The 116526-nt window shown below is 34.4% G+C and overlaps 7 protein-coding genes and 1 pseudogene across 16 annotated transcripts; 2 read left to right on the forward strand and 6 right to left on the reverse strand.

Annotated features, from left to right (window-relative positions):
- Positions 1 to 1328: 1328 nt before the first annotated feature.
- Positions 1329 to 10649, forward strand: LOC105178671 (uncharacterized). 2 transcript variants are annotated; one of them, XM_011102200.3, is made up of 9 exons: positions 1329 to 1589; positions 3632 to 3781; positions 3932 to 4020; positions 4108 to 4246; positions 7336 to 7410; positions 8833 to 8954; positions 9036 to 9111; positions 9274 to 9333; positions 10299 to 10649. In XM_011102200.3, exons 2-9 carry the CDS (start codon positions 3644 to 3646, stop codon positions 10425 to 10427), a joined length of 828 nt encoding a protein of 275 aa, XP_011100502.1. In that variant the 5' UTR covers positions 1329 to 1589; positions 3632 to 3643; the 3' UTR covers positions 10428 to 10649. The 2 variants fall into 2 exon arrangements, with proteins under 2 accessions (XP_011100502.1, XP_088732900.1); XM_088876774.1 differs by lacking the exon at positions 1329 to 1589 and adding an exon at positions 1612 to 1681.
- Positions 10650 to 20450: 9801 nt separating this feature from the next.
- On the reverse strand, positions 20451 to 22528 carry LOC105178670 (xyloglucan galactosyltransferase XLT2 pseudogene; annotated as a pseudogene).
- Positions 22529 to 27295: 4767 nt separating this feature from the next.
- LOC105178669 (DExH-box ATP-dependent RNA helicase DExH6) lies at positions 27296 to 37795 on the reverse strand. Its single transcript, XM_088876335.1, has 14 exons — positions 37435 to 37795; positions 35615 to 35705; positions 35216 to 35519; positions 35028 to 35102; positions 34630 to 34674; positions 33195 to 33285; positions 33037 to 33095; positions 31807 to 31965; positions 31091 to 31143; positions 30775 to 30808; positions 30572 to 30661; positions 29484 to 30488; positions 28267 to 29352; positions 27296 to 28150 (listed from the first exon to the last, which is right to left on the reverse strand). The coding sequence occupies exons 1-14, from the start codon at positions 37577 to 37579 to the stop codon at positions 27656 to 27658; spliced, it is 3732 nt and encodes a 1243-aa protein (XP_088732461.1). The 5' UTR covers positions 37580 to 37795; the 3' UTR covers positions 27296 to 27655.
- A 17258-nt stretch (positions 37796 to 55053) lies between these two features.
- LOC148784799 (uncharacterized) lies at positions 55054 to 59457 on the reverse strand. The gene has a single exon (XM_088876519.1). The coding sequence runs from the start codon at positions 59455 to 59457 to the stop codon at positions 55054 to 55056; it is 4404 nt and encodes a 1467-aa protein (XP_088732645.1).
- Positions 59458 to 60348: 891 nt separating this feature from the next.
- Positions 60349 to 63650, reverse strand: LOC148784800 (serine/threonine-protein phosphatase 7 long form homolog). The gene is made up of 4 exons (XM_088876024.1): positions 61985 to 63650; positions 61693 to 61899; positions 61168 to 61611; positions 60349 to 61083 (listed from the first exon to the last, which is right to left on the reverse strand). The coding sequence occupies exons 1-4, from the start codon at positions 62747 to 62749 to the stop codon at positions 60463 to 60465; spliced, it is 2037 nt and encodes a 678-aa protein (XP_088732150.1). The 5' UTR covers positions 62750 to 63650; the 3' UTR covers positions 60349 to 60462.
- On the forward strand, positions 63566 to 66141 carry LOC148784801 (uncharacterized). The gene is made up of 2 exons (XM_088876520.1): positions 63566 to 64280; positions 64360 to 66141. The coding sequence occupies exons 1-2, from the start codon at positions 63566 to 63568 to the stop codon at positions 65988 to 65990; spliced, it is 2346 nt and encodes a 781-aa protein (XP_088732646.1). The 3' UTR covers positions 65991 to 66141.
- A 6362-nt stretch (positions 66142 to 72503) lies between these two features.
- On the reverse strand, positions 72504 to 85336 carry LOC105178668 (WD repeat-containing protein 26 homolog). Of its 9 annotated transcripts, none has more exons than XM_011102195.3 (5): positions 85112 to 85336; positions 76957 to 77802; positions 75194 to 75295; positions 73205 to 73834; positions 72504 to 72872 (listed from the first exon to the last, which is right to left on the reverse strand). In XM_011102195.3, the coding sequence occupies exons 2-5, from the start codon at positions 77749 to 77751 to the stop codon at positions 72642 to 72644; spliced, it is 1758 nt and encodes a 585-aa protein (XP_011100497.1). In that variant the 5' UTR covers positions 77752 to 77802; positions 85112 to 85336; the 3' UTR covers positions 72504 to 72641. The 9 variants fall into 9 exon arrangements, with proteins under 9 accessions (XP_011100497.1, XP_011100495.1, XP_011100498.1 ...); XM_011102193.3 differs by having other exon boundaries at positions 76957 to 77824; XM_011102196.3 differs by having other exon boundaries at positions 76957 to 77738; positions 85112 to 85335.
- Positions 85337 to 93013: 7677 nt separating this feature from the next.
- LOC105178666 (fasciclin-like arabinogalactan protein 2) lies at positions 93014 to 94374 on the reverse strand. Its single transcript, XM_011102189.3, has one exon. The coding sequence runs from the start codon at positions 94348 to 94350 to the stop codon at positions 93121 to 93123; it is 1230 nt and encodes a 409-aa protein (XP_011100491.1). The 5' UTR covers positions 94351 to 94374; the 3' UTR covers positions 93014 to 93120.
- Positions 94375 to 116526: the final 22152 nt, after the last annotated feature.

Here is a 116526-nt window from a genome sequence, read left to right on the forward strand (position 1 = left end):
AAATATGAATTTTATTTATATTTGAAATCCACCAAATAATTTAGTTAAAAGTACATTCCACCAACTTTTTCTTCAAAATGGTAGTTGTTAATATTTAATAAATACTTAATTTTATTAAACTTATCTTTAACTCCTAAGATTAAAAAATCGGCTTAAATTTATTATTATATTTTCATATTAGATAAGTTCTATAGATATATTCAAAGTTTTGATCTTTATTGTCACTTTTGTTAAAAAAAAAAAAAAGAAAAAAGAGAGATTTTTTTATTAAATTAGGCAAATATGTTATTATTATATTTACAGAAGTTCAATGTATTCAATTTTCATATAAGATAATTACATCATATTCACTATATAAAAATATAAAAAAAAATAATTTTCTATCTAAAAAATGACTAATTTGATAATTTTATAAATTTAAGGGACTAAAGTGATAAAAATCAATTTTAAATTGACCGTTTTACACTCAAAAAGTCAAATTCTGATCACATTTTCTCCGTAAGATTATCAGAGGGACCAACAGAGACAAAAATTAAAGTTTAGCGATGCTAAAATCAAGAAATGAACTTGAGGGACTAAAATAATTTTAAACAAAAAAAAATTAAAGGACTAAATATAGCATTTACCCATAATATTATTCTAACATTCTCTTTTTTTAGATATGATCACTTTGATTATTTTATATTATCATTTATACCAAATAAATATTTTTTTAGATTGTTTATTCAATTACTAACATAACTTAGGATTTAGATATTTATACTATTTGTCTAAGGGGCTGGGCCCAGAATCCCTTAGTATTGTATTTGAATGAATAGATTTGAATTTAATAAAAGAATTTGAAAAAAAATATTTTAAAAATAATTTCATACGAAGAGAATTTAAAATTTATATTAATATTTTATAAAATATAATTTTAAATTAAAAAAGAAAAAATAAAAATTTTTATAATATAAAATTATCCAACCAAATTCAAAAGATTTACTACTTAAAAAATTGAACTCCAAATTGCAAACCCGTCCTGTTGCCATTCATAGTTGCAATAAATTTGTTAAGATCAAATATTCATTTTTTATTATTAAAATAAAATTATTTATATCAACAAAATTTGATAAACTTTAACGAGCAGATGTCGAATGATATATTTGTTAAATAAAAACAAACATAAAAAATATTATATCGCATTTTCTTAAATTCGATGAAGTTTACGTATAATTATAAACAAAATCTGAGAAGCAATGCAATTATCCTATAAATGTAATACAAATTTAATTATGCACGCAAGCTTAAAGCCTCGAAACTTCACACAGGAACGTACTGTTTTGCCCTTATCTTCCTCCACATCTCAAGGAAAAGCGTGAGTAAAGTATAAATTAGCGGGAAGTAAGTGCCATAAATACTTAGCTTTAATTACCTGTAAAGGCAAAGAATCACACGAACTTGACAAGCAAAAAGAAAGTACAAGAGCGACGACGAACATGAGCTACCCGTGGAGACTACAACAGGCGTGACAAAACCCACTAGCCCACAATAATCCTCTCCTCTGTTTTTCAGTCCGACGACGAAAGCCCATAACGGATTCTTTTCTGGTACGTGAGTTTTCCTGTTGTGGTTCTTGGTGGAAATCTTGTGTTTTGTTTGTTGGGATTTTCTGAGTTTCTGGGCTGTTGCCGATGATCAAGTTTGTGTTTCTGTTCTTGAATCATCGTGTTTGGAGTTGATAGCTAGAAAAGTTTATTGGGATAGTCAGTTTAGGAAAGTCTTGCCTTTCTTTCTTCTTGGTTAAAATTTTGCTATGTTTTCTTGAAGTTTACAGGATGTTTTGAAGATGTTTGAACGCTTGTAAGATGCTGATTTTGGAGTTTTGTATAAATTTATGTGTAGGCTGTAAGGTTCATGGGATGTTTAATAAGAGTTAGAAGATGAGATTGTTAGAGTAGATAATAAGATTATAGGATTTCATAAGCTCTTTAAGGACGTAAGAAACTTAAATTTGTGTTCTTGTGATTTTTACAAGCACCTTTAATCAGACTGCATAAATTAAATTTACAAAATTACAATTTCTAATGATTTATAGGTTGCATGATCTTATTTTATTTAAACACTAAGGCACTTAGTTATTGAATAAGATACAATATTTAGTAAGATTTTTTATAATTAAGTGTTGGCTGATCACTCTTTATCTTAAAATGATGATCAAGTATGATAGTTGTCTGCTTTTTGTGTTCTAAGAAATTATTCTCTTGCAGTCTAGTAGCTTGGAAAGTTTCTTCAGAGGATACATTGAGTAATAATTTTTTGCGATTGAACAATGTAAAATTAATTCAAGGACATCCTTGAGTTATATAACTTATTGAGAAGAATTGGCATGCACAATATAGTGATAGGACGTTGTTCTTGAGATTAACATTCTGGATTGTTGGTTTTCTGTATAAACACTTGCCAGGAAGATTGATCCTAGGCCGTGCAATATATAGTATTTCGTTGCCATGTAAGTTTTTTTATAAGTGTAAGAAATAGTGTGACAGAGTGAGAAAGCAAGGAGAAGTAATGGTTGTTTTTTGACCTCACACATTACATCAACACGAGATAAACTTGACTGTCTGAAGACTACAATTTAGCACTTAGCTAATTATGATCTATTATCAATTAAGATGTTACCTTTCCATCACAAAGTTTAGCATTAGAATAATTGGGTCGGAATACTTCTACCTATATGTTAGTTATCTTTTCTGTGACTACAATTCACTCTTTGATTTCTAAACCTCAGAAGTTTTGTGGAATCTGGTCACCTGACAACAGAAAAATGAGAATTTGTGGGAGAATCATAACAAGACTGCTAGTCTACAAAGTATAACGACATTATTGATGACATTTTGCCCAAATTCTGTCCTTAACAAAATTATATTTCTAGGATTGAAAGCAATCAAACTTGTACCTCAACTTACTGTCATTATCCTGACATAGATTATTAAGTAACTGAACACTTTTGCTAGAGTTTGTAGATACTGAAATCAATTTCAACTTTAGTGTGATCAAATTGATGCAAGACTCCAGGTATTGGAGTTCTGCATTACAGGAATTCAGTTTCAATATTGTAGAAACTTCAAATGTAATGGAGTTTAAGAATGACAAGCATGGACACCATGATTTGCTGACGAGCACAGAAGCACATTAGAGGTGACAAGCCATTCATATATGGTTTGGTTGTGCTAGAAGAACTGTTGTAATTTTTAGCTCATATAAAAAGATTACAGAGTTGCTTTGTTCTTATGATAGGTGTCTCACTTTTTTTAGATATGCTTACCTTATGGTGGAGATTGATGAATACGTTGGATTCTGGAAAGTTTAACAATGAAAAAGTTGTTTCTAGATGCATTAGTTCCCCTTGATCTTTAAAAATAGTAAAAGATTTCCAGTGTACGAAGTAACCTGCTTCTATAATAGCATTCTGCACAAGAAATTTCATCAAAGTATCCAGAAAATTCCCATTGAAAAATGAAATATTTCTAGGGTCATTGCTTTGTTTTTTCTGTTCTATGTCGCTTGTGCTGCTTTTCACTATAATTAAAGATAGGGTACACAACTGTGAGGAGATCTAAGAAATATAGGAACCATTCTGCTTGACCAGGAAAACGCTGTGATGCTGTCATCTGAAGGAATTTATACGCTGATCAAATCTTACCAAAGCCAAGCTGACCTGCTTCTTGAAAACTATGTTTCTGCCGAATCTTTTGTCATCGATACCTCTATCATCGTCGGAATTTTTGTTTGCAAAACGGTAATAACACATGCTCCCTTCAATGAATCATATTTCAACATTTAAATGTGAATAGAGCTTATTTCCGTAACCTCAAATCACATTTTCGATACTTTTTGGCGTTAGGTTCTTGACAATATATTGTTTTTTCAATGATTAATTGGAATTCAGGTGTATGATCTTAGCCGGCTGATGAGTGCTGGTTACTTCAAAAGCTATTTGAACCTTACAAAATCTCAGCAAATTGAGTGGAGCAACCGGTAGGTTGATACTTGTTTCATTCACTAGATATGTAAGCTCTGTTTCTAGTCTTAGTTTTAATATTTTTTATTTATCTTCCCATGCAGAGCCATTTCTACATTTCATGCTGTATATATTGCGACTGTGTCACTGTACCTTCTATTCTGGTCAGATCTTTACTCTGATGACCTGCACCATGGTCCTATCACTCTTCGAAGTTCAACATTGTCCGTATTTGCATTGGGAGTAAGTGATACTTCTCCTTTGTTTCATTTTCTTTGGTATTTCCCTTGTTCCCTTCCTTTTCTTTCTCCCCATTCTTCTTGCCTCCCCAAAAGGCAGAAAAGAGAAGGCGGACATAGTAATGAACCAAAATTTTAAGATTCTCGGGATCGTGCACATATACTCCTTTAGGGCTAGACAAAGTGAAATCATTCTACAAACTGGAAATTTCTTTTCTGGCAATGATAGAAGTTTCTGTTTATCATGTTTCAAGACCTATTTATGTGTTTTGAGCCATGATTTGAACTTTGATTATAAAGTTTGATATGCTTTATTTTGATGGTATAAGAAGGTCCTTGGTTTTAAAAAGTGCGTGCGGACTATATATGTTGAATCTTAATAAGTGCCGCTTTTATTCTGATTTTGGGTAATTGTCTGCAATGGCTCAACTGATGGAGTATGTTTGTCTTTCTCACTGATGCATGTTTAACATTATATCGGGATCTGCTAAAACTTCTAAGATATTTTAATTCCCATCTTCTGAATAATAGATGTGGAATACAAGATTATACCATTCTATCATATGTAATAATTGAACATTCTAATCACATTTCATTCAGTATGTGTAATATTTTCAGTAATAAGCATATACAAGTCATGACCTTTGACTTAGTAATTTTTGTGTTGACACTTTGTGTTTATTTTCAATTTCTCTCTTCATTATTTTTGTTAGAATAATAACGCTTTGTTTGTTTTATTTTTTTTCATTATTCAAAATACAATAAAAAGTTTTTTGAATATTTATTTATATTTCTACAATGTGTTTTAAATATTTTTTATTTACCTCACACTAATATAAAATACAAAAACACATAAAAACATTGAAAGACCCATATATCTCTGTTTGTTTCTCTCAAACAACCAAAAACAAATAACACCTTAACAAAAAAAACCCTTATATTTTGTGAAATACTTTTTATTGCGTATCTCATCTTGTGAGTAAATAGATTTTTTTAAATTCTTTTGTATAAACTAAGAAACTCCTTGTTTGAATTTTACTTTTTATTGAATACAATTTGCTACATTTTATTAATTATGTCATAAAAGCCTTTTAAATATAGTAAAATAGTACAACATAGAAACGTCTAACTCATTCCCATTTAATATGAATAAGTTGAATTATTAGATTGGTACATATTAGCAGAAGTTATTAGTTAGAAATAATAATATACAGGGTAAAATACACTTTGCTCCACTGAACTATTTTTAAAGTAGCATTGGGTATACTAACAAATATAATACTTATCCCCCTACAATTAAATACTTGGACAATATTACCCTAGATATATGTGTAGTTCAAATGATTTCTTTTTTTAACATTTTGCATTTTAAATTTAATTAAATATTTTTAACTCTAAACATATTTTATTAATAAATTAAAATGTAATTAGTAAGTTAAATATTTCAGATTTTATGACATTTTTTATACTCAAGGTTAAGTAATGAATAAGTATGATAAATACACAACTTTCATGTAAACCACTTTTGAAAAGTAAAATAATAAGTTAATATATATATATATATAGATATAATAGATACACAGCAAATATAATATCCCAACAACTCTTATATGCTTTTAAAAAGAAATTGACAATATGTATGTTTAACCAAAAGTTAAACACTTTTAGGGAAAAAAAATAAATAAATGTATTTTTTCATATTTTTCACGGAAAATATATTTCAAAAATGGATATTAACTCTTTTATATCTAAGCAATTTTATATAGTTAATAACCTCATTTTAACCAAATTATTAAATTCTTTTGCATGAAAGTCTTTTGTGTATTTAATATACTCTTTTATTGCTTAACTTTGAGTATGTAAAATTTAATAAAATTTGAATTATTTAACTTACTAATTTATTTTAATTATATATTTTTGTCAATTAAGAATATTTTAATTGAATATAAAATGAAAAATATTAAAAAAAACAAATTATTTGAACTTCAAATATATATATAATATAAGGATCATATTGTCCAAATATTTAGTTGTAGAGGGTTAAGTGTTATATTTGTTAATTTAGGGGGACAAAAGCTATTTTAAGGATAGTTTAGATGGGCAAAAAGTATTTAACCCTAAAATTTAAATTTTGATTTATTCAAGTATTTAATATTAATCATAAAAGAATTATGATAATACATATCTGGCATTATGTAATCTTCAAAACTTATATGACATGTTGACATGCATATAATTCTCTTCAAACTACCACAAAGCTTTGAAATTTAGTCTTTTTTTCGTAAGCAATAACAGAAATACAACTAATACACCTAAAAACATACATGAAAAATATTAATGAACTATTAAAGAAAAAATAACAAATATAAACAACAAAAGATTCTTGTAATAAATGTTAAATGTCAAGCAAACTTTTATGTCTGTAATACTTTTGTCTACGTAAGTATATGCAACAAGAATTGATAAAAACCAAAAGTATACATTGAATATTGAAAAAATAAAATAAACATTTTTGAGTAGATAATCTTTTATCATAATTATATTCTAATTACAAAATTTATTCATGCATAAAAGGAATGAGAGTATTCCTATAGAATATTTGTAAAAATTATATTAATATTAAAAACAAAGGCATATAGGACTCGTAGACTTTATTGTTACTTATATTTACAAATTCTAAAATATTTGATTTCTTAAATTTTATATTTGGCACTTCTCTTCATAAACATAATACTTTTTTTAAACATACTTGCAATACGCACAGCGTGAGTACCTTTACTAGTTAGTAATAAAAGAACCAAATAAGAAGGTACTGAATGATATAAACTATAACTGTTAACTATATATATGAGGACATGACATTGACATTCAACTTTCTTTTAAGCGTGAATAATTTTGTGCATGCAGAGGATTATGATTCTTTGTTCGTGGCCGTAAACTTATCAGTGGCTTGATTACTAGAAGTTGTTACCTTTAGTCACCAAAACTATTTTTCTTGTGACATTGATTTAGGGATTGATTGCAAACGTTTAAACCTGCTTACTTATAATCCAATTGAAACATATCTTAATAACTTTCATCTGTCTTTGATAGGTTTCTGTTGGTTATTTCCTTTCGGATTTCAGCATGATTATCTGGTTTTATCCTTCATTAGGCGGAATGGAGTATGTAAGCTCATGGACTTTGATCTTTATATATCATCAACTGCCTTATATTATTATTGTCTTTTTAGACTAGTCAATTTTTAATTGTTGTTAGTTTGGAGCTTTTATCTTTTTAATTATGACTTAAGTTGTGACAATTTTCACGATGGAGGGACCTTAAGCAATGTGAAGAGTGTTACTGTAAACTCAATTGTTTTCTTCCCAAAATGAGGTAATATATTCAGTACTACACATCACAACATAAATAATAACACAAACATGATCAAAGTAACATAGGAGATCACTTTCACCCCTTCAAAATGTGGTGGCACTTTTAAAATGAAATAAACAACCGAGAAATTGTTCCACTTGGTTTCTACAGCTTCGAGGACTGAAGATGGTGAATAAGTTGTTCTAACCAGTGGCCTGGTGTGTTGTGGAGTTCTATTCTATGAAGAGATCCGTAATTTAACTTTCAATCACTTAATTATATGGTTAAAATGATAATTAGGAATAGTCTTTTATTAGGTATTGTGAACATAAGTAAAAGATGTGCAAAATCCAGAATATGAGTGTTAATTTAGTAAAACCGAATTTAAATTTCTGTGAATCAAAATTTGGTGCGCCAAAATGCAATACCAAATATTAACCAAATCAATTGGTTTGATTTTGGTAATTACTGATTTTTTTGCGATATTTCAGTTTGGTGTTCGATAAATCGAACTTTTTGTTAAAAATATAAAAAGGTAGTTAAAAATTAAATATTACAAATAATAATTTACACCTCTTGTTTACTTTTTACATTTTAATAAGTAAAATAACAAAAATAGTATAAATAATAACTAATATATAAAATATATATATATATAAGTTAAATATAAAACTATATAAAGTAATGTTCCGTTATTTATATGGTTCAGTGAACTGACATTAGAAAAATAAAAACCGAGCCGAATATAAAATTAAATTAAAAACTGAATACTAAACCGAATTTTTCAATTTGGTTTCCATATATATTGAATTCTCAAGTTTAGTTTAATTCAGTCGTTTACCTCCTGATGTAAAATCAAATTCAAGGACATGTTCTAGAGATCAAATTCATCCTACATCATGGTCATGTAGGTATATGCTACTAGGATAGTGAAAATTATACAGATTACAGTAGATCCTGTCCAGCCATCAACAATATGGTTAGGTCACCTGTAAATTATGGTAAGTGTAATGTTGGGTTAGGCACCAGATTCAACATCTTTTGTTACCATTTCGCCTGCTTTACTGAAGTGATAGAATAAGTATCTATGATGTTGCATAATCTCACTAGCTTACTGGATTCTTTTTATATTAACTAAAGGCCACCATAATACTATACATGTTTTAGTAATGAAAAGAAATTGTGGCTTTCCTAGTCAAGAGTTAATACAACATTTTTAATATTGATATCATTCAGGTAATTCATCATATTCTTTCGTTGGTTGGTGTGATGTATACTATGCTGACCGGTGAAGGACAGCTGTATACGTACATGGTTTTAGTATCTGAGGCAACTACTCCTTGGATCAATCTGAGATGGTAAATTTGGAGTACATTTCTAATTATTGTTTATTGTTTGACATCTGCACCTTTTGATGCTAATTAGAGTTTATGGAAAAGGTATCTTGACGCAGCTGGAATGAAGAGGTCCAGCGCATATATTGTAAATGGAGTAGTAATATTCATAGCATGGCTGGTAAGTGGATAGGGATGCAAGTTTGTCATGTTATGGTAGGTTGTAAATTCTACACCTTCTGGCGTTTTTCTTTCTGTATATTCTTTTCTTTTATCGGCGGATTTCTTACACGAACCTTGTTTCTTTAGCTTTTGACGATTATTTTACTCGCCATCTTTGCAGGTTGCAAGAATTCTATGGTTCGTGTATTTGTTCTATCATGTGTACCTGCATTTCGATCAGGTAATTCGAAGAACTTTTGATTTACAAGGCTATTTCAGTAGGATGTAGATGAATCAAACCATATGGTACCATGAAATGGTTTCTTATGCTGGTAATACTAAACCGCTGATTCTGCATGCTATTACTTTAGCGGTATGTTATAAGTGGCAAAGGTTATAAAGTTCAACCCCTGGCACCATCAACACCACCCTTCCACCATTAATCAGACCAGGAAACAGTAACTACAAGAAAGAATCTATGATTGGCATGTGATTAGAATGCCATGCTGCAAACAAGGGAAAGAAAAGAGTTTATGTATCTTCCGAGCATGTTCAGTTTTGCAGCCTGAAAAATATATACACCAGGTGTGAAAATACGGAACCGTAAGGATTTAGTCAGGTTACTAGTGGGACCGACATTGTATTCATGTGATATTACCACACTTTTTAATATTTTCACAGGCAATGCATATAAACATCTCCCAGTAACCTTGTTCTAAAGCTCTAGTATTCGATTTTGGCCAGTCATTGTGGTGTTCTGAATCTCTGGTTTGAAATAACTGTAATTTGCTCATTGAAAGGTATATAGGTGTTGTCAAGATGGACGGACGACTTAGTTCAACTGATCTCCATTTCTGGCAATTAATTCTTATACTGCCAATCATGTTATCACGAATGGCATTTCAAATTTTCGCATTTCACTGTACTAGTTTATTGAAATGAAGTCTGCTCGAGCATTATACTTGAGCACAACGTTTACATACACTTGTTATTTTTGTTACATAGAGTTAATGTGCAGTCGTCTATCGACGCCTATACTGTATATCTTAAAGAGAGAAACTTAATAAATTATGGACGTAGAAGCAACTCGTCTTTGAACCATATACGATCAGAGTACTTATATTCTACAATTTACTTGTTTCTGGACATGTTACGCTCCCGTTTTGCAGTTTCCTAATAGAGTTGTGACGTTTCATGGCACAACAGGTCAAGCAAATGCACACAACTGGAATTATCTTGGTGCTTCTTCTTCCCGCGCTGCTTTCTGTCATGAATTTGCTCTGGTTTCGGAAAATATTCAAGGGATTGCAGAAGACGTTGGCCAAACGGGAGTAAGCGTCTATTCAAGGTAGCTGTTGATATGCATCTATCAGCTAGACTTAACTGTGAATATCTGTAGAAAATAAAGAGTGTTGAACCTCACATATGAAAAGAAACATATACTCTGCAGATTCAGTTGCAGAACATACACTTGCTGCACAAAATTGTAATTTTTTCCACAAAAATCGAATGAAAACCAAAATAAAAAAAAAAAAAAGCAGAACTTATTTCCCCATATGTTCATGATTAGGATTTTTTTTTTTTTGGAGATATCTCGATAATTAAATTCTTTTTTAAAAGTCAAAATATATTTTTCATTAAAAAAAATTATCTTTGGAAAGAATAATGTGCAATTATTAATTCTCAATTTTTACAAATAAAATAATTTTGTAAATGAGTTTAAATGTAGTGAAAGAATATACATACATATATGTATATATATAAGTTGGAGTGTATAGGGGGGAAAATTCAATATGTACATCTACCTTCCCTAACGGTCATTAAAAATCGTAACACTTTTGGTAAAATTACTCTTTTATCCTTCATGATAAATTACAGAAATCTCCCTTGAGGTTTATTCACATTACACGCACATCCTCTATGGTTTGTCGTATTATAATTGGCTCCATCAAAAAAACTTTATTTATAACTAGACTCCAGTAGTTTAATATTTATTAAGGTAAAAAATAATAAAAATATATTAAAGTATTTCGAGGACTTTCAACCATAATCGAAACTAAATTTCTCAATTCAATTTTAATTCCATAATATTATAGTTAGATTTAATTATCAATTTCTTTTCCCTATTTAAATTTTCACTTGTCTATATTACGTTTTTGTTGTTAAATATAAGAAAATTCAAATAATTTCTAAAAGTTGATTCGATATTAAAAATAAACTAACTAATTGTTTCATATGATTATCGTAGTCGCGTATTTAGTTCAATTTCCCAAAAACAAGATAAAAGTACATCAAGTTAAAATATTTATACAAATTATATGTTCAATTGGAATTTTAAGTTCAAAATAATTTTGATTGGAATAATTTAGAATATCTTTATTAATTTTATGAGATATGATTTAATTTTAAATGTTTTTTTCACAAATTAGAAACATTGAGTTTTAGGATAAGTATAAATCAAATAAAGTTAAAATGAGTATAAACATAATCAAATTTTTAGAGAAATTTTAATAAATTTAGAATAACAATTAATTTAAAATTTAGCATTTCACCAAAATAGTGATTTGTAAAATGTTAAGATTATTCATAGAATGTAATAAATATCAGCAAAGGTGTATATAATCTGAATTTAGCTCAAACTTTAAGGGGGGTTTATGTAATTATTTAACAATTGAATTAGTCAACTCAAGCGTAAAATTAAATTTTTATTCAATTTTTATACTGATATCAATAAAATCATCGGATCTATTCATAAGATAATGACAAATGATAGGGGTACTAGCTCACTTAAGAGGATGACATTGTAATTATGTATTGTATATTACAAATACATCATCATTATTTGAAATACCATAAATACCCCCTTTGAAATTAATAAACGTCAAACAAATACCCCCTACAATGAGCTGTTATAATGGGGTATTTATTAGACGACCATTAATTTTACTGAATTATTTGTAATTTTTTAAAAAATAAAATAATAATTGTAAAAAATATCAGAAAAGACAGTTGTAATTTAACTTTTCTTGAAAACAATGAAACATGACAAAGAATTATTGTTCATACCACTTGACAAACACTTTCAACAACACAAAAGAAAAGGATTTGTGTGCTCCAAATTGTTCACATCTTTAATATATTGCTTGATGTGTACATTGCAATAAAAGTTGCACCCACCATAAGCACAAACCAAGCCCTTTATCTCACCATTTTTATTGGTATTTATTAAAAAAAAAAAAAACACACACCAAAAGGTTTTTGTTTTTATTTTAAAAAAAAATTAACTTTATATCTCTTCGAAAAACAAAAAGAAAAACAACTCGTAAAAAAATCTTGCAGGTGCGGGTCGTTTTCGGGTACTTTTTCTTAAAAATGATTTATAACAATTATAGTATATATTTAGATATACGTTGATTCGTCAATGATATCTTAGCTTAGTGGTTAAGGTTAAGGTCGAGATCTCATTAACAAGTTCAGAATGGTCATACGTTTGAGTCCCACGGTCCCGCCAACATGTTGGCATATGTCTCATTTTATGTGAACGTTTATATGATGTATTGGTTGAATCGGCCTCTTACTCAATATATACTGGTTCTTGAAATTTGATATCTAGCTTGACTCTTTTCTCTTGAAACCCTTCAAATTTTACGACGTTATTCCATCATTATCTAAACGAAAATTTACATTTTGTAAATTTATAATTAAAGTTATTTATCAAAATCTCGATTATTTTTTTAAAAAGATTTAAGTACTTATTAATTTATGATAAGTGAAATAATATGATTAAAATAAAAATAAATAAATAAGAGATACTATACATAAAATAAAAGTGAGATGAGAGAGAAAGGAGAACAAAAATAATAGAAAAAAAGAAAAAAAATAATTTGTTATTAATTTTTCTAAATAGAATTAATTATATTAATATTTTAAAAAAAGATTCCATGAACGTTTTTTGAACTCCTAATGAATTATGTATATGAATATATATATATATATAATCGTTTTTTGTATGCTATAAAAAAATATAAGTATAAAATATACCTAATTTCAAATTATGATTTGATATCTACAGTAACTTTTATTACCTCCAAAATAATGCTAAACATATTTTTCCTCGTATTTTTAATAGCTTTTTACCAACTATTTAAGTATTTATCATCAAATTTTCAATATACGCCAATGAGGCCTAATTCAGTTGGCGAAACTAAGGTTCCATGACGTTAGACGTTACGGTTCGATCCCTACCATATGCATAAGATGTTGTTTCTACTGTATAATAGGTATTGTCTACTGTAATAATAAAAAATAATTGTAATTAATTGAATTCAATTAAAAATAATTTTATCCCTCATATTTAAAAAATAAAAAATAAAAATTCCAATACACTCTCAAAAGAAACCAAAAAATTCTCAAAAATAACTCCCAAACAAAGTGGATAATTTTTCCAATCCTCCAAAAGATGGAGTCATGATGTAGAACTACATGCCACAATTTATGCACAATCATTGGTTTTCTTACTGTAAAATTATTAACATATTTCATAATTAAGTTTGAGATTACAGGTTCAAATTTCATAATTTAGGTAGGTATTTGTCTAACTTTATTTGAATTTATTGTGATTTTATTTCAGTTCGATATATTGATCAAGTCGATGTATTGATCAATTTGTTGAAATATTAATTAATCCTATAATACTTATTGTTTTCATAAAAAAAATAATTAAAAATTCGTGGGGTAAATCGTTGTTTGCGAGTGTAGATGTCTATGGGGTCTATTTGTGAAATAAAAATATATTTAAAATTATTATATAGTTATAAAGTTTGATAAATTCAGTTGTGTAATATTGATAATTATTTTGTAAAACTATATTGTGGTTATTAAATCGTCATTATAAATGTATCACTAATTTATTATGACAATTTTATATGCACAATTCTTGTCACTAATAATTATATAGTGACAAAATTAAAATTGTTATCACTCGATATATATTTTTTGTTATAATTTTAAAATTATTTTTTTATATTTTTTCATTAATATTATATCTTTCTTACAGCGTGCTCAATATATATGTAAATCCGAATGCATTTTAATATTATTTAAAAAAATATGAAATCTTAAAATATTTAAAAGAAAGAGAAAAAGCTAGCAAGGTTTCAAATAAAAATATTTAGGGAAAACTGTACTCCCGTCTCTTGAGATTTAGTGTATTTACAGGTATGCCCTCTATGGTTAGATAAATTATATCTAACATCTCTGAGGTTTCTTTCCATATAATGAATAAGTACCTCCATTAGCAAATTTTGAATTTGTTGATTTTACAAAAAAAGTGAATGAAAATTGATATTTGATCAGGGTCAAAATATAGGATCTCTTTAGAGTAGGTCTTAAGCTCGCAGTACTCCTCCTAAATATCGAAATGGTATCTGAGAAGAAACATGAATGTTAGGCTAGTCGGGTGCATCCCCAACTAGAACCCTCCGATACTCAAGTCAGTTCGAGTTCGAAATGGAAAATAGGCGATAGTCAAGCAATAAATGAAGTAGAAATCAACAAATGTGTCATACTATAAATATGTCTAGGAGGGTATTTATAAGCTCAGATGTACTTACCAAGTGGACCACATGGCGTCATCATAAGGCATCTGCTGTCAAAGATCAAACGGCGTGATGACAAACACATTAGTCGGGTCTGGATGTTGGTTTTTCGGAGCAGATCAGGTTTCGCGATCCGATCTGACTATGTATGCGCGAATCTTATGGTATTTTTGATACTTTTAATCTAAAGAAGAGAACTTTTGTCCCATCGATATTTCTCTAGATTGACTGATTACTAACTTAGTGCAGGTCAAACAATTTTTTTCGAACTCAACTACTTTTATAACGATGAAGATATATCTCCTCATACGCATTCATGCGTATAGACGTATGATTGTAATGTGGTTAGAAAAAAATTATTTGATTTACAATAAGTCAGTAATAAGTGAATCAGGGTAATATAGGTGCTTTTCTGATTTTTTTTATTAATGTCAGTAAATTCGGTGAGCTTTTAGTAATGGAGAGATTTATTTGTTAGATGGAAGTAAACCTTAAAGATACTCGATATAATTTTCTAAACAGTATAAAATTTATGTATAATTACACCAAATCTCAAAACGAAAAATGTAATTATCTCAAATATTTAAGTTCGAATTTAGTTATCAAAAGAATTCACACTTCAATCGCATTGGCTGTCGAAGATCGGAAGCTGGCTAAATTTGACTCGACTCAACTCAACTCGTAGTCCTAGGAAAGTATGTATTGATTGCCTATTAAATTGCACTTCATCCAAAGCGCACATGCTAAACACGAATTACCATGAAGATTGACATGTGAAACACCAAATAACAACTAAGCGTGCTTCTGCGTGAAATTCCATGCCTATGTCTAATTCTAAGGTCTAAATTCAAAATTTTTAAAAATAATAATTTCAATAATTGTGCAATAATATATAGAGATAATTATTCTTTCTTCCCTTAAAATTTGGTATAATTATATATAAATTTTATGTGATTTTAAAAGTTATATTTAGCACCCTCGAAATTTGTTTCCATCTAGTAAATAAGTCTCCTCTTTGGTCAAAATTAACTAAATTATTGATATTAACAAAACAACTGAATTTAAATTAATATTTACTCTCGATTAATTTATTACTAATTTATTCCATGTCAAATAATTTTTTTAAACTATCATTATAACGGTGAAGATATACTACATCTTCACATGCATTAATGCGTGAAAATATATGAGGATAATTTTATCATGAAAAAATTTATTTGACTTGCAATAAGTTAGTTGAGGTTAAATATATATATTTTTTTAATTTTTTTAATATCAGCAAATTTAGTGCATTTTGACTAACAGAGGGATATTTGTGCAAACCTCAAGGTGCTAGATGTAATTTATCAAATCACAGCAGATTTATGTGTAATTACACTAAACCTTAGAAGAGGAGAATGTAATTATCCCTAATATATAACCAGAAAAAATAATAAACAAATATGTTTAGCCCAATCTCTTAAAAACAATTAAGTTTACTTACTTTTTACATACGATTTTAACTTAAGTTGTTATATTTTTTACAGTAAATTATATTTTGCAATTCAAATTATGCCCATTTTTATATATTTGCATTTAAACTTTTTTTTTTTTTGCGACAACTTGTCATCTCAACTTTGTGAAATTTGCACTTTACCATATATGATCCTTTCTTTGCTTATTTTTTTATGAAAAAACATCATATACTATGCATATGTGAAAAATATCACATCAAATAACTAATAAATATTACATGTGCACTGCATATGATATTTTTTGACAAACAATTTGGTAGAAAAATAGTTATAAGTAGCAAAGTGCAAAATTTCATAATATTAAAATAGTAAGTTGACACAAAAAAGAGTTTAGATATCAATGTGTAAATGATCACAGTTCGAATGCCAAAATATAATATACTCTATTTTTTATTTAATTAATTAGTCAAACATCGTATGATCTGAAATAGCCAAAAGTGTAAATAGGTTGCGAAAATACCCGTCGTGGCACGTCGTTTTTACATACATATAATAAATAATCTAATATTCAGACTTTAAAGTATATTGTAAATAACAATAACAAGTTACATTTCAAGGGGAAAAAGAAAAAAGACAAAACAAAAGAAAATCAACTTAAAGGTATCATCCACAGAACAAAAGAATTCGTGCAGTTTTATTAAAATGATCATGAAATCAATTTTGCAAAAAAACTTAATAATTATTATAACCAATTTTTAAAATAATCTAACAATGTACAATTATCATATTTAAAAGTTGATGTCACCGTATTATTAATCGCTGTTTATTAATATAAATAACATATTTTTATATTAATACATATATATATATACAATTTTCGTTTAACGTAACACCGACTCTCTGTAAAGTCTTCGGTGCGGAAATAAAATAAAATAAAAATCTTGAATATGGATACATCAAACTTTTAAATGTATTGTTGTCCCACATGATGATGACGTGATTAATATTAATTAATAAACTTATTAATTAGGGTTTTGGAATAATTAAAAAATGATGGTGACGTGCACGTCTTTGCTTTTATTTTGTTCTAAGCTGGCAGTTTGCTTTTGGTCCCTTCAATTCTTTGACTCTTCCTCTATTTGTTCTTTTTTTATTTATTTATTTTTTGTCACACTCATTAGTGGGATGTTGACACTTGCCGACTGTTTCATCACACACACGAACGAACATTTTTTTTCGATAAAGGTAATTTTCATTAAATAAAAAGAAGTACAATAGTACAATACAACTTATTTAATTTAAGCAGTTTTCTCGACAGGTCAAGGAATTCACCATAAACACACGTGTTACATTTTCGGAAAATTATTAGCCACTTCAATTATGAGTTATGTGCATAGTTGTTAGAAATAAATTAAAATAGATATTTAAGTAATAATATTATTAATTTTTGTAGTTTTAAAAAATGCCTAAAAATATATATTTTAAGATTAAATTGATATAAATATTTTGATTTATAAAAAATTGACAAATAAAAATAATAGATATTGTAGGAAAATTTAAAAAAATTGCATGAAAGAAAATAACAACCAAAAGATAGTTATGAAAAATTATAATAAATGAAGAAGTTAAGAATAATTAATTAATTAAATTAAAATTTTAAAATAAATAATGTTCCAAAATTAAGTGAGAAACTCTCACTTAATATTTGTGAATGTCTCAATCTATTTGTCTAGGAATTAATGAAATAGGTAAACATTCTTTATTAATTAGTGGAGTCAGAAAAGTTTAAACGACTTATAAGTCCTAAAGCTTTATTTTTTAAATTAGGCATATTTTTAAGATACAAACGTGAGGTTCGTATACGAATAATACCTTACGTAATGAATTATCGATTTCATTACATACCACATTATATATATATATATATGTGTGTGCATGTATATATATACATACACACACATCATAAATTCAATTGCAAAAATAAAGAAATTAGTATGTACATGGCTAAACTAATTATTTAAATATCTTATTAGTTTATACATATATTTTTAGAGCTTAGATATTATTTTAAAAATAAAATTTTAAAATGTCTGAATGAAATAATATTATGAAGCTTATAAAATATTAATAATGACGATTTTGTAATTAATATGATCTAAAATGGAAGAGTTTGTTAAATTTTTTAAAAATAAATTTGAGTGGAATTCCATATTTTATTTTTCTGAAAAAAAAAAAAGAGTTTATAAACTCCTAATATTTTATTTTCGGATCTTGTAAATTGATTCTTTAAATTTCACAATCACTTTATTTTATAATCTTTCAAATATTTTATAATAAAATATTTTAAAAAATTCATAAACTTACCTAAACACCCCTTAATTGTAATTAGTGGTAAATCATTATCTAAAAAAAATCAAAAAGTGAAAATTTTGATAGTTAAGGAGAAAAAGATTAGCAAAATATTGCAAAAATTCAAAAAAACAAGGAAAAAAAGAATATTATAATAAACATCACAAACATATGGCATGGATCCAATTTGGCCAAAATTTTAAAATATTGATTATTAATTTCCTAATTTAATTGCAAAATCTCAAAGAAATTAATTATTACAAGACAAGTAGAGTTGCGGTCATGATTTTCCACTTCTCCATAAATTATGGATGAAATTGAGGAATTTCGACCATAAAAGTCAAATTTGGGCACATCATATATATTAATTTTCTTACCATACTATATATATGATATTATTATAAATATTATAAAGTATTTATCAAATATATAATCCTATAAAATATTATGGATTAAAAAGTTTCATTTCAACCTATGTTTTGAATTAATAGATATTATAAACTTGTTGAAAATGCTACAGAAAAATTACGAAATTAAAGAAACACATATAATAATTATATAAAAAAAATTAAAAATCTTTCACTTTTTAATTCAAGTATATTCAATTTAATTTTGTATCATTTATGCCAGCCAAAACAATATATTTTTATGTAGGTAGTATAACTATATATTTGGAGTTTATATTTTGATTTAGTTGCTATTGAAATTAAATAATACTATAGTATATAATTTTTAATTATATGTTATAAAATATCTTTATTACATTGACATAAATATATATATATACATACGTATAATATCACTAATTTAGATTAATATTAAATCAATTATCACTAAATAAAATATTTATACGTAACACAAAAATTTACATTTTTATCGCGCAAAGTACTTACGAAATAAATATTTCACTAAAAAATTAGAAAAAATAAAAAAAAATTCTTCAAAAACTCAAGAATTTCGTTCGAAAAATAAGAAAAACAAAGTGTTTCGAAAGAAATTAGATAAATTTGAAACTAGCTACCATCTATTTCTATTTCCAAAACATCAAAATGGAAAATTTTCCATAATTTTGACGAAAACATATATATGGAAATTTTAAACCATGTAAAATATCATCTCTTAATTCATTCAAAATTATGAGATGACGTAGAAATCATATATTTCAGCAATATATATATATATATATACATATAATCAATGCAATAATGCATTTGTCATCATGATATGCATGACCATGCGCTCCTCAAAAACTATATATATATATATAATTTTCAAAAAGTTTGCATTTTTTTATATATTTTTATTCAAAGATGATTTTTCATTTAATATATATATATACAAAAAGTGTATAAAATAAAGTTCTATATATGTATATATATAAAAGTTACAAGTGTTTTCTATACATAATATTTATACATATTAATGAAATATTAGATATAACATTACTAATTTTGTAGTAAAAGAATTAATCCAAGATTATAATATTGTAAAGTGTCTAAAGATTAATTAACTTTATTTTTTTAATTAATTTCATCATGTATATATCATATAAAATATATACGAGACATCCAAATATTCCAAGAATGAGATTATAATCTCAAAGAAATGTATTGGTAATTATAAATTACCAATTTCGTTTGTATAAATTTATTAAATAAAATACAAATTTTATGATTACATGTAAAAATATTTAGTGATTCGACTTTTACTAGAAAATCAGCGTGTATATATTAAATAAAATACGAAATATTCAATTGCGTGACGATTGTGATATATGTCAAATCAAGAAGTGTCTAGAATTTCACCAACTTTAATTAAATAATTATTCACATAAAAGTTTTCAACAATGGCTCAATGATGAAAATACTTTCTCCACTTATTACACATAGAATATATAGAATTCCTCTTCCAACATGGAAAGCATAAAGAAGAAAAGCACTTCAAAACAAACAAGCACAAAGACAAACACAATTGTTCTTATTCATATTCTTCATGTCTTTACCACATGTTACATTAAATTCCTCCAAACATATATATGTGTCATGGAAAAAAAACAAATGAACCAAAAAATATCTTACTAAAATGTAAGAATTTTAATTTATAAAATATTTCGGATAAATTTAGCAAAAACCCTTTTTCTATTACTCCTCGAATAATTCGAAAAAACTATACAACAAAAAATCAAGAAACATGAAAATTATTATTTTTTTTTAAAAAAAAAAATAATCTAGTGAATGTGTGTCTAACCTTGTAGCAATATAGTGATCATTCCCCTCTATTTGCCATCTTTTGTTGCTTAAACTTTCTCAAGACTCCTTCCATGGCTACATCGAATGCGTCGTTTATACGCCCCAAATACGTATTCGGCCTAGAATACAATAACCTAGGCAAGAACTCGATGATGGTCTCCCTCATTTTTCTGATCTCGTCTTTGGTATACTTTTCTAGGACTTGTTTAATGATGGATGTATCGTTTCTGACAACGTTGTGGTCGATGAAAATGGAATATGTTTGTGCCGATTTAGGCAAGTGCCATTCGTATTGATACTCGGTGCTGCCCCTCCAAAAGTAGACGGGTATGGAGCCCGCCAGCATGCAGTCGAATGCGGATCTTCGAGTGAACCCATCTCCTTTGGGTTGTAAGCAAAAGTCCGAATCCAGAAAGGCCTCGAGTATCGCTGGAGCTCCATCATAGCAATGTGTTATGGAGCAATCGACTACTCGACACGAGCTCGATTCGTTTTTGCAGTAGCTCATTAGTACTCCTCGGAAGTCGTTCTGGATCTTCTTCCGGGTCGCCCCTACGAAAGTAAATGGGCTGGCCCGTTTTCTGTCCCGGATGAAGCTCTGCCATTGGCGGATGTCGGGTTCGGATCTCGGGTGGAATGCTGTCGGGTAGGGTACGCTGATTTCTAGCGGGTCCCATTGACTTCTCTCCACTGCTAGACGAAGAACATTTTTCATCAATGGCATGTAGATGAATTTGGTCCCCCACTCGTCGTCATTGTCGGTTAATCTGCGGAAGTCCCAGGTGAGGCGACCCAGCATGATGAAATGATCCGACCCGTTTGAGTTCTTGAAGGGCCGCTGGGTCTTGACCCATTTCAGCATCTCCTCGCTGTGGAAGTCGCGATCTTTTGACGTGTAATTGAACCAGAGATACTTCCCGACGGCAAGGCCGACGTAGAACGGGATGTAAAACGCCGTCGCTTGATCCTGATTCAGCGTTCGGCATTTGTAGCTCATCATTCTCTCGTGGTATATGACTTCCGCGGCGTACATATCGGTCCAGTACCAAGCTGGGGTGAGGTTTGCCGGGACAACTCCCTCGAGTCCGGTGGCCGGAGGCCCGAATCCGCCGTTGGAGACGGCGTTGCAGCGGGAGCTCCAGGGGTCTAAGTCGTGGCAGTTGTCGAGGAGGTCTTTGTTGAACATGGGGGGAAGATCGTAGACATATATGCGGCCGTATCTGCAGGTATCGTCGTAGAGGGGGGCGGAGGCGGAGGCGGCGGACTCGAAGTCACGGCGGTGGGAGGAGGGGAGAGGGGGCGACGGAGAAGCCCGGTTGAGGAAGAGGATAATTAGGAGCTGGAGGAGGACGGTGACGGTCAGCCATGCACAGTGGTGGCCAGAGATGTGGGATTTGACGGAGTGGATGGTGGTTTTGAGTTCCAGTTTCTTGGATTTCTTAGGGGAGTGGTGGTGGTGGTCGGCCGGCGGCGGGGGAGGGGTTGTGGTGGGAAGCATGGATTGGTGGTGTTGGCTTTTGGGGTTTTGAAACCGAAGTTGGTATTATTAAAAAGGACGCGTTATAATATGGAAAAGGAGATCTTAAGAAGGTTTCGAGTGTTGAAGGGAAAAGCAAAGAAAGTTGATCTAGGGGTATTTTAGGTAAATCACAAAGTGAGGGGTATATTAGGAATTTTGAAAAATTAATAATTGCCTTGAGAGATGTAAGCATATAGCTATTTTTCAAATGTGGTTGTTAGTGAACAATAGTGATGTCATGTAATTTTCACAGGCGGTCACATTATTTATTATTTTCACACTTAATACATACGAAAAAATATCTTTTCAGAGATCTATGTAATATCAAAATCAAACATATCAGTAGATAATTACAAATTCGACCCTCGTACTCAAATTCTATTTTCAAGAAATTCATACCCTTATCTTTAATTTCCAAAACTACCCTTGATTAGATAATTAATTCCCACTCCAAGGGCATCTAGGGCTATTGGATTCCTTCACATGGAGCCCTAGTGAGAAATTATAGTTTAGATCATAGTGACAATTAAAATAAAGTATATTTAATTGGTTAAGGGAGAAATGAGCAAATATTATTTTAATTAATTAACATAGTTTGTTTAATGTTCACAAGGACAGATCATGAGGAAGCAAGTGGAGTAACATTATTGATGTTTGAGAAAATTAAAGAAAAGGTTATGGTCTCAAGATCAAGAATTAATTATTTTCCCTTTATTTTTATTATTTTTAAATAAATTGTATTGGTGTAATTATCATCAAGACAAAGACTAATTGTAGTAGTTGGCTAAGCTGCAAATCATGGAAGAGGCTAATAAATATTTCAGGGTAGATTTTGATGAATTTTGCCACTATATATATATTTAACATATTGATTTCTTTTTCCATTGGAAAAGTTTATTATATTGTTGTATTAATTATTAATATTTCATATGTAATAAATAATTAAATTAAGTATTGGTTTTTCAAAAATAAAATTCTTTTTATTTATGTAAAGTATTTTCAAACCCGTACAGCCAGCGAGAGACAGAATCTACCGTATTGTAATTGCTCGGTGAGAAATATACAGTTACAAGATGTCTGGCTAAACTTATTTACAACATCTTATATATAAACTCACACGATATTTTAATCCAAAACTAAGTTTCTGAATTGTTCGAATAAAAATAAAATTTTGAAACGTGTAAGATGTTATTAATGATAATTTTTTAATTAATACGTCTTATTTTTTGTAAGAGGGCTTATTATAGTTCCGTAACATCTTATTTTCGAATCTTTTAAGCTTATTTGTTAAACAAAAAAAAATATCAAAAAACACTATAAATATCTTATAAAGTCTCAAACATTTCAGGGAATATTCAGAACAGCTTATAAGCACATCCAAACACACATTCCCATTATCGTAAATCGATTCTTTTTTCTTTTTTTTCCATTTTGAGGACAATGCAAGAATTTAAATGGACTAAAAATATATATGTATATATATATAACATTTCATAATTATTGAATTTTAAATATTATTTAAGTTGAATTTCTTTTATTGTAGCACACAATAAAGGTGTGAGTGTGAGCCAACTATACACACACACACACATATATATATATATATATATATATAGGTAGGTCATTGATTGTTGAGTTAGATAATTTACCTATGGTAGAGGGCATAGCTATGTCTTACCATTAACATCCTCACAATTATTTCTTCATATAATTTCTGATGGTCCCCATTCACTCTCTGCATACAATATGTCTTTATTGGGTACTACTAATGGTAATATCACTTTCCACCCCCCACACAAAAAAATAAAAAAAATAAAAAATAATAATAATATTTTACCATTAGCTTTTGGATAAAATAATATAGGAAAAAAATATTTTACACTATATAAAGAAAAAATGCAAGAAAAATGTTTGAAAAGATGTATATCATATGGTTTCTATATATGTATAAATCAACTGTTTCATAAGCTCCATGTACACTATTAAAAAATGATTTAATAGTAATAAAAAAATTAACGTCGAGCTAATTTATATTATTTATTTATTAATAAATTTAGAACCAAATGTTACTTGCTAACAGATTTAGAAACAAATTATTTAAATAAATGTTAAATAGTGTAAATTAGCAACAAAAATTTTACTAGTTAATTAATAACTCGATGCTGATTTTAGCATCAATTTTTTCGTAACTATTGAGCCGTATTTCTTGTAGTGGTATACGAATTATAGAAGCATGCATATATATAATTATTTATTTATCTATTTATTTATTTTCCACGTTCTTGTGGAGTGTTTCTGATTTAAAAAACAGATAAATGTTAAATTGGGTAGTGTTTAAAAAAAAATACTTCAAAAATAAGTTTAACTGATTAAAGGGCGTCGTTTTGTCCACATGTATTAAAAAGATACTATTTTTGCTTGATATTTGCACTTGTCCTTTGTTAATAATAAATTATTTTTCTCAAAAAATAATATGTTTTATTTCAATTGTTATATTTCATATTTATTTTATGAATATTTATAGATTATATTATTAAAATATTGAATAATAATAAAAAATTGAACGTTTAATTAAGTAATATAATTTTGTAATCATACACAATAAAATGAACATGTATGATTGGCCAAAAAAATATTTTTTTTTATTAATTAATCACAACAGTTTATTTTATATTTTTATGATATATGGATAATATCAGATAATGTAGCAATTAAAACATAAAAGTTTTAAAATATTAAATATGTGAAAGCATACATTTTGTTATTGTTAAATTTTTGAAAAATTCTAATATCAACATAAAAGTGCTTTTTTTGGCAATTTCAAAACTAGAAATTAACAATCCAAACACCTCAAAAGTATTTTTTCGAAATCAAGAGTTGAAAAACGCTTTTCAAAAGCTCTCACAATCACTCTCTTATATTCACTTACATATGCATTTTGTCTCTTTAAATTAAGGTAAATTACACGACCCACTCAGCTTGAGATAAATTTAAATTATACAAATATCCCATATTCTTTGTAAAATTATAAGTACATTCGTCGAAATTGTAGTTGTAATTACAAATACCACACCTATTCAGAGCAAAAATTTACAAGTACATCCCTGCAACTGTAATTGTAATGAGAAGTACTATCCCTATTCAGGGATAAAGTTCTATAAGTACACGCCAAAGGTAGAACATATCAACACCCGTTGTTCCGGGACACAGTTTTACAAATTTACCCTTTGATGTAAACTGTATCGATATATCCTCAACAGATACATTATACTTATAATTTTATAAAAAGTAAAAAACATTCGTGTAATTTATTTAACTTTAACGAGTAGAAACTTATGTAATTAAATATATATAGTTTGTAGGGTATATTATATTAACATTTCTTGAAACTAGATTATTATAAATACATCTTTTTTTTTTTGTAAAATTACAGCTACATTCCCTTAAGGGTATTAGTGTAATATTTTTTGATGGGGTGTTTTTGTAAACTTTGTCTTTAAAAAAAATCATAGTTAAAATTTTCAACTGTATTCTTAAAGAGTGCTTATACATTGTTCTCACCGATTTCTGGCCCTGATGGATGGGCAATTCTCCTTCAGGGCTGGCTCATTTATGACACTGAGACATAGCTTCATTTTATGGCTTGCGATCCTACAACGCTTATCTACTCTCGACAAGCCTTGGCATCAAATTGATGATCTATCTGGTGTGCTCTGTGGCCAATAGGAATTGGAAACCCAGACTATCTTTTTTTCAGTTATCCATATGCTAAGCAGTGGCAGAATAAACATATGTTCAACTCCGCCAACAGACTTCTCTTACCAGCACTTGTCTGCTTCATTTGGCATGAACGTAATTGCAGACGCTTCCAAGGGACAGCCACCAGTGAGGATCTCGAATTATAAGTGCTGTTTGTACACTATTTTGTTTTAATGAAATTTACATTTCCCGCAAAAGGAATTTAAAATCATGTAAAAATTAAAATGTCGAATCGTGTTAAAATTTTAAGAATTAAAAAAAATCATATAATAAAATGGCTAAATATTTTATTTGAAATTTTATAAATTCTTTAAAGAAAAAATTACCAAAGGGCTCGTTAGAGTTTATGAGTCCTCAAACATCTGATAATATGTTTTGAGAAAAGTTATACCATTTAGGCAAACGCCCTTTTAAAAAAGTGGAAAAATAAATTTATTTTAACTTTTTTTATTAGCTCACGTTAAAATGTGGTTATTATTAGTATTACTATTATAATTTACCATTAACAAAAAAAAGAGCACATATATATGTGTATATATATATATATATATGAATTGATTGTTGATAAATTAGGCCTATCTTACCATTCACATCCTAGTAATTATTCACATATGGACTAATTTTATGGTCCCCCTCTCCCATCCACAGTTGGATAAAAATAGAATAGCAGAAGTGGTCAATATCATTCCACAAAATTAATTTATTTTACCATTTTCATTTTAATTAAATACAAATAAAAACTGCAAAGCAAATGTTTGAAACTCTTTCATCTAAAATTTGTATTTTCAATCAAAATAAACATCACAAATTGGAATAGAAAGAGTATGTGATTCAGATCATATTACTGCCAACACTGTAAAGAAATCAAGTCCATCTCAAGCCCCATGAACCATGGCCTACTGACTACTTTGGGACTTCAGAGTGTTAATTGTCATGCTCTGTGCTAATGCTATTCAACAACACTAGAGTCTTGTTCTCAAAGCAGATATAGCAATTCTTTGTCTCAAAATGTTGAATATGCCATATACATAATTGCATCACTACTTCAGATTACTACCGGTATAGTCAGTTCATGTATGATTCGTACCCATAATCTCAGCGGGAACTTAGCCGTAACCCTTAATCTTGAAGAACAAGACAATATTTTACATGGATGGGCAATTTCAAAGATCGAACATACCTGCTCTATATCTTTACTCGGTATATCAATGCGTAAGGATCATAGTGCTCACGTGCATGACAAAACGTAAAAGCAAGTAGTGAACTAAGTGTATAGTTTTCAGTTGAAACTGAACCCATTTTACTGAAATGAAATGAAGTTAATGAACAGCAGATGTGGTGTTCAGATTGACTAAATAGATCCTGATAAACTATGTATGCAGTGGAGTAACATCACTGCCCCCTATGTATCATAGTAGCGCTAAAGACCAAATAAGGATCTAAATTCATAACATGACGAGATCAACTATAACATGCAAAGACAGTCTACACTTTCGGCAAAAAAATTAAGCCTCGTCACTGTAAAATACATGGCTAAATTCTGCATACCTTGACGTAACTCTACGTGTTTCCTACCATTTCTTGGTGCCCTATGGAAGAACCCACCTTCAGTCAGAAGCCCATCTGGTTCCACACGTCATTTGAGTCCATTTCCACGTTGGCGCTTAGAGAAGTTTCCATTTGGAGTGCTCGTTTCGTGCATGGGGGATCCATGTGCAGTTACAGTTGCACTTTGTGATGCAGTTACAGTGGCACTTTGTGATCCGGGCTTCTGATCTTGACTCATGCCGACTGTAGGAACAGGAGCTTGTCTGTGATGGTGAGATGTGTTGTTCGGGCGAGTGATCACATTAGTTGGTGGTGCTCTACCTCTTTGATGTTCTAAAGCCAAGACCTGAAGCCTGTGGCGTATCAGTGACTTGAGATAGTTTTTAGATGGCTGATCTACAACCATTTTGTTCCCGTTATTAGCCTGCTGACTAATGTTGGCAGCACTAACCATTGTAGCAAGCGAGTCAACGGGTTCAGATGGCAACGGAATCCCGGACATACCATCGTACGATAGGATACAGGCAATTGCATGGAGAGAAGCCGCAAGATGTTTCGGGAGAACTCTCTGTGGATTTGTTACCTGCAAAAACAGACAAATAGTCAAGAAATTGTTTTATAAATCACAAAAAGTGCGTCTGAAGATTCCTTGCCAACAAAGCAGAGTTTTAGTGAGAGTTGCAAGAATATAATAATTACTTTGAAGAAAATTGCAGCAGAAAGTCTCTCCCTCAGGCAGTAGATTTGAGCAACATCAAGAGCTGTGGACTCAAAGGGAAGCCAACGATCAACAAAGACTTTAACAATATTTTCGGGCGAGGACATAATTTTCTCACCACGTTGGAGGTTGGACAATTTATAACTCTCTGTTTTATCTTCATCACTACCGTCATCAGCATCACCATCTTCATACTCACTTTCATCACTATCATCATTATTTTCACTTGCTGGAGCCACTACAATATCCGTTGCCAACAACAACAATGGGAGTGCACCTATAAGACTACAGTTTCTAACATAAAGTCCCCCATCTCCACGGGTTATCTCATCAAATACAATCAAAGGTTCAAAACTATGTTTCTTATTTGATAGCTTGGCATTGGTTGAATATGTGTGCAGCCTGACCTTATTTCCATCTACAGTCTCTACAAGGGACCCCTTACCATGTGGAATCACTCTCCCGACCATTGGATACAGACCAGCAACAACCACAGCATGGAGTATGCCTGGATCGTGTGCATTCAGGCTACAACGAGATGCATTTTCTGGTATAAAACCATTCCTCTTTAGTTCAGCCTCCAGTTGCTTTCGCATCGCTGATAGCATCCGCATCGTGCCTGAAGATAAGAAGTACTGAGAACAAAAACGGGCTTCTTCACCTTTTTCCTTTGCCGCTCTCCAACACTCGAAGGCAGCTATTATAGCTAACTGGTGGCCGTTTCCACCATATAATGAAGCCAGCTCTGCTTTCGCAGCTTGGGCTCTCTTCTTTTCATTAGGCTGCATGGGTAAAATGAATGGATTTTTATGGTCAGAAGCACAAGCTAAAGTCAGCGCCGGATCGAGACAGTTCAACAATATTGCAAGAAATAGCATCTTGCTTGTTAGTGGATGAACAGGCAGAGACCCAAGCTTCTCTCCAAGTTCCGTAAGTTTCTCATCGAGCGTCAGTGCCCCGATATCTTGAAGAACGATGATCGCATTACGTATTGTCTCATAAACAGGTGGGTCCAACGTCTTCTGCAAAAATTCTCCAATGTTGCAAGATGGATCAATGAGCTTGACCTGTAGAGGGAAACAAAAGCAGCATTACAGGATTTGGAAAAAATTAGAGCAGTGATTTATTGGAGAAACTACATGGAATCTGATCGTGAACTAATATTTTCTAGTCCCGGAAACATGGATGAGTTGCATACCTGCAAACATAGCTCTTCTATCGGCATCCTCTTAATCTCAGGAACTTGGAAATCTGGCAGTGAAGCAGCCCGAAGTTTTGAATAAAGATGATAACAAATACCTGGTTGGCACCGTCCAGCACGACCTTCTCTTTGCTTTGCACTTGCTTTTGAAATCCAAGAAGAATGAAGAGTTGACACATTGTTATATGGGTCATAACTTTTCTCTTTCATTCGTCCACTGTCTATAACATACACAACATCATCGATCGTAACAGAAGTCTCAGCAATATTAGTTGAAAGAACAATTTTACGGCATCGAGGAGGAGGGCGCTTGAAAACTTTCTTTTGCTCCTGTAACGGGACCATAGAATGAAGAGGAATAATTAGAAACTTAGATGGATCCTTGAAGAAAGGATTAGCTAGTAATCTCTCTCTTGTTCTATTTATATCATCCCAACCCGGAAGGAAAACAAGAACAGCTTCATTCTTCGAGTCATTACATATTCTCTTCAGTAGTTGTTCAATAAGCACACAATCAATTAGTTGAGGGTCAACATTTGACAGGTATTTATCAAGTAAGTTTTGCTCCTCGACAGAGGACGTAACCGTTTTCCCCATTCGCTTTTTAATAACTTCAGCAGCTTCCGCATGATTGGCTTGTTCAGCGTAATCAAAAGCAGTCTTTCCTGCACCACATCGTAAATGGCAGTCTACACCAAGCGAGAGAAGCATGCAAATATCGCCAACTCTTCCTTTACCAGCAAATACCATCAGTGGTGTTATTCCAGTTTTAGAGTGCTGGTAATTGAAAACCTTTGGATCTCCTTTAGAAGATATTAACTCAAGAAGAGGATCAAACTCATCATTTGATAAAGCCAAGTCAATAGCCTCATCAAGAGCAACTTGGCTTTCCTCAGTTAAGAAAGAACCATTGATGACCTCATCATGTTTCTTCCATGTAAGGTTATTCTTCTCATTTGATCTGACCATAGATAGCACATCCTCCAAGTAGAAAGTTTTTACCTGAAAATCTAGTGTATTAGAAATGGCATATTAAGTCAATAAGGGAGCTATCAGCACCATATAAATGGGAAGAAGGAACTCACAGGATAAGTAAAGCCTGGTACTTGAATGACTGGGCAGCCACCAAAATACTGTGAAAATCTCTCTGCATCAATCGTGGCACTCATTAATACCTGTTCAAGTTGAAATGTCCATCAAACTTAAGAGTCCAAGAAACATCTGAAAATATTGGAAGGTATATAAAAATGGCAGATTTTTGACCTAATAATGTTAGGACGATACTAACCAGACGCAAATGAGGATATGAAGGAAGCATGTCTCTGGAGAGAACAGTAATGGAATTAGCAGTAATACTAGATGTAGTAATCAAAATGTAGATATCACATACAAATTACATATTATATAATAAATATGCAGACAAATTATCAGCTAGATGCATATTAAAAGATCACATTTAAATGCTTTAAAAACATTGGTTAATAAACAAGGTCAGTCATTGCTACATAAGGTTGATACAAAGATAAATCACAAGAACCTCATTGCGCGAAAAAGTACAAGTTTGTGATCCACATAACCAGAAAATTTCATCATAAGCACCGCACCTGATTATCGCAAGCATGAAATCAGAGAAGCGATCCCTTTCATGAATTTCATCCTAATAGTCAAAACAAGTTTGTCAGGTACAGACTCTGTTGGGAAAAGATATAAGAAATATATGGGCTGAATAGATTGGGTAAGCCTTTTTCACCTTGAAAAGAAGTACAAAACATGAATAGACACAGCAAAAACAAGTACACAATTACAAGAACTTTCAGAAAGTATTGAGTCCAACACACAGATGTCAAAACACAAAAAGGAGCACACCAAAGAAATAAGCAAGCAAGAATATCCCTTTTTCTTTTATCAGAGATGAAAGCAGTCAAGAGCTGTCACCTCACTAGCATACAACCAAGAAAAGTTCTTCAAAATAGTCTGATCATATTGAGACGCACTAAAGAAATAAGCAGGCTACAATGTCTCCTTTTCTTTTCATCACCAACCAAGCTTCTCATCCTAGTAGTTTATAGGTGACCGAAATTCTTTGAACAAAACTGAGCTCAACTAACAGCAACAAAAATCAAAGTACAATATGCAGCCACTGCCAGAATTGAAGCCAAAATGAAAATGTTTTAAGGCGACAAAGCTGTCATAGAGAGTCAATAGGAAAAAGAAATGGTTTGATTCCCATTTAACATATAGTAACGAACAATCACCAGATAGCAGATACTAAATGAAATTGTTGAAGTCATATATAAATGTGCGAGAAAGAGAATAATACCACAATTATGTGGGTTATGTCAGAGCCAACATTTAGCGTCTTTTTTGGAGCCTTTTTCTTCTTTTGACCACTTCCTCTATTAACCAGAACTCTCAACAAAACCCCATTGGTACAGAAGACAAGAGATGAATGCCTCCCGCCTTTGCTCTCAAGCCGAATCTAGCATTTTCAATAAAGCAGATAAAGTCATTATAAAACGGCAACTAGTATATGATACCAGTGATAAATATAGCACTGGTCATCCTGATGCATATAGGGTCACATTTGCCATATTCACCACTATCATCTTCCTGAATCAACTAGCGTATTTCCTGATGTCAGGTAAAGACGCTTATGCTCTTTAGTATCTACTAATTAGAAAGAAAGTTAGTTTTATCCTATATACTACCCCAAAGCTGAAGATTCTTGGATTGACGGCCACGACAGTAAATAAAGTATTATAATCAAGCATATATTTGTTTTGCAATCATAAGGACTGGACCTCCTTAAGCATTAAGCCTTCAGCTAGAATATTGAACTACTGCAGCACCTGTACATAGGACATGTCTAACTACTTTTGAACTGTCAGATGCATTGTTAGCTCATCCAACTTAGTTTAACAATGTAAGCCGCAATAACGCAAAAGCCACTGCTAACCACAAAAACCAAGAACTGCAACTAAATATTTTGACAGACTATTTGCCATATTCGGAAGATCCAATCCTATCAAACTTCAAGTGAAATCAGTTTGTCAAAACATCTGGTCAGATATTATCATCAGAAATTGACTAAGATCCAAACATGTAGTGCACCTGGGTCCAATCCAGAAATATAGAAGACAATTGTGGGAATATCCCTTTCTCTTGTTGATGTTATATCAATTTTATTCAGAAGCTTACTGGGAGTCACCTATTATCATTTATCACATGGCAGGCTCCTGCTGCACTATGTACTGTTAAAATAAAACACTTACGCATATTACATGATTGGTACATGTGAAGATGCTGTACACAGGGCAAAAGTTCAGTTTTATTGTGCCTCTTAAGTAGGTCATAAAATTTAACTGGTCATTCTGGAGATTTGTAGGAGGAAGACTCCTACATCTGGAGCTTTATAGTACTACAGAATACATGTTTTCAATGATATTAGATTTATTTCAAAACAAGATAGAAGACCTAGAAATGTCAGAAATTAAGAGTTGCCGGACAATCTTTAGAGGTGACTACCACTTTAAAATTTGTTCAGTAGTACCTTATATCCAACAGAATCCCCAATATCTTCACCTCTCTCTGAAGCAATTCTTTCAGCCACTGCATTGGGAAATAGACATGCACTCACATTAAAAAATCAACAAACAAGATGAAACAAGTATAAATCCACGTATCCAAAACATAGACAGGTTACACCACCTGATGTGGCAGATATTCGACGTGGTTGAGTACAGACTATTTTGCATGTCTCTCCTTTACTCCATGCATGATCCAGAAGAAACTGTGGGACCTGAATTATTCAATTGAAGATAAAATCCAGATGTAACCTTTAAAGAAACATGATTAAACTAAAAGATATGATGCAGCAATTCAGATGCGGATAAGCCACAAAACTTTCCGATGGGTTCAAGGTAAGATATTACCACATGGCTTTCCAGAAATCTTACAATATAAGAATTATCACCAAGAAAATATTTCTTTCAAAACACGATCTAAAACTATTGTATATTGTTGAACATAAAATAATTATACAAAATAAACAATTACTTACAAGATTATTTAATTTTTCTATGGTTGGATAACCCAATTTTAGAAATGGGTCACTAAAATATATTCAAGTCTCAAAAGCAACAAATAAAATTTTCAATTGCAATGTTCTTTCCTAGTTGACTAGAGTTGGAACTTGGAACTTGGAACCTGGAAATAAAGCAACAACTCTATCTTCAGCTAAATCATCTAGGACCATGGATTGAATTATTCTGTTTTATCAATCACTAGGACCAAGAAAGTCAAATCAATTTCATATCCAATGCAGTGCTTCTGCTTGACCCGATAGACACACAACACAAGAGAATCATTTATAGTTATGATTCCATTTCAGACAGGAAAAGGGCTTCAGGGACATTGTTAGAGTGCATAAGAGGAATTTTATTGTAAAAAACATATGATACTTCTCTTATGAGTATCCTCGCATGATCTCAAACACAGTTTCCCTTTGAAAAATTCTATAACCTAATAAAAGGTTTATACTTAGTCCCAGTTTGCACTCTCTCTTATTCTACGTCCAAACGAGTTCAATAAATTTCATGCACTCAACTAATTTTATCACTTAACCTTGAATTAACATATAGAGACTAATGCCTTATTTGTTTTCATTTTCATTATTCTCATTTTCGATCTGCTTGACAACATGAAAACATTTTTTATTTTACATGTTTTCACTGAATACTTTTACCATCTTCTCACCTCAATCACTATTTAAAAAATATTCTTCTAATAATGCATTGATAAGATATGACCATCAACCGTAAATCAATGAGAAAATAAAACTATCAGTTTCATTCAAACAAAAGTGCAATGATTCAATACCAAAGAACAACATCATCAACTACCAAAAGCATTTTCTATACATCTTTCCACTCAAAAACTGAAAAATCAGCATACATAGGATTTGGTTCTGCATGTATAATAATCAACAGACACATAGACACAACAGATAAAGAAAAAAATCAAGAAAACAATAAACCACCAAATTATAGTATGACTGGCACTAGTAGTTGATAAACCATTGTCTTTTTGGTGACAGAATAAGACATAAAAGAAGAAAACAGCAAAGAGCGGAGAAAATAGTCACCTGTGTTGTTTTCCCACATCCAGTTTCACCACATATGAGCACAACCTGTTTTGGCAAGATAAAACAAGCATGAATTATAACAAATAAACAAAGTGAGGTATTCAATTTCAGATTACACCATGGCAATATAACACCCAACAGAAAGGAAGGAAAAAAGAAAAAAAAAAAAAAAAGATGAGCTAAATCAGTCTGCTGAAACGACAGGTTATCAAGCTTATAAGTGAAGTAAAAAACAAGTCTTTCTTCTCTAGTTTTAGGAGTCTTTTATCAAAAGATATCCAACTATTTCATTGTTTTGAACTTGATAGTTATAATCATGGGATTTATGATCGGAATTCAGACTTCATAGCAATGCAAATACAACATCTGTCTATAATGCAAAACTACATGTGGGCAACCTGATTAGACTCTATCGTGGATGTAATAGCATCCTTGAAAGATGAAATTGGAAGCTTGGACCTCTGCGATGTGATCTGCGTAATGTGGCCATAATTACTCGTTATAATTGTCACAGTTAAAACATGACGCACATATATGTAATAAGAGTACGAAAAGACTGGATTCCGAAATGAAAAGAGGCAATAACCTGTTTTAAGTTTGCGTCCCTCTCTATTCTGGAAGCAAGTGATTCTACCTTTTTTTCAATTTCAGGCTTGGTCATTACCGGTCTCCAGAACATATCATCTTTCCTTGGTCCTACTTTATCATTCCCACTACTTTCTCCAAGTTTATTCTCAGTCATGTCCACATCCTCAGGGGGATACTGAGAAAACAAATCTTGTAAAGCAGCCTTTGCTTCTTCAGAAAATTTAAAAGAACTTCCCTTCCCTTTTCCTGAACCTACTTGCTTTTGGATCTTATAAACAGACACACAACGTTGCTTCCCCCGCCTACAAGATGTCATTAATTAGGGGGAGAAAAAAAGTGCAGCTCATATAATTGAAGAGGACTAGTTCATATTAACTTCATCCTACTCATAGCTTACCCAGAGCTTTTTGATTTCATGCCCATTTTCCTGCATATCACATGCACTACTGCTCGATCATAATTTGACAGGTTTTCTTCAAATTTGTACACTGCAAAATGAAAATATTTGCAGATAAATCCTACTCCCTCATAAGATGTTACATTATGCATATAGTTTTGTGCATCTATAAAGTTCATGGAAACACCAGAAACTGGCTTGTAGAGCATTACCCAAAAGAAAAACTGGTAGTTTTCTTAAGTATCTATTATAGAAGGCTTCATGCATAATTTTCAACTTCAGTTTTGGACTAATGATATCAAAAGTATTTTTAAGCCATTATCCAACCACACAAACTATGCTCTTAATTTCTTGCAGGCTACTGAAAGTCTTTACTAAAAACTATTAGTTGGTTAGAGATTACAGTAATGCATTAATGGCAAGAATAACAGATAAAAATCATTGCACAGCCAGCATGATATTCATGTTCAATTAAAACCAACCATCTCCATACCCACCATGTTTTAGATACGAATGGTTCCAACCCCTTCAACTTACCATGTTTAAATAATGTTACAACCCCCTCCACATCTAGATTTAACATGAATACTACTCCTATCATTTTCTACCAGAGCATCTGATTGCCCTCATGTAAGGTGTCTGAACCATCTCAGTTGGTCTTGAAAAGTGGCGTACATGGAAAACCAAACAGAGTGCAGTAATAGCTGAACTATTCTAATCCGAATGAGCATTACTGCATGAGACAGTAGATGCTCATATAAAGTTGCCATACAAAGCCTCGGAAAATTATTGGAAAATAAAATCTACAGGTGGTCGTAAAAAGGTCTCCCACCATAACTCCAATCACAGGCAGTATCCAGACAAGATGACAAGCTGCCCATGTTCAGAGTATTCATCACTGAAATTAGACCAAAACAGACAGTAACAACTGGGTACGCCAGGTGCCTTGTAAACAAAATTCAGAATATGAAATTTCAGTATGGAGCAACTCCTCAATGGATCAAGCATTTTCGGAATGGAAACAACTAGATGGATACAAGCGCTACCATGCCAATGAACATTTAGCATACTAACCAAAAGCTTAGACTCTCCACAAATATAATGTTGGATATTTGTGTATATTCGTAAACCCACATTGCAGCTATATATATATGCATGATAAATTTCAAATGGAAAGGGTTGAAATATGGAGACGAGTAATGAATTGATGAAGAAAACATATTTCATAAGTAAAACAGGATGACTTACAAAGATGTAGATAATTCCTAAGGGAAAGACAATTAAAATAAACGGTTAAATTCCCATTTCATATTTGAGTATTGTTCTTCATCAATGGGAAAATATTGAGGACGCTGATCCTCAACTAATAAGGAATGGGCAGCGGTCACATTAATAATCAAAGTCAACATGAATCAAAAAACAAAGATTAGAGAACATAGTGTTTGCAACGTGCAAAAAACTTTTAAGGCATAGGTCGATCAACAGCGGCAGAAGTATAGACAAACTTATAAGAATACAAATAGCTCCTAATAGCTCGAGCAATGAAGAACTGAGTTAAAACATTAGAAAACAGCACAAGAACTCAACTTCAATACACATAACATCATCCAACTAAATACAACATATTCCATCAGACAAAAAAGAGAACGAAAAAACCCACATTTTCTTCCACTTCTTTCACCATGAAAGATTCAACCTTTCAACATATCACTGACAAAGAATGTCCCCTATGTTTTCGTCTCTTTAACGAAAAAAGAATAGCAACAATAACAATAACAATCTTCTTCCCTTCTAAAAAATTAGACTGTTTTTTCACTCACCCTCATCTTTGGAAGCCTGAAACTGCTCAAGAATCTGAGAAATTCGAATGCGGGTGGCTTCAGCAACTCTTGGAAAATTCGGTTCTTGTTCCCCCTTCTTCTGCTTCTTCTTCCCTGCCCCCTTAACAGATGAACCCGGACCCATTTTTTTTAAATTAATTTTTTCCTCTTCAATTTCTTCTTGTGGGTGGGAATTGAAGATTAAACTGTTCTTCCCCGATTTCTGATAAAGGGATTTCTCAGTCGAATTTAAAGAAGAAGGCTGGAAGAGATTGAAGAGAGGAAAGATTTTGGAATGAGAGTCTTCCCTTCTTCTCCCTTTCTTCTTTCCCTAACTAAGGCGGTTTTTTTCTTATTGAGAGGGTTTCTTACTCTAAAGAGGGAAATCGTACTTTCTTTTTCTTTTTTTCTTTTTCTTTTTGTTTTGGTGAAATCATAATGTGTGGGTATAATTTAAATTTTTATTATATTTATTAAATTAAACGAATAAAAGAAAAATAAAATGTATAACTAATCAAAATGATAAAGCAGATAAAATTTAAAGTTATATAAATAAAAATAAGGGTTAATTACAGTTTATTATCTAAACTATGATCGTTTTTACACTTTAACATCTAATCTTTATTTTGTGTTAATTTACCATTCCAATTTTACGAAATTTTTTACTTTTTTTATTTATAACTATTTTTCTACTAAGTTTTTTGTCGAAAAAATATTACATGCAATGCACATATAATATTTAAGGATTATGTATATTTTTTGCATATGCGCAACATGTAATATTTTTTCGGTAGAAAAATCAACAAAAAGGAGTCATATATAACAAAGTGCAAATTTTGCAAAATTCAGATGGTAAGTTAACACAAAAAAAGTTTAGATGATAAAATATAACAACGAGAATAGTTTGAATGACAAAATGTAATTTATCCTAAACATAATTAGCTTCATTACGCAACACTACCAACTCATAACAAGACAATTAATTAAACTCTTTGTTTCCTGGTCTGCTTACCGGAAGGTAATATAGTGTTTTTTTTCTCCACCAGCTCGATTTCACCATTTATTGCATAATGTTTAAACAAATTCCCTTGAGATGCCACACTACCTCATCAATCTCATTTCACATCATAGCCCGTTCAGTTTACATCATAGCTCTTTTCATTAGCATCATAGCTCTTTTCATTTCATTTTGCCACACAGGTTATTCAACAACATCAAGGGGCATTCGTATCACAATTATATTCAATTTCCACTACTCCTTCGTTTTTATATATCATCATTCTTGTAAATAACTAATAACGTAAAACCACATATCAATATATTTTCATTTACAGACACCAACAACACATTATTCCATAAATGTAATATTCCCATGCATTTTTTAATTCACTTTTACAACATAATCATTCAAATTAAATCATTCCACAAATGTAATATTTCAACCAGGCTCATTCCTTTGCTTTTCCAGAGTAGATTGAGTGTTTACCCACCGAGGGCTAGATCCAACCCTTTCATTCAGTCGGATTTGGCCAGTATGTAGTTTTCTCCTCACCCATTAGTAAAAAAATTGAAGTCATATTTTGGGAAAGTATAATACTAATTAAAAATGTGAATGAGAACTTGGTTGTGATTGTTATGACGTTGAGATTACGTGTATATATATTCAGCAAGGACTGGATTATGCACCATATTTATGTATATATAACCAGGATTTAATCTAAGTATGATATTTAGGAGAGATACATTTATAGTGTTGTTGGAGGGTGCTACTTTTGGTGGTAAATACTACTAATTAATTAAATAAAGAGATAATAACATGTACACTCCAAACTTATGGTTTGTTTACGTAAATCATCCCTACTTTTGCATAATTACAAAAACCACCCATGACAGCCAAAAGTAGGGTCAGTTTATGTAATGATGGTGATGTTTTTGGAGATGTATGTGTAACTTTTTAGAAAGCGGGGTGATTTGTGTAAATGATGTCGATTTTTTTCTCGTGAATATATGTACAATTATCCAAAAGATATAAGTAGTTTGTGTAAACAAATCATACGTCAAGAGATGTAAATGTAATTATTTCTTAAATTAAATAAATGATTATTTATTAAAAAAATATATATTTAAGAGTATTTTGGTCAATTCATATACTATCTACCAAAACTAGTTTTTCTAAGATCTTGAAACAAGAATGATTTATAACCAATTGTTATTATTTAAATCATGCTATTAGATATCAAACTTATAATATTTTTTTATAAATGCCCTAATGAATACTTATATCACATTACATGTCTCTACTTAGTGCAATTTTTAAAGATAAATATATTATTTAACCCCAAATCAGTTCTGTGTATTCATTTAATTTATTATCTCATATTTGAATGATTAAATAAATTTGGTTACTATAGTAGTAAAGAGTAATAATAATTCATAATTATAGTCAGATGTGAATATTCATTGTTTCACAATTAAAATACACTTGAATATAAACATTGGATATTTGTCTCGATTATTGTGAATAATTTATTGTAATAATTATTTATCTCACTTAACATGATTTTATTGTAATGTGAGGTTAATGAATTTAATATGACGCGAGTAATGCTAGTCAAATAGATTTTGGACTCAAATCCTTCGGGTCAAGTCTGTTGCAAGCCCAGAACAAGGGATTTGCAAAAAAATGTTCGCGCTTTAAATAGTTAGTAAATAGTTATAGAAAAATAAAATTGAGCAAGATAAGATAGCAATAAATGCTTAAAAGTGATAAAAAAATGGAGCGGTTTCATGCGGATACTTGTGCAGAATTGTGTTACCCTTAATCCAAGGGGAAGACCTTGCTTTTATAGTCATTGTCCCAATAGCTGAAGAATGTGACCCCTTGGTATTCAGGTCGATGGTTGCCATGGATAAGCTCCCTCAGATCTAAATGTGATTGGCAGGAATCTGCAACGGTTCCTGCTAGTTGGGGGAACTTTGCTCAAATAAGTCTCTTAATGAATATGTCTCAAATTCTCAGGGTGGTGTTGGGATATATGGATAATACGCCCATATCTTCAAGTCTTGTCGTGATCTATGTATCTCTCTTCTCTCTATTGTGGACGAACAGTCTCCTACTATTAGTGGAAGGCCCTAATCTATCAGCCAAATTGGTGTAGGTCCATGTCTTCTCATACCTCATATCTTTGGCCCCGTGCCTTCAAGAACTTCTCCTTAGGCTTCCTCCAAATTAGGCCTCTTCTTGGGTCAAGCTCATTTTAGGGCATCATTCAGTCCCTCCCCCTGAGGAGGAGGGTTTGCTTTTCCTTATAGTAGCGAGCTTCCACCAAGATATATGGTTTGGGGGGTCCATTCATCTTTCTCCCAGAAATGGAAACCCCCTCACAAGATCGTCCTTCACAAAAAGGTGAGATAGATTTCTTGGAACCATGGACCTCTTGTCAGAATGATTTTATAGCTACTCTTTAGCGTGCATTGGTACCTGAGCACATGGTGCAGCATTTCATGCCTTTGCGGCAACAATTATTGTGTAATTGTTCCAATGGAAAGCGGTTACTTGGCCAAAACGTGGCTGTCACCCCCACCTTAACTCCTTCTCCATCCTAATGCAACCTTCATTCCCCTATTCACTTCTTCCCCATTATCTCTGAGGAGAAACACTAAGCTCTTGAACTTTTCATTTATCGATTATTATTCTCATAAGTTTTATTTTTCTATCTTAGTCGTTGTTGATCTTCTATTTGTGCTTCTTACCTCTCTTCTTTTCTTAGGAATTTTTGCTTAAGTTTACAACTTTTTTCAGTTTGTTAGTGGCGTCTTTCAATGAGTCAGTGAGGTTTGGTGGAGAATAGTTAGCCGACGTTGATACCACTTAGGCCACATCTAGAGAAAATGGCCCTGGATTGTCTTCTTATAGGGGGCTCAGCAGAGGAGCCTGAGAGGCTGCTGTCATGCAGCGCCATTTGGTCGATGAGCCTTCTGACATAGAAGAGGAGACCGTCAGTGAAAATGAGGAAGATGCCTCATCAAGGGATAAGGAAGAGAGACAAAAGTCAATAGCCGTCAGCGAAAAAAGGGATATAGTGGCTAGCCTATCTTGATATATAGGGTTCCCTCCTCCTTTTCGGATGTTGATGCTTATCGATTGTCAGAAAACTAAGTCATTGTCGAATGCTATACAATACTTCTTCCGCATCCAGAGAGCCAGCCTGATACCCCTTCCTCCAAACTGCTTATTATTTTTCATTGCTCAAAATTTAAAGCATGTCGTCTCCCCATTCCTTCTCTATAAGGGAAAGGAGCGTAGAGCTTCTGCTCTCCGTGAGGATCTAAACTTTGACCTCTATGACTGCTGGGGGTTGGTTTAAAAGAGATTTCTCTCTCATTTTGACTTGAACCCTAAGGAGACCCCTTAGAGGAACCAATAAGAGCCTTAAGGTACTCCCATTTCCTCATTTTTTCTATATGTGTTTACTTTTAAAGAGTTACCCTCTTACTTGGGTATTTTTATGTTTGTAGAGCACATCCCATTCAACAAGTTGTTCAGGCAAGGCATTCAAGGTAGCTTGGGGTGTCGCCAGGCAACTCCTGCTGCAAAAGTCTGGAAGCATCCTAGCTTCCAGGAATTTCTCGAGAAATGCTAGAAAAGAGGTATCTCAGGGATCATACAAGTGAGCAAAGAGGAGTTTCTCCAGCCAATCTTTGGCAGCAGTGCCCCTCTAGGTGGTTACACGATCTATGACTGCTCTTCCTTCTCGAGATGCTGGAGGGTTTCCATCGGTGCTAGTGATTTTCCCGTAATTAGATCCTTTACACGTATCAATCTTGTCCGCGAGAGAGTGAAGGGAAGTCCCAGTTGTTCTCTAAGCTCCTGCTAAGGTTGTTACTACCATAGGACAAGTGGTTGTTGGCTTCTGCTTCCACGGAGGAGCTTACTGGTCTCATATCCTACCATGTTATGAAGGTATTTTCTCAAACCTTTTTTTGTTGTGTGGATTTGTTAATGACCATCTTAACCCTCTAGTTTTTCTTGTGGCTTTCTAGACAGTAGTGACGATAGAGGAGTTACTATCTCGCCCTCAGGCTACGCCTCCTCCTTCTCCAGCAGATAACTAGCGGAAGAGACTAGAGGATCATTTGGAACGCTTGGTGCCGAAGGTGGATCGAATGAAGGAGGCTACAAAGGAACCCCTAGGAAATGCAGCTGTCAGAGAAGGGGACTGAAGGCTAAAATAACAACTATTCGACTTGATTAAGAGTCAAGCCGATGAAGGTGAGGGAGGATGCTCGATTGGACTTTCCCAACTCTGATGAGGGTCAGTGGTATCTGGAATCCTATTGGAAGAGTCGCATGCTAGACTACCAGAAATCAGTGGATTTCCAAAGGAGGTGGCCAACATCAGGGGACTCTCTTTTTTATGCGTGGATTTACAGCTTACTAGAAGTAATTTGTTGATCATGAGTATCCCTTTCCTGAGATGGAAGTTCCATTTGAGGCTACCCTAGAAAGCGCCCCCAATACTTTCGTGACAGCCCCTCCAACATTTGCCCCTGAATTGCCTCCAACAAATTCAAGTAATAGGGTTGCCCGTCTCCTTTTTCTTCTTATTGAAATATTTACATTTCTTATTAACATAGCTAGAAAGTATTTTTTAGATGAAGATCTGGAGAATATCCTAAGGATCCTCATGCAAGAAGTGTAGCCCCCCCCCCATGCTAATGTGCTAGCTTTCATGAAGGTGGATGCCCCAAAGGAACTTTCCCCAAAGCCGCAGCCCTAACCCCCTCAAGAGTGTCAGCCCTCAAAGAAGCGAACCCCCCTCTGAGCCAGAGAAGATCCATCCTGTGGGGCAAAAATGATATGTACCTCCCCCACCTCCCCTAGAGAGAGAGAAGATAAAATAAAATTGTTGGGATTCCCCCCATATTTCTTGGGGGATGAAACAATTACATCTTTTTGTTTGTTGAATATTCCCCCCTTCCCCCACTCAATTTGATTGGGGATTTATATGCATCTACCTATTTTTCTTCATTGCTTTTATTTGGTGGTTTGCCGCCTAAATTGCTTACTTGCTTGTGATTGAGTCTTGCCGCTTGACAATGTATACCTCTTTTACTTAGCCTTATCCCCCTTTGATTTTGTTTGAGTGCCTATGGAAGGGACGAAGCGATTCAGAGAGAAGAGTGTATGTTCAACACAAGAGTTTTCTTAATGTTTGTATCTGCTTAAAAGCATCAGTTGCTTTATGAGTAAGGTGGCTACTTTGAGCAGGTTTATTTTTTAAGGTGATGCATGCCAGAAAGCAAAGCTTGTTTGTTTGTGAACACATACCTAAACACTTGTGTTGTAAACATCTGTCTATACATAGAACTTATTATGAGAGGACTCTTGCCTAGGGGCAGAGTTTTATTTTGAGGAAATGCTTTCCTAGGTGCAAGATTTATTATAAGAAGACATACGTGTCTAGGGACAGGATTTTATTCTGAGAAGACATACTTGCCTAATGATCGGATTTATCCTGAGAGGACATATCCACTTGGGGGTAGGATTTATTCTAAGATGACATACCTGCCTGGGGATAGGGTTGTGAGAAGGTGTTTCTGACCTAAACATAGAACATCTTAAGATTATGCACATTCCAAGGCCAGGGCAGGGGTTGCCCTCCATCTTCTTCTAATCATAATCCTCGTATCCCAACATGCTTGTAATTCTGAACGGTCCCTCCTAATTAGGGTCTAGCTTTTGTACGGGTTTCTACACGCTGACCGGATGAATCACTTCTCCTACTTGGAATTATGCAGTTTTCACTTGTTTGTTATGAGTGTTTATCGTTATACTTTTGTAACATTGAATTTGAAGAAAGGGTTTCTCCTAAAGCTCTTCAATAAAGTTTAGATTTTCTTTGAGGAGACCCGTGTTACCTCCTCGGAATACACCACTTGATGGGAAAGCATCCCTATTTCGATTAGGATGACCGCATCTGTTCCATATACCAAAGCGATTGGGCTTTCCCCTATAGATTTTCTAGGGGTATTTTAGAAGCCCAAAGTACACTGGTTAGTTGTTTGACCCAATTTTTCCCAACTTGTTCTAGTCTTCTCTTGATTCCTTGTATTAAGATATGATTATTGAATTCTACTTGTCCATTGACCTGAGAGTGAGCCACATATATGAATTACTTTTTGGTATGGAATCCTTTGCACCAGTCTTGTATTTTATAGCCTTGAAATTATAGTTTGTTACCTGAAAGAATTTCTTGTGGGAAGCCAAATCTACATATTATATTCTTTCATATGAATTTCGTAACTTCTCCTTTAGTGATCCAAGAAGGGTTTCGACCTCCATCCATTTAGTAAAATAGTAAATTGCCACCAATAAAAACTTTTTATGTCCAGGAGGCAAAGGGAAGAGTCCTACTATATTTATCCCCTATTGGGAGAAAATGCAAAGGGAGAATACGATGGTTAGAGTTTCTACCGGTTGGTGAATGAGGGTAGCATGTTTTTGGCATCGCTCACAATTACGTACTAGGTGCCATGCATCTTGCTTCATAGTAGGCCAAAAGAAATCGGCATGCAAGGCCTTGTTGGCTAAGGCCAGGACCCTATGTGGGCCCCACAATATCATATATGAATTTTCTTTAAGAAAGTGTAATCTTTTTTCTTGGGACAAACATCTCAGTAGTAGGTGTGTGAATGATCTCTTATAGAGTGTGTCCACTATTAATAGAAAATGAGTAACTCGAGTTTTGAGCCTGGCTATCTCCCATTGGTCTGTCAGGAGAAACCCCTCCCTCATCCAAGCAAAGATAGGTTATCTCCAATTCCCCCAGGGTTAACAACATGAATCTCCGAGTGGGACCCTGGCTTGGGAAGATGTTGTATGGTGATGTGCCTAATTTTGCAATTTTCCAAGGCACTAGCCAGTTTAGACAAGTAATCAACCTTAATGTTTTCTTCTCAAAGGATTTGGATGGGCTGGAAACTTTCGAATCTCAATTTTAATTCCTCAATTTGTATTAAATATTATTAAATCAAACTATCTTCTTGACCTCATATACTCCTTCTCTGTTTGACTATGCGTTGATAGTCTTAGTAGGCTGTAAGGTGCCTTGCTTCGATCTCCCAAGCCACCCTCATTCCCAACACGAGGGCTTTAGTTTAGCCTTGTTTGAGGCTCTAAATCAAATTTGACTAGAAATTCTATATCCTCCCCTCAAGAAAATTGATAATTATCTCACTTCCATATCTTTGGAGAGTAGTTAACCCATCTACATGCAGTAGAATAACTCTTTGCTGGGAAAGGGATTTGTCATTTAACAAGCGAAATTAGCCAAGGCTTGAGCCTTAATGGCTGTCTGAGCTAGATAACATATGTTATATCCACTTAGTTCCATAAACCACTTTACTAATTTCCTTGAAGTATCAGGTTTCCCGAGGGTCTGCTTCAGAGGATGGTTGGTCCTTACCCCCTCCAAGTAGGTGTGGAAGTATGGCCACACCCTCCAGGCCATAAGTACCAGCGCGAACACCATCTTTCGATAGGGAAGTAATGTCCTTCAGCTCCTTTAAGCACCTTGTGATATAATATATAGGCACATGCCTCAATCCTCCATGCAAAAGAGAACAGAACTTACAGCCTGAGAAGTGGCAAATATGTATATATACAAAGTATCCCCAAGAGAAGGCTTAACGAGAAAAGAGAGACCCACCAAGCACTTTTCGAGTTCTTCGAATGCTCTTTGGCCATGGATGGAAATTACACCCAAACCCTTGCAAACCTTCCCCAAACCCGCCCCACATAGGGTGGGTTCAAGTCCAAAAATTAGAGATCGAGTTGGGTAGCGAGTCTTAAAGATTAGGACCCACCGAGGTCCGGGGCGGGTCTCGGGTCAATAAAGATGCACCCTGATTAAATGAATTATATATATATATATATATATTATTTCATTTATAAGTTTTTCATCCTCAAATCAACATCTTCAGTCATATGCTCATCCTTGCCCTACCTACCCTTTCTCTCGATTCTCTTGATTCTCTCAAGAATCAAGATTTGCTATAGATCTACTCACCAGTCGCCTCGCCCAACGCTGTCTTGCCTCGCCTCGCCTCTTCTAGTCTCCTCTTATCAAGCCTCTCCTCTCACTGCCTCTTGCCATGTTGCCTCTCAACTTGCCACCTCTCATCACCTCGTCATTCGTCATTCACTATTGTTGCTTTTCTCTTTTTTTTTTCTTTTTTTAAAATAGAAACTCGGGTTTATTGAGTTAGACCCGCCCAGATGGGTTTCGGGGCGGGTCAGTCTCAGGTCCATTCTAGAGTTGACGGGTCGGGTCTAGGTCTAGCTAAACGTGCCCCTTACCTATCTTGTTGCCATCCGTAGCTTTGGCTGTCCAACCCTACTTGGATTTCCTCAGCACTTTAATGAAGGAATAGTTTTTTTCAGCAAATTTAGAAATGAACCAGCTGAGAGTCGTTATCATGCTTGTAAGACATGGTACTCTTTAACATTAGTAGGGCCTTTCATATCCAAGATTGCTTTGATTTTGAGAAGGTCCGCCTCGATGATTCTATTAGTCATCATGAATCCTAGGAATTGTGTACCTATTACCTAAAGGCACACTTAGTGAGGTTGAGTTTCAGTCTGTACTTTCAAAGGACTTTGAATGTTTTCTCCAGGTCAGTGATGTGGTCTCTAGCTTTTTGTCTTTCACTAGCATATCGTCCATATACCTCTAATTCCTTCCTAGTTGGGGTCGAAATATCTTATCCACCAGTTGCTAGTAGGTGGCCCCTGCGTTTTTTAGTCCAAATGGTATGGCCAAATAGCAAAAGATCCCTGAGGAGGTAATGAAACTAACGTTTTTTGTGATCCTAAGGAGCCAACAAATTTGATGGTACTCCTTAGAAGCATCAATCAAGCTCAGGAGCTCACACCCAAAGGTGGAACCTACCAATTTGTTGATCCATAGCAGCGGGTAAAAGTCCTTAGGGCAAGCTTTATTGAGGTCCTGAAAGTTCTATGCACATTTTCTATTTGCCCCTGACTTTCGGGACTAACACCACATTAGAGTCACTCCAAGTGTTGTTTTATTTCTTTGATATGTGCTGCTTCCAAGAGCTTGTCTACCTACACCTAAATAATTTATCTTTTTCGGGGCCCAAAATGCCTATTCTTTTACTTGACAGGCTTCGTAGAGGGGTCTATGTTGAGGTGATGGGTTGTTACTTCAGAATCTATTCCTTCCAAGTCTTGAAAGGTCCATGCAAATTCATAAACGTTTCATCATAGATACTAAATTAATTTTTCATTGATTGGTCCTTGTAATTGGAAACCAATGTGGGTGGTTTTGTCAGGATTTTATGGGCTTAATTCTATAGTGAGTAGTTCCTCTGGGGGTTGTAGTTTGGTGAGGTCTTTTTCTCTCGGACATGTCTTCTTTGTAGGGACAGGGTCTTTTCCATGATGCTTACGAGCTTCTTCCATAAAGAGGTCTTCACAGTTGCATTTTTGGCCTTTGCATATAGCCTCAATGTAACACTTCTTGGATTAGAGTTGATCCTCCACTTCACCTATCCCTCCTCGCATGGGTAATTCGACCTTCATGTGGAAAGTGGATACCACTGCTCCGAAAGTATTAAGAGTGGGTCTTCCCATGATCACATTATAGGCAGAAGGGATATCCACCACCAAAAATATTATCAAACCTGTCATCCTGTGAGGTTTCTCTCCCAGCGAGAGGGGGAGTGTTACCATGCCCCTGGGGTTGACCATCTCTCCTGCAAAGCTATGTAATGAGGTATCCACTTCTTCCAAGGCGATATCTCCCTCTTGCATCTGATCATACACTCCTCCAAAAGGATATCAGCTAAACTTCCAAAGTCAATGAAGATTTGGCTTACTTCATTATTGGCCATGATGACAGTGATCACTAAGGCAACGTTATAGGGTAGCACCAATCTAGCTTTTTCAGTAGGCCTGAATTGAATTATAGGGGTATTAGCAACTTCTTCTACATCTAGAATTTCCTTAAGGATGCCTTTCTCTAGTTCCCTTACTTGGGTTTTCCTTGCTCTATGGAAGTCCCCACCTATTGATCCTCCTATTATCATGTGAATAACCCCCTTCTGCAGAGGATTAGGGTCCTCAGACCATCCTAGTAGGGTTGTGCCCTTCTTTCCTAGGGGAATCTAGACTAAGCTCTTCCCTTGTCTCTCCCTTATGAGTGGCCCGCTTATGGTAGGAACCCGTGCCTTGGGTTTTTTCCATGCATACAAACTCCTTTAGATATCCGTTTCAGATGAATCATTCTATTTTTTTCTTCAAATGTCAATACTCCTCCATGGTGTTCCCATAATCATTCTGGAACCTACAATACTTATCAGATTTAGATCCCAGTAGGTCCTTCTTTTTGCCATCCTTGGTCAGGCTAGTAGTTCTTTGATTTCCACTGCCATCAATGCTTGTGTGATGGGAGCATTCAAATGAGTGTAGGCGGGGTATCCCCTCTGAAATGAGGGTTTCTTGTCCTGGAACTCCATTTCTTATTTTTTCGAGGATCCATCCTCCTTGAGGTCCTTTCTCTTTTCTCCTTGTCCCTTGCTTTTGGAGGGTGGGTTTTCTCCATATTGATATAGTTTGCAGCCCGTGCCAGGAGGCTATCAAAATCCAAGGCAGGCTTCTTGGGTTAGGACTTGAAGAATCTCCATTCACTAATCCTTGTGAGAAGGCACTAGTCTTGACCTCCTGGGGGACCGAAGGTACTTCCAAGGCGGCTACACTGAAACGCTGGAGGTAACCCCTCAAAGATTCTTCCTCCTCCTAGCGAATGGTGAAGAGGCTGAGGGTTGTCTTCCGGTGCCTCCTACTATTGAAAAATTGATGCATGAATAAGGACTTAAACTCTTGGAAGCTCCTAAATGATCCCGCCAGCAACTGGTTGAACCATTGTTGGACTGCCCTCTTAAAGTAGTGACAAACAATATTTTGAAACCCAGATCGTTCATCGAATCAAAATATTAAGTGGATTACGGGTCACTGATTCAATTGTTGGGTCAACTGTGGTCAACAAGTGACATCATATTTATGTCATAAATAATTATTAATATTCTAAAAATAACATTAAATAATAAATAATATCAATATACTTGACAACCTAGCTTTTTTCTTTTTAATTTCACTCTTTCTTTGACATTAATAATTCTACAAGAAATATTGGATAAAGATAACAAAATTTAAATATTAAAAATCAAACTGCCAAATATGCAATAAAAATTTGAAACGTCCAAGACTTCAAAGATTCTAATTTAATTCAAAAAAAGATAAAATAATTAAGATTGTCTAACTCAAGTTATACCACAAAATTCTACAATCATACACTACATTCTCTTAAATCCTTCTCAAACATTCTTCATCCTCTCCATATACAACACCTCCACAATTGCTACAACCCTCTGCAACTCTAATTGAGAAATCATGAAAGTTACATCAAGGTTAAACTGCTTAAAAATTGAAAAATTTATATCATCATCCACTCCAAGGTCCTCACAGGCTCAATATCTTCAACAGCATCAGCATCATCTACATTTATATTAATTGCTCATAAAGCATATTGATCCGGGTCGAATTATTCGATCTCCTGAGACGATCTCACCGCTGATCGACTAACTCTTCCGAAACAGATTTTGGATCCCCTGAGAATAAAACACGAACCGTGAGCTCGTCGGGTATGTCCCAACAATGACCCTCCGACGCTCAAGTTAGGTTGATCGAGAGAAATATATTCTATCTCAAAGTTCGATCTCAATTAATGTATAGCAGTTACCTCATTTATGGCGTATCGGGGTCTATTTATAGTACACAGTTGTACGGCAAGTACTGGGCCACGTGGCCTCATCTGGTTGATTCCCATTCTGATCGAATGGTCGTCATTGTTCGGGTCTTCTGTCGGTTCCCACGACCCGGGTCGGGTCCTCTGCGACCCGCCCGTTGCGAAGCACACGGATCCGGTCGCGGAAATGACCATCCTGCCCTTAATGAAGGGCTTTTCAGTCTTTTTGTAGGGGGATTTATACATATACCCATCATTACTCCCCCACTTTTTCAAAGTGCAAGTTCGTTGCCTTTGAGGAAGTCGAACCGTCGCGTCCGTTGATTGCGTACACGTGGCAGAATCCCCTCGGTTCGTCCGAGCGCATTGTTCCAGAGCGGATCTCCTATAAATACCCCCTCATTTGACTTCTCGGCCCACCTCACGCAAAGACTTCCAGCGACCAAGGCTCACAACCACGAGTTCGTATTCGATCTGCGGCTTCCAGAGTCATCCTGCTTTAAGGTACGATGCCTTCCAGCTCTAGCTCGAATTCTGAGTCGCGATCTGGCCCTAAGCCACGATCTAGTTCAGGGTCGTCTTCGTCTCGTTCTGAATCTGCTTCTGGGTCCTCTCCCGAGTCCGGTTCTGGTTCGTCCTTAGGGTCCGGGTCTAGGTCTGTCTCTAGGTCTTCGCATGGGTCGTATTCTACCTCTCCCAAGAGGAATAAGAAGTTTCCGGTCACCAAACTTAAGGATGAACAGACTGGGCCTTCGGTCCTTACCAAGTTCCAGGATCGGCTCGCCAAAAACCCTTGGGAGGCTGTGGTCAGTAAAGTTAGGGTTCCTGTAAATAAGATTAGGGAAAAATACCACATCCCCTCCGATTTTGATGTTCTCATCCCTGCCACCTTCGATCGCATGCATCGTCCTCCCGAGGGGTTTACTGCTTTTTCTATCAAACACCTCGATGCTGGGTTGAGATTTCCTCTGGCTCCCCCGGTGGCCGCGATTTTGAATAAGTTGGGGTTATGCCCTATGCAGCTTTCCCCGAATTCCATTACCCATATTGTCCTTTTCGTTGTAATGATGCGATATGTAGGTTTAGACCCTAGTTTTGACAATTTTTGGAGTTTATATTCCTTCACCACCTCGAAGCGATCTGGTAGTCGAGGTTTTTTCTATCTTTCGGCCAAACCCGATTGCGGGTATCTGAGCGCCCTGAAGTCGAATGTAGGAGCTTGGTTAGATCGCTACATTTTCATTCGATCTCCTAGTGGTGTCTGGCCTTTCAAGAACGAGTGGACTAAGTATAAACCCCTTCCAAAAATCTGTGGTGGGGGGCTGGAGGGTGACCAAATAAGGAGTCTGACATTTTATAAGTATGATCCCAAGAAGCTTCTCAATGAGAAAGTTTTGCAATTATCTGGGCTCTCTCCAGCGTCCCTTCACATCGAAGAGTCCTTAGGTGATTTTCTTCTTTCGGTCTCACTTGCTTTCATCGCTGTAGTGTTCGCATATGCTAACTTTTCCCTGCTCGCAGATAGTATCATCATGAGCACGTGCACAGCTATGCGGAGGATCGCGGCCCAAAACAAATGAAGGAAGGGGGGTGAGATCGCAAGTTCCTCGGATCCGAAAGGGAAGGGCAAGGCAGTTGCTAGTGCTCAAGATTTATCTTCGATCCCACCTCCCTCGGTTCCTTCCAAAACGCTCGCAATTGCCACTCCTGATGGGCAACAGCCCATTGCAGTTGATAGCGAGGGTACGCCTTCCGCCCATAATGATCATCTCGGCTACAACTCCTCGGAGTTAGAACTGGGTTTGGACGAGGCTAGCGGGGGCCATGGGGTCGACCAGGGGAGCCAAGGTCCGCCTGAGGAGCGATCTAAGAAAAGGAAGCGATCTCCCCCGAAGAAGGGACAAGGGCCCAAGTCCAAGTTAGGGCCTAGCGATAAGGGTAAGGGGAAGGAGCCCGCTGAGGCCTCTCACCCACCTCCTTCAAAATCGCATAGCCCGAGCGTGCTGAGCAGGATGGCTAAGGAAGCCGCGGATAAGACTAGTGTTGAGGAAGATCGGGACAAATTCTTGAGGGTGGCACAGCTCGCCACATGTTGGGAGGACAGCCGGGCAGCTCTTCTAGGCAATGTGCCGCCTCCCGAATGGCAGGATATGTCGAGCTCGTCGCTGTATGGCGAGGCTGGAGGGGATACTTTTGCAGTCTACAACTCATTCGTCTCCGTTCGCGATCAAGGGGCACTTGTACCGAATAGCCCTATTCGGCTTGAGGAGTTCGCAGCCCACTCCCTAGTCCAGGTATTTCCTCGGCTGGCTTCCTTCGACCTCCCTTCTTTTATGCCATTCATTGCATTCGATTTTGCAGGCCATGACCTTTCTTCGAAGCTTAAGCCTCAAATGCACCCATTATCGGAGGAGTTATATTCAGACTGATCAGAAGGTGCAAGATCTTAGGGCTCAACTGGCCGATCGGGACGAGACCGAACGCAAGTAGGAGGATAACCTGCTGGCCTTGGGAGATGAGGTGCAAAAGTTGCGAGCCGAGCTCGATGTTGCCAAGAAGGAGAGGGAGATTCTTCGTTCTGAGCAAGAGGTGGCCCTGGCAGAGGCTAAGAAAGAGGCGTTCGATGCCGGGCGTGAGGTCGGCCTCGTGGAGGGCCACAAGCGTGGGGTGGAAGAAGGCCAAGCCGGTCGCATTCTAGTCGAAGAGCATCAGCGATCCTTGGCCAATTCCCGGATGTCCGCGGTTCGTGATTTTTTGAAGACCGACACCTTCACGACCGCTCTTGAGATCAAGTCTGCGGACTCATTCACCAAGGGCTATGAGATCTGCCTGTCTCAAGTCGAAAAGCTCGGTGGCTTTCATGAGTCTTTTGACCGCAGCAAACTTGACATCTCGCTTGATGGCGACCTTCAACCTCTTCCTCCAGATCCTGAGCTGAAAGATGATGAATTTATGGCCCTGAGGGACGAGCTGGAGGCGGAAGCTGACGCCTGATCTGTCCCGATTCTTCTATTTTTGTGGTAGGATTTTGAGCTGATTGATCCAAATGTAAATCCTAGAGATTCTTAGGACATCATTTTTTGTAAACAGGAGGGCGGGGTGGAATTTTTTATAACCCCTGTATATGACATTTTGTTGAATGAAAATGAACTTTTGTCAGCTCGCTTATTTTGCTACAATTGCGCATTGCGTTCTTTCAGTTGCATTTTGCTCGGGTGCGTCTTTTTCAGATCGCATATTGGACGCGTCTTTTTCAGTTCGCGTTTTGCTCGGGTGCGTCTTTTTCAGATCGCATATTGGACGCGTCTTTTTCAGTTCGCGTTTTGCTTGAGTACGTCTTTTTCAGATCGCATATTGGACGCGTCTTTTTCAGTTCGCGTTTTGCTTGAGTGCGTCTTTTTCAGATCGCATATTGGACGCGTCTTTTTCAGTTCGCGTTTTGCTTGAGTGCGTCTTTTCAGATCGCATATTGGACGCGTCTTTTTCAGTTCGCGTTTTGCTTGAGTGCGTCTCTTTCAGATCGCATATTGGACGCGTCAGAAGCGAATAATGATAGTAATGTACGCACGAATGTAAGCACAAAACAAAGAAACTTTGATAAATCTCGTTGGGTAAATTACAGGAGTTGTAAATCCTCAATAATACAATGTTTAACATGGATACGATCTTCCTAACCTTGGGAATATACAATTAGTAATCTGTTAGAACTCTCCACGTGTAGTTTTTTGTTCGGTCTTCCTTGTTGATGGCCTTTCGCCGGCTTCTTGTTCGATCAGTCAGTTGATGGCCTTTCACAGGCTCCTTGTTCGATCCTTCAGTTGATGGCCTTTCACAGGCTCCTTGTTCGATCCTTCAGTTGATGGCCTTTCACAGGCTCCTTGCTTCAGGCATAAAATTTCTTCAGGTTTTGTATGTTCCAAGGGCGTGGTAGATCGCGACCCTGCATGTCTTGTAACCTGTATGTACCTTTCTTTCTAATCTCGATCACCTTGTAAGGGCCCTCCCAAGGCGGTTCCAGCTTTCCCACATGTTTTGACGCCTCCACCTTCTTCAGCACGAGGTCTCCCACCTGCAGCTGGCGGGGTCGAATTCTACGATTGTGGCTCTTCATCATTAGGCCCTTGTGATGTAAGATTCTGGCATATGCGGACTCCCTTTTTTCTTCGATGACGGTGAGGTCGAAGCTTCGTTCGGCTTGGTTCGCCTCGGGCTCATACTGCATAACTCTTTGCGATTCCTCCCCTATTTCAGCAGGAATGATGGCTTCGGTTCCATACACCAGGCAGAAAGGGGTTTCACCCGTAGCGGTTCGTGGCGTTGTTCGGTAAGCCCACAAGACCCCGGGCAGTTCGTCAACCCACGACCCCTTGCTCTCGAGGCGAGTCTTCAAATGTTGCAAGATCGTCCGGTTCGTCACTTCGGTCTGCCCGTTCGCTTGAGGGTTCGCAACTGCTGTGAAGTGTTGTGCGATCTTCAGCTCCTTGCACCATTCCGTAATTTTCCTGCCCTGGAACTGCGTGCCGTTATCAGATATTAATATCCGGGGTATACCAAATCTGCATATAATATTCTTCCAAATGAAGTTGATGACTTCCCTCTCCGAGATTTTGGCTACTACTTCCGCTTCGACCCACTTGGAGAAATATTCGACCGCTACAATGATGAATTTCTTTTGGGCTTGTGCGGGCGGAAAAGGTCCCACGATGTCAATACCCCATTGGTCGAACGGGCATGCTATCTTGATCGGTTCCATCGGTGTTGCCGGCTGATGTATCAAAGAAGCGTACTTCTAGCAACTCTCGCATTTCCTCACCAAGTTCTTGGAATCTTCAACCAAGGTGGGCCAGAAATACCCTTGCCGCATCACCTTCTGAGCTAGCGATCTCGCTCCCGAATGATTACCGCAGCTTCCTTCGTGTATTTCCCGCATCACGTACAAGGCTCTTTCTCCATCCAAGCATTTCAGGAGTGGGCCATCCGCTGTTCGTTTGTAGAGCTGACCTTCTAACAACGTGAATCGGGTGGCGCGAAATTTGACTCTTTTTGCCGCCAGTGGATCGTTGGGCAGGATGCCCTCTTCAAGATACCGTATGATCTCGCTCATCCACGATTCTGCCTCTGAGACGACCTGAATTTCTGTTCCGCTCGCGAGCACCGACTGATCGCGCACTAAGGCAGTGATTTTGCGATCTCGAATTCCATCCATTGCTGCACCAAATTTTGACAGGGCATCCGCTTTGTCATTTTCTGCTCGGGGAACTTGTAAAACGGAACATCCGTTAAACTTTCCCATCAATTGCTGCACGATCTCCTTATACCGTGTCATGGTTCTCTCTCTCGTCTCGTATGCCCCTTCAATCTGCATAGCGATCAGCTGTGAATCGGTAAAAACCTCCAGGTCACGAGCTCCTGCCTCATATGCTAGCTCCAACCCTAGTACCAACGCCTCGTATTCCGCTTCATTATTTGTCACTGGGAATGATAGGCGAGCTGCGACTTCTATCTCGACTCCTTTGGGTCCTTGGATCGGCACGCCTGCCCCTCCGTTGTTCGCATTGGAAGACCCATCTACATGCAGCATCCATTTCGAACAGGTGTGGTCGGAGGCGTCGGGTTCCTTCGTATCGTTGGACAACTCTGTGATGAAGTCTGCGAGCACCTGTGCCTTCTGGGCCGTCCTGGGCTGGTACTCGATATCATGTTGCCCCAATTCGACCGCCCATTTGATTAATCTTCCAGAGGCTTCCGGTCGCGACATCACATGCTTAAGGGGGTGGTTCGTCAGCACCACCACTTTATGCGACTGGAAATATGGCCGTAGTTTTCGGGCAGTTACTACTAAGGCGAGGGCGAGTTTCTCCATCTCTGAGTACCGCAATTCAGCCCCTTGGAGCATTTTACTGACATAGTAGACTGGATTCTGACTGTTAGCCTCCTCTCTCACCAGCACGGAGCTGACCGCGTTCTCAGACACTCCAAGATACAAGAATAGCGTCTCCCCATCTTTAGGATTTGCGAGCAACGGGGGTTTGGTGAGATACTCCTTTAGTTCTTGCAAAGCCTGCTCGCATTCTTGAGTCCACGCGAAACTCTTGGGTTTCCTCAAGGCTTTGAAAAATGGTAGGCTTCTATCTGCCGATCGCGATATAAACCTGCCCAAAGATGCGATCTTTCCGGTAAGCTTCTGCATTTCCTTGATCGAACTCGGCGATTTCAGGCCCATAATGGCTTGTATCTTTTCTGGGTTCGCTTCTATTCCTCGTTCACTGATCATATATCCCAGAAACTTTCCCCCGGTCACAGCAAAAGTACATTTGTCTGGGTTGAGTTTCATTCCATGCGACCTCATTATGCTGAACGCCTGAGAGAGGTCTTTGATGTGGTCCTGCGACCTCTTACTCTTGACCAGCATGTCATCAACATATACTTCCATGGTTCTTCTGAGCAGATAGCCGAACATCTTATTAACCAATCGTTGGTAGGTTGCGCCCGCATTCTTCAACCCGAATGGCATCATGTTGTAGCAATAAATCCCTTTATCTGTAACGAAGGAGGTTTTGTCTCTATCCTCTTCTGCCAGTTGGATCTGGTGATATCCTTGGTATGCATCCATCATTGAAAAGAGTTCGAACCCTGCGGTCGAATCCACCATGGTGTCGATCCGAGGTAGCGGGTAAGGGTCTTTGGGGCACGCCTTATTCAGATCCGTGAAATCCACACACATCCGCCATTTTCCTGAAGATTTCGGGACGAGTACTACATTGGACAGCCAATTCGTGTACTTGATTTCCGATATATATCCAGCTTTCAGCAGCTTCTCGACCTCTTGCCTGATAGCGTCGTTCTTCTCATTGCTGAAAGTTCTCTTCCTCTGCTGCACAGGTCGAGCAGTGGGGTCTACGTTCAACCGGTGTACAATGACCTCCGGGTCAATCCCGGTGAAATCCGACGGACTCCACGCAAACATATCCGCGTTCTTCCTTAGAAAGTCAATCATGGCCATCTCCCCCTCGTTTAGGCTGGAACCTATCCTGGTCGTCTTGCTGGGGTCCTCTGCGGCGAGCTGAATGGCCTTGTATTCCTCATTGGGTTTCAAATGTTCAGCTTCATATGGTCGGGGCTCCGCGTCCTCCCTGACCTTCTGTTTCTTCGACCTCGGCTCTCCCTTTATCGACAAATTGTAGCATTTGCGGGCCTCCTTTTGGTCGCACGATACCTCCCCGATTCCATATTCAGTGGGGAATTTCATCTTTATATGGTACGTGGAGATGACCGCTCGGAACGAGTTCAACCCTGGCCGTCCCAGTATGACATTGTACGTGAACGGGGTATCGACCACCAAGAATTTAACCATCAGGGTTTTTCTCTTCGGCTCCTCACCCATGGACACCGGCAGCTCAATCGTCCCCAATGAGGACACTTCGCTTCCTCCAAAGCCGACCAGCGGAGTCTTTACTGGTTCGAGCCTCGCATTTTCCAGCCCCATCCGGTCCACGACATTTTTGAAAATTATGTCCGCTGAGCTCCCGCTGTCAATCAACACTTTGTGGACGGTGAAGTTCGCAATATCGAGCTTGATGACCATGGGGTCGTTCTGTTCTCCACCGTCCTCCAATCTGTCTGAGCTATTGAATGAGATGGCCTCTTCGCCCTCCACCTTCAGCACGAATTCCTTCTCTCTTACCGATCCAGCTGTTCGAGCGCATCTCTTCCGTGTTCGACTCGAATCTCCCGCAGTCGATCCTCCCGCAATTGTGTATATGATGCCTTTAGTGGGTGCATTGTTCCCGCCCGCCGGGGGTCTGTCGATCCTTGATGGGCCCGGGTTTCTGTCTCGATCCGGACTTCTCGATCTACTCCTCCTTCCTCCCCCTCCGATCTTACAATTTGGGGGCACGCGATCTCGGAAGTGCCCCTGTCTAACGAGCCTTTCGATCTCATCTTTCAGCTGGTAGCACTCCTCTGTACTGTGCCCTCTCTCCCGATGGAAACGGCAGTACTTGTTAGACGTTTTCTTGGTGGGGGTGTATTTCGTATGTCTAGGCCATTTCAGCACGTCGGCATTCTCTACCATCATCAGAGCCTTCTCCCGAGACATGGCCAAAGGAGTGTAATTGTGGTATTTCGGCACGTACTTGGGCTCATTCCGTTTCTCTGTTTTTGGTTTGTCATTTCCTCCTCCTCTTCCCTCATGAGGTCGTCTGGGAATGTACTCCCGCTCCCTTCGCTCCGAGTCTTTCATCGCGTTCATCTCCTCTTCGTCGATATATTTTTGTGCTATCGCCATCAGCTGCTCGACATCGAAGGGCGGATCTCGCGCAAGGGCGGAGGCGAAAGAGCCCTTCCTGAGTCCGTGGATGAGAATACTCACGAGCATGTCGATCCTCAACTCTTGCACCTCCAGGGTCTCATTGTTGAATCGACCCATGAAATTTTTCAACGTCTCATCTTCTCTCTGTCGGATGTTGAACAGATGGGTAGCAGACCTCTTTTGTTTCTTTTTGCTCGCAAAGTGAAAATTGAATTTCTGCACGAGCTGTTCGTAGGACTCGATGCTTCCTCGGGGTAGGTTCGTGAACCACTCTTGAGCTTTTCCCGTAAGTGTGGTCGCGAACAATTTAGCCATTATCGGGGCTGATTGTCCGTAAAGATTCATCACCATTTCGAAGGCGGCCACATGCTCCTGAGGGTCTCTCATCCCATCGTATCTCCTCAGATCGGGTACCCTGAACCCCGGCTCGACAATCTGAACGAGGATTTCATTACAGAAAGGGGAGTTCTTGTTCTGCGAGACGATCTCCCCCCGCTTCTTCAACTCGTCAATCTGTTTATTTAGGCTGTGTATCTGTTTGCCCACGCTTTCCACTTCGGCCCTGGATATAACCGGCTCTCTTCTTTTCGCGCGTCCGAGGCTGCTGGAGCCTGCATCGGATGATGCCGGTCGCTTACTGCGATGATCATGTTCCCCTTGAACTCTTGACTCTCTTATTGGCTCCACATTTTCGAATAACTGTCTTCTAGCAGTTTCTTTGACCAGGGGGGTCGCTGTTCTCCTTTCATATTCTACGATGGCTTTTCGGCTTGCTTCGTCTATCATTCTTTGCAACTCATCCGGAGTGATTTGGATGGTTGCACCTGCTCCTTTCCTGGGTGTCTCTTCCTCGGCAGCATTTCTCCTCGATGAACCTTCCATAATGACAAAATTCTCAGAAGTTCCCACAGACGGCGCCAACTGATCCGGGTCGAATTATTCGATCTCCTGAGACGATCTCACCGCTGATCGACTAACTCTTCCGAAACAGGTTTTGGATCCCCTGAGAATAAAACACGAACCGTGAGCTCGTCGGGTATGTCCCCGACAATGACCCTCCGACGCTCAAGTTAGGTTGATCGAGAGAAATATATTCTATCTCAAAGTTCGATCTCAATTAATGTATAGCAGTTACCTCATTTATGGCGTATCGGGGTCTATTTATAGTACACAGTTGTACGGCAAGTACTGGGCCACGTGGCCTCATCTGGTTGATTCCCATTCTGATCGAATGGTCGTCATTGTTCGGGTCTTCTGTCGGTTCCCACGACCCGAGTCGGGTCCTCTGCGACCCGCCCGTTGCGAAGCACGCGGATCCGGTCGCGGAAATGACCATCCTGCCCTTAATGAAGGGCTTTTCAGTCTTTTTGTAGGGGGATTTATACATATACCCATCACATATGATCAATTTCCTCATAGTTGAGAAATGACTTCTCATCATCATCAACAATCCAAACATCAATAATTATTGAATATATAACAAAAACATGATGAGTCGCGATTTCAAATCGCGACTCGTCATTAAATATTAGCCAAAATAGGCAGATTTTCCCAAGTCGGGAAACAAAATCCCGACTTCAAGTCGGGATTTTGAATCCCGACTTGGAGTCGGGATCCTGAATCCCGACTTCAAGTCGGGATCCTGAATCCCGACTTGAAGTCGGGATTTTATTTCCCGACTTGGGAAATTCTGCATTTTTTTTTTTGTTTAAATTATTATTATATAATTTGATTTATATATAATTAATTTTAACAATATACTAAAATCCAAAATTAATAAAATTAACATTGTATTAATTTAAAAAATTACAATTAAGAGTACAAATGTAATAGTTATTTATTTTGTACAATTGTAAAAAATTACATTAAATTATACAATTACAAATATCAAAAATGTCCACCCGTTCCACAATGTCGTCTGTGGCGTTGACGTCGTGGTCTTCTAATTTCCTCGCCCACATTTTGAACTGGCTCATTTTGCGCCTCATTTTCTTCCCCAACAAACCGACTTGATGTTTCAGAACTTGACTCCACATTGTCACGATATGCACCAAATGATGGAAATGGAACTGGTGAAATATTATATCCTTGTGTATATGGTTGATTAAAACCAAGACCAAGGTCAAGAGAAAAATCTTGTGTTTGATTTGACATATATGGAGTCGATTGAAACCAATCACCTTGAGATGGTTGAGGCATATAATAATCTTGAGGCGGTTGAGGTACGTAATAATCTTGAGGTGGATATACTGTAGAAGGACCAGCTATATCCACCCCAAAATCACGACGTTCAACTGAACCAGTTGACATTCGGCTAGAACTTCTTCTTTGCCTGTGGGATGTTGTGGGAGCATCATCGGATGGAGAAGCAATTTGTTGTGGCTGTTGGGTTATAGCCTCCCTGATAATATGTAACCCATGTTCAAATCTATCCACCAATTGACTATATCCTTCGATATTTGGTGGTCTAGATCGACATAAAGTTTCAAGGGCATTCACCTCATTTGCCTGAAAAGTGTAGAAAAATAATTAGCCTTGTGTTGTTAAAAATTATATATAAAATAAAACATGTAATATTATATAATAACGTACCACAACTTGCAACATAGGTGCTTCTCCAGGTTGGTACCCGCTTTCCACACGTCTATCAGTAGATGACGACACGAAATTTCTTGTTATGTTGTAGTACCACTCCCAATAACCTCGTTCTGTTTCCCTTCTATTAGAAATGAGTGGCCTATGTACAACCGTGTCATATCGTCTTTGCCATCTATTGATGTATTGTATGTGTTGCAGAGACCAATCTGCGCCCGCGTGATTTTTACGGGAAATCTGATGGAGGCTCATATCACGGGTATCCGTCGATTCTGGTACATTCTGCCTCATCCCGAATTGGCGAACAACTCGTTCGGGACGATGCATTTTAACTATTGCGTAGAATATTAACGGAACAGATGACCTCCACAACTGGGGGTTCAATTCATCGGCGTAAGCCATAATGACATCCGAGTCCATGTCATACGGCTGCCATATGAACTGTAATAAAAACAAAGATGTAAATTAATATGAATTTAAGGAAACGGTATAAATATACGAATAATATTAAAATTTAGTTACCTGATCCGCCTGCATCTCATCCAAAATTTCTCGTATTACTCGTACAGTTCCCCGAACTGTAGTGGTGAAAGTGTGCTGACAATTCCAAGTAGCACCATATGGTGCTGCTGGGAGCCAGCGATTATTGTCCATTTGCACTTGGCCCATAAATAGTCGTTGGGCACCAAGTCCAGGACAAAGTGGCGTAATCCGTGACCACGCCCAAATCTACACGAACAATACAAATATGTGTTATTAATGAATATCAATAGCAAAAAAAAAAAATGTGTAAGACTTTTTAAGTCAATTTTACCTGTAGCAATTGCAGCGCTCCACCAATTGCCGCTTTGCCTTTTGTGCTGGCATTGCACAATTCGCGATATAAAAATGCCAGCACAGCACTCCCCCAACTGTAGTTCCTCGCGGTTTCTATATCTTCTAATTTTGAAAGATATAGTAATGAGACATAGTTACCTGAGGAATCTGGGCACATCAATCCCCCAAATAAAAGTAACGCAACGGCACGTGCGTATTGGACGACGACAGCCTGGGGAGTATTATAAGTAATTTCGACCGCCGCCAAATGAGATGTAATTGCCGATGTCTGTAATCTCGAGCCCTTCAACACATTTGCATCCGGGCTAAAACCTATGTAAGTCAGGCAATATTCTTGCCATTGTTGTGTTGTGCGGTCGAAATCAATTTCAGTCACCGGCTCGCCGTCTATTGGGAGTGCCCAAATTATTTGTACATCTTGTAGGGTAATTGTGGCTTCCCCTACACGAAAATGGAAAGTGTGCGTCTCCGATCGCCACCTCTCCACTAATGCAGTGATGAGGTGTTGATTTAACTGAAGGCGTCCGCATCTATAAACTCCATAAAATCCTATTTGGTGTAGGATTTCTTGTACACGCTCGGACATATTATTTTGGTTAAAGTAGCTCCAAAAGGTACCATCCGCACGCCGTGAAATGAGTACGGCGTCTAGGTCACCATCTGGAATATCGTCAGACCTATGTTGGGCTTGTTGTGATAATACAGTACTATCACGAGGACCGTAGACTGATCGTCTATCCATTTGTGTGGAAAAAAAAAATTGAATACAAACTCACGGCACAAAATGAAGGTGGGTGAAAATTTGAAAATTTTTGCTGGTGGATGAAGTGAATTTATATAATATGTACTTATATATGTACATATATACATGGCCTCTTCAAAGGCTGGTAGGTACCAGCCTTTGAATAAGGCTGGTACGTACCAGCCTTTCAATCAGGCAGGTACGTACCAGCCTTTGCCCTCCATAATGGTCGCAACCTACCTGAATAAATGCAGCACTACCCGCCTATATATATGCGTACATCCCTTGTTTCCGTCATCTACATACCAGCCTTTGAGATTTTTCTTACAACATATTCATATCTTGTTCCTCATTTTTACGTAGAAACTTGCAACAAAATGGCTTCTTCATCTTCTCGCATTGAGATTTTTCTGTATTTTGGTGGTGAATTATCGAGCGATGGATGGTCTGTTACATATGATCAAACGCCCATTGCAGCAATGAGGATCCCCCGTTCATCCAGTTATGATCAATTTTTATCAAAAATCTACAAAAAAATTGGTGTTGATAGCTCCCGATTTTCGTTGAATGTTTCTGCAAAACATTCGTGCCAATACCTAGGGCGAATTAAGGAAACACTGATACCAATAAAGGATGACGATACATTGTCATTCTTTACTGATCCTACAGCTGGATTTCCACTAATGGAAATATTCGTCGAAACGGTGGAAATTCAGCACGACGATTCTCCACAAATTGGCCGAGGTTGGGGAGCTTTCGATTCCCGACAGTTGGTGGATGACAACTCACAAATGAGTCAACAATGGGGGGGAATACATGGCGATGTTATCAAGCCAAGGATTTCCGTCATCCTCCAACTACGAAAATTTCACTGGTACCTATAACTCTAATTTCGATGCAGGTACTTCTAACCCCGATTTTGGTGCAGGCACATCACATTATGATACAGATTGTTATACTCCGAATGTGGTGTCTGTCACACAAGGGCTCGATAATATTGAACTTAATTACACAGAGCCCACCCACTCACATACTCCATCCACCTCCCATTTTATACCAACTTCTGCACAACACATTGCCGAGCCAGAAGATCCTATTGCGGACAGCCTGGCTAATGAATCAGATGCAGCTTTCGAACCGGATGAAGTGGATTATCCAATTCCACCTGAGGATGGAAACGAAGATGTTGACATAAATGTTGTCGCCGAAAATGTTGCACAAGGTACGTCAACATCCTCTCAGCCGGTTACGACACAACGAACTTCTCAGGAAACATTTTACCGCTCCATACCATTTTTTGAACAAACATTCCCGGAGGTACCAGTGGATTCCATTGATGTACCGAACTTAAGGTATGCAAAATTTTATGACAAAAACGAAGGCAGACTTGATGTGGGAATGCTTTTCAAAAATAAAGAAGCTTTAATCGAGGCAGTGAAAGATCACTCAATACGATATGCCCGACGCGAGTATTGGGTACCTGAGAGTTCAAAGACCAAGTGGAAAGTATTGTGTAGGCATACCACCGAAGGTATATATATATATATTTTTTTTTCGTATATGTCTAAACATACAAAATTATTCGACTGATTCGTCTTTATTTTTTGCAGCTATGCGGTGTAGATGGGAGCTGCGAGGCATTTACAAACCAAAAATGGGAAGGTGGACAATAACAAAATACGGAGGGGACCATACATGTATATTGAATCAAATGTCCCTCGAACACGGTAATTTAGATAGAGTATATGTTGCTTCTTTATTGTTAGGACATGTAAAATGCAACCCGTCGTACGGAATCAAGCATGTCATCCAGACTGTGAAAGACCATACCGGATACGATATAGCATATCAAAAGGCATGGTACAGTTTGAAAATGGCACGTGAGATGGTTTATGGCACATGGGAGAGCTCCGTTCAAAAGCTACCCAAATACTTGGGAGCTCTCCAAAAATATAATCCAGGAACGATTGTTGAATGGCAACATAAAGCCCGCGACACATCAACCAGTGCATATGTGATAGGGTACGTATTCTGGGTGTTCAAGCTGTGCATTGAAGGGTTCCAACACTGTCGCAACCTTATCAGTGTAGATGGGACCCATCTATACACAAAGTACAAGCACAAGATGTTGATTGCTGCTACCATGGATGGAAATCAACAGGTACTTCCTCTTGCTTTTGCTGTTGTCGATGAAGAATCACTTTTATCTTGGAAGTGGTTTCTTAGACAATTGAGCAGACACATTATACGAGGGCGACGGGGTATCTGCCTTATTTCTGACCGCCATGCTGGTATTACAAGAGCTGTACGTGAATGTCCGGATTTCGTGCCACCTAACGGCGTGCACCGATATTGCTTGCGGCACGTGTGTTCCAATTTCAACAGTAAATACAAAAATGTCGTGTTGAAAGATCTTTGTTGGAGAGCTGGCTCTGAATATCAGATCAAAAAATTCAATCGCACTATGGAGGAGATAAAGAAACAGTCCCTCGAGGCGTTTCAGTGGTTAGATAGGATCGACAAGAAAAAATGGACAGCATCACATGACGGTGGATGGCGATGCGGAATTCTGACGACAAATATGTCGGAATGCATAAATGGAGTATTGAAAGGGGCTCGCCGCCTACCGTTGACAGCAATTGCTGAGATGACGTTTCAGCGAAGTGTCCATTATTTCCGTGAGAGGTTAGCAAGAAGTACTGTAATGTTGACCAACAACCAACTGTGGACGGATTTTGGATATAAGATGTTCACACGTTGGCATCAAAATTCTGTTGAACATACCGTCACCAAATTCCATCAGTTCCAACAGTCCGCCTCGGTTGTTACAAGACGTCACGGTGGACATGGAGTCAACACCCATATTGTCAAAATTGCGAACCGAGAATGTTCTTGCGGCAAATGGAGTCAATTTGGTATACCTTGCAGTCACGCTCAAAAGGTATGCGCTACATTCATGATTAATGCTGCATCAATGGTGAAGGATTATTACGATATAATGACTTATAAGAATACATATTCTAAGTCATTTGAACCTGTACATTCCGAAGATTATTGGGATGTACCGGGATTTGAGTTGGTCCACGATCCTACTATTCGCATCTCTTCGCGCCCTGGTCGAAATCAAACAACACGTATTCACAACGAGATGGATTGGGCGCAAAGGCGTGCACGACAACAAGCACAACAAAGAAATTTTTCAACACAATCGGATGTGCCAATACCGGGTAGCCAGGATTAATTGTATATTTTTTGTTTTTTTCACAATTGTACAAAATATTTTTTGTATTTAATGTAATTTTTTACAATTATACAAAATAAATAACTATTATATTTGTACCCTTAATTGTAATTTTTTAAGTTAATGCAATGTTAATTGTATTAATTTTGGATTTTAGTATATTATTAAAATTAATTATATATAAATTAAATTATATAATAATAATTTAAACGAAAAAAAAAAAAAGCAAAATTGCCAAGTCGGGAAACAAAATCCCGACTTCAAGTCGGGATTCAGGATCCCGACTTGGAGTCGGTCTTTTAAATCCCGACTTGAAGTCGGGATTTTGTTTCCCGACTTGGGAACTTTTGCATTTTCTGGCATTTATTTAATGACGAGTCGCGATTTGAAATCGCGACTCGTCATGTTTTTGTTATATATTTAAAAATAATTATGATAAAATAATTTTTTTTTTTATAATTAAAAAATAATTAACTCGTTCAAATACATTCCAGTTTCTCTCACAACCAGATGAGATACTAGTTTGACCAGGAATTCAAATTGCCAACTTCTGAAGATTGGGTGCACTTGCGCAAAATAATTTCCACCATTCGTCTATGAGAAAAGAAAAAAATAGATTACAAATGGTCAAGAAAAATAAAGTAAAGAAATAATTAACTTAAATAAAGGACAAAAATGAGAAATTATCAGGCTGAGTGTTTCTGCTAGTTTCAAGAGCAAGTTCCTGTCGAAACTCTCTAACCGGATCTCGAAACAATCTAGTCCCATGTAACAATATTAGCTTGCTACCTATTCCTTTTGTGTTAATCACTTCAAGAACGTCATTCATGACCTCTGGTTTTTGACAAAATAATGCTTGATCATATTGAAACGCTGGATTAAACCATTAAGTTGCAGCATGTATGTCTTTTCTCAACTGTCTATCCCAACGACTCTTATTGATGTCTGTAACTTCGTTTTTTTTTCGTTCTCTTGCTATCCTTGAATCAACAAACTCTTTACAAGTGACCAAAGCTTTTAAATCATGAATGTAATGGTACAAACATTATATATTTCATGATCAAATTCAAGCAATGTGCAACACAAGGAAACCACTTAATAGATTTATAATGATCTTGTATAATCTATGGTACATTTGTGTAATGGAGGGTAGATATATGAGCAAGACTTTTTGTTTCTAAACCAAGAAAGAATAACAACATTTAGATTCTTTTTAATTACATGAACAAAAAAGGAACAAGAAATGAACATTCTTTTAATTAACTAGAATCAAACTATTGAAAATGATTTACTAATAATCTAATACATTAATTGACAAATCTAAAATTTAAACTTAACAGAATTATGTTACACACTTTCAAACTTAACAAAAAAATTGATACACTAAATTTTCAAAAATAATCCAACAAAAATAGCAACACTAAATTGAGAAGAGGAATTAGGAGTTTATGTTTAGAAATAATAGAAAATAGTTAAACTTAATATAAATTATCTCATTTAACATAAATATTGCACATTTATATAAATAAGCTATTATCCTTTAAAAAATAACAGAAAAATTAAGGTCCTTAACTGAAATAATATTACAACATTTTCAAACTTAACTATTAAAATTTGATACACTAAATTATAAAAAATAATCTAAATAGAAATAGCATAACTAAATTAAGAAGAGAAATTAGGGTATTTAACAAAAATATACACATTTTACAAGAGAAATTAAGACATAAATCGTCTCATCGTTTCTAAGTCTCTACCTCTGTAAATTCATATATAAAAGCTTCATGTTTTCAATCCATCATACTATCGTACCCATCTTATACACAAAATGTATTTTGGAGAAAGAAAAGCAAATAAATCAAAAATAAAAAATGAGAGAAGTTGAATTGAATGCTTACTTGAGAAGTGCAGAAGCTTGAGAGACGTGTTGGACTTGGGCTTGTTGGCAAAGAGTAGATGTTTGAGAGAGAGTGAGAAGATGGAGAGAGCAAGAGGGAGTTTGCCAAAGCAGAGAAGTAGAGAGCAGCTATAGCTAAGAAAAGATATTAGAGATTTTATCATGTGTTCATACTTAATTGTTGACCTACTCGATTTAGTCAACCAACACCGAGTCACATGGTTCAGCGATTGAACCATTGGATAAAATGGTTTTCATAAAAGAAAAGTGGTTTTTTTGCTCTTTCGATTTCCTAGTTTCAGCCCGTTCTGTGGCGCGTCCGGACTGAGTTGTGTTTCAAAACATTGGTAACCAACAAAGGCAAACCCTACTCTTTAGGGGAAGCTAGCGGTCCTCGGACGAAGGTTCATCCTTCACCATCTCTTGGTACCTCTGCAATCATAGGGGTTGCCATAGGCACTTGGGTCACAGCCACCAACTATGCTCGTACTATGGAGGTAATAATCTGTTGCATGGTCTCCAACAATCCCCAGGACAAACTCCCAGAAGAGGTGTCAGAAGAAATGTTATTGCTTGGAGGATTTGGAGGCTCGAATCATCCCCCCCCCCCCCCCACCATAGTGCTTCTAGTGGGAGCGAATTGTGTCCCTTCTACTACCTACAAGGCTTATTTGTCTCCAGTAAAGGCACCCTTTTGCTTCTTCATTCCACTATTAGATGCTTCTGTTGATCTCAAGTCTTAATTTGTGTTCTCACAGACGGCGCAACTTGATGTGAGCAAAACTAGCTCATCAGGGAGATCTTGGACTCAAATCCTTTGGGCCAAGTCTTTTGCAAACCTAGAATAGGGGACCTACAAAAAAAATGTTAGTACTCTAATGCACAAATTAATAAATAGTTGTAGAAAAATAAAATCAAGCAAGGTAAGATAACAATATGTGCTTAAAAGTGACGAGAAAATGATCTTGATGGAGTGCTTTTGTGTGAGTAGTTGTGCAGATTATTATTTCATGTTGGAAAAGCATAAGCCAAAATTAAGCACTTTATACCAAAATGTGAAAAAGCTTAAACCCAAGCTTATTGTCCCACACTGGAAGCATAAGGCAAGTTTAAGCACTTTAGATTATAAATATGAAAAAGTTTAAACCCCAAAAAAGTTTATATTTCACTACATAATTACTATTTTTTTTAAAAAAAAAAAAAACTAAGGTCAAAAATTGATTTTTTACTCTTCACAGGTCACTAACTTTTACCAGTTTTGGCCCCATGAACCGGCACGGCCACGTGGCTGATTCTAGGATGAATTAGTCAAATCGATCGGTCTGATCCAAGTCTTAAAATATTGAACTAATATAAAAAAAAAAAAAAGAGAGAGAGAGAATGTAAATGACGACTCAATGAGGTAAATAAGTAGGAAATAACTACAATACATATCACATGAAAAATGTTGCATACCAATGAAACCTAGTCACTGTAAAGTATTGGAAAGAGGAGAACCTTTCGAGAGATGATTTCAATCGATATTAACAAGAACAGCCGTGCATGAATTCAAATTAGAATGATACAACGTTTTATTGGACAAAATGAATTTTATAAATTTAAATAGAAAGTATTAGAATTTGTTAGACGAAGATTACCCCTTGATTCATTTCCACCGAATACCAATCCAAGGGCTTGAAGTGTATTCTTGGATCTAGATGAGCAATGTTCTGCAGCTTTATGTGTCACATTGAAATATAGTATTAAGGTTTGAAGATTTGATACCAAGAAGAAGGTGAAGCTTTTGCAAATGTAATATTTGATCAAGGCAAAGAGACTTGTTTTGGACTTGAGTCATCTGGATTTACATGCATTTGTTGTGACTTCTATTGTATGTAATGTTGTATGGTGAAGGCTCCATTTTAAAGGTATGGACAAGGTTTTAAAGAGCTTTGGCACACTTTTATTGGAGTTGAACACCTTAGATTTTGATATAGATCCACCAACTAATGTAGCGTATTTGAATAGGTTTCAACCTATCTTGAACGGTCCATCAAAATTCATAAGGGCCACATTTTGTATGCACTTATGGCGGATTTGTCATCTTAATGATATACAAAGCCCAAACTTATTATAAAATTTAATTTAGAATTCAATTATCAACCAATTATTTTAGGCTTTTGATTAATAAATTATTTTAAAATTTTAATGTCAATAATACTAATAAAAGCCTAGTATTAATTCAACAAAATAAATATTGTAGAATACGAACATCACCACAATGCGGTACTAACCAAAAAAATGTGCACTCGTAAAACTTCGATCATACAACGTCTTTTCGTACTTATGTAGTCATATAAAAATAGGACAAATGCAATTTACCTATCCATAATATAAAAAATAGGTCAAAAGCCCTCTGTGGAAAAAAGAATACCAATTTACCCCCTTCAATTCTTAGAAAATGTGCAAAATACCCCCTTTTACACGAGTTGTGTGCTACACGAGCGAGGTATGTGATTTTGCTTCATTTTTAGCTATAAAATGACTTTTATGCCATTAATTATAAACCATTAGGTTTATATATATATTAATGGTTCGGATTTAATAAACAAATTAATAGTCTATATCTTTTCTTGTTTAGATCAACGGTCTATATGATTTATACAATCAATGACTCAGATATATTTGAGTTAGATCAATTGCTCTAAAATTAAATTTTATAAAATATAAAAATAATTTATACAATAAATAAATATATATGCATACATATAATATTAATGATAAAATAAAATAAAAAATTGAGTTTCCAGACTTGAGAGATAGCCACCCGGTGGCCGCAGATCTTGTGAGGCTAAGGGAAATAGAGAGAGTGGGAGGGCGACGATGTGCGAGGGGAAGACGACTCCGACGCGGGGAGGGGACGTAAGAGAGAAACCTGCGACGCAGGTACGAAAAAGGGGGTGGACGGGGTGGACGGGGCGGACGGGGAAGGAGGAGCCGACTATGGCCCACTACAGAGGGAGGGGCAGGGTGGGGCTGGCGGGGAGGGGAGAGTGGTTGTGTATACATATATACATATATTTATAAAAGTATATTATAGATTTTGTATATAAATTATATAATAAAATGGAATTTGGAGCCTTAATTTGTAAAGATAAAATATCAACCGTAGATCTCAATCAGATTTTGTTTGAACGTAGATTAATATTGATAAGATATGAAGCATTGATTTATCTTATATAAGATCGAGATTATGAAATGAAAATATAAATAATAATATTTTAAAACAGAACGTGAAGCACACCAGTTGTGTGAGTGGAGTATAATAATATTTTGAACGTATTTGGTCATTTTTTTTATAGTGGGTCATTTTTGCCTATTTTTTATATTACAAGTAGATAAATTGTAATTTTTTATAATATTTTAGTTCTTATAAATCTAAAATTAAAATAGTTCGAATACAAACGCGAGAATTTAAACTCTTTTATAATAGGAAAATTTTATCTTAACAAGTTAAAATAATTTATTATTACAAATTTAAAAATTTTAACTTCAAATCCATAAATTCATAGACAATTTTAGAAATGGAATAATCTAAAGGATCTTAAGGTCTTAAAATTAAACATATTTGCTACAAAACTCAATAGTTGCAGTTGGAGGCTTTTATAATTTGGTAAACCGTCTGAACATAAAATCAATCCAATCAAAATCGAAACCAAACTGAAAAATGATAATTATTTTTTTTATTTTCATATACATATTTTTATATATATGATAACTATTTGTATATTAAAAATTCAAAAATAAATAAGAAGTATAATTATTATTTTTAATATTTAAATTGTTGACTACTTTTGCATTTTGAGTAAAGAATTCGTTACATGCCGAAAAACCAAAAAAAAATGATATTTACCAAATTCAAACTATTAACTCCATTCGTTATTTGGTATAGCATTTTGGCGTATCGACGTTTTACTCTTCAACTACCAAAATTTCGATCCGTTCAATTTTATCGAATGAACACTCCTACTTGCTGTTGACACCTTCCCTTGTAAGAAAGAAAAAATCAGCACAAAAGATTTTGAATTAGTTCTTCAAGGGGAAGTTTTCTTGAAATTGATGGGCGTCCAAACTTTATAGTAATACAACAAGTATGAATTGGGATGTAGAAATTGGTCTTCTGCTTCTTTCTTTCAGGAAAAACTCAATGGTCCAGAGATAGGATGAAAGAACAGCTGCAGGTCAGTTTAATTCCCAGAAAGGTATGAGAGCACTATCATCAAATATTAATGGGTTTGAGAAATATAAAGATCAGACTCATACAAACATACACAAACATGAGCAGAAGAGTGAATCACAATATCACAGTAACATCTGCACAACTGTAACAGAGTCATCGCAGTTTGTTGTCCGTATACAAACAGCTAGCAAACAAAGAACACAATTTCGCCATCTTTGTCATGTTGTCGGTTTGCAGAACAAAGTAGCAAACAAAGAATACAAATGCACCATCTTCATCACATGCAATATGTCGGGATAAAACATGCACGCGTGTGTACTTTGATGTGAGAACGGCAAAGAGGCAGTTGCTATTACCATCTATTTCTTCACAATGAATAACCAACAAACATTAGTAATTGAAAAACAAGTAGAGATGCTGCCATTATAGTGAATGCGACTTCATATTCTTGTTCGTATAAATAATGGATCGACATTTAAGTAAAAGAATTTACATCAGAGCTATGGTTAAGAAATACAATGTTTGAAGGAATAGTTCATTTCCTTCCAACTTCAAGTTCTCCCATTACACAATGGATGCCATTACTATGCCTCCCACTGCAGTTCATATTATCCTGATTTAGTCCCCAAATGCGTATAGTTCGATCATCACTTGCCGAAGCCAGCATATGGGGGTTTGCAGGATTCCAGCTAACACAGTTCACGGCCCCAGAATGTCCAGCTAATGTTAAAATGAGCTCTCCTGAGACTTTGTGCCATATATGAACCTTTAAATAGAACCAAACCATCATGAATTCAGCAGCTACTAAATTCCTCAAGTGACCAAAAACTATTAGCCTCAAACTATCAAACTTCGTTTTGTTTTGAGGTGATCTTATCATGGATTAGGATCCGTGAGGTGCTATGCTCAAATGTTACAAGCATTCTGTGTGATCAGAACTATGTCATACTGATCAGTAGAAAAGAAAACGAATAACATGTCTTACTGCAGCCAGTGGCAAAAGGGTATCACTGATCTCATACTCCTTTTTTCTTTTTTTCTTTTCTTTTAGGGGGGAGGGGGGGCTGTTCGTTATCCAAAGGAGAAGAGAAATATTACCTGTGAGTCCTCACTTCCACTAGCAATGAATGCTTGTTCTAATCCACCAAAACAAGACCTCACAACAAAACGAGAACGCTTGTGACCTTTGTATTTAGCTATCAGCCTGATGCAGCCATCTATATTCCAAAGATGAAGTTCTTCATTGAACAGGCTAACAAGCAAAAACTTGCTGTCTGCAGACAATGCAAATGAAGTTATGAATTGGTCCTCTCTGATGAATTTCTCAGATACTGTTTCCCATCCAAACAACAGTATCGTAGTCTCTTTACAAACAGTTACAAGCTCTTTCCCATCAGTACTGATACCCAAGTCCGCAATCCTAGTAGTCCTCTGCCCTTCCCAACATTCTAACTCGTTCCCTTCCAGATCCCACATGCTGATACTTTTGTCAGTAACACCAGAAAATATACTCTTTCCATCTGGAGCCCATGCACAAGAGACCAGACCAAGACCAGTTTTTTCATATATATGGAGGCATTCACCAGAGGAAATGTCCCATCGTCTAACTGTCTCCTCCACTCCACATGTAAGAAGTTGATCATCATCAGCGCTCCATGAAATATAAGAGACAGGTCTCTGGTGGCCAGATAATTTATGTTTCAAAGCAACTCGACCGTCAACCTTAACCTACAACAAAAGCAACAAAATAATCAGACACACAAGACACAATTCACACAGCACATCCACCCTCACGAAGTAAGGCATTGGCCAGCATGCTTAAAATATTAAAAACTATTCAAAAGACCTCGCCCTTTTAATTTTGATGAACAACATACCAAGGAGACTTCCAAGATTAGCACACTTCTACAGTGACTGCTTTTTTTTAATAAATAAAAACAGCAGAGGAGCAAAAAATACTTTGATACATCAAACTAAAACATATTTTAAAGGCATGTTAAAAGTTGAGGGAAAAATTGAAAATAAATAATAGGGAGAATACTAGAACCCCATTGAGGTATTTTTAAGATATAAAAACATTATTTTAAGGGGATTATAGTAACTTTACAAAAATAATATCAGATGATTGAACTATAATTGGCAGAGTTGGACGTTGAGCTAATTATGAACTGAATCATAAGCATCCGTCCTGCTAAATCTGATTGAAAGTTAAGAATACCATTGAATTTTGAAATTTCAACTCACTAACAAAACTTTCGATATTATCCACTGTGTACGCATGAAAGGACAGGAGAAGCAACTTAAAACTAGATCCATATTATTTATTCATAGGTAAGGACTAGTCTCAGTACCTTTCCGTGATAGCAAGGAAAGGACTCCATACAAGATTGCATTACATCCCGAAAGAGAAGAAGGAAACAGTAGGCCATGACAACTTGCATGTCACTTACATGGAAAAGTGGCTAACCATAAATTTGTTAGCATGCACACATTGGCCCAAAAGTATGGTTAAATTTTACAAAGCAGCAGTTCTCAATACAAACCAAAAAAGTTTGCCCTAAAACATAAGCGTCTTTTATACAATTGTCTTACAATATTTATTAATCAAGAACCAAGCTGAGAACATTATATTTGTGTTTGCCAAACATTCAACAGATTCCCACCCCAAAAATAAATCAAACTTTGACGAATAACTAATTGATTTTTTTTCTTTCAGTTATTATTTTCCCCGCCTTGGTCTATTAATAACCAAATGGATTTTTCCAATGTATAAAATACAAATTCCAATGGCTTTGGCTACTATAACCTTCCCCACCACGACTTTTTCCTTTTTTAGGGTTTTGAGAAGATGTTCCAATCTCTGAATGCCAACCAATAATACTACTTTACAAGGCATTCTGGAGAAGAGGTTATGAAAGTCCTTAGAAACAGGATAATCAAAATTTGTATCCAAGATTCATTAGGATCAACTGGTGCCATATTTAAGTAATACTTCAAACATACAGTCAATCTGTCATTCATGAAAGATCAAGAATACTGGATGAACTTAAACCAATCAATAAACCAAATAAAATAAGGTTTTATTACCTCCCATATAATCACAAGACAATCACCAGCTGATGAGGCCAAGTATTTCCCATTGTGAGAAAATTGCAAGAACCAGACTTCATCACTGTGTTCCCGTAATACCTGGAAGGTTCACAAAATAACAGAAGAAATAAATGGTTGCAGTAATGAGAGAAGTTAATTGGTTTTGAGGAAAAGAGGACTACGTTATAAATTCTCAAGAAATATGGTTAGTTTCAAGAATTTGCAACTTTAATTCTAATATATCCATAATGTGTTTGTTTTGCCTCCCAAAACATTTTCTGAAAATGGTAATAAATATAGACAATCTTCTAGTACCCTATTTCAAATCTTATCCATTCCACCCAACCCCCAGCCCTCCTTTTAGAAAACAAAGCTTCATCTGGAGGTTTTGATGATGCAGTACTATAGAAGTTTCAGAACGAATAAGGCCCTGCGCATTTGATTAAATAACTACCACATCAATTTATCAACCTATCACTTCAACTAGTCGACTAGATCAGATTTTTAAAAATGAGTCTGAAACCAAACAAAGCCGAAGTACATAAACCCTTATCCATTTAGAGCAGCTAGCAAACAAAACTAAGAAAACAACATTTTTACCACCTCACATTACCAATTCATCTGGCATACTCAAAGTTCACTCGTTTCAAAATTTCAACTCTCAAACTCCAGATATGTCAATCTTTAATAGCATTTGGTGTAAATTCTGAGACTTCTGAGATGTCTTCAATTAGTTTTCCAACATGTATTTTCTAACTGATTAGGGGAGACAAATATATAAATATTTATACCTACACCTTTTCTTTTAACATTTCTTGGTTGTTATGTCAATAGTCATCGACTCATTGTTTCTTAAAGAAAAACATAATGTTGACATCATTCTGGTGAACAGATGCTCCTCTGGATGACAAGTAGACCAGATTTCCGTTAGGCTAATGACTTTTTATTCAGCCTCATTTCTGAAAAGAATCATTAGGTGGCTGCTAATTTACAATTCATGCTCTACAAATGCAAATGTTCCAATTGAAAAGCATGCTCATTGACCCCAAGTTTTTCAAATGCGTCACACATCTCAAGCAGAACTAATATCTAGTGCAGAAGCAGGTAACTCCTCTACAGTTATAAAATTGTGCAAATGCCTAAACAATGATGAACGAATTCCTACTTTAGATATGGTTTACCTATTTCTCCCAATTGTAAAACAACACAATTAGGAGGAAAATGGAAGGACATCAATTCAAATATTGATATTGTGGCTGCACTTAGTAGCAGTTCTTTCCTGTGCCAATATCATCTCTGTTAAACCAATCTTCTCATATCATTTCCACAAGAAAGCAAGAAGAAGCTCTAAAATTAGGAGAATCTTTTCAAACTATTCCACATTATTTAGATTGATTTGGTGGCAAAAGAGCCCACTCAAACGTCCTTTTGTCATGAAAAAGCATCAAGAAGAAGTAACCCTGGAGTGCTAGCACACAGTAGCTTTTATGCTGTACACAATTTGCTTTACACATAGGTTGAACTTTTCGTCTGTTACTTTTTCTTTCTTTCTTCCTTTCTTCTTTAATTTTATTCTTTATTGTTTAGTGATCAGTATTATTCCTGACTAATTTCAAATATAAAGAAGCAAACAGAAAATTTTCAATGACATTAATACGCACAGCATAAGGAAAGACTATGTTGATAATACCATTATGTTAGTGCCCACAAGTGGCTTTATTTTCTTTCCAACAACTGCAAGTAATAGAAAGTAGCATTACCTGCAATGTCTGGGAAGGAATATGGTCTCTTCCACACTGATGATCTGTGAGCAATGACATTTTCCCAACTGATGAATTGTGAAACCTACAAGCATCCTTTTGCAAGTCAAGAGCATGTTCAACAAGATGCACCAATCTTCTTTCAGGAATCATTACTGTTGGCGGAATCAACTTATGCAATTCCTCCAGTAATTGTTTACGAGATCTGATTCTCAACCCTTTACTAGAAGTTCCATCGAGTAAATTTTGTGAGGAAGACAAAATGTAGAAAGACAGCTCTCGTGTTCTCTCATCATTTATACAAAGTGGAGCAATCTCGGTCCTCAGAGTCTTCAAAGCATCAATAATTTTTTTTCTATCCAAAAGTTCGAGAAATTTCTGCTCCAATATTACAAAAGATGCTGACGTAATTATTGTTTCATCTCCTAGCCCAATTTCATGTAACATTGAAACACTTTCATCCCATTGACCTTCAAGAATTTGATGCATAAACAAATCTACTGCAGGAGAGTGCAACAGGATTCCAGACTCTTCCTCCAGATGAGCTCCCATCTTGGAATAGCCAAGAGAATACAACGCTTCAGCTATAATCCGAACAAGTTCAACTTTCTTAATGATACCGTTTGAACCAACAACCTCATCATCCTCTTGAGATGCTAATGGCCGAGCCATTGTCTCACTCAATGAGCAACTACATTGCTCCCTATAAGATACACCATTGGAAAGACCTCCTGATTCTCCAGAGGATACTTTCACACGTTTTGACGGTGGCTCATCATCCTCTACACCTTCCATGAAAAGCACACTTCAGCCCATATATTAATACAACGGAAGCACAGTAGAGACCTGAGATCTGTCTCGTCAATATCTGATAAATCACAAATACTATTCTGTAAAGAGCAATGCCGAAAAGGAATGTTAATAGATTTGCGGAAAAACATAATTGAAGGAATTAAAGAACACAAAAACCACATCACTCCTCTTGTCCATGAAGGAGGGAAGAGATTTTGCATTCACTAAAAATAACAAAAAACTAATCGACAAACGCAGCTTAACAATTCACATGTAACTATACAAATTAGTAAAGATTGAGAAATGATAACTGCAAAAAATTTACAAAGCCCAACATAGTTGAACCAGGAAGGGGAAAAGGGAAAAAAAATGAACTACTACTTCAATAGCTTTTCTTTGTCCTTTTTCTATTGCTGTTAAATGTCTTAACCACCTATCAACAGTCTAGTCACTCCAGTCAGCTCCTGAGAGTATCACTAAGAATATGAAATAAAACAATTCTACAAACCAACCCTCAGAAATAACATGGCTTTTTTACCACATTTCACAGTCAAAATCCTCCCAGGCTCAAGGTGAATAAAAAATTCTGAACCCATTACTTCTATTTAGTACTTGCACAAAAGATTAAAAGTTGTTGACAAGTGACAACTCCATTACATGACTAAGGGCAACACCGAAAAATTGCCATAGCAGATTTACTTAGCCATCTTTATCAGCCAAAGTATGAATATACAACGACTCAAGAACTGGTTTGATTTACTTGGAAAATATTTTTCTTCTGTTTCATTGGATTTTTCTGCTCTAAACTTTCCTCTAAATGAATATAAAATTTACCAAATAATATGCTTGGCAATACCAACTTAATCAATATATCTCAACAAAGTCCGACTTTTAGAGCCCCATTTTCCCTCTGAATGAAATCACTTGTAGATGCTGAAAAAGCATATTTTATATTAACAGGCTCAAATTTAATGTCATTAATCCTTTAAAGCTTGGCTTAGAATCAATACAATGCTTCTAAAAGGTTTAGATAATCAGAACAAATTTGGGTTTTGTCCAAAATGACATTATTTCCACATCTTTCATTTGTCAAGTATAACCCATCTAAGCTAATGGAATCTCTCAACTTCAACCAACTATAAAGAGACTTAAACCAGAAGCTAGAATTCACCGCTCAAATCTCCAACCAACCATAGGAGGCCAATATACTAGAAGTATTGGGTCCATATTTTTTACTACGGACTCCACCTTTCTATGTGATTATGTTCCTTCATCCCAGGGATGCTTGTGTTGCACAAAGAGAATCTTTCCGAATTCAGAATGAGGCATATATGAAGTGAAAAATGCATCCTCGACTTATCACCAGTATTACTATTTTTCTTTAAATTTATGGCCTATGCAAAAGTCAAGATATTAGATTATATCAATCCACATAAAATCCAGCACTGATCCTATCAGCGTAGTTCTAGTTCTTAAAGAAGAAAAAGATAAATGAAGAACAAATTAGTGAAGGGTCGAACTATTGGCGGAGGCAGACCTCTGGTGTAACTAAAGATAACCGCCAAAGACAACCGAGGACTAGAGGAAGCAAAAAGCATCCTAACAATATTCATCATCATCGTAGCATCCATTTACAATTCTGATTTTAGTGAAAAAGAAAACAAATCGTGGAGGAACACTCATTGCTGTAACAATAATGATTTTAGTGAAAAAGTAAAACAAACCGTGGAGGAAAACTCATTGTTGTGACAATACTAACATTGTATGCTGCCAAATTTTTAATATGGATAGATCAAATGTTTCTCAAACAACAACCAGTGCAGAGGAAACTATAGTAAGAAACAGTATCGATGTTGCTTGAGCTTTTTTCATTTTGAAAGAAAGAAAGAAGAGAGAGAGAAAGGAGCAACTATTATATGAATCCTTGAACCAAAGAAGGCAAAAGTCACAAAGCTATGCTCCTTCACATTGCAAGAGGTAACCTTTTGAGCCGTTAATACCTAAGGTCATCTAATAAGCTATAAATTGTTGGCAACATAACTCTAGAGCATGGTCTAACAAAACCCAACTAACTTCAATTACGCTTTAGTCTTAACCAAACCCACCTGCAGAGAGTCTTGTTGGGTGGGGCCTCTGCTAGGCTCAAATAGAGAAACACATAAGTTTTAATAATTTTAAACAACAAGGTCAACCTTCCAAGTTTCTTCTACTTTGTTACAGAATTCTAATATATATACTTACATCTATAATTATACACAACTAAGCAAAATGAGATTCAGGTGATCTTGTTAGGTTGTGGGTCCAAAATGGGTTTATCCAAACACCAAAACTTTAATAACTTTTAAACTAAAAAACAAGGTATGAATCATTGAAAGACCTAAAAATTTAACAATCTTTTAGAATAAAAATCAACAGTAATATATAGAATTCTAATACAGCCTCTTACATCTCTAATTATATGGAATAAGCAAAAATGACTATAGTATACCTAAAAAACGATTTAAAGAAACAACAACAATAATAATTGAGACATCCTAAATTGGAAAAGTGTGAGCATGAATAATGACCCAATATGGTCATAAAACATGCAAATAATAATAATGCCCCTTGATAACTAAAAACACTTAAAATAGTAGGCAATTACTGAAATGCCATGAAAGAACCTAAATGACACATGTCTGTGTAAGATGAATTAAACCTCAGAAGGGTCAAAGTAACATATGTAAATGCAACATGATTAGAAGAAACCCCAAAGAATCTCAAATCGTACATAAAAATGAAAGATTACAGAAACAACCCCTAAACATTTATAAATATTTAAAAACAGCAAAAGAACATAAAAATATTTACTAAAATACATTAATAGATACCTTGATTTTCATTCTATACAGGTTTAAAGTGTTACAATTATGAATTTGTAGTTTGATGTGCATGTATAGTATTACTATTATTTTTTAATTAGATGTTTTCGTCAATTAAATGAATCATTTTTTTCATGGGACACATCCTAAACCCAGCTCATTTATGACCTGGCCCATCTTATACCTGGGTCCCTCGACTCAACTTGCCCATTTCCCAACCCACAATGCTTACAAATAAGAAAATGTATTGTTTTTTCCATCTTTAGGTCCTCTGTTATACCGATTTTTCGTTTACTGCTCCACTTAAGATTGCCGTATTTGGTTCAATTTACTGCCAAAATTGCATATTTGGGTGTTGGAGATTCCATGCAGACTCTATTTAGATTATCGGCATTTCTAATTTCTACAGTCTATTTTTTCTACCTCGTTTCTGGTTTGGACGATAGCCTTAATATCCCATGAGCCATCCCTTTATTCTCCAATCTCCAGTGAGGATTATTTATCTACTCCACTTTTAACTTATTTGTATAGTTTTATCACACAAAAAATTGTCATGAATGATGATTACAGTCTCAGAGTTTCCAACAATGGGACATTTCATATTTATGCAACGGAGTTGTACGATTGCAACAACCACAATACCGTTTAAGCATAGCTTAATTGACTAATTGCTTGCTTGCTTTCTTCACAACTATATCTTGGAAAATGTATTATTTTCCTTGTACATGCAATGTTTCCTTCAAAACCTTTTCAACATTGAATACAGTGTATATACATGTATAATTCAGACTCCTTTTTTCTTCCTTTGTTAAATTATAGATTGTTAAGAAAATTTGAATTTGAAATCTTTCCTGGATCTTGTTTTTTTTTGCTTAGAGTTGATGATGATTGTCCTAGACCAAGGTAGGGCCTTTGCTGACTGTTGTTGATCTTATATCTATATGCGGTAGTCCAGACTTGATACATTAATCTTTTTTTATTCCCTCAGTGGTAGACAAGGCTTTATCTATAGGAATAAGTTAACTGCATAAAATTTAAATGTCATTTGGAGGTCTGAGTATGATAACTCTCTGATAGCATGGACATTTGACAACAATAACACTGGTTCGGACTACCAATAACATGATACCTGGTTAGAGGTTTAAGAAACAAAATAGAAGGAAAAAGTATCTATTAGAAAGAAGTTCCTTTTAATTCTCCTCAACACCTGTTAGTGTTCTTCATGGTCTTTATAGTATAGTTTCTCACAACACCAGATAAAATCTGTGATTCACCAAAAATAAACAACTTAACCGCTAAAAGTAAAACCATAGAAGAAATAACTCCGGAGACGAAACATAAGTTTACTAGAAGGTTTCAGAGTCATGTTGCTATCGTAGACGATTGCAAAGATAGCAATGGTCTAGGCCCAATACATGAAGATGTCATACTAGCTTCAAATGTTTAAGCAGCTAAAAAGGCCCTCAAAAAATTTTTTGAATCAAGCAACTGATCACCAGTATCAACAATCACGATAGATAAGATGGGGAAGAATAGCTAATGCAGCAATAACAAATGACAACAGGGTAGGCACTATAGTTTTTTACATGATCTTCTCCAACTACAATTTAGTAGTGAGTGCCTATTTCATTTACGAAAATATCCATAGATCGCATTTAACAATAAATAGAGTATCACAAGTTCTCACAACAGCTGCTTGTGAGCTCCTACTCCAAAGCAGACAAAGTGGCACATAAAAATCACAAGTCCATTAGTTAACCGAAACCGAAACTACCAACATACCCACATCATACCAAAAAATAAACCCCATGTCGCGTTTTCCAGCTCCAGCCAAAACGCGACTCTTGTTGCTGGCTGTTCTACCGAGGAGGCTCACCTCGACCGTCGATGAAGGGCGCAAATTAAAAATCCTAGCGCAAGATGGTGTCATTTTGAAGGAGCTAGGGCGCAATCAAATCGGGGAAGAAATTGGGGATATCACTTTGGCAGATCATTCCCAAATTAAGCTGACAGAAGGACACGTGGACAGCTGAGGATGCGCGTCTCTGGTGCCGCAATGGAGTTGCTGTTTTTTGGAGTCCTTGTGATGAAGATGATCCACCAATAGCAAGCTGAAGGAAGGACAAGACGACCTCTTTTTTCTGCAGAATTTTAATGTGATTTCAGCTTTATTTTCTTTTGTCATTTTGCTGCAACTCCATGTAAAAGCAAGGGAATGTTGGAAAGGATTATTATGAAATGAACGTCACAGTTCTTCTTCTTCCCCCACCCCCTTTCTACGTGCGTTTAAGTTTTCTGCAAATTTCACTTCTGTTCATATCATTTGGCCTCAGAGCCGTTCGATCCTTGGACCCAAAACACACTAAAATAGCTGATCAAACAAGGTTAAAAGAGATTCAAGAAGCACAAAAGAAAACAGACATCATGTTTATGGATGAGAGTGCTAGGAGGTAAGCAAGTGAGGATGAGATCCATAGCCATCTGGATCAAGTAATGGAGGTACAAGAGGGACTCCAAGCCTCTGTACTGAATATGGAGCATGGTTTAGTGACTGTCCAACAACAGCTCTGAAGCGTTGAACAGCTGCAGCAATACAATGGATACAAGTTCATTTTAGGGGAGGGCCAAACTGCATCTGTGGAGAAGGGCTCTACTTTGGTAGCTGCTGTACACAACTCCTTTAGGCAGGAAGGTAGTAATGTCTCCAGACAGGAGCACAACAACCATCAAAATGCTGGGACTTATAGTGCCTTAAACAAAATGGAATTTCCTTACTTTGATGGTGAGAATGCCAGGGGTTGGGTGAGGAGATGCACCAGGTATTTTCAACTAATACCCATACGTGAAGACCAAAACTCCCAATGGCATCAATATACATGCAAGGGAAGGTTGAACTTTGGTACCAATGTTACACTGAAAAGAAGGAATTTCGTTCTTGGGATGAGCTGGTTATTAATATACTTGAAAGGTTCGAAAATTTGGACAGCGAGAGGGTTATGCTAGAGTTTAATAAGCTCCACTATGAAACCATTTTAAATACATACCTCAAGAGGTTTGAGGAACTCAAGGACCAAATGCTCATCTTTATCAGAAATCTGGAGGAAGAATTCTTCATTATGAAGTTTATAAGTCGGTTGAAGGGAGAAGTTAAGTCTTTTGTATCCACCTGTAACCCAACCTCACTCAAACAAGTTGTCATACTTGCTAGGAAGCAGGAGCATACTGTAAATGCCATCCTGAAAAGAGCCCCTCAACCTAGTAGGAATACTCAAACCAAGCCTCCTTTCAGACCTCAAAACAAGAACCCTCCCCACAGAACCAATACTCAAGTCAAAAGATTTCTCACTGAAGCTAAAGTGAGGGCCAAGAAAGAAAAGAACCTATGCTATAGGTGTGATGAGCCTTATGTACCTGGGCATAGGTGCAGATATAGGTAGGCCTATATGCTGGTAAGTGATGAGGAAGCAAGAGATTTTGATGAAGCTGAGCAAGATGAACAACCAGTTGATGAGGCAGAAGGAGATATAACAGTGTCTTTGCCATGAAAGGGAATGCTAACTGTAAAACCTTAAAGGTCAATGGGATTGTAGGAGACAAGGAGGTACTCATCCTCATAGACAGTGGAAGCACCCACTGATTGATGAAAAGATTGCTGGAGCCAAAACGCGACTCTTGTTGCTGACCGTCCGATCGAGGAGGCTCACCTGGACCATGTGATCAACGGCGCACCTGTAATTGGGGATAAATTAAAAATCCCAGCGTGAGATGGTGTCGTTTTGAAAGAGCTAGGGCGCAATCAAATTGGGGAAGAAATTGGGGTATTCACTTTGGCAGATCATTCTCGAATTAAGCCGACAGAAGGAGACGTGGACGACTGAGGATGCGCATGTCTGGTACCGCAATGGAGTTGCTGTTTTTTGGAGTCCTTGTGATGAAGATGATCCACCAATAGCGAGCTGAAGGAAAAACAAGATGACCTCCTTTTTCTGCAGAATTTTAATGTGATTTCAGCTTTATTTTCTTCTGTCATTTTGCTGCAACTCCATGTAAAAGCAAGGGAATTTGTTGGAAAGGATTATTATGAAATGAATTAAGCATTTTCCTCTTCTCGTCACGTCTCAATTCTTCTTCTTCCCAACCCCCTTCCCCTTTCTTCCTGCGTTTAAGTTTTCTGCAATTTTCACTTCTGTTCATGTCACCCCACAACAATTAATCTCCCACATCCTCAATTAATCCATAAATTTACATACAAAAACTGCACTTACAGAATAAGGAAAACTAATCAAACTGAAACAACAAAACATACCGCCTCAAGTTAAAGCTCCAATGATGAACCAAAGCAAACTGAAAACACCAAAACCCACTTGGGGTTCATAAAATAATCGGGAAATTGAAGACTAGGCTTCATTTCTGATTGAACACATGCCTGATTCCCAATCCGGGCAAAGATTGATTGAATAGTACGCAAACAAAGCAAGTAAAATCATAATTTACTGACTCACAGAAATCAAGAAAGCACGATGAAGAGGAGACGAGACGAGCCAAGCTAATGAATGTGCAGAAGCTTCAACAGAGTGAGAAGAGGGTAAATGTTGGAGCAGTAATTAGCAGAAGGGGTTCCAATTCAGAAATGGGTATTTATTTGGTCGGTTTATGTGTGCATAGCGGATACTATTTCACTGTGTGTCTTGGATTTAGGTTACCTCAAGGGTAGGAAAAGGAAGAGCTTCAGTTCACAAATGGGAAGTTTTCATTTTATGCATTTGGAATAAAAATAGATAAATCACCAAAATTTCGTGGTTTAATGATTGAGGAAGAAAGTTCAATCATTTTTCAATTTGTTATATGGATGATATGGATTGCGAATTAATAGATATCTCGTTACATGAGTTATTATTCGTTCTGTTTTGTAGAAAATTTATGAATTATTTCGAAAAGATATCTCACTATGGAGATGAGGTTTAAAATTTATAATCTGCATTTGAAAATGTGGGAAAGAAGAAGATTCATTGGTTTGATTTTCCATTAGCAAGATGATAATAGACCCACGTTTTCTTTATCCGAAAATGGATCCAGGGGCATCCGTACAGCACAACCTTGTCATGATTCAATTCTGGCCCAAATATAAGGAACCAAACGAGCGTCAAGTGTCTGGGTCTTTCCTTTCCCAAACGTCCAGTATGAGTTACTCCAACAACTTAATTCATACTAGTAACGGTGCCCGATCCTTGCAGGTACGCATACATCTCTGTTTGAACAAGCAATTTCGAGTTGGATGAAGCTCCTAAAGGCCTTATCTCTCTGTTTTTGCCGTATTCCGTGTAGTGGTTTAAGGGGTCCTAAGCATTCGGTACCTTAGACTTTCTTCTCTTACGAAAATCTTATTTTTCTTTTAAGGAGGATAAGGGCTAATTCAAACTTTTCGTCTGCAATCGATGTGGTATGATTGCCTACATCATATATTACATATGTCGTAATTTCTATTGTTTGTTGATGATTATAACCTTTATTTTTTACAACTAATTAGAACTGGATCATTGAATAGGTTCCCCGATTAAGACTTTCATATTAGACTAGTGGCAACGAGTTAAAGTCAACATCATTAGAGTACATAACATTTAAATCACCTTTGAAAATACAAAACTATACTTTTTCCCAAAGACTTTTGAAATTTCACTTACACCTGACACTCTTCCGTTAGGGTTCGAACAAAAAATTCTAACGCTAACCAAAAAAAATTATATAATTTTTTTATTTTGCCCTTTATTTAATATTTTTATATATACTTTTGTACTTATAAAGGAATAAATATGATATATTTATGTGGAGTGAAGTTAACATCATTACATTTTTTCCTCATAAGTACAAAATTATATATGAGAATTAAATGAGGGTAAAATTAGAAATTTTTACATAAGTTTTTGCGAACGTCTATATTCTTCATCCAAACCCTAATAAAAGAGAATCAGGTGTAAAATTTCGAAGAGGATCTAAATATAATTTTAAATTCTTTTGACGAAAAGTGTAACTTTTCATTTTTAAAGGGATTTAAGTGTAATTAGTCCTAATAATTTTTTTTATTATTGGAATACTTCATCCATTTTAATTAAATCTCATTAAAATTTAATTGTTAGGGGTCACAATATAATCTGTTTAAAAGTTGAGGGATTATTATGATGTATCATACGTGTGATATCTCATGTGATAATATAATATAGTATTTGGTTGAAAGAATTATAAAATATGATTAAATGTAAAAGACTTTTAAGGGTACCCTTTCCTAACTTATTTTTATTTTTATATTATAATTTATGAATGATTACAAAAAAATAAAAAATAATCTCTGAATTATTTATTAAAATAAAATTAATTTGTGGACCAATGTTTTATTTTTTTCTATATCCATAGAAACATAAATTTAAGTACACATTCAATTTGGCAACTAGTCAAACCTCAAATATTTTGAAAAGTCCCAAAAAAAATAAAGTAATATTTTTTATTATATTTTTATTATCTAAGTATTGTAATTTAAAAATATAAATTTTTTTAATCACTTAAGAAAATGAAGAACTTTGAGTACTGTTTCCATACAAGTTATAAATAAGACTAGACTCGATATCAATATTGGACTCTAATAATATCAACCAAACGTATGATTATGTATAATAAATAATCTTATAATGCCTAATTATATGAACCAAACGACACGTAAATAATGGAGTGATTAAGATTTAGCCTAAAAAATAAATCAAAATAATAGAAAGGGTAAATTGCATTGTCCCTCCAACTCTCAAGAAAGGAATTGAACTCTGACAAAGTATGTAACAAGGGGATATTCCTTGCTTCAATTGTCACAATCCAACTAAGTTAGGATTGATTTAAAAAGTGTTTTATTAAATTTATTTAAAACATCTTATAGTATGTTTTCGAAACTTATACGATGTTAAATCTTATTTTAAAAAATAATTCTTAAATTATTGGGATAAAATAAAATTTTGGAGATTACATGATGTTAGTAATTGATATGGCCAGACCAAACGAATCTATTAAAATTTTAAAAATTAGTCATTATGATCTGTTATTTCTACGTGCGTATAATAAATAATATTTGATACTTTAAAATATATTATAAATAATTTATATATATATATATAAACCAATGGCTAAAATGGAAGACACATTACACGCGCTTTTTGTGCGTTTGGGGATGTTTTTTTAATTGTTTTAACCTTATTTTTTAGTATTATTTTACTAAAATACCCTTATGATATACATATATATATATATTTCATAGATATTTTCTTTTACCTTTTTCAGTATTTTTTTTGTTTTTTCATCTATCTAAAAAATAAAATATTTTTTAATTATATTTACTTAAAAATATAAAAAAGTCATTATATAATTTTTTAATTTTTATATATTTAATTATAGTTATTTAAAATTATTCTTAATTAACTAACTTATATTTAATTAATATAATTAAAATTAATTAAAAAGATAAAAATTGGGGCGGCAGAGTCAGATTTGCAGTCGCCCCCATCTGTCGAGGAGAGCGGAGGCGGGGGAGGCGATGGGGATTACGCTGGGAGTGGGGGTGGCAGTGATTGGGGAGGGGAGGCAGCGGGGTGGGGGTTGGGGTTAATTTTGTTTTTTTTAAATAATATTTTATTAATAAAATTTGAACCTTTAATTTTTTTTATAAATTTAAAAAATTCAACAATTAAGATTAAATGATTAAATCTAACGACTCTTATATAATTATATTGATTCGACGATCATTAAAATATAAAATAATATATTAAGCAAGGGTGTAATGGTCATTTAATGAAAAAATTAGCGCCGTTAGTTAGATTTAACAGAGAATAACAATTGAGCTACGTTTGAGAAAACACAGCGGGATTTGTTGCCTATTTTTAAAATAAATGAGGTGTTTAGCGGACTTTTTAAAACACAGAGGGTTTTTATGCATTTTAGCCATAAATCAACATATCATATTTCCAAAAGAAAAAAAAAAGGAAAGAAAGTAACAAAAGAAAAAATATAAGAATATCAAATTATGGGTATTATTGGCATAACAATAAAATTGGTACATATTATGGTAACACAATCGCCATTTGTAAAAAGAACTTTATATATTAGTATAGATAAAAGAAGAAGGAAAGGAAAAAAAAAAAATCAACTTAAGGGTATTATCGGCATAATATAAAATTGGTGTTGTAGTGTCATAATCGCCATTTGTGAGAGAAAAATGTCTTTTTTTTTATATATTAGTAGCCGTTGTGGCACATAGTTTATGTGTGCATATAATAAATATTTTTTCTTATTTTGAAATATATTATAAATAAGAGCAAATATACAAATCAATACATTACATTAAAAAAAAAAAGAAAATTGATTTATTAGTTAATGTATAATTTGGAAGTGGAATGAGTTAGTTATTTCATTAGTTGAAAGCATTTTGTACTTTACAAAAAATCGGTGTGACAGTGTCATTAACCATAATTTGTGAGTATAGGAACCCCTTTCTTTTTTATATTAGTATAGATATAGATAACAGATAAGTTGAAAACTCCTTATGTTTTTCGAAGGAGCTTATAAGATTAAAAAATAAGATACTTTTAGATTCTATAAGCTCGTTTTCATTAATATCTACCAAACACTTTTCAATATTTTGTACGGCGTTTTGAAAAGTTTTTAGACGGGCGCAAACTCCTCCTAACTGTACGCTTGGGTGCCTCACAATACTATATGATGGTATGTAATTTCACACACACTCGTACTAAATTTATTAGCTCAGATTCGACCAATTTTAATTCGGACAAGTAATTTTTTTCTGCCCACAAACATCGTCCCAGCCGTGAAAGCGGGAGGTGGATTATGTTACAAATTGGGAAAAGAAAAAAACATAAATAAGGGTAAATATGTCTTTTCCTCACTATCGTGACCGAACGTACCCAGATTTGTATTACAGTCTCTTTTCAGCCAAAACACAATTTTTATCGATGAGGTCTTAGTCTAATGATTAAAAACGAGGTTCTATAAATAGGTATAAAATTATGTGTTTGATTTTTACTGAATGATTAAATATTTGTCTCATTTTATATAAATTTATTTTGATTTATATTTCACCATTATTTGTAATTTGAATATTATTAAAAGAGTTATTGAAGTTTTAATTATAATGTCATTGTATTTTGTGACATATATTATTGCAATAAATAATAATCTGGGTATAAAATTAAAGCAAAAATTTAAATTTATACCATAATTAATTAATATTTATCATAATATTTATTTATTGCATGTCAAATAAATATTTTTATTACCAAATTACTTTCATACATCTTCACGCGTTAATGCATGTGAGGAGGCATATTTTATCGTTATAAGAGTAGTTTAGTCGGAAAAAAAATTATTTGACCTGCAATAAATCAGTAATAAGTCAGTCGAAGGTAAATATCAATTTTTATTCAGAATTTTTTGTTAATATCGACAAATTCAGTGAATTTTGCATAACGCATGGACTTGTTTGATAGACGAAAGCAAATATCAAATGTACTAGATGTAATTTTCAAAACCTCAATGAAAAGTAGTATAATCATCCCTATCGAAAATTGTATTTTTACTTTAAACGCAGGTCTGACCTACTCAATCACGAGTCCAAACGAACACTTAAATGTTATAATTTATGTTTTTTTTTTTTGTATGGATTTTAAAACTCATTTCTTGCATGTAAGAAATACCTTCCGTGCAAGATGCAAAAAGTAAAATTACCTTTTCACCCTTTCACATGAACCCTCTCCTCTGCACATGTTGATGCTTCACGTTTCTTACTGGAGAACAGCTGTACTCAAAATTACCCTTATCTTCTCCTCAACTACCTCATTTAATTAATACACTAATTAATTAAGATACATCAATTTTTATTTTAATACGTCTCATTTTTAAATATAATGTTCAATTATTAATTATACCCTCCTTTAAATATAATTAATTAATTATCAATATGATAAATAAACATTTAGCCCTACAAATTCGCATTCTATATTTCTTGTAAATTTCATACCATCGGAGATAGAGAGAGTAAAATAAAAATTTACAATTTAATTATCCAAAATATTTAAGCCTGTCTAATAAGATTGGAGTCTTATGAACAAGTTTAAGATCATGAATTTCAGTCCAGCAGGCGTGTGGGTGTTTGTATCACTTAATGCGAGCATTTGTGTCTCACCAGTGATCGAATATTCATGTATTGTTTAATTTATTGAGAATATTGATGTAAACTGTATGATGGGCTTAATGCATTTATCTGCCACGATATTGTAAATGAGCAAATTACTCCATTTTAATAAAATATAACAATTTAAAAGGGATTGCTTATCATTTAAATTGCTGCATTTTAAAAAACACAAAGGGATAAATTTCTATACTTTTTTTTTAATATGAGGTAATTTACTCATTTACAATATTACAAGGAGTTGCTGCATTTTTTCCTATATAAGTATCGTGTCAAAATAATAATAATAATTAAGGTATTAGTTAATTTAATTGGAGCAGATCTTGATCACTAATTATTTAATTATTATTTTAATTTGTTGCCAATTGTAAAGTAAAGGCTCAAAATTAAATAGTTGTGATCTTTGTCGGTGGCTTCAGCACTTATTTTGTCCTATTCCAACGTTTTAAATCTTCTATTTTATTTTATAATTATTATTCTTAAAAAACATATTAAAATATTACTTTGCATATCTTACCAAAATATTACGAATTGTTTACCGAAAAATTGAAATAAATCTATTGATGCTAATAATAAAAAAATAATTTACCCAAAAAAAAAACAAAAGCATTTATTTAATAATTTTTATATTTTTTCAAACTTTATTTCGAAATTGATGTAGAGCCCACACCAAAACTCCGTAAAATAGCTAAAATGCACCAAAGACGAATGAAGTAGCGAAATACTCCAAAGATCTGCTCATTTTCTGTTTGGCTGGAAGTCGGACCGATTACATCACTAATCTCCAGATTCTTCATACCCGTCTGATTATTTCTGGGTCAAAAATATTGGATCGTACAATTATATTATTTTTTACTTGATTTATGGTACAGACAAACGTCCCACATCAATTGCAAACGATGAACTCGTGCGGCTTATAAGTTTTAAGACCTTCTCAAGTCTAATGAAATGTATTTTTATAGTAGAACAGTTAAATTTATGTAAAATTAAAATAATAATATCTCGTAAAATGAAATATCGATCGAACTGCAAACTGTTAAACACAATATCAAGTGTTTTAAACAGAGTTCAGATCAGAAATAGGTATTAAAAGTTGAAACTTATGGGCTCTTATCTTCTATTAATTTATTTATTTATAGTAAAAAAATAATGAAGTTGGTGAGGCCGACAGTAGTCACTAGCAAGCAACTGTGTCCACCGACACTTCTCCTCCGCACCCCATCACTACAGCTAGCAACTAGCAATTAGCAACAACTACTTTTTACAAAAATACATAGAAAATAAGGATAATTACATTTTCCTCCATTGAAATTTAGAAAATTATATTCAGCATCTCTGAAAAATGCTTATGTCGAATAAGTAAGTTCATTCGTTGGTCAAAATTTACTGAATTTGCTGATATTAACAAAAAATTGATATTTAGCCACGATTGAACTAAACTACCCTCACATGCATTAACGCGTGAAAACGTATGCGGATCATTTGATCATAAAAAATTTTATTTAACCTGTAATAAATCAGTAGTAAGTCAATTGGGTGTTAATATAGATTTTCTTCCATTTTCCATAATATTAGCAAATTCAGTGAATTTTGACTAACGTAGAAACTTATTTGGTAGACGGAAGCAAACTTCAGGAATACTAAATGTAATTTTTTAAACTATAGGGGGTCTATGTGTAATTATACCAAATCTCAAGGGAAGGGAGTGAAATTATCCCTAGAAAATTAGGTAAATTATGTTAGTCTTTTTTAAGATTTATCATAAATATAAATATTTTTTATTTTTAATTCTTTTTAAGATTAAGGATCGTCTAACAAATATTTTCTATAATAGGCTGTCTCTGAAGAGTATTTGTCAGACGATCGTTAATTTAAGAAGATATTTATAATTTTTTTAAAAAAATAAAAATATTTAAGAAAATATGTCCTAATCTACCTCAGAAAATAACATTTGTTGTATGGATTCCCCCCTCCCCCCCAAGAAAAAAATATATTATTATTATATAGCTTAATCCATCTATAAATATTGAAAACTAATAGAATAAAATAATTATTTTCAAAATTACAAAATTGATAAATACAAATATGACATAAATAAAATATTAAATTTTTTGGTTATTTAAATTTCCAGAATGTATAATTATTTATTACAACACAAATATCAAAATTGCAAAAGAAAGAAAAAAATATTCATATTGTTTGGACCAAATTAAATCAAATTCACACCATAATTTCAAAAGAAAAAAGAAAGCAAAATAAAAAAATAAAATAAAATCAAGAAATACAAGCCAAAATTCCCACAACTAAACTGACACACACAGCCGCAAAGCCGCCGCCAAGAGCTCGGCCTCCGTTGCTATTCGACTCCTCGTCCGCCACAGCTTCGTCGTCGGCGGAGGGCCCCGGGCTGTCCGCATCATCGTCCTGGCTCTTGGCCTTCGACTTAGCTGATTTAGATGGCTTAGGGGCCGGCGCCGGCGGCGCGGCCTTGAAGAGCTCCTTCGGCAGCAGAACCTTGTCGATCTTGTACACCGCCAGCGGATCTTCGTCGATCAGAGTTCCCTCGATCGTCGCCGTCACCACTTTCGTCTCCAGCTTCACGTCGTCGCCGTCGTTCTGGACTGTGAAATCGAACTTCTTCGCTCCTTCCGTCGCCAGAGTGTTCATCAGACCGTTGCTGGATCTCAGCATACCCAAAGAATTGTACACCGGAATGCCGTGGTAGAGGAGTAGAGAGGTTTTGCCGTCGGCGGTGAGGTTTTTGTACCTGGGCATGAAGGAATCCAGAGATTCGTCGGAGGGGCAGAAGATTGTTAATCCCCCTTCGACGCTCTGCTGGAAGGTCTCGTCGGCGCCTTGCGCTGTAATCAGGTCGGAGAAAGCCTTGCATCCTTGCTTCGCCATTAGAGAAGTTACGTTCAAGTCGGAGGGGCCGGCAGTCGGAGCTTCCGCCTCCGGCGAGCTGAGGATGTGGCTGATCTGGATAACCGAAATGACGTAGGCCTGCTCTTCGATGGACTTGACGTAGGTGGCCATGGGTCGGCCGCCGCCGTCGTTGTCGACGGGCGAGAAACCGACCTTGCCGCCTTTAATGTCGGTGATGTTGACGTACCCGGAAGTTCCGGCGGCCTCGCCGGTGGCCTGGAAGAGGGAGGAAGTGGTGGTGGAGCCCTTGGTGATCTGGTGGAGCTTCTTGGCGCCGAAGTAGTCAGCGAAGATGTGGAGGGAGAGGATGTTCTTGATGGTGGGGAGGGAGTAGTGCTTGGCGAGGAGCTCGTTCATGGCGGCATTGTCTACGGCACAGACGGTGATAGTGCGGCGGCGATTGATCTCGGCGGCGAGGTGGGTGGTAGAGAGGTAGTGGTTGAAGGTGGAGAACTCGGGGTGCTTGGCGAGGATGCGTGTGATATTGTGGGCGCCATCGGAGGAGGCGGCGGAGGAGGAGAGGGGGAGGAGCAGAGGGAGGAGGCAGAAAATCAAGATTCTTAGCTGCATTGCGTCCATCACTCTTTAGTGTGTGGTGATGGTGCTTTTGGATATGAAACTATATATGCTTTTACGAGTGTTGTGTGTGTGTGTGTGTTGGGGGGTGGGGGGAGGGCAATTGCATCTTTAGTCCCACAAGAGGGTATATTGTATTTTTAATCTCATAATTTATAAATTTTAATATATTTAGTCCTATAAAATTAATTTTATATCACATTTGGTCTATAAAATAAAATTTATGGTACATTTGGTCCTATATGATAAAAATTATGGCACATTTTGGTCTCATAAAATATAAAGAACTTTATATCCTAGGGACCAAACGTGTCACAATTTATTCCATGGGACAAAAAATTCTATGATATTTATTTTATGGGATTAAATGTGCTAAGCTCGTAAACTGTGGGACCAAAAGTGCAACACACTCTATCACGTAGGACTTGAAGTGTAATTTTTCCTTGCGTGTGTTGTGTGTTTATATATATATGTATATATAATTTTGTATATACACTATAGGAGATTATAATAAGTTGTGATCTCATAATTTTACATTATTTTTGTATACAAGTAGATTATAATTTTATTCCAACGGTAATTTATGGTTCATGATTATGTTTCAATATATTTGTATTTTTATAATACCATTATATTAATTATTAATAATTATATTGATTTAAGTCATTTATTTAAAATAAATATGTATATGCGCGAGAAAATTTAGTTATTAATTCCTTCTTAAATTTAAAAAAACATGGAGTAATCATCTTATTACTCCAAGTGTATTTATAAATTATCCGCCAACGACTGACGCAAAATCATAAATCCAACACAACTCTTATATCGACTGAGAGATCCATATATTCGACGTTCTGATAAACAACAGCTTGTTCGAACTAATTTTAATTCGATCGAGGTCAATGCAGATATTAATTAATAAAATTCATAAAAGACCATCTTAATAATATGTATAATCCAACTCAATTCTTTTACAAAAAAGGATTTTAGAAAGTGTTTGGTTGGATAATTTTATAATCCAAACTCAATTCTTTTATAAGCTCTCAATGTTAGATATATTTATTTTAAATAAAATGGATTTATAAAATCCAAAAATAAAATATTGAGAGTTTTTAAATTTCTTCATAAAAAAAGAGAGAGTAAAGAACACATCTTTAATATTTTAATAAGCCAATTCAATTTTCTTATTGTTAACACATTATAAGCTTTATGGTTTTATTTTGCTCAAATATTTTAATTACTTTTTTTTAAAACAAATTTAATGTTTTATAAGCTCAAAAATAATCTTATGAATTGTATGAATTTAATTATAATATGTTGTAGATGAGTTTAGCCAAACATGGTCTTAGTTATTGGATGAATAATATGATTTATACGATCGTCGTTGGAAAAAAATATGATTTTTCGCTACTGTTTATTATTATAGTCAAAAGAAGAAAATCGTGACAAACACAAATCAATCACGACTTCACAACTGTCGTTAGCCGTTGTTTTTGCAGGTGTGGTCAAAACATTAGCCATGGCGAAAATGATGGCAAATGTTTTGATTATGGCTAAAAATCATGACGAATATTAATTAATAGTAGAACAAGTTTTTTCTTTGGTTTTGTTTAACCGTGGTTAATAGTATTGAGTTGACCATTATTTTTTTTAAGCCGTGGTCATTTACAATGTAGCGAAAACTGAATTTTATGGTAGTACATGGCATGCTTGTAGTGATTAAATAAAGTGTAAATTGTAACGATCTCTTCTGAAATTTGGCATAATTACGAATACTCCATCGTTGTTTGAAAATTACCAATATCACCGATTTTAATGGTCGTCTAACAATTACCCCACTCCATTAGTTTTAGGTTATCATCTATTTTTTATGGTGAACTGACCAAAATGCCCTTGTAGACTAAGTGAATAATTTTTTTAAAATTTTGTAAATTTTTTCATCCATCCCATTCGATATTTTTACAATTTTTTTTTTAAAAAAAATACAGTAAGAGTATAGTTGGCAATTTCATACCTCCATTCAAGGATTACATAATTTCATCAAATATCAGAGAGTATTTGTAATTTTTCAAACAATAAGGAGATATTTATAATTATGACAAACATTAAGGGAGGTGGTTATAATTTACCCTTAAATAAATAATAATTTTAGCAATATTAATCATACATCAATAATGATATAGTTACAAGTAATTGATCTGGATGACACATTGAAGTGGGGTATGGTCCAATACTCCAATTATTGATACCCCAATTCTAGGATTAGTGCTTCGTTGGCTTTGGACACGTTTGTCTGTCCCATAATTTCTTTATCAATTTCAGTCAATTTAGCTCTTTTGCAGACAAAAAATTGAAAATAAATCATTATACTTCTTTTTCTTAAAATTTAGTATAATTACACGTAAATCTTTTATAATTTAAAAAATCACATTTAATATTTTTGAGATTTGCTTTCGTTTAATACGTAAATATTTTTTTGTGATATTAACATAAAAATCGGATAAAAATTGAAACTTATCCTCGATTTTGACTTATTATTGATTTATTACAGGTCAAATAAATTTTTTATGACCAAATTATCCTTAAATATTTTCAGACTTTAATGCACATGATGAGGTATATCTTCATCGTCACAAGGGTAGTATAGTAAAAAAAAAATTATTTGACCTACAATAAGTCAATTAAGAGTAAATATCAATTCTCATTCAGTTTTGTTGCAAGCACATGTTGGATTTTAATTGCAGTTTTGATGGATTTATGATTCTCCCATCACGGTGCTCACGTCTTATAATTTTTTACACAAAGATGATGTTAGAATGCGAACAAAGCATGTCTAAACGCACATCGAGACATATTACGAGGTTTGTTTGCAATAGCTTCTACCTGTGGTCAGAATAAATTATACAAAAATTTAATTGTAGCGAAAGTTATGAGTATTTAAAAATAAAACAAAAAGTAGGGGAGAAAACAAACTAAAGTCGGCGTATTTAGTTAAAAAAAAAATTAAAAAAAATGTTCAATTTTACCATTAAAGTAAAAATTGATAAGGAGAAACTTACAACTTTCGGCGTAAATGATTTTAATTTATGCAGTTTAGAGGCATAGATTGTAACTCAAAAACATAATTTTCAACTTTGTTTTTAAACAGGAAGTTGATAGGTACTTAAATTAAATTAGGGCTAATTACACCCCCTCCCTCGACGTTTGGTGTAATTATACATAGATCCCTTGTGATTTGAAAAATTATATTTAGTACCCACCCCTGAGGATTGCTTTCGTCTAACAAATAAATCCATCCGTTAGTCAAAATTCATTGAATTTGCTGATATTAATAAAAAGCCTGAATAAATATTGATATTTACCCTCGCTTGACCTATTACTGACTTATTACAGGTTAAACAATTTTTTTTTGGCTGAACTATCGGGAAGAATATTTTTTTAATCCGTTAAGTATGTTCAATTTTAGTTTTAGTCCTATAAGTATGCCCATTTTTTATTAACTACAGTAACTTGCAAAATTGATTAGTTTTAGTCTTCCGGTCGATTGGATTTATAATTTGCATCGAAAAAGTGACATGGCATGACACCTAGATGCTTTTTTATTGATTTATAATCCTATGTGGCTAAAATTATGATGTGGAAGACAAGTTAGCCATTTCTTGGAGGGAAGAAAGGTGACTTTTCTTCTCTCTAAACTTGCACAAAAGATGACCTACTTGTCTTCCACATCATAATTTTAGCCAAATAGGATTATAAATCAACAAAAATGCATCTAGGTGTCATGCCATGTCATTTTTCCGGCGTAAATTATAAATTCAATCGACCGGAGGACTAAAACTAATCAATTTTGCAAGTTACTGGAGTTAATAAAAAATGGGCATACTTATAGGACTAAAACTAAAATTGGGCATACTTACCGGATCAAAAATATATTTTTCCCCTGAACTATCCTTTGAACAGTAATATATATCTCCTCACATGCATTAACATGTGAACACGTAGGAGGGTAAATTATTCATAAAAATATTTGTTTAATCTGAAATAAATCAGTAATAAGTCAATCTGGAGTAAACATAATTTTTTTTTTTGTAATTTTTTGTTAATATCAGTAATTTCGATAAATTTTGACTAGCAAAGAGATTTATTTGTTAGACGAAAGCAAACTTCAAGGATGTTAGATGTAATTTTTCGAACAACAAAAATTTTATATATAATTATACCAAATCTAAAAAAAAAAGAAAGTGTAATTATCCCATTAAATTATTGTAAAGAGAGGTAGAATATTTTATATATCGTGCACATTTTCTATTTAAATAAATGGCATGTGGAACAGTGAATTTTCTTTATTCATAAGTTTCTACGTGTTAGGTCATAATAGAAAAAGAGGTCTCTAACTTTAATGTCGCGAAAACCCATGAGAAAGGTACATTTAAACAAAAGAAAAAAAATACAAAAATATTTATTGAAATATATTAATTAATCTCTAACCTGAATCAATGTATATATATATAATTACGCAATCAATATGTCCTAGTTTTGTCGGTGCTATATTTTTTAAGAGATAATTATACTTTTTTTTTTTTTTTATGTTTGGTGTAATTACACGTAAATTTCTATAATTTGAGAAATTATATTAGTATTACTTTTGAATGTTGATTCAATCTAATAAATAGGTTCCTTTATTAGTTGAAATATATTGAATTTGTTGATATTAACAAAAAAAATTGAATGAAAATCGATATTTACCCTCGATTAATTTATTACTAACTTATTACAAGTCAAAAACTCTTTTGTAACTAAACGGCCCTTTTAACAGTGAAAATATACCTTCTCACATGCATTAACATTTGCAGATGTATAAGATAATTTGGTATAAAAAAATTATTTGATCTGCAATAAATTAGTACTAAGTTAATACGGGGTAAATATTGATCATTATCTGATTCTTTTTTGTTAATATCATCAAATTTTGTAAATTTTGACTAGCGGGGGGATTTATTTGTAAAGGTACCAGATGCAATTTTTCAAACTATAGAGAATCTAGGTGCAATTACACCAAACCTCAGGAGAGAAAAGTGTAATTGTTTCTTTTTTTTGTTAATTACAATTAGACCCCTCTAAAAATATAAAATTATATTTTCTCCCAAAAGCCTTTTGAAATTATATTTCAACCCCTTGCGAGAATTTTCTGTTTGCAACTATTCCCCTTTTATTAGAATTTAGATGAAAAATATTGAATGAAGAGTAAAATTGAAAGCTTATGTTATTTTTTTGTCGATGTTAGCATTTTTCGTCAAATCCTAACATAATAAGTGTAGTTGTAAATGGAGAATTCTTAGAGGAGGAGCAAGTATAATTTGAATTTTTATTTGAGAAAAAATATAATTTCACATTTTTAGAGGAGTTTAAATTTAATTAATTCTTTTTAAAATAAAAAAAAGTATATGGCTAGGAGAACTAATATTCTAGTGTTTAGGATATTTTGAGTATCGTAAGAATATTGCCTCCAAATTCGATATGTATATAGGAAAATTCTTATTTGAATTAAGTTTGGTTGAACCAAATTAATCACAAAGTAAGTGTATCATATTTGTTATGTGATTGGTCACTTTTTCTGAATTGTACATCAATTATACGGCAAGTGTATCATACTTGCCATATAATTAGTTCAAATTCAACCGAGTCGGATTTGAACAAAAATTTTCCATGTATATATGAGTCAATTATGAGTTGTTTCTCGAATCTAAGGTGAAAAAATAAATTAATATACAGATGTATTGAGGCACAATATAAACGCTGAAGGTAAAATAATTGTTTGCGACTAAAAATATGGGCTATTTTAATATTATATTTATACCTCTGATTTAGGGTCTGTTTATATAATTATACATTCATTTTGGATAATACATTAACAAGAAATGCCAATATTATTTATATAAATCATCAATCTTTTAAAAAATTACACATACGCCCTTCAAAAATATTAACATCATTATACAAACTACTCCTACTTTTTTATCGTCAAGAATAATTTTTGTAATTATATAATAAATTGGAGGGCAAAATATCACTTTTGGTCCCACTAGATAGGGGCCTTCTTACTTGCAGTCCCATGCTTTACGTGTTCAACACCTTTAGTCCCAAAATCCTATTTTTGTAATAGAAATAGCCTTGTTCCATTGACAACTAACTGAAACGGCATGTGAGTTGTCATGTGCCATTAGTCAACTGGCAGTTGGTGAAAAAAATAAAGACCAGGCTTGTGTTCAGTTTTTGGAGGGAAAAAAAGGCGCCAAAAAAATATTGTTTTGCTATTTATATATGTAAATAACCCACAAACACCACACAATATTTTCATCTTTTTTTCATCACTTAATCTTGAGAGCAATAGGCCAAAAGATGTCACAAATATCTCAAAATACTTCAAATATTGAATGCTATTCTAATGGTGAATTATGTGTAAAAGGATGTTCTTATATATTACTAGATGACCTTTTAGTAATTGTGAATTATGTGTAAAAGGACTAATAGATATGCCTTTTTTACAAGTAATTATAGTTTATGTTGTATTTAAATTTGTAAGCATAAATCCTGAAAGCAATAAAAATGGAAACTAAAATTGCACACCAGCAACTGTATATCATTGGCTCCTCCAACACCTTGAATAACCAGTGGTTGTTCACTATAGCAGCGGCTATATATCTCCAGCTGGAAATAAAATTCGTTACCCATGTATTCAGAATGGTTTCCAAACTAGTAAGGATTTGGGAGAGCAAATAGTCATTAATTCTAGACTATTAATAGTAATAAATTTAGCAAGAGATAATTATAACGAAAAAGTAATGTTTCTGGATTTATTATGGTTGGATTCAGTATAATCCTTTTCACGAAAAGAAAATAAAATCAAGTTACGTCAATAAAACTTTATTATCGCAAATATAACCAAATACAGAACACACCACGCAAACAAGAGCTACTCATGCAAGAAGTCATCCATTTAATCTTACTACGTTGTGTTTGAGAAAAACCATTTTCAGAACCTTTTGCTGAAATAGGAGATAGAGAGTCCTGGAGGTAGGTCAAATCTAGGAGTCAATCCCAATGACTTGGTGCTTGGAAATAATATCTTTTAGAGCTTTTCCGTTTATCGTCGTTTTACATGATTTTGCAATCCCAATTTTCATTATTTTAGTTAACTAGAATGGTATAATTTACATTAACTTGTGGCTCAGATTAAAAAAAAAAAAAAAACTATATCAAGAGTAGACATATACAAGAATGTGGCAACACGACAGCCTGACAATAGGAAAGTGCATAATAGACAAAAATATCCTTACCACATTATCGCTTCCCTTCAATCTACCCAGAGCCGAGTCTTTTGCAACTTCTTGTATGCCAACTTCACACCTAGAAAAGGTGTAAAAGGCATGTCATATGACGAAACTGGTTTTATTATAATCCAAGCATATAACTACTGTGCCAGTTGCACAGACAAATGGACTTGATTTTTTACCAGCTAATCTATGCTGACTAGATTATAAGAACTAATTAATACAACATTCTATCTTGCAGCACTATCCAAGACTATAAACATAGAAGGCATATCTGCATATCTAGTTATAAGTTAGTTTCTGTATTTATTCATCCAGCTGCAACACCTAATAAGAAAAGATGAGATACATGAACTAAAGGTGTTGAACACGTAAAGCGTGGGACTGCAAGTGAGAAGAGTCCTATCTAGTGGGACCAAAAGTGATATTTTGCCTCTGTTTTTTTCGCTAGCTGCCAATTGACTAATGGCACTTGACTTGTCACGTGCCATTTCCGTTAGTTGTTAACAGAACAGGACCATTTCTGTTAAAAAAATAGGATTTTGGGATTAAAGGTGTTGAACACGTAAAGCGTGGGACTGCAAGTGGGAAGGGCCCTATCTAATGGGACCAAAAGTGATATTTTTTCTAAATTGGAGTGTATGTAAATAAATCATTTGTTAGGAGTGTAAATATAAATATTAATTAAATTTATGTAAAAAGTTATTTTGTATCTATTTTTATAGATAGTATTTCATGTATATTCAGGAGAAAATCTAGAAATAGTAATTTAATAATAATTGCTTTTCTTTATAAATTTACACATACTAAATACATTATTTTGCAAGGTAAATAACATAAATCCCTCTTTAGAATTAGCAACAGACCTACTGTATTACGACAACTCCTATAAAAAAAAGTCCCTTCCGTCAATAATAGACGAAGATTACATTAGACACGGAAGAGTTCACAGTAAGAAAACAGGGTATCAGAGACGAAAAATTCAATATCTAAAACTAAGATTTATGTCGCTGAGCACCACTATATGGCTCAAAGACCGATGGCTAAATATATATGAGACGGAATATTTCCGTTCATAAATAATCCGTTTGTGATTCTGTCCATAAAGAGAAATATTTTTTGTCACTAATCCATTTGTCACTATTTGTTACTTTCGTCTCAAATTCCATCTAGAAATCCTTACAAATTTCCGTCTCTAGACTCCAATTTTTTTTTGTCTCTTATCCGTTTCTAATAGTTTTTTTTGTTTGTTTGAATTTTTGTATCCAAAATTAATATCCCACTCATTACCATACAAATACACTCAATCAATAACAAAATCTGAATTTTTGGGATAATTGCATTTTTCGTACTCAAAGTATACTCTTTTTTTAGTTTTAGTATCCCAAGTTGAAAGACATCAGACTTGATACCTAAAGTTTCTAATTTTCATCCGCCTGAGTACCCTCGGATAGGTTGGCCGTTTGTTTAATTTTGGAGGAAAAATTAGGCGGAATCTTGTCTATATAAGGACATGTTTAGCTACCATTTTATTCAAGATACAAAAATTATATTTTGATTTCAATTTTATAATTGAGGATGATAATGTAAAAAAAGTTATTTTTTAAGCCAATTTCTATTTAAAAAGACTAACTCATATCGTTATAAAAGTACAAATTTAAATATTTTCTCCCAATTCAAATCATTATGAAAATAAAAATGCATGCTTAATGCGGAGCAATGTAGAGATAATAGCTTAGTAGTAATTCACAAAAACTAACAAAGTCTTATGTTCAATCACCACTCCCATTATTCGTGAAAAATAAAAAGAGAAAAATCGAATAAGCCACTCAAAAGCTGTCAATATACTTTTGAGTCAAAATAAAATTGTATATCCATACTTTGATATACTATACCTTTGTTTGTGCATAAAATAAAAAATATATTTCAATTATTGATTTTGGCTAAGAAAATTTTGTTTATAAATTTATTTAAACTTTCTATTTCAGTAGTCACAAAAAAAGTAAAAAAAAAAAATTATTTGTTAAAATAATTAAAAGAAAAGCATGAAAAATTATAGCATAGGCCCTCCATAGATAGAGTATGACAACATTTGCATTGTGGCCAAGGAAAAAGAAAAAAAATATGCTTATTTTAGTAAAATTGGTATTTTTTTTATAGAAATTGGATTAAATATGTAATTTTGTAAAATTATTATCCTCAATTATGAAATTGAAATTGAAATGAATCAACATAGAATTTTTTTCGAGTGTTGAATAAAATGAAAGCCAAACATACCCTTACATTGACAAATTCCTGCCCAATGTTTCCTTCAAAATTGGGTTCACTGGTTTGTTTTAATGGTCAACTTAACTGAGGGTACTCAGACAAATGAAAATTAAAAACTTTAGGTACCAAGTTTGATGAATTGAAAACCTGGGATACTAAACCTGAAAAAGGGTATACTTTGGGTAATGAAATAATCCCCTGAATTTCCCAAACCAACAAGAAACAATGACAAAAAAAAAAAAAAAAAAATGCTCGTAATACAACCAACAACAACATAATCAATATTATTGTACCATCCGAATACAACCAAATAATATCAATGTATGAACTCCCCAAACCAACAACAACCAACATTAAGTCATTGAACCATCCGTACACAACCAAACCATATCAACGTCTGAATTCCCAAACCAACAACCAACAATAACAAAAATAAGTCTGTATAGAACAAAAAACAATAGAAATTAAGTCATAAACAACCAATAACAAAAGAAACTAATGACTTTTCCTAAAATGTTGTTGCTCCTGCTGTCCAAACCCTCCAACAAATTGATGGTTTGTGTATCTCATATCTTGAAGCAACTCATGAACCAATTCTTGTAGGCCTGCCTCCCTCTTCCAAGCCTCTTCCTCCCTCTTTCGAGCTTCTTCAAGAGCAGTTTCAAGCAATTTTCTATTTTCTTCTTCTCAATCTGAATTTTTTCCCCCATCTTTATAACATTAGTGCGCATATCCTCCACTACTTTTATTAATTTGACAGTAGTTTGGTCAATTGGCCACCCAATATTTGATTTAAGGCGATTTAATTCATATAAGAAAAAGATTTTTATGTAATTTATTTGTAGGTATCAAGGTTTAAGTTGTCCGAATCAGATAATAATCATTGAGCTGTTCTTCGTAATAAATAGTATATAATATGTAATTTATTTGAATTATTTTCGTCTTTTGCCCAACTGCCAAAATAAAAAGACGAAATTGTTGAAACTGCAAAGAATAATATACTAATAATATGATAGAGAATTTCTTAACTACCATAATTAAACATATGTCCATTAGCACCCCTACCGACAATACTCCTACCAAGAATCAATATTTAAATCATTGTTTTGCTATCTTGATACCAAGGATTCGAATTTCAATAAATGTGTGAGCTCTTAGTGATTCAACATATTTACAAATATATACTTGTTGTTACCACTTGTTCAATTTTAACGCTCGTCCAACGACTAGTCCAAACTATTAATTTTTTATTCATTTTTTACGGTAAATTAGCCAAATGCCCTTATGGATAATATAGTTTTATTTATTTCTAAAACTTTATAATTTTTTTTATGGACTAAGAGACAATTTCTTTTTATAATTTTTTAAATTTTTTTCCTTCAACTCGTCTGAGTTTTTTTAATTATATTTTTTTTTTAATTTTTTAATTGAAAGATACTACAAGGGCAAAGGATAATTCCATAACTCATTTAAAAATTATATAATTTTATCAATATTTGGGAGTATTAATAATTTTTAAAATAATAAGAGAGTATTTATAATTATACAAAATTTTAGGAGAGCACGTTGTAACGTACCCTTGTTATAATTTATTTTGTTGTTCATAGTTATATTTATATATTCATCCAATCAATAATTATCTAATTTATTTAATAATACAAAAATTTAGGAGAGCACGTTTAACGTACCTTTATTATAGTTTATTTTGTTGTTCATAGTTATATTTATATATTCATCGAATCAATAATTATCTAATTTGTTAAAAGTATTAATCTAATTATGGGTGGGTGTGGGTCTGATACTCGATTTTTTTTTAATAGTATATTTTGATTGAACTTTTTCTTCTTTATTTTTTGTAATTTAAATGTGAAGAATATTGGAAAAATAGAGAAAAATTATTTAAAAGTATATTTTTCTTTTGATAACTTTATACTTTCTGATGCATAAAAAATACACCCCATACGAGGAGGAGCCCAGTTTGTATGAGACCTAATATAAAGCTCCCAGAATACGCAAGGCCTGAGAAGGAAGGGCCCCTGGCCCATGTTTGCTTGAGGCTCTTCATGAGAAGTGGGTTGCAGCACAACCCTGCTAGCCCACTGGGACGAGTGGCCTCGTGTTCGCCTGGCTGCCCCACAAATGGAGGAAAATTATACGTCCATAAAGAAGAAAGATTGTCAAGTAAGCTATGACAAGGCGCGAAAATATAGAAGGATCTCCCGCACAGCCTAACCAACCCCTAGGAATTCGGAACCTATCTTTTAAGAGACTTATCCAACCAAGGTATTCTTGGTCAACATGGCTCTTTGAAAATTTCCTCTAACCACCTTTGAATTTGAGGGGATCTATCTGTACTAACCACCAACCTGGGTCTCAAAGGGTCACACTTCTTCATTTGGTGGGGGACTAAGGCTATAAAAGCACGCCTTCTTCCCCTAGGTTCGGGATACTGTAATTATTTGCATAAGTTTTCACACAAGAGCACTCTACCAATATTGGTTTCTTGCTATTTTTCAGTACTCATTGGTATTTTATATTTTCATCTTTTTATAATTGTTTACTGATTTAGGCGTTGGAGTGCTAACGTTTTTTTTTGCAGATTCTCTATATTAGACTTGCAAAGACTTTGGCTCAAGGAATCTAGGTCTAAGACATATTCCAGGAGATAATTTTGCTAGCATTAAGTCGCACCGTCCTTGGGAAATAGAGAGCTAAGACATGAGATCAGTGATAGCATCGAAAAGTGGAATGAAGAAGTAAAAGGGTGTCGATGTCACGACTTGAGATAATCAAGCCTTGTAGGTAGTGTAAGGGACCCCCTAGTCCCCACTGGACGTGCTGTGGAGGGATCTTCTAGCCCGTTAAACGCATCGATGCTCCAGGTAACAACGTCCTCAGACACTTCTTCTACGAGGTTGTCCCTGGGCCTGTTGGAGACCATACAATAGATAATTGCCTCGCCATTACGAGCGTAGTCAATGGCTACGACCTACGTACCTGTGGCAGCCCCTGCGACTGCAGAAGTTCCAGGTGATGGAGAATGAGCCCGGTCATTAGCCCCCCCCGGTAAGTAAGGTCTGCTCTTATAACCACAGGAAGACCCTTAGTGGGTAGCCCATTTGGAATGCTTGCAGAAGAGACTTCAAGATGTCCAGTATTGTGTGATGCGAGTCATGAAATGTCCCACTCGAGGAGTAAGGTGGCGTCCCTTTTGGCGAGGAGGTCATGGTGGACGAGCTCTCCCTTAATTGTCGAACTCTTAATATGGGAGAGTACGATGGTACGACAGATCCTCAAGAGCATTTTTTCCGATTAAAAAACCCAGCCCTCCTACATCGCTATATGGACGAGATCAAATGTCGAGTACTGTTTACACCTTCGCTAGGACAACTCAATAATGGTTCAACTAGTTGCCACCGGGATCACTTAGGAGCTTCCAAAAATTTCAATCTCTGTTCCCCCACCAATTTTCCAGTAGCAGTAAATATTAGAAAACAACACCCAACCTCTTCAGTGTCTTCACTATCCACTAGAAGGAGATAGAGTCTCTAGGGACTATCTCTATCATTTCAACATTGACGCGATGGAGGTACCTTCAGCTACCCAGGAAGTCAAGGCTAGCTTCTTCTCACAAGAGTTGTTGGTAGGAGTGTATGCGGTGCGGGTTGGGCAGATTTAGATAATTTTTTGGCCCAACCCAATGTTTCTGATTTTTGAAAAGCTTAGCCCAAGTCCAACTCGATAATTATTAAAACCACATTTTGCGGTCTAATTAGGTTCGGACAATTTTTGCAGTTTTAGTATAGAGGGAATGACTTGTACAATCATATTAGTTTTCTATGCCATTTTTTTAATTATTTATCATAATAAATCCATTTTCCTGTAGTCATAGTTATAAAAAATATATAAAGTATGATATATCAATTACAAAATGTAAAATATACATTGTTATATATTTATTATAGAAGAATACAAATAAACATAAAAAACTTACCAATTTTATAAGATTGTAAAAAAGTCCTTATTTTGAATTAGATTATAAATTAAACTGATCATAATAATATATAAATATTAAATAAATATTATTTTAAATAAATAAGATGATTATGAAAAATGGATTGTAATGAAATAATGATATCTATATTTCAAGTTCTTGTATTTATCAATAGCATTAAAAATATAAAAAAATACCAATAACCAAGAATTAGTTAACTAATTAATCTCAATTGTAATATTTATAAACACTAATGAGAAGCACGTGCATTACACGTTATTCTTATTATCTCACTAAAATTTTTACATTATAAAAATAAGATAATTTTATAATTTTGTTAAATTAAATTTAAAAATATTATTTTTTTACAAAGTAAAAGAATACATTTAATAATGAAATAACTACTCATCTGTTTATTTATTATTTATATTATAAAAAATATTTTTTTTCTACATGCAACATATGGATTTTTTTAATTAAGTAAATGTCAGTTCATACAAGTAAATTTGGATCATGATAATTATATACATACACAACAAGCACACAAAAAGACATACACATACATACACATACATGTATATGTATGTGTGTATATAGGACATACAATGGCTAAGACAGATAAATAAAACTATATAGTATTCGTACGAAAATTTAAAAGTACGTGTATCATATACTTCATAATATAAAAATACATTAAAGTGAAATAAATATATTTATTTAATTCATCTTGACTTGGTGCTTTTTTATTGTAGTTTAATATTTGTTGTCAAATATTTTTTCAATAAGGCTCTTATATCCTCAATTTACTTTACCTTAATGATCAAATTACAGGAACAAACAATGGAAATAATTGAACAATGTCCCACATATTACTTTTATTTCTTAAAAAAATATGCTTTTTCAAGTTTCTAAGTCGTATCTTCTTCTATTTACATAGTTTATATATTTTTTCTAGTTGCTACTAAATTTTTTGAGTATTTTTATTTAAATTAGTTGTGACTAAAATTCTTTATTATTATTTATTTTATTAGAATTCTATTTCAATTCAAATATGCAGATAATTAACAACTATTATTATAAAAATTAATTCCAAACTTATTTATTTGGAAACATAAATTTAGAATTCTATTATTATATGAAAGGATATATTGGCATCACAAAAAAAAAGGTTAAATATAAGCATGGCCCATCATTCACACATATATAATATAAAAAATAAATATATTATACAATATCAATAAAAAGTATCGTAATTGTTATTATTGTCTTGAGTATTAGCTTATGTACTATAAAAACTTTTGTATAAGTTCTAGTATATTGTTGTTGTTAAGTTCTAGTATATTATTGTTGTTGTTTTATTATCTTATTTTTATTATTATTGTTGTTGTTGTTATCATTGTTATTGTTGTTGTTATTATTATTATTGTGGTTGAATGCGATTTATGTAATATAAAATCAAACTTGATTGTTAAAATGTATTTTTTTTTACTAGCCCAAGACCAACTCAACCCACCCTTAATCTACCAAATTGTTGTGCAGTTTGGGTTGGACCGATTGATTGGGACGGCCATGCGGTTTTGATGAACACCCCTAGCTGTTGGATGGAGATTTCTTCAAGTCCATTGCTAAGTAACTAGCCCTGTGGTTCAATAGCCTCTAGGCACGGTCTGCAAAGTATATGTCTTGAGAATAGGGCTTGGAATAAATAATCGTGTTTGCTTAGACTAGTTCTTTTTTTAAAAGCAAGGTGCTTGCTTTCCGACAAGGCTTATTTTGATGGTGAATTCGTTAGGTATTAGAGCCTTATATGAAAATATTTTTCAATTCAAAAGAGAAGAGATTATGAAAATTGCCTGTTTGAAAACTTTTCTAAGGGAATTAATCATTTGTAGGTCGTGATTTTCTTAGGAGCTGTTTTTGCCCTCTTGTTGTGATCATTTGATCATCATACTTTTATATCATTGCATTCGAAGGAAAGCATTCTCCTTAAGTTCTTCGATGAGGTTTAGGTTTTCTCAAAAAAGGTTGGTGTTGCTCTTTTTGAGTAGCATATGACCTGATGAGAAAGCATACCTATTTTGGCAGGGATGACAGCTTCTGTCCTATAGATTAATGAAAAGGGGCTTTTCCCTGTGGAGGTCGTAAGGGTAGTTCGGTAGGCTTAGAGGACACTAGTTAATTTGTCTACTTAGTTCCCTCCAGTTTGTTCCTACCTTCTGTTGATTCCTTGTATTAGCACGCAATTGGTGCCTCTACTTGTCCATTGGGTTGTAGATGAGCTACAACAGTGAATCTTTGCTGGATGTGTAAGTTTTTGCACCAATCTTGCATTTTGCCCTTGAAATTTTCGATCATTATTCAAAATTATTTATAAGGAGAGTCCAAAATGACAGATGATGTTTTCCATACAAACTTCATTACCTCCCCCTCCTTGATTTGCGCGAGGGGCTCTGCTACCATCCATTTTATAAAGTAATCAATGACCACTAACAGGAATTTTTTTTGACCTGGGGCAAAGAAAAAATATCCTACTATGTCCATCCCCCACTAGGAGAATGGGCAAGGAGAGATCAAGGTTGTAACGTCCCAAAATATTAGTACATAATTATCATATGTTAACACAAGAATATGCATATATAGTGTGATCAATTATATAATATTTGTGGGTAAAGAGGCACTACAAGAAAAACAGGTATCAGAGACGGAAATTTCCATCTCTGAAAGTCGGATTTCCGTCTCTAAAGCAACTTAGCGATGGAAATATCCGTCGCCGAAGTCCGTACCTGAAAGCCCGTGGCTAAATTATTAGCGACGGAAACATTCCGTCTCTAATTTTGAGACGGAAAAATCCGTAGCTAATTCCGTCGACAAAGGAGAAGAAAGTTGAAGTGTAATCCGTCTCTAATTCCGTCGATAAATAAAAGAACTTTCCGTCTCTAACCGTCTCTAAAGGTAAAGTATTTGTTTGCTATTTTCCGTCTCTAATTTCGTCTCTAAAACGGAGAAAATGTTCCGTCTCTAATCCGTCTCTAAAACATTACAAATTTCCGTCTCTAATCCATCTCTATTTCGGCCTCTAATTTTTCAAATTTTCCGTCTCAAATCCGTCTCTTATTTTTTTGGTTTTTTTTGGATATATTTTTTAATTTCCGTACCCAAATTAATATCTTGGTCATTATATCATCAAATACATTCCATCAATACCAAAATTCGAATTTCCTAAACAAGAACAACAAATATTAAAAAAAAAGATACTCATAATACAACAACACTAATATAATTAATGTCATCATCCAAATACTATCAAATAATATCAATATCTGCACTCACAAGTTAACAAACATAAGTCAAAGTACAATCGAAAGCAACATACACTAAGTCATAAACAACAAAGAGAAAAAACTAAACTAATTATCTTTCCTCGAATGTTGTTGGTCCTGCTGTCCAGACCCACCAGCAAATTTTGAATTAGTTTTTGAACTAATTCTTGTAGGTCGGCCTCCCTCTTCCGAGTCTCTTCCTCCCTCTTTCGAGCTTCTTCAAGAGCACTTTAAAAAAACTTTCTATTTTCTTCTTCTCGTCTTGAAAATTCCTCCACAGCTTTTGTTAACTCATTAATCTTTTGGTCAGATGCTTTAACAGTAGAACTAATTGAACTTGAACTTGTAGATGAGGAGCTACACCCAAATCCATATAAGCGTCCTTTAGAAGGACCTCCAGTGATATCATTCCAAGTTGAGATATCGAAAGAAGACTGTGAAAAAACATCAGTACAACCCGTTTTTGCAAGGTATTCTTCCTGTACAAGTACATTAGATACAAAGGAACATTTATGTAATAAAACTCTAATAAAATTTCTCAATAAATATATATACTAACAATATTTAAATCTAATGACAAATTATACTTACACTAATTCTTTTGGATTTGTTGTCGATGAACTCCCCAATTCCTTTGTTCATTCTGTGACATCTTTGAAATAGCTCAAGATTAGTCACTTCTCTATCAAGTTCTTTTTCCTATAGTTTACAAAACAATATTAATTCACATGTCAATAAATTGCATAAAAGATATCTAAAAACTTATATATACTTAAAACTTACCAATTTTTGCCTATGTGCCCCTACAGGAATAGAACTATCAGTGTGTTTTGTTATCGAACCATATTTTTCAGTCAAACGATTTTTTTGGGCAGTTCGACATTTTCCTAAATAATCTTCTGAGGCCCAAATTGAAATCTACACCATGTTGAAGTCCCTCAAATTCATTTGCATCTACTTTTTCTACCACATCGTGGGTTATTAAAGGCAAAGTTTAAGAACTCCTGATCAACCCTTGTTACGAATTCATCTAAAAGAAACCCATTATCATCCAAGCGCCTCCACATCCAACTACGGTCAATATTCATTATTTTGCAATTTTTAGATAAAGTAGGCTAGATGAATTAATCATTATTTTGAAGATCAAGATTTTTTTTCTACTGATATAAGAAATAGGAATAAGTGATCTCAGATTAGGCCTAATTATAACATTTAAATAGTTCACTAAAATCATTCTCCCACTAAATGTAACAAAATCATTCACTGTGTTCAAAATTTCCTCAAATGACTTTGAAACAAAAGTTTGTATGAGATATCATTCGAATAGCAGACAAGATTATACAGAAATGGAGTTTTACCCAACAACCTCAATTCAGAGTTGATCCAAATGATCCTATCTAATCATGCAAAAATTACTCTCTTTAAAATAGATTTCCCATTTCCACAAAATTCCAGAGCTTGTGGAATCAACAATCAAATTTAACAAACTCGGAGAACAAATTGAGGGCGAAAAAGATCCACAAAACGCCTTATCTCACTAATTAACAGATCCAATCAATAGAATTCGATAAACAACGTCCGTATATTTGCTGATCACAATTTCAATCATATTCCTCAAAAAACGAAAAAAGAACAACAATTACACAAAGCCCACACAACAAATAAATTAATACAATTCAAAACTTTTCTCAAAAAACCTTACCTCTTTCAAGCGTTCCAAGAAAAAACTCAGAAATAAAATAAAAGTTATTAATAATTTATCATAAATAAGAGTTCCGTCTCTAAATCCGTCTCTGATAAAGACGGATTTTGTTCCGTCTCTAAATTTTGGTCTCTGATACCCTGTTTTCTTGTAGTGACGGGACAAATTATTGTAAGTATTCAAATATTTGAATAATAGGAATTGTGAGGTTAAAATGTAGATTTGTAAAGATGAGAAGAATAAATGCAATCTTCTTTCAATATATATATATATACACACATATACATACCATACAATAAATTTAACTAAAGAAAATAAAAATAAGAACGGAAAAAAAAAGGGGATAGGCGGTGGAGTTAAGAATGGAGAAATCCTTCCTCACATCCTAATCAATAATGTATATATCATATTATTTTCACACATACACACACACACATAATAATCTATATGTATAGACACTTAGATATGTATATATATGTACACATATCAACTATATAAGAAGAATGTAGAAAGAAAAAATAAAAAAAGAGAGGAATATATGTACGCATATCAGCTATGTAATAAGAGTGTAGGCACAAAAAAAAAGAAAAAAAAAAAAAAAAGGGAAGGAGTGAGGTGGTGGAGAGAGAACGAGAAGAAAAGTGAGTTATAATGGTTCAATTTATATGATTCTTTCTTAACATGAAAATAGATAGACAGGAGTTTATATTATGAATATATTGTGATTTTTTTAAAATTATATAAGTTTTAAAAGAATTTCAAAAATAGTGTCCACGGGTCTGTGAAAGTGCAGACCACGTTATACTAAAACTTGAATAACTAATTATATATATATATATATATCCAATTAGTATGATTCTTGTTGTAAATGAAAATAGTGACGTATGAAAATATTTATTTAAAAATGATACCTTTATCAATTGTATATTAGTCTGAGAAAATTTATAATTTGAGACAGAGATCTTCTCAAGGAAAAGCAAGTAAATTATCAAGACAGATTTTAATGAAATTAATTCCTATGATTTAATATACATATAATACACCATTGGAAATAGTTTTAAATTTAATAATTATAATAAGTTATAGTTTTAATTAGTGAACAATGCTCATTCTGGCAGGATTAACAGATTCACGGGTGGTAAGAAAAAGTTTTAAAATATAACTACTAATTTTAATATAGGTGGAAAGATAATTGAGTCTACCCTATGTAGAAGAAAATAGAATAAAAATCCAATTTTTTATAATGAGATATTCAAAGATTAATGAGAAGTGTATGAATATTGTTTAATGCTTTATTAAAAAATCATAATATTATCACTTTATTGACTATACGTCTTATAACTCGTTATAGGACACGAGAACAACGTTCAAGACTGAACACACCGTTCTACTATTTAAATAGTTGTGAATTGAGGTAAGTGTAGTTAATTGGATATATATATGTATCTACTTGCTTATCTGTAAACTCGATCAGGAATTGTCATGTGTTTAATTGAATTATATGGATGTCTTGTTAAATGGTTGTTATTTATTTTGTCTATGGTTGAGTGTAATATATATGGTGAATAATTGTGATATACTTCGATTTGGTCGTTGAATAAAGATGAATGATAGAGTTGTTGTAAATGATTGTGACACGTTTCTATTTGATGATTGGCTGGAGTTAAATTATGAAGTTTTGAATGTGTAGATAATAAGTTGAGATGAAGAGATGGCTTAACTAACCTGGGGCATATTCAATGGTTTACAATGATGTGATTATTAACGAGTTGTGTGCTGTCATGATGATGTGATATGCGATATGAAAAAATGAATATACAGCTAAGTACCATGGCGTGAAGGGTACGGGAGTATCTGGGTAGCCGGGAATATCCTGTGTTGACGGCTAAACAATGAGGTGGTGTGAGGGTGCTAGGTTCGGTGTGATGTCCTGTGTTAAGATTACTACACACTTGGCCAGTGTGGGGATATCACATACGATGGGCACTCTGTGACCGTGATGATATAAACTTGATTTAGATGAGGAGAGTCAGTAAAACAATTGAATATACTCCAGTTAAACTAAGTAGGGCTCTAAGAAAATGAATTCTAACTAAGAGAATTTAACTATTATGACGTGTGTATTATGTTGTGGATGGTGCTTGACTCTGGTTAGTTTCGCATGATTATTGGTATTATTTCTTCGTGATTTCACGAAATATTGTTATCGATTGGTTGGTGACATTGAAAATTCAGTTAGAAACGTTATTGGCGACGAACGTTGAAAACTCCATCTCAACAAAGTCTTTTTTTGTTTTTAGTGTCTATAAATTCTATAAAATACTACAAAAAAACATATATTAAGCATAATTGAGGACTGATTTAACATGAATAATTTTTTTAAATATTTTTTAGGGTTATTTATGTATATGAATCTTTAAAATATATTATATAGGGAATTAAAGCATAGAATATATTAATAAAGTACTTTCTATAATATAAAGTATATAAAAATTAATTTTGTTTATTTTTTTCATGAAATTATGGAAGTAAAATAACAACAAATACGATTGAAATGGTTGAAGTTAGAGGGTGATAAATAGTATAGTCAATATCACATTAAATATTTAAATTTAAAATCTAACTATAATAGCTGCTATTAAAATAAATTAATATAAGACTTTATTGAATTATGATGGTGTCTTCTCAAAAGTAATGAAAAATTAGTATATCAATAAGTTTAAAAAATATTTAAAAATAAAAAGATATCAATAAGAAAATACATCATTTATAATTAACGTGTATTACTAAAATAAGATTTTATAAATAACAATATACTAAGTTAGACTAAAATTTAAATCATATACTCAACCGAGATATATGTTTTTAGGGAAAATTGCAACCTCATTGTGATATCGTAAATGAGCAAATTATCCCCTTATGAAAAAATAAATAGCGATTTACCTCCCTATATTTTTTAATATACAATAATTTATCCCGTATGATTTTTAAAATGAACCAATTTAGCTCCTTGTATAAGGAGGTAAATTGCTTCATTTTAAAAAGTATAGAGGGATAAATTACTATATTTTTTTTTCATAGGGGAATAATGTGTTCATTGTCAATATTATAAAAGGGTAAATTGCTATTCACCCTATATTTTTATTTAGAATAAATTTATAGAATTATAAGTTAAGGTAAACAAAATTATATATGTAGTCATTAACAAATAAAAGGACTACTTTTTGTTAAATTGAAATTGTGGATTAAAATTTAATTATTCAATAAATCTTTTGTTATTTATTAGTATTAAGTAAATTAATTTAGAAATGAACTACAAATAATAGAATTAAATTATTTTGAACAATAATTATCAAATTTTTGAAAATATAATCGTATGTATTAATATTTCAATGATAGAAATATAAATAAAATTATGAACTTAATATTTTTTATAACTAAAAAAGTGATATATTCATCTCTCAATATATATTTCTACATATGGAAACGCACATCATATATTCTGGTGGGGTTAAAATGTATGGTTAATTACATTTTGCCGTTTGAACTATGATTGTTTTTTTA

This window comes from Sesamum indicum, linkage group LG12 (assembly GCF_026168435.1).
Source record: "Sesamum indicum cultivar Baizhima isolate 11 linkage group LG12, ASM2616843v1, whole genome shotgun sequence".
Classification (NCBI taxonomy): Eukaryota; Viridiplantae; Streptophyta; class Magnoliopsida; order Lamiales; family Pedaliaceae; genus Sesamum; species Sesamum indicum.

Bases quoted from the DNA above. Each gene is read 5' to 3' on its own strand.
- LOC105178669 (XM_088876335.1), bottom strand. From the start codon at position 37,579: ATGGGTCCGGGTTCATCTGTTAAGGGGGCAGGGAAGAAGAAGCAGAAG. The intron at 30,809-31,090 runs GTGCGGTGCTTA...TGTTCTCTCCAG, and splicing joins TTCATGCTTGCGATAATCAG to AGACATGCTTCCTTCATATC. The intron at 29,353-29,483 runs GTATGCAACTCA...TTCCCTCTACAG, and splicing joins TAGAAGAGCTATGTTTGCAG to GTCAAGCTCATTGATCCATC.
- LOC105178668 (XM_011102195.3), bottom strand. From the start codon at position 77,751: ATGGAAGGTGTAGAGGATGATGAGCCACCGTCAAAACGTGTGAAAGTA. The intron at 73,835-75,193 runs GTAATAAAACCT...CTTTTGTTGTAG, and splicing joins GTCTTGTGATTATATGGGAG to GTTAAGGTTGACGGTCGAGT. The intron at 72,873-73,204 runs GTAATATTTCTC...TTCTATTTAAAG, and splicing joins GTGGAAGTGAGGACTCACAG to GTTCATATATGGCACAAAGT.
- LOC148784799 (XM_088876519.1), bottom strand. From the start codon at position 59,457: ATGGAAGGTTCATCGAGGAGAAATGCTGCCGAGGAAGAGACACCCAGG.
- LOC105178671 (XM_011102200.3), top strand. From the start codon at position 3,644: ATGCTGTCATCTGAAGGAATTTATACGCTGATCAAATCTTACCAAAGC. The intron at 3,782-3,931 runs GTAATAACACAT...ATTGGAATTCAG, and splicing joins GAATTTTTGTTTGCAAAACG to GTGTATGATCTTAGCCGGCT. The intron at 4,247-7,335 runs GTAAGTGATACT...TGTCTTTGATAG, and splicing joins TGTCCGTATTTGCATTGGGA to GTTTCTGTTGGTTATTTCCT.
- LOC105178666 (XM_011102189.3), bottom strand. From the start codon at position 94,350: ATGGACGCAATGCAGCTAAGAATCTTGATTTTCTGCCTCCTCCCTCTG.
- LOC148784801 (XM_088876520.1), top strand. From the start codon at position 63,566: ATGGCGATGTTATCAAGCCAAGGATTTCCGTCATCCTCCAACTACGAA. The intron at 64,281-64,359 runs GTATATATATAT...TATTTTTTGCAG, and splicing joins GTGTAGGCATACCACCGAAG to CTATGCGGTGTAGATGGGAG.
- LOC148784800 (XM_088876024.1), bottom strand. From the start codon at position 62,749: ATGGATAGACGATCAGTCTACGGTCCTCGTGATAGTACTGTATTATCA. The intron at 61,900-61,984 runs GTAAAATTGACT...TTGTTCGTGTAG, and splicing joins GAGCGCTGCAATTGCTACAG to ATTTGGGCGTGGTCACGGAT. The intron at 61,612-61,692 runs GTAACTAAATTT...TTTTTATTACAG, and splicing joins ATGAGATGCAGGCGGATCAG to TTCATATGGCAGCCGTATGA.